This window comes from Convolutriloba macropyga, chromosome 6 (genome assembly GCF_964194025.1).
Source record: "Convolutriloba macropyga chromosome 6, txConMacr16.3, whole genome shotgun sequence".
In the NCBI taxonomy this organism is placed as follows: Eukaryota; Metazoa; Xenacoelomorpha; order Acoela; family Convolutidae; genus Convolutriloba; species Convolutriloba macropyga.
In genome coordinates this window covers 21,287,847-21,410,684 of record NC_134473.1, presented here as the reverse complement: position 1 = coordinate 21,410,684, position 122,838 = coordinate 21,287,847, and the positions used below count along the sequence as shown (strand labels likewise).

Genomic DNA, 122,838 nt, shown 5'->3' with positions numbered 1-122,838 from the left:
GGTCAAGTCAGTTTCTGCAAATTTTTAGGCTTTATGTCAACCATTCCTTTCTTTTGAGTTTGAAAACCTAATTTGTAGTTTTATAGTTATTAACTATGGATTGGTTCATTATTATAATTGGTTGCTCTTTCTTTTTTCCTTACACAAGTTAAAAAATAAATTGAGTCTTTAAAACAGAGGAAAGCAAAAGCTTTGACCTGTATTTTACTACGAAAAAAATAACACACCTCAAAAACGTTTACAGAACCATCACAGAATCCCTATATACAGCTGTGCAGAACCCCTACATACAAGTCAATAATCACGGTCAGATTAAAAATAGCGCACAGAGAAAAGTCGTTAAAAAATCCGACGATAGTGGCTGATTTCTATTTATGTGAGTTTTTCTTAAATGCAGAACTCTCTGGCACTGCCATTTGAGCAGCTCGAAAGACGTTTTATATACAATACAATTTATGTACAACCAGAAGTTATAAACACAGTAAGAAGAGTTTGAGTTTATAAAATTGAGTTTGAGAACTTCTCGTTAAAACTGAGTGTTCTATCTAACTGTAGTAGAAGACTTCCTCTGCCTCGGATAAACTCAGCCATTTCAAGTACCATAGAGGACTTCTACTGGCTGAACTTGATGTCTAAAAATTATAATGTATCGTTTCCTTGGCTAGCCTCGTGGAAATTGTGTTAAATGATTGAGACAATTTCTTCAGGTAAGTATGATGAAACAAAAAAAATAAAATAAAATTCATTGGTAAAATCCTTAAAATTCGAAGGACGTGGGTGGTACTCCAATTAACTCGTGTTGAACTTCTGTTTCTTCTTGGTGACAGTTTACTGCACTAAGTTGACTCAAATAGCTGTAAGTTTTTCGTTTTAATGCTTTGTTCTTTCAATGTTTAATTCGTCGCTAAGTTAAAATGAAGCTCGGCAAATTGATTTGGAAAGTTTCAAACCTAAGCACCAATTTTGATGTGTTATTGGTGGACCGCGCTAAGTGTAATGTACAATACACAAAAATTCTAACTTTATTTCAAACATATTAACTCTCCGCCTGATGCAATTATGGCTGGGGCTTGAATATCTGGTTTTGTTTTTGAATGACCCTGCTTTGATGTTGAGAAAAATTGAGGAGATAACAGAAACGGTTACGATAAATAAAGAGAGGGAGAAACATAATAAGGAAAAGCGTTGTTTCTGACTTGAAAAGGCCTTGAAATAAAATTGAAGTAACTAATAGAATGTAAAATAAAAGTGCTACGCTAACCTAAATCATAAAATCACTGAAAACAAACCACGCGCAGCACAATAGTGAATGTGTTCGTTTGTTTTTGATCTGACAGATATTTTCTAGTTAAATCAGTGGAGTGTTGAAGAAAATAGTAAAATATTAGGAGAGTAGAATTGAGAAGCATCAAAAGAGGGCGCTGCAGTTGGTCATTAATTACAAATAAAGATATTAATGAAAACTGCGATTTGAGCACCTCGAGAGACGTTTTCTAGTAGCGACCTTAAGCATAGGATCAGCTCCGCGCATATATTAAATAAAACAAGATTTTGAGAGAGCTAATTGTCTGCTAACGAGCCGATATTGTGGCATGCGCAACGATGACAGGCCAAATGCATACCAATTTAGTTAATAACTCAACACTTTCAGAAAGCATATTTGCTACAATGATGTCTAAACGAATAAAGTATAACTGATTAGCAATCTTTATAGCTAATCACCTTGTCCCAATTTCATGTTGCCCGATTCTAGTGTCATATAAAGTACCACGGGCCATTTAACTATATAGTCGGCTAAATAGTCGTTCTGGTAAATTTAACAACGGCGTAGATTAAAATTGGCATTGGGTAATATGCATTGGGTAAAATGGAATTGTGTAAATTGTCCTGACACGTGTCAAGTTCATTCTGCCCTGCCAACAAATCACCCCCCCCCTACTCCAAATCGAGTTTTCTAGACGCCATATTTACTCTATTCTCATCAGAACTAACAGAAGAAGATTGAATAATCAAAACTAAGGTCACGCTACAAAATTTTGACTTCATGTGAAGTTGAAGTTTATAGCATTGGATAATTTCATTCAAAAAATTATATCTTTATTTTCATGAAATAACTATGATCCATCGATGGGTTTATGAAATAACTATGATCCATCGATGGGTTTATGCAATAACTATGATCCATCGATGGGTTTATGAAATAACTATGATCCATCGATGGGTTATGAAGTATTATGAAATAACTATGATCCATCGATGGGTTTATGAAATAACTATGATCCATCGATGGGTTTATGAAATAACTATGATCCATCGATGGGTTATGAAGTATTATGAAATAACTATGATCCATCGATGGGTTTATGAAATAACTATGATCCATCGATGGGTTATGAAGTATTATGAATTAACTATGATCCATCGATGGGTTTATGAAATAACTATGATCCATCGATGGGTTTATGAAATAACTATATGATCCATCGATGGGTTTATGAAATAACTATGATCCATCGATGGGTTATGAAATATTATGAAATAACTATGATCCATCGATGGGTTTATGAAATAACTATGATCCATCGATGGGTTATGAAGTATTATGAATTAACTATGATCCATCGATGGGTTTATGAAGTAACTATGATCCATCGATGGGTTTATGAAAAAACTATGATCCATCGATGGGTTTATGAAATAACTATATGATCCATCGATGGGTTTATGAAATAACTATGATCCATCGATGGGTTATGAAGTTTTATGAAATAACTATGATCCATCGATGGGTTTATGAAATAACTATGATCCATCGATGGGTTATGAAGTATTACGAATTAACTATGATCCATCGATGGGTTTATGAAATAACTATGATCCATCGATGGGTTTATGAAATAACTATATGATCCATCGATGGGTTTATGAAATAACTATGATCCATCGATGGGTTTATGAAATAACTATATGATCCATCGATGGGTTTATGAAATAACTATGATCCATCGATGGGTTATGAAGTATTATGAATTAACTATGATCCATCGATGGGTTTATGAAATAACTATATGATCCATCGATGGGTTTATGAAATAACTATATGATCCATCGATGGGTTTATGAAATAATTATGATCCATCGATGGGTTATGAAGTATTATGAATTAACTATGATCCATCGATGGGTTTATGAAATAACTATGATCCATCGATGGGTTTATGAAATAACTATATGATCCATCGATGGGTTTATGAAATAACTATGATCCATCGATGGGTTATGAAGCATTATGAAATAACTATGGTCCGTCGCTTGACTTCACTGGGAGCCCAACCCGGGACCGTCCATATACATGGCCAATTTTGAGCTGATCAAAGGGAGCAAACATAATAATCACGTTAAACTGTGAACTTGTTTTTGTTATTTTCCCTATCGTCTGATCTGCGCCATTCTCGAACAAGTCAAAATTGAGATTCTTAGGAAACAAAAGTTAAAACTTATTTCTTTTTTTTTTAAATTTTAGGTCTCAAACTGGACGCTTTTGCTGTGATTTGTTTTTCTATTCGTGACAAATTCGATCTTCCTCAAAATTTGAAGCCTGAATGTGTGGAGTGAATATCAATTTTCATAATAGTATTAGATCTGTTAAAAGTCGCTGTAATCAGAGAAATAAAGCTAACAATTTGTACCAACTTGGGTGTCCTAGTTCCAAACAAAGTGTAATCTGTTCTGATCAGCCTTCCCTTGCCAAAACCCACTTTCGTGATCACATTCCTGTTGCATCTCGTGCTGAAGTATGCCTCAATCAAGTTCAATGTCTTGTTCTCCTCACTGTAAATACAATAAAAAGCGCTTCACTTTTGTGCCTTGCATGTGCGCTTCTGAGTTTTATTGCAGTTATGAATAGGTTGCATGCAAAAATTAAATGCGTCGCTTAATATATCCATGGTACAAAGTAAATAGATTGTTTTAGCTTATTTAAGGATCTTATGAGTCTTCAAAGAGCAAAGATTTAACTCACCATCTCAATCGGTACTTTAAATAAAAGTGAAGTAATTAAAAAGGTTACTTTAAGCGGCCTTCAAATAGTTTCGTTATGCGTTTGAAGTCTATCTGGTTTGCAAAAATACATTTCAATCCTGGTTATATGTTGCGTTATCTTTTCAATAGCCGCCTCAGCTTCTCAGCCGGCTATTATAGCGCTCCTATTTTTTTTACAATTCAAAGAATTTGAATTGTATTGGGGCGCTGTGTTCTTTTATTACGGCTCGAAGAGGAGTATAGAAGTCCTTCTTAAAAATCACTTTAATTGGAGTGAATTTTAAAGCAGGAAATGAGACGCGTGAAGATTTTGGAGTGGCTGTGCTCCTGAATAAATCTGAAGAGTGGAGCGAAAAGAGAGTGTTTTTTTTTCGCTCATTCGGTTGTTCTTGAGAGAGCGAGAAATTCAGTCGCAAAAATAATTTCTACAAGCGGGCGAAATTTTGTTCACTTGCGGCTTTTTAAAATTGTTTTTTTTGTTTCTTTTTTGGTTTACAAAATTGATTATGATATTTTATTATTTTAGCATTTAGAAACAGGAGTGTTTACAGTTTCATTGTAGTAAACGATTTTTTTTGTTCAGAAAAGTGACAATAAACTAAAAAATTTTTAGTTATTTTTATTAATTTTTTGCTGTTTTTCGTTTTTTTCACTAATTTTAGAAAAATTCTTAGCCTATTCGAATTGCCTATTGTTTTGGAAGCGGTTCAATATTATATTTTCCCCAATGAACGTTTTTAGCTCTATGTGGTCTCGTTAAATTAAAAAATGCATATTTTTTTCAGATTCTGTTTCCAGTTGTTTTTAAATGCCGTTGGTGTTCTTCAAGTTTTTATAGCAATTGAGGATGCCTGTCGTTCAAATTGTTTTTGATGCAAGTTGATGAATTTGATGTTAGTTCTGCGTCATTTTGGTAGAAATAGTTAAGTAATTTTTATGATGATTTCTTACAATTTTCGGGTTTTTTGCTTATTTTTGCTGATGACACAATTTACAAATTTCTAACTTCTTTTCTTTGTTCGTTTTTAGTATTAAAAATTGACAGTGACTTTGATTGGTGGGTGCTTGACGAGAATTAGTATTAAAAAGTTTTTTAGAACAATGATTTTGAATCAGCATAATGGCAGTTGATCCATAGTTTGTGTCAAAATTTTGTTGCAATTTCACAGAGAATACCTTTGGTTTTGTTCTTCATGTCCTTTCTCTTAACTCGGTTGTCTCATCTTGAACATTTTGTGCCGGAATTTTTTTTCAATTTGCAGCGTTTCAACGAAATAAAACTAATCGCGTCGTATGAGTTTTTCACAAAAGTTTTTTTAAACTTGCAACTCAAAGTGAAATTTTTTATCACAGGTTTCATCTTGTTTATTGGTTTGATAGTTCTTCACTGTTCTTTCTCAGTTTCTTGTTTTAAAGTGATTGGTGTCATTCAGTAGGATGAGCATTATCTTAGTTATTGTTGTCAATCATTAGAACAAGCTTTATGTAAGTAAGTGGTGTTTGTTTTCATCCTTCGGGTTCTTTCCGGAATTCTTCTGGCTATGTTTTGTAAGATGCTATCACACACTTTTAACGACCTAAACGTTAATGAACCGGTAATACCCAGCATGAAGTTTCATTAGAGGCCCAAAGTGCGCTTCAATAGTCCGTCAATTGCTTATAGTGGTGCAGTTGCTGCAGTGGAGTTTTTTTTGTTTGATTAGTCTTAGGTTAAAATTTTTAAAACTTGATGTAGGTCTTTTTGAGACAAAATTGCACGTCATTACCATTTACTGAGCTATTGGTACTACCAACACAAACACGCAAAAAGAGAAAAATTTTGGCAATTTTTTTCAAGTTCCTTCGAAAATATTTTGTCATTTTTTAAGCATTTCTGGTCTCAGGGGCCAAAAAATCTTCCTTGGGTTTTGACAATAGACCACTGCATATTTTCAAGAAGCAATGGAGTGGTTTTCAAATTTCTAATGTCTCGAAATTTTGCATATTTTTTGCTAAAACCAGCAATTTTGTTTTAAGTTTTCCTAAAATTTTTGGCAGTTTTTTATTTTCGTCCAGCCTCAAGGCTCAGAAATCTATACCTATTCCACGGTCTGTTTAAAAGTTACTTCATGACTTTGATTGTTAACAGAACGAACCGTTTTCAGCATTTTAATATTTTGAGTATAAAAAGTTTTTTGATAGAAAATTTAAAATTTGTTTCAAGATTTTTTGGAAACATTTGTTTTTTTTTCAGTTTTTCTTAACTCAGTAGCCACCTAACGTCCTCCAAAATTTGCTAGTAGAATTTTATTTAGTTGTTGGAAAAAGCAGGAATGATTTTCAACATTTTAATATAAAGAATTTCATTTTTTTCGAAAATTGAAATTCCTAAAAATTTTTGCCTATCGATCTTTATGAGCAGGTAAATTTTTGGATATCTTTTTTGGTTATTTTTTATGAGCAGGTAACTGGATAGCTTTTAGAGACAAAGAAATGTTTCTGAAGATATTAGTATCACAATTTCCAGCAACACTCATTAAAATTTGCAAACGATTTCATTTTTTAAAACTCATCTGTCATTTTCTGAGTTTGATCTTCGAGGGCCAATGAAATTTCAAGACTTGCAGAAATAATCCCGGACTAATTTCAAATTTGGCCAGATTTTTTGAAATAGTTATATCCAAAGGTATCAGATTTTGCCTTCGGGCTAAAAGCTTCAAAAATTTTAGCAATAAGTATATTTTTGTTTTGTTTGTTTGATTGTTCTATTTTCTCAACTTTTTGAGATGACTTTGTTCGTGTTTTGGCTGGCATTGATAATAAGACCACTTGTTTAGGTAGAGCGCTTCCAAGTATTTCATTCTTTTCCTTGAGTTGTATTTCAGGACTTGTCCGAGTATGTTTTTTACTTCGTTGAATTAAAAATTTTCGCTTTTTATTAGTTCACAGCTTGTTCAGCATTTTGCGTTAAATCTTGTTGATTTTTCTCAGCTAGTTTCACCTTTCGCTCATTCTGCTCCAAATATGTTTAGAAAACAGTTGCGCAGCAAAGAAATTTAAATTAAACAGCGTCTGTATCACAAAATGAAATCTGAAATGGAAACCGAATAAACCCATAATGCCAAGTTCTCGATACTCAAACTTTGTTCTTATAAGTCTTAGTTACCATCTCTAATGCTTATTGTTACCTCCTCCTGTAGCGTCTCACTATCATCCAACAGTATTATTGCAACTACTACAAAGTGACATCAAAGTAGTCCGAACTTTAAAATTGTTTTCCTACAAAAATATTTTTTTTTCATATTTTTTCTGTTCTCTCAATCCTAATCGTGGTTATGGGAATCAACTGCGGCTCTTTTCCGGCAATCTGCTGGGTTTGTGTTTCAACCAAAATTGAAAAGCGAACAAAAATATTTAAAATGAAATCTATGTGCCATCAAATTGAAGTAACCTGTGTTCAAATGTAGAACTTGTTTGATATAAGAGTGGTAAAACCATCAGGGAACAACTTGTCTAATACAAACTGTTCTAATGCTGAGTAATTGTGTCAAGCAGACTTGTGGCAGTTTTCCCTTTAGGGAATATAAAAATACTTAATCAGAGTAATATAGTAGAAAATGCCATCTTATTTATCAATAATTTCAGAACAAAGAAAATCAATTTTATTAGAGGAAAACTGAAATTTTCCCACAAATAATTGATCATGCTTTTCTAGTTGGGGGAATAATGCAGACTATTTTTTAAAACAATAATTTTTTAAAACTTCTGGTTGGGTCTTCTAATAAAGATATAATTTCTAAATCATGTAGTTGTCGTTGTGTTGTGGTGCGTTCACAAAAGTAAACAAGGTGCTTTCACAAGCATTACTTTTTATTATTGGTTGTATCTCAAATATTTTTGTTCGAATGCTTCCCTTACTGAAGTTTATGAGTTTTTGAGAAATTACATATTATTTTCCTCTGACGACATATAAAATTTTTTTCAGTTGCAAAAATAATTTCTACAAGCAAGCGAAATTTTGTTTTGCGGCTTTTCAAAATTATTTTTGTTTGTCTTTTCTTTTTTGGTTTACAAGTTTGATTATGATAATTTATTACTTGACAACTTAGGTACCAAGTGTTTACAGTTTCATTGTTTTAAACAATTCAACAAAAAATGACATTAAACAGGAAAATTTCCGAAAAATGACATTAAACTGAAAAATTTTTTAAGTTATTTTTAATAATATTTTGTTGTTTTTCGTTTTTTTTTCTCTAATTTTAGAAAATTTCTTAGCCTATTTGAATTGATTTTTGTTTTTGAAGCGGTTCAATATACTTTTTTCTCCAATGAACGTTTTTAGCTCTATGTGCTTTCGTTAAATTAAAAAATGCCTATTTTTTTCAGATTCTTTTTACAGTTGTTTTTAAATGCCGCTGGTGTTCTTCAAGTTTTTATAGCATTTTAGGATGCCTGTCGTTCAAATTGTTTTTGATGCCTGTTGGTGATTTTGATTTTAGTTTTAAGTTGTAGAGATCGTTGAGTAATTTTTATGATGATTTCTTACAATTTTCGGGTTTTTTGCTTATTTTTGCTGATGACACAATTTTCAAATTTCTAACTTCTTTTTTTTGTTCGTTTTTAGCATTATAAATTGACAGTGATTTGGATTGGTGGGTGCTTGACGAGAATTAGTAATGAAAAGTTTTTTAGAACAATGATTTTGAAACAGCATAATGGCAGTTGATTCATAGTTTGTGGCAAAATTTTGCTGCAATTTCACAGAGAATACTTTAGGTATTGTTCTTCATGTCCTTTCCTTTACCTATGTTGTCTCTAATTGAAAAATTTTTGCAGGAAAGTTTTCTCAATTTTCAATTTGCAGTGGTTCAACGAAATAAAACTAATCGCGTCGTCTGAGTTTTTCACAAAATTTTTTTAAAACTTGCAACTCAGTGTGAAATTTTTTAACACAGGTTTCATCGTGTTTATTGGTTTGATAGTTCTTCACTGTTCTTTTTCAGATTTTTGTTTTAAAGTGATTAGTGTCATTCAGTAGGAAGAGCATTATCTTAGTTATTGATGTCACTCCTTAGAGCAAGATAAGTGAGTGGTGTTAGTTTTCATCCTTCCCGTTCTTTTCGTAATTCTTCCGGCTATGTTTTTTTAAGATGCTCTTACACTCATTTTCAACAACTTCGACCTTCCAAAACAAGATAAACCGGTAACACCCACCATCAAGTTTCATTAGAGGTCCAAAGTGAGGCTTCAATAGTCCCTCAATTGCTTATAGTTGTGCAGTTGCTGCAATGAAGTTTTTTGTTTGATTAGTCTTAAGTTGAGATTTTTTAAAATTGATGAAGGGCTTTTCGAGACAAAATTACACGTTATTACCATTTACTAAGCTATTTGTATTGGTACAGAAGAAAGATAAAAAAGAATGTTAATTTTTTTCAAGTTTTTTTTAAACTGTTTTGTCATTTTCGGGTTTTTCAAGCCTCAGGGGCCAAAACATCTTCTTTCGGTTTTGTTAAAAGAGCACTGCATAGTTTTAATAAACAATGGAATGGTTTCCAAAATTTAAATGTCTCGAAAATTTGCGTTTTCTTGCTAAAACCAGCAATTTTGTTTTAAGTTTTCCTAAAATTTTTGGCAATTTTTTATATTTGTTCAGCCTCAAGGACCAGAAACCTATACCTATTCCACGGTCTGTTTAAAATTTACTGCAAGATTTTGAATGTTAATCGAACCAACTGTTTTCCACATTTTAATATTTTGAGTTTCAGAAATTTTTTCATAAAAGTTGCAGTTTTTTCTCAAGTTTTTTTGGAAATATTTGTCTTTTTTTTACCTTTCGGTCTTTATGAGCCAGTAAATTTTCCAAGGCTTGAATTTGGGTTACCGGACAGCTTTTAGAGACGTAGAATTGTTTCCAAAGATATTAGGATCACAATTTTCACGATCTGTCATTTTTTGGCTTTGATCTTCCAGGGCCAATGAACTCTCAAGTCTTGCAGAAATAGTCCCGGATTAAATTCAGAGACAAAAAGAGGTTTTCACTAGAGTTTTGAAATAGTTATATCTAAAGATATCAGATTTTGCCTTCGGGTTAAAAGCTTCAAGAATTTTAGCAAGAAGTATATTTTTGATTAGTTTGTTTGATTGTTTTAATTTCTCAACTTTTTGAGATTACTTTGTTTGTGTTCTGGCTGATATTGTTCAATAGATCTGCTGTTCAGGTAGAGTACTTCCAAGTATTTCCTTCTTTTTTTGGATTGTTTTTCAGGACTTGTCATGGTATGTTTTTTTACTTCGTCGAACTAAAAATTTTTGCTTTACCTTAGTTCACAGTTTGATCAGCATTTTGCGTGAAATCTTTATGATTTTTGCGGCTAGTTTCACTCTTCGCTCATTCTTCTCAAAATGTTTTTGGAAAGCAGTTCCGCAGCAAAGAAATTGAAAATGAAGAGCGTCTGTATCACAAAAGGAAATCAGAAATGGAAACGGAATAAACATATAAAGCCTAGTTTTATTTGCGCGTTACTCAAATGTTGTTCTTTTAAGTCTTAGTTATCAACTCTAAAGCTTATTGCTACCTCCTTTTGTAGCGTCTGACTATCCTACAGTAGAATGTTTAACTACAAAATGACATCAAAGTAGTCCAAACTTTAAAATTGTTTTCCTACATATTGTTTTTCATATGTTTTCTGTTCTTTCAATCATAATCGTGGTTATGAGAATCAACGGCGGCTCTTGTCCGGCAAGCTGCAGGGTTTGTGTTGCAATGAAAAATGAAAAGCGAGCAAAAATATTTAACATGAAATCTATGTGCCATCAAAATGAAGTAACCTGTGTTCAAATGTAAAACATGTTTGATGTAAGAGTGGTAAAACCATCAGGGAACAACTTGTCTAATCTAAACTGTTCTAATAGTGAATAGTTGTGACAAGCAGACTTGTGACAGCTTTCCCGTTAGGGATTATAAAATTATATAATAAAAATATAGTAGAAAAAACCATCTTACTTATCAATAATTTCAGAACGAAGAAAATCATTTTTATTATAGAAAAACTGAAACTTTTCCGGAAATATTTGATCATGCTTTTCTAATTGGGGGAATAATGCAGACTAATTTTCATAGCTATATATTTTTTTAAATTTCTCGTTGGATTTTCCAATAAATGATATTGTTTCTAAATCTTGAAGTTGTCGTTGTGTTGTGGTGCGTTCATAAAAGTAAACAAGGCGTGTTAAAAAGCATTTCTTTTTAATATTGGTTGAATCTCAAATATTTTTGTTTGAATGCTTCCCTGACTGAAGTTTAAGAGGTTTTTAGAATTTACATATTATTTTCCTCTGACGAGATCCAAAATTTTTTTGTTAACTTACGTTTGGCTGAAAATTTTACTCAAGACAACTTCTTTCAGACAAAGCATTCAGTGTATGAGAAAATTCGGTTTCTCCGTTAATTCTTTAGAAATGATGAACAACAATGATTTTTCTAACATTGGAAAATAGATCTAAATCACCTGATACAAACGCACTTTCGGATGCCTATATATACTGCTGATTGAATTTTGATTTCTTAAAAAAATTGGCTCATTTAAGTGTATATTTACTATTTAGAATTACCAATTGAAAACAAAATTCTTGTCCTTTGCCGTGTTCTCGGTATAAATTTTCTCTTGCTTGACGCACTTTGCAGCTCTAATTCTGGTTCTTCTTTTTTTAAGTATGTTCAATTACAATATGACATCAAAATAGTTTAAACCTTAAAATTGTTTTCCTTGAATGCTTTTCCATTGAATTCTTTTTAATTTGAATGCTTTCCAATTAAAAAGCATTCCATTTTTTATTAATTTTTATTCATAATTTTTTTAAATGTTTTAAATATATTTTATATACATATTTTTTTATATTTTAAAAAACAAAATTTATTTTTTCATCTTTTTTCTGTTCTTTCAATCCTAATCGTGTTTATGGGAATCAACGGCGGCTCTTTTCCGGCAGTCAGCTGAAATTGTGTTTCAACCGAGAATGAAAAGCGAGCAAAAATGTTTGACATGAAATCTATGTGCCATCAAATTGAAATAACCTGCATTCAAATGTAGAAATTGTTTTATGTCAGAGTCCTAAAACCATCAGGGAAAAACTTTTCTAATATATACTGTTCTAATTGTGAATAATTGTGACAAGCAAAACTGTGACAGTTTTCCCGTTAGGGAATATAACTTTAATAACCACCTTTAAATTAAACAAAAAAACACAATTGAAAATATTTGATTTAAAATATAAATAATGCAAAACATCCGCAACCAGAAAACTAGATGTGATTAAGTTATTTTTATCAGAAATGTTTTGATGGGTTGAACTGGAGTTTAATTAACAAATGTGTTAAAATTTGAACAAACACTAGTTAATTACTCTGAAACCTTTTCTTTTTGAAATGTTTGATTCATCCGATAAAAAACTACACAGAGCTACTCCTATATTTAATCAATAAACTCCAACTTGAAAAGAATAATTAAACACTGAATGAAACAAATTCTTTATGCCTAGATCACTTTTTTGGAAATTAACTAAAATAAGTGTGCTTAGGCCTGCAAGAATTAATTTCCATTACAACTTCTGGGGACACCATTTAAAAAAAAATTTCTAAGTGAATTTTCTCACAATAATAATTTTGGTGTCTCGCTTGTTCACCCCTTTTCATTTAACCGCCTATCATTTAATCCGGATTTATTTACCCCTGTATCATTTAACCCGTCTATCTTTTAACCCCTCTATCGTTTCACCCCGATTTTAATCTTTCTATAAAATAAGGATTATTAGGTTAGTAACAAAATCATTTGGCCATGCCTCGCGGTCCAACGTCATGCCCCAGTGGCCCGAGGAACTTGATATGAAACTGTCACAACCAAACGTGGGATCAATTTATCCACTTAATTATGACAAAACTTGCCTTTAATGTCGACTGCTAATTGGTGAGATGAAAAGATGGAGGGGCGAAACGATGGACGGGTTAAATTATAGAGGGGTGATTAAATAGGGGTTAAATGAACAGGGGTGAAAAGAAGTAGAACCATACTTTTAATAATTTACTTTTACGTTTATAACTTTAAAACCAAAAATATCATCTGGGTCCTGTGTTTTGAATCGAACGACGGTTTCTTGCGTCCTGTATTTGAATTCTTTTATAAAAGAGAACTCTCTTAGGTTTCAAAATCCTGGTTAATTTGTTTGAGTGACAAACGATAACAACAAAGCCCAGCAGTCACTTTCAAATGATCGTGTTGTTTTTTTGCTCTCTGAAGTATTCAATAATCTTTGTCGTATTTTCTCTTAATAACAAAATGTCTTTGTGTTATGCCATTGATAATTTATTTAATTCCTGAAATGTTGAAACAGCCATTGTTGAAAAATGACAAAAATAACATAGTAGAAATGCCATCTCATATATAGACAATTTCGGAACAAAGAAAATTATTTTTATTACAGGAAAGCAACATAATAGAAATAATTTAGTAGAGAATGCTATCTTATGTATCGATATTTTCAGAACAAAGAAAATCGTTTTTTTTTTCACAGGAAAACTGAAACTTCTCCGCAAATAGTTGATCATGTTTTTTCTAAATGGGGGGATAATGCAGACTATTTTTCATCACTATATTTTCTTAAAATTTTTCGTTGGATTTTCCAATAAAAGATATAAATTTCCAAATCTTGTAGTTGTCGTTGTGTTGTGGTGCGTTCATAAAAGTAATTAAGCTGCATTCACATGCAATACTTTTTTTATTGGTTGTAATTCAAATATAGAAAGCATTCAGTGTATGAGACAATTCGGTTTCTCCGTTAATCTTTTTAGAAAGGATGAACAACAATGATTTTTCTAACATTGGAGAATAGATCTACATCACCTGATACAAACGCACTTTCTGATGCCAAAATATACTGCTGATTGAATTTTGATTTTAAAAAAATTGGCTCAATTAAGTGTATATTTACTATTTAGAATTACCTGTTCAATACAAAAGTCTTGTCTTTTGCCGTGTTATCGGTATAAATTTTCTCTTGCTTGACGCACTTTGCAGCTCTAATTCTTGTTCTTCTTTATTTAAGTATGTTCAATTACAATATGACATCAAAATAGTCCAAACCTTAAAATTGTTTTCCTTGAATGCTTTTCCATTGAATTCTTTTTAATTTGAATGCTTTCCAATTAAAAAGCATTCCATTTTTTATTAATTTTTATTCATAATTTTTTTTAATGTTTTAAATATATTTTATATATATATTTTTTTATATTTTAAAAAACAAAATTTATTTTTTCATCTTTTTTCTGTTCTTTCAATCCTAATCGTGTTTATGGGAATCAACGGCTGCTCATTTCCGGCAGTCAGCTGAAATTGTGTTTCAACCGAAAATGAAAAGCGAGCAAAAATGTTTGACATGAAATCTATGTGCCATCAAATTGAAATAACCTGCATTCAAATGTAGAAATTGTTTTATGTCAGAGTCCTAAAACCATCAGGGAAAAACTTTTCTAATATATACTGTTCTAATTGTGAATAATTGTGACAAGCAAAACTGTGACAGTTTTCCCGTTAGGGAATATAACTTTGATAACCACCATTAAATTAAAAAAAAACACAATTGAAAAAAGTTGATTAAAACTATAAATAAAGGAAAACATCCGCAACCAGAAAACTAGATGTGATTAAGTTCTTTTTATCAGAAATGTTTTGATGAGTTGAACTGGAGTTTAATTAACAAATGTGTTAAAATTTGAACAAACACTAGTTAAATACTCTGAAACCTTTTCTCTTTGAAAAGTTTGATTCGTCCGATAAAAAATTACACAGAGATACTCCTATATGGATTTATTATACTCCAACTTGAAAAAAATCATTAAGCACTGAATAGAACAAATTCGTTATACATTGATTACTTTTTTGGAAATTAACTGAAATCCGTGTGCTTACGCCTTAAAAAAATAATTCTCCATCACAACTTCTGAGGACATCATTTTTTAATAATTTTTTCTAACTGAGTTTTCTTACAATAATAATTTTGGTGTCCCGCTTTTTCACTCCTTTTCATTTAACCCTCTATCATTTAAACTCGAATTCTTTACCACTTTATCATATAACCGCTCTATCTTTTTACCCCTCTATCATTTCACCCCGATTTTAATCTTTCCATAAAATAAGTATTTTTAATTTAGTAACATAATCATTTTGCCATGCCTCGCGGGCCATGGCCATGCCTCAGCGGCCCATGGGACTTGATATGAAACTATCACAACCGAACGTGGGATAAATTTATCCACTTAATTATGACAAAACATGCCTTTAATGACGACTGTTAATTGGTGGGATGAAATGATAGAGGGCTGAAACGATGGACGGGTTAAATTATAGAGGGGTGATTAAATCGGGGTTAAATTATAGGGGCTGAAAAAGGGGTGAAAAAAAGTAGAACCATAAATTTAATGAGTTTATACCTTTCAAAACCAAAAATGTCATCAGGGTCCTGTGTTTTGAATCGGACGACGGTTTCTTGAGTTCTGTATATAAAAAAAAATTAACGTGTTGAATTCTTTTTATAAAAGTGAACTCTGTTAGGTTTCAAAATCCTGGTTAATTTGTTTGAGTGACAAACGATATCAACAAAGCCCAGCCGTCACTTTCAAATGATCGTGTTGTTTTTTTTTGCTCTCTGAAGTATTCAATATTCTTTGTCATATTTTCTTTTAATAACAAAATATCTTTATGATATGCCATTGATAATTTATTTAATTCCTGAAATGTTGAAATAGCCATTGTTGAAAAATAATAAAAAATAATATAGTAGAAATGCCATCTTATTTATAGACAATTTCAGAACAAAGGATTTACAGGAAAACTGAAATTTATTCACAAATACTTGATCATGCTTTTCTAATTGTGGGGATAATGCAGACTATTTTATCACTATAATTTCTTAAAAATTCTTGTTGGATTTTCCAATAAAAGATATAATTTCTAAGTCTTGTAGTTGTCGTTGTGTTGTGGTGCGTTCATAAAAGTAAACAAGGTGCGTTCACAAGCATTACTTTTTATTATTGGTTGTATCTCAAATATTTTTGTTCGAATGCGTCCCTTAGTGAAATTTAAGAGTTTTTAGAATTTACATATTATTTTCCTCTGACGAGATACAAAATTTTTTTCTTAACTTACGTTTGGCTCAAAATTTTACTCAAGACAACTTCTTTCAGACAAAGCATTCAGTGTATGAGACAATTCGGTTTCTCCGTTAATCCTTTAGAAATGATGAATAACAATGATTTTTCTAACATTGGAAAATAGATCTAAATCACCTGATACATACTCACTTTCGGATGCCTATATATACTGCTGATTGAATTTTGATTTCTTAAAAAAATTGGCTCATTTAAGTGTATATTTACTATTTAGAATTACCAATTGAAAACAAAATTCTTGTCATTTGCCGTGTTTTCGGTAGAAGTTTTCTCTTGTTTGACGCAATTTGCGGCTTAAATTCTGCCCCCTTTTCTTTATTTAAACTGCAAAAAGCCATCAATTTTTTGGAAGACACCTAGCTCATTGATGTTATTCCGATTTAGCTTTGATTTTCATGTATGATTTCTAAACCTTATCATTTATAGAATTTATAAACTGCTTATTTTTTTGTTCAATTTATTAATTAGATTGTCTGCCTTAAAAATTATGTGCCAAAAAAGAGAATTTAACTCCCACCTGTAGTCTGTAAGTTTGTCGATGTACTCTTGGGGACTGAGAAACATTCTGTCGAAGCCATGTACAAGGTAGTTATTACACTGGAACCAACAGCAACCAACATGTTCCATGAAGTTGTTGTGCTGTTGGTGCATTGGCCTGAAAACAACAGAAGACCAACAGTAAACCGTAGCTGGATGTATTCAAAACGTGGTCGCTGAAAAGGTTCTCAGCGGTGCAGCTATTGTACTTTGGAAAATTTTAGCACTAAAAGCACGGGAAAATGCCAAGCTACCTGAATCTCAATTACCCCTTTAGATAGAATATTTGGCAATTTTTCTGAAATTGTTTTTTAATGAAAACGGAGATAAGAAAAGCAAATAACATCCTAATTATACAACGTGAAAAGTATGTCAGAAACAGCTAGTTTAAACGAAGTAAAAATTCAATTTTGAACGCAATTTTACTACATCATGCAATCAAAAATCAGACAAAAATTTAGCAGTATTGATCCCTTCTGCTAAAGATCTTACCTACTTATAAAAATAACCGTTATATAAATCGGTTTTTTACCAGATACCCCAAATAAAATAAAAAACTTATTCCAGGTTTCATACTTAAAAGAAATTTTCATCAAACTGTGATGCTTTCACGTTTGTTGAACTATACTTGAGCTGGCATTTGTGTTAAACATTAGAGAAAAAATTTGTGAAAAAAATGCTATTTCGTTTTAACTTTCTTTTTCTTGTGAAACTTGGATAGAGTACGTCAACTGAACATCGGAATATCTGACCAATATAGAGAAATTCAAGCTCTGTAACATAACCCTTGACGAATTCTCAAATACGGAAAGACGTGCGTGTGTTGTTTTGTTTCGGTCGGATGAGCAATTGTTAATGAGAGCAAAACAGTTGTTTGAAAAAAATAAAATCAAAATTTCTCGAGCAGAAAAAGAACTATTTTTCAAGTAAATATCTAACTTTTCAAAACAACCGAAGATTAGATTTGGAATCCAAATTACGACTCATCCAAACCAGGCTTCAATTTTTTTGGAATACAATTTGCTTTCTCTATTCAGATCTAATAAATTAGTGGTGAAGTCGTTTTAACAAGTGAGGTAATTCATGATTAAAATTAGTAGGATGCAGTTGAACTTAGAAACTCATAAAGAATACAGTAACAAACGGCCTCACGCACACACATTTAGCTCAAGGGTGCAATAACTTACCGAAAAATGTCCCTCTTTGAACTCTTGGCGCGTCATAAGCTGATCGTGGCAGAATTATTATTATACATTATTACACAATATTTGATGGTAATAAAAAATCATTATTTTTGGTATTATCTTTTACATTACTCGTATCAAAATTACAAAAGTTAGCTGAAAACAGCGCAAAAGCATATGGCCGGGCCCGGCCAGTAATGCCGTATAAAAACGTTTATTCATTACCAGAGAAAGAAAATAATGTGTTTCTTATGAGAACCAGAAATTTTAAAGTGATTTGCGCTGAACAAATTAGCCCACAAAATCATTTTTGTTGTCAATTACTTTTACTATAAATTTTCTTGCTATTTGCAGTTTCTGAAACATCGGAGAAAGCATTCAGATTGGCAACAAGAAATAATCAGCAAACATTTGAATTTTAGATCAAGATAAACCAAGATTATTTAATAATGGAGACCACGCAGATTGCAATAAAAGGTTTCTGATTTTGGTTTTTTCCTCAATAAAAAACAAAACTAGCAACTGTAATTGTTTTTACATAATTGAGAGCAGAAATAACTTAATGTTTCAACTTGTATTGTTCAAAACACTCTTAAAACTCTGATTCCAGCTTCATTCAAAATATTTCAAGCTATCACCTAAAGGAAAGATAATTTTTGACGGAGAAATCTTGAGTTACACGTCAACAACTGAACAATATCAACACAACACAATCATCTTCTAAAAGAATTTCTTCTGATAGTAAACAATTGACATGCCAAAACGTCCAAGAATTTAAACAGAGAAATACAAAATTCAAATACAAAGTTTTTATTTCCTTCAGAACACACGCGTTGTTCAAGTTATTAAGTCGAACAACGTCAAAGTACAAAAAATTATGATACAATTGGACTTTAGAATTACAAAGTTTGTAGTAAACACCAAAGCGAAATTAAGCGGACAGCAACAAGGAAATTGAGGAAAAATTGGTACTTTCTAATAACTATGAAAAAAAAATGGCATCGAATGCTGTAGAACAAACAAAACAAAAGAAACTTGAAATCAATAACATCTCTTCGCACTATCCATCAATAGGAGGCTTTTATCCACATGAATGGAAACACTTCAGACATCACGTAACAAGAGCAGCCAAAAATAAAAAAAAACAACAAATGTCTTCAAAGCCAAAAAATCATTAGCCAAAGACTGACATCTATAATTAATAAAAACTATGTTCCACTAGAAGGCACAATGAAACTAAGAAACAAAACAACAAATTTAAATACGGGCAAAACCTAAAAAAACGTATCATATCTTTTTACTCAACTTGTAGGCTAATAAGTTTTTGAAATTAAGTAAGGTCAAAGTTGTTAAGACCGTTAGACTTCAATTGAAATCAGAGGATGAACCCAAATAGACTAGAATAAAGAGCCATTAAGACCTATCTTCAGTCAAACTAAAAAACGTAGCAGGACAAGTCCTGAAATACAATTCAAAGAATTCGATGAAAAACATAGAAGTACTCTACCTGACCAGCAGATCCATTAAACAATGACAACCAAAACACAAACAAAATCTTCTCAAAAAAATGAGTCTCTAAAGCAATCAAACAAACAAATATATACTCATTGCTAAAACTCTTAAATGTTTACCCTTAAGGCAAAATTTGATCCCTTTAAATATACTTATTTCACAAATATGTTCAAAACCAATTTTTGGTTCTGAAATCGGCCCAGTATTATATATGCAAGACCTGAAAAAAATTTAATTGCCCTTGAAGATCGATAAACTCGAAAATGACCGAAAAAATTATTAAAAAAATGAAATCAATTGCCAATTTTAAAGCAATTTTGCAAAAAATATGGGTATTAATATCCTCAGAATCATTTCTGTGTCTCTAGATGCGATCAAGTAACCCAATTCCAAGCCTTAAAAAATTCATTGGCTCAAGGATCAATAGACAATAATTTTTAGAAAAAATTTCAAATATCAGATAATAGAAAATCGTTCTAATAAAATGTTGAAAATGATTTAATTGCCCCAAAGCAACGAATTAATAACATACTATCGAACTTTAGATTAAGTTACCTGGCTACTGAGGCAAGAAAATCTGAATAGAAGACAAAATTTTGAAAAAAGTTGTCGGAAAAAATCCATTTAAACTAACAACCATGTTGTAAATCTTTATCAGACCTTGCAATTGGTTTTTTTGCCCTTGAGGATGGACAAATATCAAAAATTGACAAACACTTTAGGAAACCTTAAAGAAAATTGCAGATTTTATCCAAAAAATGCTAAAAATTGAGACATTAAAATGTTGAAAACCAATTCATTGCTACTAGAAACTATGCATTGCCCTATTATCAAACCGTAAAGGAGAAGATTCCCTGGCCCCTGAAGCAAGAAAAACTCAAAAACTTTCAAAAACTTGAAAAAATAGCAAAAATTAGTATCATTTTGCCTGTTTGTGTTTGTAATATCAAAATATATAGCTCAAAAAATGGTCATAACAAGTAATTTTGTCTCGCAAAAGGCTTTCATCAACTTTTAACCTTCATCAAAAACTTCAACCAAAGACTAATCAAACAAAAAACTCAAAAAAATCACAGAAAAACATGAAAATTGTATCCTTTTGAGCCCAAAAACTCATAAAAATGACCTTTTAACCTTAACTTAAGGCCATGCCAGCAGCTGCACCACTCTAAGCACTTGAAGGACTACTAAAGCACATATTGGGCCTCAAATGAAACCTAGTACCATCTGGTCTTTACCTGTTTATCCCGTTTTGAGAGATCAAAGTCATTGAAAATGTGTGAACACATCTTTAAAAAAACAGCACACCAATATAATTCAAATTGTTTGAATTGTAAAAAACTACAAAAAACTACCAAAAGATCAAAAGGTGGAAATTAGTGAATAAATTTAGTGAAAAGAAGTCATGGCAGAGTCACAAAATTTTTTAGATATTAATCAAAATTTTTAGATGAACCTGAGTGTGCCTCGTTAGAGGGCCAATTAAACAAATAATCAGTGAAAACTAAAGGAACAACTAAATAGAGGGCAATATGTAAAAGTCTCTAATAGTTTTTTTTGTAAAATTACAGTCCAAATCGTAAAAACCCTTAAATATGAGTCATAAACTTTAAATTGATTCAGATGTGACTAATAAGAGCATAAGTGAAACTGCCACAGATTATAAAAAGTCGCCAAACAAGGAAACAAAAAAAATCCAACGGAGCCATTTTTTCTGAACAACTTATGTCAAGGTAGTTAATAACTTTTTTCTTTCAATTAAATTCAGTCAAATAATTTCATAACGCTTCATTGGAGTGCAAATTGGACCAGCCGAAATGCAGTATAAGAAACAGACCAACAAAAAAATTAGCAAAAACGGATAAATCGCAAAAATAAATAATATTTTCTGAAACAATTAGCGGTTAAAAATTTATAAACCTTTAGTTGCCTCTCGAGGTGCTGAAAAACAGCAAATGTGAATCAATAGAAAACACATATTACCTGTAAAATGTTTTTGTACAGAAAGAAAACAAGAAACATTGCAAAAACAGAACTCTTTTTAAACACCATTTCATCTCTCCACTTTAAAAGAATTTTGAAAAATGTCAGGTCATGAAACTACTTTCTTTCAGATCCTCTTACTATTTCAGAGAAATTTGGCTTCTCGTTGAAGGGAAAAAGGGAAAGATGTTGGAACGGATCATGAGAAGAACATAGCCGGAAGACTGCCCAGGCTGAGGTCCCAGACGGAAGCAAGTATGTCCAGACCGAAGATGAACGCACGAGGGGGGCGTCGTGCGTTCAAAATTACATAGTCTGGAAACATCAAAAAACGCACGAAAGTCTGGACATGAACGCACGAAAGTCTGGTGAACGCACGAAAGTCTGGACATGAACGCACGAAAGTCTGAACATGAACGCACGAAAGTCTGTCGAACACACGAAAGTCTGGACATGAACGCACGAAAGTCTGAACATGAACGCACGAAAGTCTGGACATGAACGCACGAATTTTTGTGCGTTCATGATCAGACTGTCGTACGAGAGTCTGGACATGAACGCACGAATTTTTGTGCGTTCATGATCAGACTCTCGTACGAGAGTCTGGACATGAACGCACGAATTTTTGTGCGTTCATGATCAGACTCTCGTAGTACGAGAGTCTGATCATGAACGCACAAAAATTCGTGCGTTCATGTCCAGACTAAAAAAACTAACCTTATGCTTGTAGATGCCCATTGAAGATGAAGACGCCAGGGTTCCAAGAATCCACAAATCCACATATAAAGTCTTTTTTTTACGTGAGGAACATGAACATCTTTATACTAATAGTAGACATCCTTTTTTGCTGGCGTGAGCAAAATTCTATGTGTCTATCTATCAGTATTAAGAATAAAATGAACCTCTAATAAGACTTTTTTTGATAAGACTTTTTTTTGATAAGACTTTTTTGACACTCATTCAAGAAAGCTGAAAGCAACATAAACATATATCATACATCATAAACACACATCATAGACTCCTCGACCTGACGAAATAGACCTATTTTTAAAATTCAATAATTGCAATTTAAACGAAATAATCGCAACTTTCCGTATGAAAAACCAACTTTTTTCCTAGCCAAGCTATATCAAAAATTCTTTTTGTGCTAGACTCTAACTACACATGGGGATACCCCATACAAAGTTTGGTTAGATTTGGACAACTCCTTGACCCGATGAAAAATACTATATTTAAAAATTAAATATTTGAAATAATCGCAAATTTCCGTATGAAAAACTAACTTTTTTCCTAGGCAAGCTATAGCAAAAATTCTTTTTGATTTACAATCTAGTTACCCATGGGATACTCGATACCGAGTTTGGTTCGATTTGGACAACTCCTTGACCCGATGAAAAATACTATATTTAAAAATTAAATATTTGAAATAATCGCAAATTTCCGTATGAAAAACTAACTTTTTTCCTAGTCAAGCTATGGAAAAAATTCTTTTCGCTGTAGATTCTATATACACTTGGGATACTCCATACCGAGTTTGGTCCCATTTGAACAACTCCTTGACCCGACGAAAAAGACCTATTTTTAAAAAAAATAATCGCAAAATTATTCGAAAGAATAGCAAATTTCCGTATGAAAAACTAACTTTTTTCCTAGGCAAGCTATAGCAAAAATTCTTTTTGTTTTAGACTCTACAAACACTGGGGATACTCCATACCGACTTTGGTTTGATTTGGACACTTCCTTGACCCGATCAAAAAGACCTATTTATAAAATTATTTACTTGCAATAATCGCAAATTTCCGAACGAAGAACCAACTTTTTTCCTAGGCAAGCTATAGCAAAAATGCTTTCTGTTTTACACTCTAGGTATACATGGAATACTCCATACCCAGTTTGGTCCGATTTGAACAACTCCTTGACCCGATAAAAAAGAACTATTTTTAAAATTCGCTATTCGCGAAATTCGCAACTTTCCGTATGAAAAACTAACTTTTTTCCTAGGCAAGCAATAGCAAAAATTCCTTTTGTGTTAGACTCTGCATACACTGGGGATACTCTATGCCGAGTTTGCTTCGAATTGAACAACTCCTTGACCCGATAAAAAAGAACTATTTTTAAAATTCGCTATTCGCGAAATTCGCAACTTTCCGTATGAAAAACTAACCTTTTTCCTAGGCAAGCAATAGCAAAAATTCCTTTTGTGTTAGACTCTGCATACACTGGGGATACTCTATGCCGAGTTTGCTTCGAATTGAACAACTCCTTGATCCGACGAAATAGACCAATTTTTAAAATTCAATAATTGCAATTGAAACGAAATAATCGCAACTTTCCGTATGACAAACTAACTTTTTTCCAAGGCAAGCTATAGGAAAAATTCTTTTTGTTTTAGACTCTATATATACAGGGGATGCTCTATACCGAGTTTGGATTGATTTGAACAACTCCTTGATCCGATAAAAATTCTATATTTTTGAAAATAGAATAAGGCAATAAGTCGATATTTCCGATTGAAATACGAACTTTTTTCCTAGGCAAGCAATAGCAAAAATTCCTTTTGTGTTAGACTCTGCATACACTGGGGATACTCTATGCCGAGTTTGCTTCGAATTGAACAACTCCTTGACCCGATAAAAAAGAACTATTTTTAAAATTCGCTATTCGCGAAATTCGCAACTTTCCGTATGAAAAACTAACTTTTTTCCTAGGCAAGCAATAGCAAAAATTCCTTTTGTGTTAGACTCTGCATACACTGGGGATACTCTATGCCGAGTTTGCTTCGAATTGAACAACTCCTTGATCCGACGAAATAGACCAATTTTTAAAATTCAATAATTGCAATTGAAACGAAATAATCGCAACTTTCCGTATGACAAACTAACTTTTTTCCAAGGCAAGCTATAGGAAAAATTCTTTTTGTTTTAGACTCTATATATACAGGGGATGCTCTATACCGAGTTTGGATTGATTTGAACAACTCCTTGATCCGATAAAAATTCTATATTTTTGAAAATAGAATAAGGCAATAAGTCGATATTTCCGATTGAAATACGAACTTTTTTCCTAGGCAAGCAATAGCAAAAATTCCTTTTGTTTTAGACTCTCCATACACTGGGGATACTCCATGCCGAGTTTGGTTTGAATTGAACAACTCCTTGATCCGACGAAATAGACCAATTTTTTAAATTCAATAATTGCAATTTAAACGAAATAATCGCAACTTTCCGTATGAAAAACTAACTTTTTTCCTAGCCAAGCTATATCAAAAATTCTTTTTGTGCTAGACTCTAAGTACACATGGGATACCCCATACAAAGTTTGGTTAGATTTGGACAACTCTTTGACCCGATCACAAAGACCTATTTTTAAAATTAAATATTTGAAATAATCGCAAATTTCCGTATGAAAAACTAACTTTTTTCCTAGGCAAGCTAAAGCAAAAATTCTTTTCGTTGTAGATTCTATATACAATTGTGATACTCCATACCGAGTTTCGTTCGATTTGGACAACTCCTCGACCTGACGAAATAGACCTATTTTTAAAATTCAATAATTGCAATTTAAACGAAATAATCGCAACTTTCCGTATGAAAAACTAACTTTTTTCCTAGCCAAGCTATATCAAAAATTCTTTTTGTGCTAGACTCTACATACACTGGGGATACCCCATACCAAGTTTCGTCTAAATTGAACAACTCCTTGAACCGATGAAATTTCTATATTTTTGAAAATAGAATAAGCGAATAAGTCGATACTTCCGATTGAGATACGAACTTTTTTTCTAGGAAAGTTAGGCGGACCATTCTTTTTGCATTACAACCTAAATAGTACTGGTAGCCTGGGATATCAATTTGGTTCACTTTAAACAACTCCTTGATCCGATAAAATTTCTATATTTTCGAAAATAGAATAAGCGAATAAGTCGATACTTCCGATTGAGATACGAACTTTTTTTCTAGGAAAGTTAGGCGGACCATTATTTTTGCATTACAACCTAAATAGTACTGGTAGCCTGGGATATCAATTTGGTTCACTTTAAACAACTCCTTGATCCGATAAAATTTCTATATTTTTGAAAATAGAATAAGCGAATAAGTCGATACTTCCGATTGAGATACGAACTTTTTTTCTAGGAAAGTTAGGCGGACCATTCTTTTTGCATTACAACCTAAATAGTACTGGTAGCCTGGGATATCAATTTGGTTCACTTTAAACAACTCCTTGATCCGATAAAATTTCTATATTTTTGAAAATAGAATAAGCGAATAAGTCGATACTTCCGATTGAGATACGAACTTTTTTTCTAGGAAAGTTAGGCGGACCATTCTTTTTGCATTACAACCTAAATGGTACTGGTAGCCTGGGATATCAGTTTGGTTCACTTTAAACAACTCCTTGATCCGATAAAATTTCTATATTTTTGAAAATAGAATAAGCGAATACGTCGATATTTCCGATTGAATTACGAACTTTTATTCTAGACAAGTTATGATAAAAAGTCTTTTTGTTTAAGACTCTAGACACACATGGGATACTCCATGCCGAGTTTGGTTCGATTTGAACAACTCCTTGATCCGACGAAATAGACCAATTTTTAAAATTCAATAATTGAAATTTAAACGAAATATTCGAAAATTTCCGTATGAAATACTAACTTTTTTCCTAGCCAAGCTATAGCAAAAATTCTTTCTGTTTTAGACTCTACATACACTGGGGATATCCCATACCAAGTTTCGTCTAAATTGAACAACTCCTTGAACCGATAAAAAAGACCTAATTTTAAAATTCGCCATTCGCGAAATTCGCAACTTTCCGTATGGAAAACTAACTTTTTTCCTAGGCTAGATATTGCAAAAATTCCTTCTGTTTTAGACTCTATATACACTTGGGATACTCCATACCGAGTTTCGTTCGATTTGGACAACTCCTCGACCTGACCAAATAGACTTATTTTTAAAATTGAATAATTGCAATGTACTCGAAATAATTGCAACTTTCCGTATGAAAAACTAACTTTTTTCCTAGGCAAGCTATAGCAAAAACTTCTTTTGTTCTAGACTCTATATACACTGGGGATACTCCATACCGAGTTTGGTTCCATTTGGACAATTCCTTGATTCGACGAAATAGACCACTTTTTAAAATTATCTATTTGAAATAAATGCAAATTTCCGTACGAAAAACTAACTTTTTTCCTAGGCAAGCTATAGCAAAAAATCCTTTTGTTTTAGGCTCTACATACACTGGGGATACTCCATACCGAGTTTGGTTCCATTTGGACAACTCTTTGATCCGACGAAACAGACCAATTTTTAAAATTCAATAATTGCAATTTAAACGAAATAATCGCAACTTTCCGTATGAAAAACTAACTTTTTTCCTAGGCAAGCTATAGCAAAAATTCTTTTTGTTTTAGACTCTATATACACAGGAGATGCTCCATACCGAGTTTGGATTGATTCGAACAACTTTTTGACCCAATGAAACAGACCTATTTTTAAAATTCGTTATTTAAGAAATTCGCTAATTTCCGTATGAAAAACTAACTTTTTTCCTAGGCAAGCTATGGCGAAAACTCTTTTTGTTTTAGCCTCTAGGTATACATGGGATACTCCATACACAGTTTGGTCCGATTTCAACAACTCCTTGACCCGACGAAATAGACCAATTTTTAAAATTCAATAATTGCAATTTAAACGAAATAATCGCAACTTTCCGTATGAAAAGCTAACTTTTTTCCTAGGCAAGCTTTAGCAAAAATTCTTTTTGTTTTAGACTCTATATACACAGGGGATGCCCCATACCGAGTTTGGATTGATTTGAACAACTTTTTGACCCAATGAAAAAGACCTATTTTTAAAATTATTTATTTGAAATAATTGCACATTTCCGTATGAAAAACTAACTTTTTTCCTAGGCAAGTTATAGCAAAAATGCTTTCTGCTTTACACTCTAAGTATACATGGGATACTCCATGCCGAGTTTGGTTCGATTTGAACAACTCCTTGATCCGACGAAATAGACCAATTTTTAAAATTCAATAATTGCAATTTAAACGAAATAATCGCAACTTTACTTATGAAAAAATAACTTTTTTCCTAGACAAGCTACAGCAAAAATTCTCTTTGTTTTACACTTGAATTACCCGTGGTATACTCAATACCCAGTTTGGTTCGATTTGGTCAACTCCTTGACCCGATGAAAAAGACCTATTTTTGAAATTAAATATTCGAAATATTCGAAAATTTCCGTATGAAAAACTAACTTTTTTCCTAGGCAAGCTATAGCAAAAACTCTTTTTGTTTTAGACTCTATATATACAGGGGATTCTCCATACCGAGTTTGGATTGATTTGAACAACTTTTCGACCCAATGAAAACGACCTATTTTTAAAATTCAATAATTGCAATTTAAACGAAATAAACGTAACTTTCCATATGAAAAACTAACTTTTTTCCTAGACAAGCTACAGCAAAAATTCTCTTTGTTTTACACTTGAAGTACCCGTGGTATACTCAATAACCAATTTGGTTCGATTTGGTCAACTCCTTGACCCGATGAAAATTTCCGGATGAAAAACTAACTTTTTTCCTAGGCTAGCTATATCACTCACAACTCTGTACAATAAATATATTGATCGGCGAAAATTGACTGAACAAAAAAAACAGTTGGGCATATAGCTGCCATCACAACCGAATATTGGATTATAAATGGCTATATATTTAAATAGCCCGTGGAACTTTATATGAAACTATCACAACCGAACATGGAACAATTGAAGTAAAAGATCGAAGAGTATTGGGTAAGTTAGCATTAGGTAAAATGGCATTGGGTAAAATGGCATTGGTAAAATGGCAGGTTGGGTAAAATAGAATCGGTTAAATTGTCATGAAACCGAAACCTACATAACTTCTAAGTTTCCATTGTCACTCAATTAATTTTTTGACTCAACAGTGAAGCACTAATTATTTTTTTTGTTTTACTGGACTTACTTTGATTTATTGAAATAACAAGGTAACATAAAATATAATAAAGGAAGAGAAACAACTCGCATTTGTTTGACAACACAAACATCATCAATCAATCTAAACATTGCTTCAAATGACAATTTCTATTCCAAGTACGTATGAAAAAATAACTTTTTTCCTAGACAAGCTACAGCAAAAATTCTCTTTGTTTTACACTTGAATTACCCGTGGTATACTCAATACCCAGTTTGGTTCGATTTGGTCAACTCCTTGACCCGATGAAAAAGACCTATTTCTGAAATTAAATATTCGAAATATTCGAAAATTTCCGTATGAAAAACTAACTTTTTTCCTAGGCAAGCTATAGCAAAAACTCTTTTGGTTTTAGACTATATATATATATATATATATATATATATATATATATATATATATATATATATATATACAGGGGATTCTCCATACCGAGTTTGGATTGGTTTGAACAACTTTTTGACCCAATGAAAAAGACCTATTTTTAAAATTCGTTATTTGCAAAATTCCATATACGAACCTAACTTTTTTCCTAGCCAAGTTATAGCCGAAATTCCTTTTGTCCTAGTCTTTAATTACAAAGAGCATACCGAGTTTCCTTCAATTTCAACAACTCAATGACCAATTCAAAAATACTATATTTCAAAATTAAGTATTTGAATTAATCGCAAATTTCCGTATGAAGACCTAATCTCTTTCCTAGAACAAACTATACCAAAAATTCTTGCTCATTTTAGGAATTATACAACAACCTGGAAATCTCGAATGCCAAATTTGGCTTGCATCATGCTTAAAATGAATAGAGCTGATTGAAGAACTATTTTTAAAACGTTAAATTTCATGACACTAAAAGGCATTACGGAAGATCGTCATTATTCTAAACACAAAATGAAGTAACCAAAATGAAACAAACAGAAGAGTTCATAACACACAAGGACTGGCTAGTTATGTTCAAAATGACGAAGCATTGTGATAAGATAACTTTCTTGATACTGAAAATAGAACATTTTTTATTTAATGGCCATTAGAGGCACTTCAATCTTTTCCTCAGTATCCTCTACAATAAAACCGAATGGCACGACGCGTTGAGCTTCAGTTTTCACAAGCTTCAATTTTTTGACAATTTTCAGTTTACGAAGGATGCAACTTCTAGAAGTGCATTCGAAAAAGAAAAGAATTTCTCCAGTCACAAACTCATCTTCTACCCAAACCGCAACATATTTATCCGCGAGACATCCTCGTCCATAGGCAGCAGATGATAAAAAAAAATCTCCCCAATAGCGACAAAATAATTTTGTTTGAGGATGTTCCCGACGAAATTTTCTCGTATCTGTGTTGTCTACAAAGCCGTACGCTTCATCAATTTTCTTCTTCTGGAGAAAATCAGTCAGCATTGAGGTGAGACAGTCCTCTTTTAATTTCATTGTCGCAATCATTTTTGCTCTTATGAACCGCCATACCATTAGCTGACATTGATTAACAGTTCCCGAGAGCGGAGCAATAAGCAGCCTATTGGCAGATTCGAACATTGCAGCAGAGGTAGTAAATAAAGGCCCGATGTTTTTAGCCTGCCAACCTAGATGGCGCAAGAGGTGAAAATTTATAGATTCCATCTTGTTTGTCTTTTCTGCCATGCTCAGACAGAACTCGGAAAGGAGCCTCTCGCAAAAATCAGCGTTTTTGCTTGATTCGTAAAGTTCGCGGATCGAGAAAACCAATTTATTTAAATCAGTCTCGTCGCTTTTTCTCTCATCGCCAAATAAGTAAAGAGGGAAAACTATTGGAGACAGATAAAGCAACATTACTTTGACTTCTTTCGCTTTAAAATTGCTGAGAGCATCAAGAGGTCTAATCATATTTTTGAATTCTCTCGGTACATCTAGAGAAGCGAGAAAGGAGTTGATTTCTTCTTTATGATGCGGCCTCATCCTTTCATAATGATAGAGCAGAAGATCTTTTCCCACTCCAAGAAACAATTGATGCATGGGATCAACTGGCGACGAAAGGGGCAAATTTGAGATAATGTCAAAAGCTCTGCTAAGACCCTTTATTCCATGGGTTTTGACTTCGTAATCTGCATTTCGACCTAGTCGTTCTTTCAATTTTTGAACGCTGCCTTTTTCTAATTCCTGTACATTCATCAAATGAGAACTAAAGGAACGCATGACAAAAACTTCATCATGAGGGTATCGATGAGCACCTCCAACATGGTTCCCTCTCTGTGTACACAGTGTGCATCCGTAGTAGCCGTTGCATTGTTTCATTTTTAACACCTTTGACTTGGCAATGAGGTCTGCAACAAACAAAATGGGCTCAAAAGTAACCGACACACATGCTCCCTTGAATTCAATTTCTTCATCGACTGACAATTCTTTCTGCACATGCTCAAACACAACATCAAAATCGGGATAGCCTGCTCCAACAAAAAGAGCTCCAAGTACCAGATTTTTGAAAAGTTGGCGCTGTTTAGGAGGTAAGTCGGCAATCGCGAAGAACATGGGCCAAGCTGAAGCCAACGGTGTTTTACACACATTAGCTCCATCTGTGTTGACAATTAGCCTGATCTTCAATCGCTGCTTTTCTATGCGCAACTTTGGCATCAGAATATCCTTTCCATCTTCTTTGTCTTCGGCGTACTTAAAAATGTCGGCAAGTGAATCTCTCAGAATATTGAGAAGAAGTGGACAAAAACTGAGGAGAATCAATTCACCATTATGAAAAGATTGCTTGCTCGACTGATATTTGGCGCAAAAGTTTTCGAATTGTTTTCTGAAAGCCCATGGGGAAATTGTCTGACCAGCAAAAAGCAACTGATCTCGTTTTAGAAGATCGCTCAGAAGTGCGTCAGAACCGTTATGCAACGATACAATAGCCAATAAGGACGCCGCTAAATTTGTGGCTGAAGCACCTGCTATTTCAAATAATTGGTTTTCTTCATCCGCTTCCTGAGTACCACTTTCAGCGCCTTCTTCAATAAGAGAGTAATCTCTGAATAAATCAATTCCATGATTGAACTCTTCGCTCTGCTCGAAAGAAAGGCTGATATCACTACAACTAACGTCTGAAACAACTTCATCATCTTCCTGTTCCAACTCTTCACTTTCAGTTAACTCCCATTCTGGATCTGGACTTTTCACGACGGAAATGGAGCTAGTCTCTGAAACCATACTAGCATTTGAGTCTTCGTTGTAAAATGTGGCTAGATCGACTAGCAAGGAGCCACGCTCATCATCTTTCATTACTTTTATCCGAGGCTTTGCAATCCGCTTTCGTTTTGGTGGCCTGTCATTTAAACTATCTTGCTGTACGGACTCTGTCACGACTTGCTTGCCATGTTTTGATTCATGCCCACAAAGACAAAACATGTTGTTCGTACCAAAAAAGTCGTCGTTATAATAAGTTAAAAGCTCTTCTCCATACTTGATTTCGCTTAGAGCTCTTAGACGCACGCATTCTCTTCCGCGGAAGCCACTTTTCATGTAATAGTCGCAATTGGGTACGCATGAATGATTCGCCCATCTTGCAACTCCGACTACTAATTTCTCGCCCTCCATCGACGACCAGTCATCAATCTCGTGGCCTTTTGATTTCCTACCCAACAATCCAACAGCGCAATTGATTTCCCCTCACTTGATGGTATTTCCACTTCGGTTAACTAAGCAATACCCGCCAAATTTATCAGGTTCAATTCTCAATCCAAAATCAACTGCAGATTTGTAAATGTCTTCCATGTCTGTATGCAATTTTTTGAACTTTCTATCGGTGTTTAATAGATTCATGTAGCTTTCTTTAGAGAGTAGATTTGTTAGAGCGTGAACTTCGTGTTCAGAGGGTTCAAGAAAATGTCCCGCAACATATCCTTCGACTTGAGCAAGTTTTTCACACTGGTCCATAGAGCATCTTAAACGATTGAACCATGATTGAAGCATTAAAGCAAAAAATTAAAATCTCTGATTGTTCTGCAAGAATTAAAAATGAAGAAAAAAAGAGATTGGTAAAGCAGAAAACTGATTTGATCAAAATCATCTTCTAGAAACTAACAAGTGGCAAAACATTAGGTCATTGTAAAATGACAACAGAATTAAAAGTAAAGTAAATCACAAACTGCTAATCATTATCAAACTTAATAGGGCGCACATGTTCCACAAATTGTTAAAATTGAGAATGTCTTTGAAAACTATTGCCCAATTCACAATACACATTCAACCGAAAACGGTAACAATTATAGGTTCTCATCATTCTGCTCTGCGTTTAACTTCAATTCTAGCAATATCGTTAACTCTTCTAACTCGCGACATCTACAGTTGGGGCTTTAACTGGAATCATTTCCAAAGCTATCATCAATAGCAGCCAGGGTTACATCTGCGGCGTGCTCACTCATCTGGACTCGATTCAGATAGCTTTGTCGCTCTCTTCCAGCCTGATTTGCGGAGTCCCTCGCTTTTCGCAATGCCATATGGGGCGTTAGCGGATACTTCTGGGTTACAACATCTAAGCAAGAGAACGCTTTGCTGGTTATAAACAATCCCACATAAAGAACAAGTCAGAAGTACTTAAAACTCGAGCAGTTATTTTGAAGCATGTAGTTTTATATTATTGTGCTAAAACAAATGAAAATCTGTTAGAAAAAGTTGAGAACGAACCTTCAAAGATAGCAATTTTGTCTCTTGGAGCTTCGATGCGGCCCAGAGAGCGTTCACTGCCAATCATATCCTTAACCAAGCCATCAACACCGAAGATAGTTCGCCGCAAGCACCGACCAAGTTGTGTTGGATGAGCATTCGCTTTCAACGTCTTCATTAGGTCGTCACCCTCAAAATCCACGCGATGGACAGGATAAGCAACCAACAATTCCGGAACATCATCAATACTTTGAAAACCCGACTTTTGAAGTAGGGAAACTTCATTTACGTCCTCAACCTAAAACTTTAAAAGTTCAAAAGGGCTCAAAAATTAACAACAGAAGAGAAAGAACAAAAATACCATTTTATTGAGCTCTCCCAATAGCTTCCTTCTTTTCTTGTCGTGCCTAGTCTTGATTGATTTCCCGACTTCTTCAGCCCGTTGCATTCTATTTTCGTGACCTTTCATAAACGCCTCGAAATCCTTGCACATGGCAGAAGCACCCTAGAAAAAAAAATGTTGACAACCACTTGAGAAAAAGAGTACCTAAAACTTGCAAGACAGCCAAAACTTTTCATTGCACAAACTTTTGAAAGCAAATCAAGTTACCTGAACCTTTTTGTCTGCAGACACTACAGCTTTTTCTTGGAACAGAGGTCGCGGGACCATAGCATTTTCTTCTCTGGCTGAAATTGGCGCTTCCACAACTGCAGCCGTTTCATCTTGAAGATTTGAGGCCGTTGCAGCTATTGGTGAATCTTGGGAGAACAACGAAGGAGATTCAGGCACAAAGTCAACAGGCAATTGGGTCACACTGCTTTTCTTTGGCTTGGAATTCAATTCTGGAGAGACACAACTGAGAAACGTTGGTGGCAAACCTCTCTTGACCCTTTCAGAAGTCAATTTCTTGTGCAATCTCACTTCATCTGCGGGACCATGACCCAAATAAAGCATTCGATGAGTCCCACGGTTGTGTCTGATAAATTCACTCTGTCGTGGTTTCAGTGCAATTTTATCTTCATCTGAGTACCCTCTTGGCCAAGCTTTACTGTTCAGCGTAGTAGATACACAAGCTTTCTGATAAAAAAAGCAGAACAAGGTATTCCGATACTGATAACGGATACTCCTCTCAACCTGTACTTCCGGATCGGTTTCAAATTCCGGCTTCTTAATTTGCCTTTTAGGACGGTCTTTCGAACTTGAGGTTTCCATATGTCTGAAAGACACAAGACAACTTAGCTCACCTGAGACATAAAGAAGTTTAAAAAGGTTATCATATGAGTATAAAGACAAAGAAACTAGCTCCTGTTGGTATTAGATACTCCACTGACTTTAAGTGAAAACAAAACGCAACCTCTTTACTGATTGAATTTGAATAAAAAGATACTATAAAATTCATCATGAGTAGAAATTTGAAGCTATTTTGTTAAGCACCACTTTCTAAACAATTTTATAATTTTAAGTTAATAAAATCACAATCTAAACAATAGCAAAAAATTTATAAGACTTTTTAACTACACCATACGATACACAAAAAAACGCAACTGATTTCTGAGTAATTGCTAATTTCTCATTTCGATTTTTTGTCCTCTTTTTTGTTCTGATAGAGCTCTTTCTTCTTCCCTTTCGCATCTTCGCTGTATTTACCTTTGCTTTCGAGCCGCTGCTTTGCATTTAACCCCGCCTTGTTTGCCGCTTTTTTTGCCTGAGATCTTGCGTCGGGGAAGTTGTCATTTGGGAATTTTCTCTGGACTGCTCCTGAAAAGAACAAATTAAGGTGCTGCGCACTCATTTTGCAAATAACAACGAAATGTTACAAATTTTGGAGATTTCTTACGAAAAAAGGTGAGCATTGATTCCTTTGATGCACAAACTCTTCCGCCTGACATGTTTTTGGATGGCAATATCATCGCGTACGCTAAACCATCAACTCCGTATATCCATTTGCGCAGCGCTAAACCGTATTCTGAAGGTTTATGGCCACTGTAGATGTGGTCAAGGTTCTTGCCGTTCAATCCAAACTGAACGGGAGGTTTTGTCTCAATTAAACGAAATAGCAAAGCTTCCTCCAATTCCTCCTGCTCCACAAAATTTTCAGTTTCTTCATTTTGTCTATTTGGCACAACTGGAAGAAGAGAGCTGTCTTGAAAGCCGTCAATTGCTGCGAGAGAATCAGTCACCTTTAAAAACACCGAGGGTATTTTCTACAGAAACGAAGATTAAAATAAAAAACTTCAAAAAAAAACAACTCACGATTGCATTTAATTTCCGTTTAATGTTGTTCACATCTTCCATCGACTGACTTGTCGTGCTCTCTAGAAGTGTTACCATATCAGACATCCTCTTTTCGTTTTCCAACAGAACTTCCGAAAACTTCTTGTGATCGGGGCAGCACTAACAAAAGAAAAAGGAGTCAAAATAATTTAGCAAACAAATATAAGTTAAATTGGTTAAAACGGATCAAGAAATTTTCGAAGAAAATAAACGCACCAAAACAACTTCACCCTTGGGCAATTTTGAGGGTAGCTTGACAGTCACATCGCTTCTTTCCTCGCCTATTTCTTCACTGTCATCAATGAAAGCTTCTGGATCATCAAGCTTGAGCTGTTTCCGCAGTTCGAGAAGATCTGTTTCATAATTATCAGTGCCATGTCTGATTACTTTGTACAAATGCCAGTCATTGTTAATAAACAATCTAGTTTCAGCGCCTGTCGTTCGCTTGAATTTATCGGATTGACTTAGATATCCCCAGGCATCTGATTCAGAATCAATGATACGAGCATCATTTTTCTCAATACTCATGACTAGCCAAAAGTACTTGGGATCCATTTTCAAGACCTGAAATAAAAGAAACGATCATGCATAAGTGAAGACGGTACACAATTGAGTCGAAACTAAGCTCAAATAAACTGTGACACAAATTGGACCGCTAAACTTTTGATTACACCTTATAGTAAACAAAACATTGGCTGATAGATCACGAAACAATAGCAAACAGAATTTAGGACAATTAAGTATATCTTTCTAAAAGAATCTACAATCTGGAATATCTGCAACGGGCTTCTCAAATACCATTTGGTATATAATCGCTCAAATCTGATGAGTGCACAGACGCTGTTGAGGGAAAGCTGTCATCTGCAGTTAAGTCAACCACTTCAATGTTAGCTTTTTCAAGCTCGGTAACTCGCTTAGTTAACTGCTCAATTTGCTTTTTAAGTTCACAAATTTCACTCCAAACGTTATCCGCTGTTTGCCTTTCTTGGTTCTCCTCAATACTGCTTAAACGAGGCTTTTCAAATAACACTTTATTCCCTTTTATGACAATTCTGCTTTGCAGCATCTTTGAAACTGAAAAAAAATATATATTATTTCAAAAAAAATGATCCCATGAAATCAATCAAACAAGTCCTTCTAATCAAATTCAAGACGTTGCACTCCTTTGAAACTCGCTAGCACAGTGGCATCTCAATACTTAGTTCGGCTAAACTTCGATATCTCTATGACCAATTCAAAAACACTGTTTCAAAATTAATTATTTGAAATAATCGCAGATTTCCGTATGAAAAACTAACTTTTTTGCTGGGCAAAATATAGCCAAAAATCCTTTACGCCTAGTCTCTAACTACACGGAGGGTACTCCATACCGAGTTGGGTTCAAACTTGAGAACTCAATGAACAATTCAAAAATACTATAATTCAAAATTAATTATTGAAATTATCGCAAATTTCCGTATGAAATACTAATTTCTTTCCTAGTCAAGCTATGGCAAAAATTCTTTTTGTTTTAGATTCTAGGTACACAAGAGAAACTACATGCCAAGTTTAGTTCGATTTGAACAACTCCTCGACCCGACAAAATTGACCTATTTTTAAAATTCAATAATTGCAATTTAAACGAAATAATTGCAATTTTCCGTATGAAAAACTAACATTTTCCTAGCCAAGCTATATCAAAAATTCCTTTTGTTTTAGACTCTACATACACTGGGGATACTCCATACCGAGTTTGGTTCCATTTGGACAACTCTTTGATCCGACGAAATAGACCAATTTTTAAAATTCAATAATTTCAATTTAAACGAAATAATCGCAACTTTCCGTATGAAAAACTAACTTTTTTCCTAGCCAAGCTATAGCAAAAACTCTTTCTGTTTTACACTCTAGGTATACATGGGATACTCCATGCCGAGTTTGGTTCCATTTGGACAACTCTTTGATCCGACGAAATAGACCAATTTTTAAAATTCAATAATTTCAATTTAAACGAAATAATCGCAACTTTCCGTATGAAAAACTAACTTTTTTCCTAGCCAAGCTATAGCAAAAATTCTTTCTGTTTTACACTCTAGGTATACATGGGATACTCCATGCCGAGTTTGGTTCGATTTGAACAACTCCTTGATCCGACGAAAAAGACCTATTTTTAAAATTATTTATTCGAAATTATAGCAAATTTCCGTATGAAAAACTAACTTTTTTCCTAGGCAAGCTATACCAAAATTTCTTTTTGTTTTACACTTTATATACACAGGGGATGCTCTATGCCGAGTTTTGTTCCATTTGGACAACTCCTTGACCCGATGAAATTTCTATATTTTTGAAAATAGAAAAAGCGAAAAAGTCGATATTTCCGATTGAGATACGAACTTTTTTTCTAGGAAAGTTAGGCGGACCATTCTTTTTGCATTACAACCTAAATAGTAGTGGTAGCCTGGGATATCAATTTGGTTCACTTTAAACAACTCCTTGATCCGATAAAATTTCTATATTTTTGAAAATAGAATAAGCGAATAAGTCAATATTTTCGATTGAATTACGAACTTTTTTCCTAGGCAAGCTTTACCAAAAATTCTTTTTGTTTTACACTCTACATACCCTGGGGATACTCCATACCAAGTTTGGTTCAATTTGGACAACTCTAAGACCTAATCAAAAAGACTTATTTTTAAAATTACTTATTCAAAATTATTCGGAAATAATAGCAAATTTCCGTATGAAAAACTAACTTTTTTCCTAGGCAAGCTAAACAAAAAATTCTTTCTGTTTTACACTCTCGATACCCTTGGGATACTCCATGCCCAGTTTGGTCTGATTTGAACCACTTCTTGATCCGATAAAAAAGACCTATATTTAAAATTCCTTTTTCGAGAAATTCAAAAAGTTCCGTATGAAAAACTAACTTTTTTCCTAGGCAAGCTATAGCAAAAATTCTTTTTGTCTTACACTCTACATACCCTGGGGATACTCCATACCAAATTTGGTTCAATTTGGACAACTCTAAGACCTAATCAAAAAGACTTATTTTTAAAATTACTTATTCAAAATTATTCGGAAATAATAGCAAATTTCCGTATGAAAAACTAACTTTTTTCCTAGGCAAGCTAAACAAAAAATTCTTTCTGTTTTACAATCTCGATACCCTTGGGATACTCCATGCCCAGTTTGGTTTGATTTGAACCACTTCTTGATCCGATAAAAAAGACCTATATTTAAAATTCCTTTTTCGAGAAATTCAAAAAGTTCCGTATGAAAAACTAACTTTTTTCCTAGGCAAGCTATAGCAAAAATTCTTTCTGTTTTACAATCTAGGTATACATGGGATACTCCATGCCGAGTTTGGTTCGATTTGAACATTTCCTTGATCCGACGAAATAGACCAATTTTTAAAATTCAACAATTGCAATTTAAACGAAATAATCGCAACTTTCTGTATGAAAAACTAACTTTTTTCCTAGCCAAGCTATAGCAAAAATTCTTTCTGTTTTAGACTCTACATACACTGGGGATACTCCATACCGAGTTTGGTTCCATTTGGACAACTCCTTGATCCGACGAAAAAGACCTATTTTTAAAATTAAATATTTGAAATAATCGCAAATTTCCGTATGAAAAACTAACTTTTTTCCTAGGCAAGCTATAGCAAAAATTCTTTTTGTTTTAGACTCTACATACACTGGGGATACTCCATAAAGAGTTTGGTTCCATTTGGACAACTCCTTGATCCGACGAAAAAGACCTATTTTTAAAATTAAATATTTGAAATAATCGCAAATTTCCGTATGAAAAACTAACTTTTTTCCTAGGCAAGCTATAGCAAAAATTCTTTTTGTTTTAGATTCTACATACAGTGGGGATACTCCATACCAAGTTTGGTTCCATTTGGACAACTCCTTGATCCGACGAAAAAGACCTATTTTTAAAATTAAATATTTGAAATAATCGCAAATTTCCGTATGAAAAACTAACTTTTTTCCTAGGCAAGCTATAGCAAAAATTCTTTCTGTTTTACAATCTAGGTATACATGGGATACTCCATGCCGAGTTTGGTTCGATTTGAACATTTCCTTGATCCGACGAAATAGACCAATTTTTAAAATTCAACAATTGCAATTTAAACGAAATAATCGCAACTTTCTGTATGAAAAACTAACTTTTTTCCTAGCCAAGCTATAGCAAAAATTCTTTCTGTTTTAGACTCTACATACACTGGGGATACTCCATACCGAGTTTGGTTCCATTTGGACAACTCCTTGATCCGACGAAAAAGACCTATTTTTAAAATACAATATTTGAAATAATCGCAAATTTCCGTATGAAAAACTAACTTTTTTCCTAGGCAAGCTATAGCAAAATTTCTTTTTGTTTTAGACTCTACATACACTGGGGATACTCCATACCGAGTTTGGTTCCATTTGGACAACTCCTTGATCCGACGAAAAAGACCTATTTTTAAAAAAAAATATTTGAAATAATCGCAAATTTCGGTATGAAAAACTAACTTTTTTCCTAGGCAAGCTATAGCAAAAATTCTTTTTGTTTTAGACTCTACATGCACTGGGGTTACTCCATACCAAGTTCCGTCTAAATTGAACAACACCTTGAACCGATAGTAATCTACTTTGAAAAAAATCAGATTTTGAAGACTGAAGATTAAAATGGGGTGTTTTCAACGATTCTGTTTGTAATCTAGGGCTAGCCCTGCAGAATCCTTGAAAACAGACCATGTGAAGTATAAATAGAACATTAGAATGCAAAATCAACATCAAATTAGGGTAAAAACGCTGTTTACTATCATCTTTTGTGAATTCGCTATAAAACTATGAAAACATCAAGTATCAAACTAAACAAGGTAATCAGACTCGGCAAACTAAATCAAATCATTGACGCAACATTAAACTAATCATAAACAAGCACAACGTCAAAGGGCAAGCACGTAAAATCGTCAATAGCAAATCTACTATCATTTCTAGGGGGTAACTTCTTGCCCCAGCACGAGTACTGGGTAGGGACATCCAATTTGGCAGGAATTCTGTATCGCGGAAGCGCAATAAATTTTTTTCTGCTGTCCAGTCCGATGTTTCTTATTCTGCCAACTTTTTTGATTATCATGCCACCGAACTTTTCGGGTTTCTTCTGGATTCTGTTCTTAGCCCGCTTGCAATCGCCGATGCCGAAAAAATTCACCCAGCCATTATACTTCCACTCATTTTTCAATCCTTTTTTTTGATTAGGCCTGAGTTTTCCTACTTTCACAGATTTAGCCTCTTTAAATAGCTTAGAAACTTTTGCTAAGACTTTCCCGGGTTGACAATTGGCTCGAAAATTTACGAATTTGATAGAAGTTGCTAGATCCAAATCAACTTCACGACGTCTCTTAAACAAACACTTGTCGTCTTTCGAATTCAAATCCTTCAAGCATTTGGCTCTTATCTTTTTAAGCTTTCCCCCTGGGTAAACAAACTCATCGTCATAAAGATCTTGTCTAGGTACATCATCATCAGAGGTACTTGCTGACATTTGTCTCGATCTAAAATACTCAATTCCAGTCGCTATAGGCTCTAAAAGGGGTCTCACACTGCGCCCTGTGGCTTCCTCGCCGGTGCTCTGCCCTTTTCTCCCTTCTCCGCTTCTCTTCTCCGCTTCTACCCTTCTCCGCTTCTACCCTTCTCCGCTTCTACCCTTCTCCGCTTTCTATCTGGGGGGGTTGGGTGGGGGGGGGGCTCTCTGACACTTTCTCATTGCTTTCACTAACTTACTATTACCATTTGAATGTTTCCGATACATTTCATTTCATATGCACCTCTTTGCAGGTTAATTATAATGGTCTAGCCGGACAGCGCTTCATAGCACTCCTCCTGCTGTCAGATGACATGCTCAGAATGTATGCAGCTGGTCAAGTGACAATGAGGCAGCTCATTCGAATATTTCACATTGCCAACACATATAACTTACCTGTAGAGAGGCGAAATACAACTTGCATTCAAATTACAAATTTCGGATGCCCTCGAGCTGCCGAATATATATAGCTAGTTGGTAGTTTAAAAAAAAGAGATTACAGAGAGAATAAAGAGAGAATAAAGAGAATAATGGGAACTATGGGAATCCCAACCCCCCAACCTATTTTTAAAGCTTAATATCTCGATGATGACTGAACCAATTCTTAAAAATGAAAGTGTTTTGGAATCAGGAAGGAAAATGCTATCATCTGAAGCATAAAAATGTTCTGAAAAACAGCTTTAAAAAAATCATGATTTTGACCCCTTGATGCAAAACAGGTGTTTTTTAGCATTCTTCGGGAAAGACAAAAAAACTCACCTCGGGTCGCAAAACTTATTCAAACAATATATATGAGTGTAAAGCAGAGAAGTTAAGCTTTATTTTGGGCTATAGAACGTATCTTAACTCTTTCTGTGCTCGTAGTTATTAACAAAAACAACTTTGAATTTTCGTTTTTTTTTGCATTTTTTCATCTCGATTAGGTGGCCTTCCTCGGCCTGTTTCTCAAGAAAATCAAAAATTTTCAGTTTAAAAATTCATTGTTTTGTGAAGGTTAGTTGATAAGCTGCACGGAGATTACAAAAAAGTATAGTTTTGAAGCTGAAACATAAGTTAAAAACAGAAAATGACCTCAAAAAGGGCGATTTTTTCAAGTTTTTTTGAGTTATTTTGCATTTTATTATCCAAAAAGTAATGGAACGATTAATCGGGTATAATGATTTGGAAAGTAGAGGCAATGAGCAAAAAAATGAGTATACGTTTGCTATATTTCTCTTCCAAAATGAATAGTTTTCTTGATAAGAACAAAAACTCCGACAAAAATTAACGAGACTTTTTTGAATTGTGACAAAACGATTTATTGTGTGGGCAAGCTATAGCAAAACTTTTTTTGTTTTAGACTCTCATAACATTGACGATACTCCATGCCGAGTATGGTTAGATGTGAACAACTCCTTGATCTGATTAAAAATACTATATTTAAAATACAAAAAATCGATTTAATCGTAAATTTCTTTGTGAAATACCAACTTTTTCTCTTGACAAGATATAGCAATAAATTTTTTACATTAGAGTCTACATGCAATGAAAGTACTCTCTAGAGAGTTTGGTTGAATTTGAAAAACTACTTGGACTAATCAAAAACAATATATTTGAAATATAATAATTCGAAATAATCGTAAATTTCTGTATGAAACGACAACTTCATTTCTTGACAAACTAAAGCAAAAATTCTGTTCGTTTCCGACTGTACCTACACTCGGGGTACTCCTTACCGCATTTCGTTAGATTTGGACAATTCCTTGATCCGATCAAAAAATACTATAGTTCAGAAAAAAAAATTCAAAATAATCGTATATTTTCTTATCAAATCGCAACTTCTTTTCTAGACAAGCTATAGCAAAAACTCTTCTTGATTTAGACGCAACATATATTGGTAGTACTACGTTTAGTGAGATTTGGAACACTCCTTGACTGTATCAAAAAACTAAATAATAATCGAATAATAAGCGAATAAGTTGATAGTTCCGATTGAAAAACTAACTTTTTTTCCTAACCAAGGTATGGCAAAAATTCTTTTTGTTTTAGACTCTATATATACAGGGGATACTCCATACCGAGTTTGGTTAAATCTGGACAACTCCTTGACCGGACGAAAAAGACCTATTTTTAAAATTATAATCGCAAATTTATTCGAAATAATAGCAAATTTCCGTATGAGGAACTAACTTTTTTCCTAGGCAAGCTTTACCAAAAATTCTTTTTGCTTTACACTCTACATACCCTGGGGATACTCCATAACAAGTTTGGTTCAATTTGGACAACTCTAAGACCAAATCAAAAAGACTTATTTTTAAAATTACTTATTCAAAATTATTCGGAAATAATAGCAAATTTCCGTATGAAAAACTAACTTTTTTCCTAGGCAAGCTAAACAAAAAATTCTTTCTGTTTTACACTCTCGATACCCTTGGGATACTCCATGCCCAGTTTGGTTTGATTTGAACCACTTCTTGATCCGATAAAAAAGACCTATATTTAAAATTCCTTTTTCGAGAAATTCAAAAAGTTCCGTATGAAAAACTCACTTTTTTCCTAGGCAAGCTATAGCAAAAAATCTTTTTGTTTTAGACTCTAGGTACACAGGGGATACTCCATTCCGAGTTCGGTTAGATTTGGACAACTCCTTGACCCGATGAAATTTCTATATTTTTGAAAATAGAAATAGCGAGAAAGTCGATATTTCCGATTGAAAAACTAACTTTTTTTCCTAGGCAAGCTATTACAAAAATTCTTTTTGTTTTAGTCTCTAGGTACACAGGGGATACTCCATGCGGAGTTTGGTTCAATTTAAACAACTCCTCAACCCGAAGTAATAGACCCATTTTTAAAATTGATTAATTGTAATTTATTCGAAATAATTGAAACTTTCCGTATGAAAAACTAACTTTTTTCCTAGGCAAGCTATACCAAAGCTTTTGGATTCTACATACACTGCGGGTACTCTCTAACAAGGTTGGTTTGATTTGGTCAACTCCTTGAACCGATCAAAAATACTACATTTCAGAACTAAATTTTTGAATTAATAGCAAATTTGCGTATGAAAAGTTAACTTTTTTCCAAGGCAAGCAATAACAAAAACTCTTTTTCTTTTAGGCTTCATATACACTAAGAATAGTGCATACCGAGTTTTGTTCGATTTGGAAAACTCCTTGACCCGATCAAAAATACTATATTTCAAAAATATTTATTCACAATAATCGTAAGTTTCCGTGTGGAATACCAAATTTTTTTCTAGACAGCAATAGGAAAAATTGTTTTTGTTCTTTCTTTTACGTAGAAAAAAGGAACTGCATATAGAGTTTGGTTTGATTTGGACGACTGCTTGGCTTAATAAAAAGTCGGATTTCACCAGGTTCCCGACTTTTGTGTGTTCCCCAGATTTAAATCTGGGGAACACACAAAAATCTGAACATGAACTCATCTTAAGACTGTCGAAGCCTCTGACGTCTGGACATGAACGCACTAAAACCTGGTGAAATTAAAAAAATTTGATGAACGCACGAAAGTCTGTTGAAGCTCGAGAGTCTGGACATGAACGCACGAAAGTTGGTTGAACGCACGAAAGTTGGGTGAACGCACGAAAGTCTGGTAAACGCACAAAAGTCTGGACATGAACGCACAAAAATCGGATGAACGCACGAAAATTGGGTGAACGCACGAAAGTCTGGACATGAACGCACGAAAGTCTGGACATGAACGCACAAAAATCGGTTGAACGCACGAAAATTGGGTGAACGCACAAAAGTCTGGACATGAACGCACAAAAATCGGTTGAACGCACGAAAATTTGGTGAACGCACAAAAGTCTGGACATGAACGCACGAAAGTCTGGTGAACGCACGAAAGTCTGGACTTAAACGCACGAAAGTCTGTCGAACGCACGAAAGTCTGGACATGAATGCACAAAAATCGGTTGAACGCACGAAAGTCTGGTGAACGCACGAAAGTCTGGACATGAACGCACGAAAGTCTGGTGAACGCACGAAAGTCTGGACTTAAACGCACGAAAGTCTGGTGAACGCACGAAAGTCTGGACATGAACGCACGAAAGTCTGGCGAACGCACGAAAGTCTGGACATAGGCAACTTCCGTCTGGGACGGTCTGGACATAGGTACTTTCCGTCTGGGACGGTCTGGACATACTTTCTTCCGTCTGGCACCTCAGCCTGGGTGAGGAATCGATTCAAAGGAATAATTCGCTTCCCAGGCTGAGGTCCCAGACGGAAGCAAGTATGTCCAGACCGTCCCAGACGGAAAGTACCTATGTCCAGACCGTCCCAGACGAAATTTGCCTATGTCCAGACTTTCGTGCGTTCGCCAGACTTTCGTGCGTTCATGTCCAGACTTTCGCGCGTTCACCAGACTTTCGTGCGTTCATGTCCAGACTTTCGTGCGTTCACCAGACTTTCGTGCGTTCAACCAATTTTTGTGCGTTCATGTCCAGACTTTCGTGCGTTTACCAGACTTTCGTGCGTTCATGTCCAGACTTTCGTGCGTTCATGTTCAGACTTTCGTGCGTTCACCAGACTTTCGTGCGTTCAACCGATTTTTGTGCGTTCATGTCCAGACTTTCGTGCGTTTACCAGACTTTCGTGCGTTCATGTCCAGACTTTCGTGCGTTCGACAGATTTTCGTGCGTTCATGTTCAGACTTTTGTGCGTTTTCTGATGTTTCCAGACTATGTAACTTTGAACGCACGAAGCCCCCCCTCGTGCGTTCATCTTCGGTCTGGACATACTTGCTTCCGTCTGGGACCTCAACCTGGGTTAGGCCTAGCCAATAGTTCCTCGCGCAGAATGAAGCAAAGCCCGATGATTATTTTTGAAATTTATAAGTTGCGACTCCAAACAATCTATTCTCAGCAGATACCGTAATACAGTTTCTGCTTCCTCATTGATGTGATGCAAAATAGAAAAATTAAAGTGATCCATTTTACCGATAAAACCGGAATTGGGAAGGAATGGAATCTCTGATTAAAAAATCCAAAATCTGATTACAAAATTTTACTAAATATAGTTTCCTGCAGGTTATAAAACAGAACGTTTGTTCTTGGTATTTCTTATAATGCCGCTTCTGTCAAAATAATGACTACCAATGCAACCCACTGAACAACAAAAAATTCCGGACAGGAAACGAAAATGAATTAAAAAGAAACAAGTTAATTCAATTTTTGTTGCGAAAACTGCCCTGTCTGGTATTTTGAATGTCTCCTACAGTCGAATAAATCATCGAATAAATCTAAAAGCCCGTCGAATAAATCTAAAAGAAAAACAAAACCAAAAGGTATCAATGGGGGCACAAAAACAAAAAAAAATCAAGCAGAACGCTTCAAAAATAAGCCAAAATTTATGCCACATATTATTTTTTTGGGGGGAAATAACTCTTAACAAATAGTGAAAAAAGAAAATATCACCAAAGTATCCAAAAAATCTTACTTCAATAAAAATAACTCTGCGAAAACACCTTGAGGAAGCTTACAAAATTAAGAAAAAGCGTCAAAAACAGCAAACCGACAAAAACAAGTGAAAATGGCATCTCTTAAAAGTTTGATATTTGCTTCCAATGATAGAGAAAACTTCCATACGTAAAATTGCGAGACGAAACATAAAAATTTCTTTAAAAACAGCGCGAGATCAAAAATTTTTGCTCTCCTAGAGCAAATTTTTTTCACACCTTTTTTTTCTGGATCGACTATCGAAAATTAATAGTAGCACAGCATTACTCTCTATTTCCCCACTCTTCAATTTTGTTCCAAAACAAACAAAATAAAAGTTTTAACACGTGGGGCATTGACTTTTCCATCTTGTTACAAAACTCGATCGATTAAAAAATAACTACTGTTTGAGTCGTAAGAAGACAGGGCAGCAATACTTATCAATTTCCATGAATTGCAAAATTTCGAAGACCAATACAATTTTTATGACCATCTCCGTGAAAGCAGTTTCCCATATTTGCAAGTAAAGCATCAAAGGTATTCCTGTTCTGCAGTGGGGGCAAAAATAAACATCAATAAGTTGACAAAGGATTACACATCTAAGAGACAAGACGAACACCAACAAAAACCACAGCAGATACTAATAGTTAGCTCAAAAAATTTGCTCCATCACTTTTTTCAAAAAAGGCGCTCAGTGACAAAGTGGTAATAAAAGAAAAATGCAAACATTAACTGAAGAAATAACATGCATTTTCTTAGTAATTTGGCGAGACTTGTCCAAACAAATCAACAAAAAGAGTGTCACAAAGGGGCAAAGTTTGGATATAAGTTGAGCATGAAGCCTATGAGATATGTAATTAAAGAGAAAGAGTCTTAACACTACATAAAATTTAAAAAATACAGAACAAATTCAAAAGTCTCATACAAATTGAAAAAAAAATGAAGCGTCAGAACAATAAACAATAAACTAAAAAATTAATTTTTGCTCATGTGGCGTCATTTCAATTAGATCTGTTTTTAAAAGGACATGGTGAAGAGACAAAAAATTAGCATATATCGACCATTAACAAAGCTCATGAATTTATGAAAAACCACCATGTTAAAGTCATGAAACCATTAATTGAAACATAAAACAAGTAGATGTTTATTCTTACAAACAATAAAAACTGACAGGGACGTGTCAAAAACGGAATAAGGATTAAGTTAACAAAGAAAACAAAAAATAAGGGTAAGTTTCAAACGGACACTAATTTTTTTGAAATCAAAGAAAGACAAAGCCATCAAAATCATCAATTATCAATTGAAAGCATTAAATGATATAATAACTATCGCATTAAGACCGATTACTATATAAAAAATATGTGAATTATGTGAATTAGACCATAAAGACAGTTAAAAAAAATAATTTTAGTAACATTACAAAAGCAATAAAAACCTATAAAAAATAAAGAAAATTGCGCGAGAGAAAAATACTAAATGCTTTTATAACATCAGCTGACATTTGAAAGTGTTTTATGTGTTCAATTGAGAGTGTTTTCTGAAAGTGTTTCATGAAAATTTAATTTTGTATTGAAAAAAAACGTAATCAGACAACACTAATTATACTGCAAAAAATTCTAATTGTTTATAGAAATTCTGGTAACTCTTGTATCTAATGGTTGGATCTCAAGTATTTGGTTGTTATTATCTACTTTAAACGAAAAAATTCTTCGCTATCTATGAATGGAGAATCCATATGACTTTTATTTAACTTTCAGGATGCTAAGCACAATTTTTTGCATGAAAAGATATTGGAAAATTTAAAGATAATCCAACGAAGTAGATATTTGTGACTTGGGAACTTGACAAAATGTTGACAAAAACACTATAAAGAATCTTGCGGAGAAATGCATGTGCTGATACAATTACACAAGTTCAGCCTCTTTCAACCAGGAACATAGACATTTGTATGATTATACTGAGGGCAATTAGTGACAGAAAAGATTTTAAACGAAAAAAAAACTTTGCAGCTATCAAGATGCGCAAGAGGAAGAGAGAATGAGAAAAAATCGATAGAGAAAACGTTGAATTAGGCGTGTTTTGGTGTAAGGAAGAGAGAGGAAAATGCTGGACAATAGATTCCGGGGTGAAAAATGGAAATCGGTCTTTTTCCTAGCTGAAAAAAGACAGAGTCCTTTATGTGATTCACTGAGCAGCCGATTGGGTGGCTGACTGAAGAAGTAATTGTCGGGTTCACCAAGCAGCCAATGGAAACACTGATTCGAAAACCGATCATGTGTCTCCCATGATCAGGCGATTTTATGGCTGCTCGAGGTAACGATTGTGTCAATATTAATTTGTAAGCTTGGAAAATGACAAATGCTTGATCAATGGACTTTTCTGTGATAGAACATTACTTTGTTTTTTTTTGGTCTATTCAGAATCCAATGCTTTGGTACAAAAAATACGAAGAAGCAGGTCAGACATCCTAATATATTTATTCCTTTTATTTTTCTTAAATTTGGGCAGGAAAGAACTCAAAACTTTAGTTAATATCTGACTGTGATATATTTTATGATTATACTAAAAAACTTAATGCTAAGTTTTTTTTTACTTTCACGTGCTATGTGGAAGCATAACTGTTTTCATCTTGATGAGAAGTTTATATAGGTAACGATAGGATTCTTTTAGAAAACAAATTAGTCTTGATTTAAAAATAGGCGTCCCGTCAGGACACCACCATTAAAAGGTTTTCGTTGAGATATTCAGGAAATGAATGTAAAAGCGTGTTTCCTATCAGTATTCATGGGGAATGAAGTTGATATCCTAGCAGGATTTGAGTGAAGTACAGCCCGAGTCGAGACCGAATGGCTAACTTTTAAAAACTTGCAAACTTATTGCAAAAGATAGTTAACTTGTAAGAACTTGTAAGTCGAATGCTTAACTTGCAAGAGCTTGCAAGTCGAACGACTAATTTGTAAATTTCCTGCGAGTTCATTCCGGTCGAGCACAACTCTGTTTGGTTAATTCAATATAACATTCGATCATTTACCGTAGTAAGCGCGTGGGAGTTAGTTGCTCCCAGAGATTTTTTTGTCATTCAATGAAAATAAGTAGATCTCAATTAGTTTCTTCTCAATTGCTTTTTAGAAATGTTCCTATAATTTTTTTACCTTCTTTGAATTTCATTCATATGACAAAATTTTTTTCAATTGTTTTAACTACCTTTTTATGCAATTGTTTATAACTTTATGATTTAAGTTCACAATTTTCCCGAATCTTTGTTTTCTTACTTAAACATCTGTTTTCATTCATAACTTGAGATATTTTTTGTTTTTGCTACAATATGGGCAGGAAAATTATCTTGTACGAACATATATTCTAAGATTTTACACAGGAGCATATGTTTTAAGCCAAGTGTTTAAATTGTAAGAACCCTGTGATTTGGACGGTTAACTTTCAAGAGCCTGGTAAACCGAATGGTTAACTTAAAGCAACTTGTATGTCGAATACGTATTTTTGTACAGATAAGGTTCCATCCCGGGTCGAATTCGAATGATTAACTTGTAAGAACTTGCAAAATTTTGGAAGAAAAACTCTAAAGACGATGCATCGCCTTGTAAGAACTTGCAGGAATTTCTCAAGTTCTTACAAGTTAACCATTCGACCACGGAGGTGTTAATAGTTTTCATAATAGGAAATAACTGAAATTCAGTTGTTAGTAATATAGCCAGGATTCGTAAGAGATCAGTAGTAGTTATTACACCAGGTAGCCCATAGAGTGCTTATACCAATTTTTCCCCATGCTTATACCTAATAAAAATTATAATACATGCGTCTGCCATTGCTAACATTTTAGTATCCACTTCTCTTTTCTTAACATTAAATACACCTAGTAGACCCAATAAATTTTGACCGCTTTGCATTTTTTTCAAGGTAGCCACTAGAATTAATTAATTTCCACATTTAATTGAAGACTTTATTATGATGCAAAAAACTGAACATGCTTAACATCAGCCCACTCCACTTTAAAGTGGTTCCCGCTGCAAATGATTCAATAGTAATTAATTGAGAATTTAATTTTCCAAAAAATGGGTTAACAAGAACATTTAACTGAAATTAGAAGATTGATTGAATGGTTTGATAGAACAATTGGAGATTAATACCATAAAATTTTAAGCGTCATATGCCGCGAAAATAATCACTATTAAACTTTTTCAGAGACCGTTTCTCAAAAAAAACATGCTCGCAAATTATGTTCAACCATTAACAAAAGAGAGGAAAGGCGGAATTTCAGGAAAAGGAAATCAGTTTTGAATTTATTGATATAATGCAAGTCTGTCTTGTTGATACTTTTATGTTTAAAATTCAATATATGATAAAAAATAATAATACACGTATATATTTAGCGTTTTTTTATGCATATAATTTGCGCGTTTTCATTTGTTATCGCACTTTTTTTACATCATTTCAGCGACTTCCAAATTTTGAGGACAGAAAGGGTCAGAAGAATACAGACGTATCCCACATTTCTTTCATCAATTCAACGCATTTGAGCTATTTTATATCAAACCTTGTGACTTGAGTACACTCTTCTTAAGCGATAGTTCTGAGAGTCTCAATTTGTTGTGACAGCTCTTGATCGTGGAGACGATCTGTGTATTGGTACTCGATGGCCAGATCTTCTTCTCTTGCTTCTTCAAAATCTCCATCTTGACCTTAAACAATCAATAAACCAATTACCTCAAACTTACCTACACATCACTTACCTTAACTTCATAAAATAGTTTACCTCAAACTTGTTACATTACGTGGCCACTGTCAGAAACGGAGAAAATTGCGCAGAAAAATTGCGTCTGTTTCGGAAACGAGTGACAATTTTTTGGAACGAATTTTAACTTTTCACAATCAATTTCCAATTTAGCTACTCAAAATGCGCAAATACGTTACTGACATATTCTTAAAAAGTTTACATTTTCGCGCGATTAATCACAATCAATATAACCCAATTCCACGATTTTGCCATCTAATTAGCCCATAATCCTTGTAATCTGAATTTCACTGATTATTGAGAATGTGATATACAGGTACAATACCTTGTACCTATTTTGTCCATTCATCATTAATTGATTGGCAACACTCAAGTTTCCCTCCTGATGAATTTGTTTAGGTCTGCTGCTGCAAGAATTCACGTTTGCAGTTCAAAACTGATATTGTTGTTCAAACTTTTAAAACTCGTTTGCAAAATCTGTTCATTCGTTGCAGTAAAGAAAACTTCTGTTAATACATATTCAATTTGTCTAGCAGCCTCGATTGGACTGCCTTAGTTAATCTTTATTCTCCATTTTGCTCATTTAGAATTCACTACTGAGTTAAAAACTTCCCATTAATATATTCTAATTGCCAAGCGAAACTACTCTGTAGTTTAAATGGGCTGAGCGGCGCCGCGAGTCATTCCAGTAGCCTACTAATTTAAAAACCCTGTTTCGCACCGCGAATCAGCATTCCAAAAATAATTGGTCTAAGTGCACCGCGTATGAGTAGCAATTATTGTAGAACACAAATCGTGTAAGACATGGCGCTGTAAGCAGGATTCAGAATAACTGCCTTAGCCATAGACATTTTTTGGCATATAGCCTCAAGGGAACCCCAACTTCGTTGGGAGAGGTGGATTACCCAAGTTAGGTTAGCCATACTTGGCAAAAGGGGTATAACTCTGAGACCCTTCTGCGCTCAAAGCCCGGTATTGTACATCTGTCACCCGATCCGAACAATGAGCAACCCAATTATGGCCCCACTGAGGCAACCGAACATCAACGCAAAACAAGAAATGCTCAAACTGAACTGGGAGCTAAAATGTCAAAAAAACCGAAGCGGGAAGACTATGTTGCGACAGACCTTGAGTTCTTTGCAATCGGAAATGTATTTACCTCCTATATTTAGCATCAGAGCATTGATAGGTCGAAATTTGAACAAAAAAGAAAAACTCATGCCCTCATTGATGAAATGACAACAGAACAATTGTGGCAACTAATGGAACAGTCTTTGATCAGACCTCGAAACACAAATTTTGACAGATGCCTTTTCTTCTCAAGAAAACAACAGACAGGCGGAAACCATGGAACAAAACTCCAGCATATTGAAGGAAAAGGCTGGAAACTGCAATTTCTGGGACTGCAAAGATACGGTAATACACGACGTATTTTAAACTAATATGTCAAAAACAGAAATTCAACGCAACTTGCCCTGCAAAGCAACAGTCCCGAGTGCAGCTCTACAAATAGCCATTAGGTCACAATCAACAATGTCTAAACTGATAGTGGTTTTCGCTCCGTTCTTCGTCGTTACCAAAACAATAAAATATTCAAAGGACGATATCAACGAAATCACAAACAAAACTTGATTTCATCGGGAAAAAATGCAAAAAGGAGGAACACTTCACAAATATGTGCGGGAAACCACAAATAAAAACAAACAAAACAGTAGAAAATTTCGAAAAAAAAACACGAAAACAGAAGAAGAGTCAATAAATTACTTGGGGAACTTTAATGACGTATACAACTCCGATTACAGCTCTTCAGACGACAGTTGCTTAGCAGCAACAACCAACGAGGAACATCAAAAAATCACACCAGAAAACATGAACGTAAATTTGACAATAGTGATGACTAGAAGTGCATGCTTGATTGTAACAGAGGACATTGCGAAATCAATTTTAGACAACTGCGCGAGGCAAGGTGGTTAACAGACGCAATACGCATGTACGCATACAGTCAACTCAACTTACTACCCGAAAACGCGCGTCATTGTAACTTCAACATAATTAATGGCGATATGGCCGGCACAAAATGTTTTGAAACGGGTTTTTACGGTTTCACTTATGTGCTGGCCGAATCTTCCATGCTGTTTTTTGACAATTTACTAATAGTTATTAGCGGAAGATTTGAAGAACATCTAAATTTAGTCAGAAGAAGCTTATTTCGAATTGCTCAGATAACAATTTCGGAAAAGCGGTTTAAATCCATTAGAAACAAAAACGAGTGCAAAACTTAAAATAGAACTGCCCGATACACTAAAAACCTACAATCATTTCTTGGATCTGTACACCAGCTGACTAAATTCATACCAAATTTAGCATCACTTTGTCATCTTATCGAACCATTACTGAAAAAATTTCTCATACAAAACAATATGATGGGTATTTTGTGGTAGCAAAAGTCGATTTAGTAAAAGGCAGCGCGAAATCATTTCAGTACGAAAACAAACAAACCAGTTAAAAAAACACTGAAAGAAAAGAAAAATCAACAATAAACATCATGCAAAAATTCAATAACGTACTCAATTCCGAGGCAAGATGGTCAACAGACGCAATACGCATATACACAAACAGTGAACTCAACTTCTGCTACGAAACTGCGCGGCATTGTGGATACAACAAAATTACTGGCGATGTGGCCGGCACATACTCTTTTTAAACAAGTTTTTACGGTTTCACTTATGTGCTGGCCAAAAATCAATCTTTACAACCCTGATTGGCCTTACAAACTTCTCCTATTTTGTGACGATGTATTAATAGTTAGTAGCGGAAGATTTGATTAAAGTCTAAATCTAGTTAGGAAACGCTTAAAACAATTGCAGAATGAAAATCTGATAAAAATATATCAAAATTCTTCGTTGCAAGAAATCGAATTGAATGGCTCACATATAAATTTTGACATAAAAGCTGTTCAAAGCCATTTTACACTAAAACCAGCACAATACTTAAACTAAAGTTGCCCAATACATTGAAAAAGCTACGAAAATTTCTTGGATCTGTACACCACCTGAATGAAGTCATACCCATTTTAGCAAAACAATGTCAACTATTCCGGCCATTACTGAAAAAAATGGAAATGTTCAAATGGACTGATATCATAGGACAAAAATCATAGCTTGAAGAAATCAAAACCAAAATAGCGGAATCGACTGAAACAAACAACAAAATCAAAACCGAGAAACCAAAATAAATTGCGATGCGTTCATAGAGAGCTTAGGAGCAGCCCTAGAAAAAAAATAAAGCCTAAAGTTGAAATACAATTGCATTCGAATCCCGTTTTCCGAAATCAATTCAACCTAATTATAGCATCAATTGATTAGAAATTTTGGGGGTTTTATGGGCCATAGAATACTTTACGTACTAAAATTTCAGACCGAGGTTTAAAGTGATCACAGAACACCGTGCTTTGCCTTCAATCATGAAAGAACAGCAATCAATTAGGTCTTTTAAGAGCAGACATACTCGCCGGGTTGCTCGCCATTTACCTTTCGATTTTGAAATAGAGTTTTTGCCAGGTAGAAAAATGGTCTGAGACGATTATATACCGCGCCAACCTAACCATATAGTATCTAATACAAAACATTATGATGTCCAATTTGTGGTAGCTAAAAAAGATTAAGTGCGAAGAAGCGCGAAATAATTTCTCTTTAAGAAAACAAAGTATGAGTCAAACAAGTTGCAAAGTGGGTTGAATTTCATAACCATTACCCAATTATGACAAGATTGCATCCAAAAAGCTATTTTCGCATTGCAAATTGAAGGATGAAGACAATTGACGCTGAAACAAAATATGGCACTGAATCAAATTCTGTAGTTCAAATTAATGAATTGACTGACAGCACTGAACAAAACCACTCCATTTTGATCGCTCTGATTCTGTCAGCTAATCCGCCCAATAAAATTAAAAGAATCGCTCTGCACTTCGAAAATCTCCCCGAAAAGCCTAAAAGAGCAAAGCAGAACTCATCTCTCCATGTCAGAAAACGAAACACAACAAACTAAAATCCCAGAGTCAACAACAACAGATGAGAAATTTTGGGGGTTTTATGGGCCAAAGAATACTTTACGTACTAAAATTTCAGACCGAGATTTAAAGTGATCACAGAACACCGTGCTTTGCCTTCAATCATGAAAGAACAGCAATCAATTAGGTCTTTTAAGAGCAGACATACTCGCCGGGTTGCTCGCCATTTACCGTTCGATTTTGAAATAGACTTTTTTCCAGGCAGATGATGTTCTTAGTCGATTTCATAGCGCGCCAACCTTAGCAAATAGTATCTAATACAACACAATATGATGTGCAAATTGTGGTAGCTAAAAAGATTTTAGTGGAACGCAGCGCGAAATATTTTTTTTAACAAAAAAGTAAGAGTTAAAACGCTTTGCAAAATGGGGTGATTTTCATAACTTTTACTCAATTATGCCAAGAACGCATCCAACAAGTTAATTTTGCACTGCGAAATCATTCAATCATTTTGATCGCTCTGGTTCTGTCAGCTAATCCGCCCACTAAAACTCAAAGAGTCGCTCAGCACTGCGAAAATCTCCTCGAAAAGCCTAAAAGAGCAAAGCAGAACTCATCTAGCAGTGTAAGAAAACGAAGCACAACAAACTCAAAACCCAGAGACACCAACAACACATGGGACACACACATCTGATTGCACATCCGCAAATTCCAAAGACATCTAAGCAGATGCATTTAATTTTGCCCCATTTATGATACTTTCAAAAAGCTTCTCGCAAGGCTTACAAGAAAATATGCTATTCTGAATGAAGTCCGAGACTGTGTGACGACTGGGAATGAAGAAAAATGTAAGCAGCTTCGCCCTTACAACCACAGTTTTGGAAGATGTTGATCATTAAATCGGGATACGTATGCCTCGACATTTGCATAGCAATCCCGCAATCGATTGAATACGCATACTTTGAAGATTCTACTCAAACCACGCCAGCAGTTGTGGGATGACAGATACGGTCAAAGCATTATGTGCACTGATCAAAATCTAACATTGGATAATCTCTTAATCAAATTTTGAGATCAAGACGCTGTACACATTCATTTCAGAGGACAAGTGTAAGATCAAGAGCCTAGCGATAGGAAGGTGAAGGTAAAAAAACGCCATTCGTTAAGCCAGCGGACAAAAGTGGTCACACCAGACCACCAGACGTGCCGCCTGTATTCAAACTAGACGGGTTAGGTGACAAATCCCATGAACTGAAGGGCCAATTCAGTTGAAGTTGGCAAAGAAAATACCGGTCATCAAACATTCAAACAGTCCTTCAGTGTCTATATGAAGTGCTGGCACCCGGTTCAACCATCCTCGAAGATGATTACCTATCTTTTTTTTATAAAAGAACCGGAAAAAAATTCATCGACGGTGCGCAAATCGCAAAATGGCCAACTTCGGCAGTAAAACCGAAATAAAAACATTCCAATTTAAGTTTACTTCAAAAGGAGACAAAATCTAGCGAAACCAAAATCTAGCAAACAAAATGGCAGAACAATAGTTGTGAATCAATAGTTTCGGGAGCCGTGGTATTAACAGCACAGAATTGACGGAAGACGAGCAGAAAATCCTAATCCAGAAGCAAAACGAATCATCCGACATTACTCCGGTTGTATACTGCCTTCATGTCGGTTGCACCGCAAACTATCGTTGTTGAAGGAATTACAACATTCGTGGAGCAAAACCCCACAGCCACCACACATCTGGAGATTGGAGTCGTTTCGCCCGAAAACGCTCATATCGCAAAATTGCTCAACATTGACCCAATTGCTTGCTCTCCTCTTGAGTCGGAAATTAACAGAGATTCCGAGATGGATTGAAACGTGCTCAAAAACTGATTATGTTGAAAGTAACAATCACTTAATTTATTACCAACATAACTATTACCTATGTCACTTATTTCTTTACAAACTTGTCGACCAGAACGAAAATGAAGCAGAGCTTAATTTTCGTTCTTGCTAAGGAGGAATTGCGGTCAACAGGTACAATACCTTGTACTTAATCATCATCTTAGTCCATTCATCTTTCCTTATTTGGCATTACTCAAGCTTCCTTCCTGATACATTTGTTTATGTCCGCTGCAGCAAGTTTTTGTGTTTGCAGTTCAAAACTGATTTTGTGGTTCATACTTTTGGAGCTCCGTAGCAAAATCTGTTCATCCGTTGTAGTAAGCATTTCTTCTGTACAAACTTATTCAATTTCTCTAGCAGCCATGATTGGTCTGCCTAAGTTGATCTTTATTCTCCATTTTGTTCATATAGAGTTCATTACTAAATAAAGACTTCCAGTTATTTTGTTCTGGTCGCCAAGTGAAACTACTCTGTAGTTTAAATGAACCGAATTGCCCCGCGAATAACTCCAATAGCGTACTAAATTTTTAAGACTGTTTCGCCCCGCGAATTAGAATGAATTCTAAATATAATCGGTCTAAACGCACCGCGAATCAGTAGCAAAAATCGTAGCACACAAATTTGAAAACTGGATATGCCAATTTACATTCAGATGACTACATGCACTTAATGAACAACTCTTTTTATTATCAATTGCGTTTTCTGTCTGTGGTGGTATATTTATGGGGGTATATTTACTTCCTGAATTTTGATATCTTTTTCGTGGGTTTCTTAGAAAACCTTGATGAGTCAAAATTAAATGCCCCGGTTTTGGTTGCATAGGTTCCCATCGGTGGACCCTCGTTGTTTCATGAAAACTAAAAAACAATTGATGGATTATAGTTATTTTATGTTATATTCATAACAAACAGAAACCTCATGTATGGATCATAATAAATTCAGGCAAAACCAAAAATTCCATCAATCGGTAAAAAAGGACAAAATTTTTTTCTCAAAATCTGAGGACCTGCTATATCAAGACAATCAGTTTGATATATTGTTAAGTGCCCTGAAACTGGCCTGCTTACAAAAAAATAGGGTTAAAGATTTTGCAATTTTTGTTAAATACACCGACAATGCACAACCTAAAAACTCGACATTTTCATGAGCGGGTATTGTATCATTCTAGTTTTAGCTGCATGGCTGTTTTTTGGAACGCATGAGTGCATGTGCTTCTTAAAATTGAATAGCGTGCTTTAAAGTACTAACGTTTTTATAGCAGAAACCAACCGGAACGTAAAAAAAGTATTAACTCAAACCCGTTTTGAAAAACTACCCAGTGCGTCGGATCCCGGAAATCTTATTAAGATCCCGTGTACATACACGGGGAAGATCCTGGGATCTTACCGGGAAGAGTACCGGGAATTTCAAGATGTGTCATGATAGAGCAAGATCCCGCTTTTCCCGCCGCGAAAGCGGGGACTTGTAAGAACCCTGACAGCACAACCGAGAAAAAATTAAATCCCGGTGGGGTTTCCGGGATTAACCAGCGGAATCTTACCGGGAGAACCGGGAACTTTAAGGTTCTCGTCAGTACTCCCAGGAATGAGCTGCTGGGCTTACTGGGAAAACTTGGCAATTAATTTACCGGGAAAACAAGGTTACATGACAATTTACACAATGAAAAATTACTCAATGCGACAAAATTCCCTGGTTTAAAATTCCTTCAGCTTTTCGCTTATACAAAATAGATTTTTCCAAAATTATGCACGCAAAATTACAGCAGAAGACGTGGCTCACTTCGCTTATTCAATGAAAGTCGTAAAAAGCTAATTACTAAATATACAACGCGTTTTAAACAAAAGGGAAAAGGATAAATAAAAAGGGAAGCAATAAATAAAAACAGTGTACAACCGTTTTCTACAAAACATTAACGCACGGTATTGACTCTTTTGCATAGGAACGAGTTTTTGAAAAATTTCGATAATTCGTACAGAAATTTATGACAAATCTTTTTGATACTCAGCTGAACAAATCTCTGGCAAACATGGCCGCTGCACTTAAGTCATTTTTATCTGATCAGTAATCAAAATCATGTGAAGACGAAAATACTGTTTTTAAGGTCCTTTTTGCTATCGCACTTGTCTTGCTTCGGCTTCTTTTCGAGTTTCGTTGAAAGAATAAGTTTAAACCGACAAAAGAATTGGACATGTTTTCTGCCAAAAAAGTAAGATAGGAGAAGGGATCATTTTACAGACACGAAACTGTTTCCAGTCGAAAAAGTTGTCGATATAATTTTGTAGGGATATATTTAAACAGCGTAACTTTTTATGGTTCTTAACCCTCCAGCATAACTCTTGAACACGACAGTATAACATTAGAAAAAATAACAGAAAAAGTTTTTGCTTAAATTCAATTACTATTATACGTATACAAAACTCAAATAAAATGCCCTGGATGTTCAGTTGGCAAACAAACGATAAAAATTTTCAAGAAAATATTATTGGATTTTTTCAGCATAATGTTGTGTTTTTGTGAATATTTTGCAATGATCTTGCATTGCCGTACAATCTTTGATAATTATTTCTTCCAAAAATCTTACCAAAATCTTATTGAGACTTGTCATGTTTAAATAAGCTTCTAAATAGGATGTTCTGGTTTTCGGTTGCTTGTAGAGATATAACTGAAATAGGCCTAAGAACGCGAAATATGTCCAGAAATCAGGAGTAGGCTTAAAAGACCAGAATTAAGGGAAATGTGGTAACTAATTGCATTTATTACAAAGGCTAGCAAAAATATAAATGATATTATTTTTATTACAATTGATAGTATTTTTATTAAGAAAATTGGAACTCGATGTAATTGAAAATCATGACTCAAAATGAAACAAATTCAGATCGCGTTTATTTATAAAATACATCGGTTTTATGTCGGTGTTTACCAATTAACTCTCGGTCATTGCAAGCAGTACAGCAGTTAACATACTTAAGTAGCTAATTCAACCCATAATTGGTTGTGGAATTATCAATTTCCATATGCAACTGAGGCGTGACTAAATACTATGGAATATTTTATAATATGGATCTGGTTTTCGCAATTTCACTTAATTGTACTAGGCTGTATTTAGGTAAAGATTGAGTTTGGCAAAAAACACTCACAAAAATTAGAGTCAGTTGTTAATGGAACAAATATTCCAATTTCATATAATGTTTTTTATTTGTGTAACCTTTTAGTTTGTATGCTGATTTTTCAGAAAATTTTTGATACGATTACAAACTAATTGTCGGTCATTGCAAACAGTCCATCAGTTAACTTTTTTAAGTAGCTAATTCAACCCGCATTTGGTGGTGGTATTTTTATAACAATTTCCATTGGCAACTGAGGCCTCACCAAATATTATGGATTGTGTTATATTATGAATCTAAATTCTGCAAACCCACTTAATATCACGAAGCTGCTTTTAGGTAAAATACAAAATGTCAAAAAACACAATGCCCCACAAACCTCATGTTTAAAATGACTGCAATTTTTCTTCTATATTAAATTGATTTTTCCAAAAATTATGCTCGCAAAATTACAGCAGAAGACGTGGCTCTCTTTGCTGATGATATATGTCTCATTCACTGCCAGCAGTAAAAAGTTAATTGAACTATATTATAGCGCGTTTTGATCAAAAGTGAAAAGCATAGGAAACAAATACTAAAATCAGTGACAGCCGTTTTCTACCAAGCATTAACGCACGGTGTTGACTCTTTTGCACAAAACCGAGTTTTTGCAGGTCTCAGAAAAAGCGTTATATATTTGTTTAACCTTGTAGGTTTTGCTGATTGTTCAGAAAATTTCTGATCCGATTACCGATTAACTGCGGTCATTGCAAGCAGTCCAGCAGTTAACATACTTAAGTAGCTAGTTCAACTTTATTTGGTTGTGGTACTTCCATATCACTTTCCATTTGCAACTGAGGCGTGGCCAAATATTATAGAAAATGTTATATTATGGATCTAGTTTTCGCAATTTCTTTTAATTGTACTAGGCTGAATTTAGGTAAAGATTAAGTTTGGCAAATGTCACTAACAAAATTAAGAGTCTTTTGGTAGTGGGCCAAATTTTCTAATTTCCCTTAAACTGTGGTGTACAACGTAGATGTGACCCAGGCGGTAACACGACAAGCTGTTTTTTCGGTCGGATGCCAACAGCGAAGTTCCATTTAAGAGAAGGATTTAAGAGATACTTTTTTTTCGGAAAACTTTCTGTTCTAACAGTGAAACACCGCCCATTGTATCAGAGTCGGTTACGCCGAATCCCCCCATAACAACCCCCGGGCCGAAGTGTCGACGCCGAGAAACACAACATTATGTAAGATTGGCATTAAACGCGTTGAGTTTATGCAAGATCAACGCTTGAGCGTAGATCTTAAATAACTTAAAAACGCACGCATTCATCGACAATCTTACACATTTTGCTTTGAAATTAGTGTAGATCTTAAAAAATTTGCGTTGAATGTAGCGTAGATCTTCCATAATTTCAACGCATTCAAAGCCAAAGCATTCAAAGCATACATATTTTGCGTTGAATTTAGCTCAGATCTTACATATTTTGCGTTGAATTTAGTGTAGATCCATTTAAGTTCCATTTAACGGGAGGATTTATAAGATAATTTTTTTCGGCAAACTTTCTGTTCTAACAGTGAAACACCGCCCATTGTATCAGAGTCGGTTACCCCGAATCCCCCCATAACAACCCCGGGCCGAAGTGTCGACGCCGAGAAACACAACATTATGTAAGATTGGCATTAAACGCGTTGAATTTATGCAAGATCAACGCTTGAGCGTAGATCTTAAATAACTTCAACGCACGCATTCATCGACAATCTTACACATTTTGCTTTGAAATTAGCGTAGATCTTAAAAAATTTGCGTTGAATGTAGCGTAGATCTTCCATAATTTCAACGCATTCAAAGCCAAAGCATTCAAAGCATACATATTTTGCGTTGAATTTAGCTCAGATCTTACATATTTTGCGTTGAATTTAGTGTAGATCTTACAGATTTTGTGTTGAATTAAGAGTAAATCCTACACAAATTCAACGCAGTCAACGCCAATCTTACACATTTTGCGTTGATTTCAGCGTGGATCTTACATACTTTGCGTTAATTTTAGCGTAGATCTTACATATTTTCCGTTGAATTTAGCGTAGATCTTACATATTTTCCGTTGAATTTAGCGTAGATCTTACATATTTTTCGCTGAAATTAGCGCAGATCTTACATAATTTGCGTTGAATATAGCGTAAATCAAACACATTTTTGCGTTGAATTTAGTGTTGACCTTACAAAATATTGCTTCTTATTTTTTCGTTGGTTGGGGTACGTGAGGGGAGGGGGAGGGTTGCAAGTGAGGGGGGGGGGGTAGTTTTTTTTGGGGTGGGGGGTACGTGTGAGGGTTATGTTTGGGGAGGGTACGTGGGGGGAGTTGTGCGGTGGAGGGGTACATGGTAGTATCTGAGGTGTACGCGTGTGGGGGGGGGGTTGTTACGTGTTGGGGGTACGTGGGGAGGTGGTAGTTGGGGTTGGTGGTACGTGCGTGGGGGTGGGGGCGGGGGTGGGTACGTGTTGATGTGGGTGGGTACACTGGGTGGGGTACATGTGGTTGTTTTTTGCGGGGTGGTGTGCGTGTGAGGGGGCAGTTGGATGATGAATTGAGGTAGGCAGGCACAACTTTTTTGCGATTTTTTCAAAATATCAGAAATCGGTTACGTGCAAGAGAAACTGAAAACAGAGAAATGTAGAGCAAAAAATGATAAAAAGGTCGACCAAGATGAAAATTGGAATCAATGCAAAATTATGTAGGGTGAACGCTAAATTAAATGCAAAATTAAGTAAGGTGTACGCTTAAAAACGCCAAAATATGTAAAGAGTGCGGTTCCTAAGAAAAGTAAGGGTCTGTGGCAGGGTGGTAGAAAAGGCGACAAGGGGGGTCAGGGGTTTGAGTTCCATATCCAGAGTTTTCTTGCGTTGTTTTCATTTAAAATCAACGCTAAATACAACGCAAAAAATGTACGATCAATGCTAAGTTCAACCCAAAATTTGTAAGATCAACGCTAAATTCAACGCTAAATATGTAAGATCTACGCTAAATTAAACGCAAAATATGTAAGATTTACGCTAAATTCAAAACAAAATATGTTAGATCTAAGCTAATTTAACGCAAACTTATGTAAAAAAATTGCGGTGAAATTTCCACTTGTCAGCGATAGTAACCGCTAAGCTTACATAAATTTTGCAAAAATTCTCGGCTCGGGCCCTTTCTTTCGTCTTATTAGCCCCTTAATTAACCCGTGCACCTCTTGCACCAAACTATAGAGTAAAATATTTTGCCCATGTATCTCGCCCGTATCCTACATGTTATCATGGGCAAAACATCGACCTGGGTGGCTACTCAGATCAGACCATGATGAAATCAGAGTTTTTCAGAAGTCCTTCCATCGCAGCCACACTCTGGTATCATTTTACCCCAGGACTAAACATAAATTCTTAAACAGTACTGATTCAATAAAATTGCAAGTCTTGGATCAGTACTGTATCAGAGATCTGATCATGTCTTTTTTATACTTGGCACGCCTTAAATCAAGTCCTAAGTCTTGCCATGCCTTGGCCAGGACTTGACAAGTCTTGTGAAAGTCTTGGCTATGACTGGATATGAGTCTCGGAGTATTGGAGCGCTGAACCAGCACATTTCAAGAGTAAAATTATAATTCATTTCTAACACATTGCATCTCCATAATGTTTTAAATTTCTTCATGTGTAGTTTTTATTCAATATGATTATATTGAGGTCATGGAGTTAGCCAATGCTAAACTTATCCTGTACAGACCGAAAATTACTCACACCCCAAATTTATGTCATTTTAAGACATTTTAAGACATTTTGAGCAGAGTAATGTCACACTTTTAATGCAGATAACTGGTTATTACTATAGTAGTATACACACAATTTATATATATATATATATATATATATATATATATATATATATATAAGCTAGTTTGTAGGTAATTACCACAAGATCCATTTTGCTTAGTGCTAAGGACTTGATACGCAAACTAAATGTTACGAGTACCCACGCGGAAGTCGAATCGCATATAAATCAAACCTTGTTAGCGGGAGTTAAGCTGAGCATATTATTTTCCATGTAGTAAGTTTTACTTGAAAATCAAGACTGACACAAGACAGATTACTGGCCAACATAAAAAAACAGAATGTCTCTACTCTAATTCAGCACTGATTTATTCTGCCACCAACCACCGGGAATGAACACAGTTTTTATTGTTGGTTTTCTTTCGTTTCTTAGCGAAAGAAGAACGCCACCACATAAAGTAGCCTGCTTAAAAAAACTCTTATAAGCAAAAAAAGAAGCACAAGACCACACGAGCACTTCAACAAAGTTCACCTGATAGAGAACGAGAACAATTATAATATCGCGCAAAGATAACAGTCATGGTCACTTTCGCTTTTTTCTGCCAATTGAAAAAAATTGGTTTCGGGGTAAACATATGGGACATTTCAAAATGATATATGCTCAATTTAGATTTGGCTTGGTCAGATTAATAACTTTCTCTCAAAAAACGTTTTCCAATTTTTCCCAATTTTCCCTAAATGCATTAATTATAGTTATTTTCTTCTGAAAACTCTACTTTGCTAAACTGCGCAATAATCCAGATGTTCCAAGTCTTGGTCAAGACTTGTTTTAGAATTGACAAGTCTTGAAATGTCTTCACAAGTTTTAAGACCTGATTTAAGACGTGATCAGAACTGATTTGTCAATTCAAGGCTTGTATTTCACTGGACAAGTACTGATCAAGACTGGGGTCCCTTTGAACAACTTACCCTCCAATCCTGCATAACTTTTTTCCTATTTAGACGAGCTAAACCGTCACTCTAACAACATTATAGGAGGGATTTAAGGAGCTCAGTTTGAGGTGCCAGACCTTGAAACCGGGTCATCATATGTTTTTCCAGAACATTTAATTGATTTCCATTTTACCCAATTTATTTTCAGCTTGCTGTTTGCCACTTCCCGGTCGAGGATTTTTCTTTCAAAATTTTATGAGATATGCGGCAACTAGCATTGACAAACCGCCGCCCCGCCCACCTCTCACAAACACACACACACAGACACGCGCACACGCACACACGAACCCATTCATACCTATTGCCCCAAAATTATTTTAGATCAACGCGAATTAAACGCAAAATCATGTAAGCTATGAATTTCTGCTAAGATTTGCGATTAATTTAGCGGTGAATTTTTGTACGATTTGCGATTTTTAGCGGTGAATTTTTTTCGCCGCATTCGATTGGTAGCGCCGCTAAAAATCGCAAATTGTACAAAAATTCACCGTTAAAATCACCACAATTCTTACAAAAATTCACCGCTTTCACCGCATTTATCGCTAAGAGATGCGGGCGCTTTGCGGTGAAATTTTTTTCACCGCTATTCACCGCAATTCTTACAATATTTTTTCGACAAAACCTCGACCCGGGAGGTCTACGCTGTGAAACGTAAAATTATGTAAGGTCAAAACTCTGTAAGATCTCACCTAAATTAAACGCAAAGTTATGTAAGAGTTACGCTAAATTCAACGCAAAATTCTGTAAGATCTAGGATAAATTCAACGCAAAACTATGTAAGATCCACGCTTGAAAACGCAAAATTATATAACATTAGTGGTGAAGGCGTTGAACTTGGGTAAGATCACGCCAAATTCAACGCAAAATTATGTAGGATCTACTTTTAAAAACGCAAGATTAAGTAAAAGTAGCGGTGAATGCGTTGAATATATGTAAGAGCTACGCTCTTAAATTCAACCCAGTCACCGCTAATCTTACATTTTGCGTTTTTAAGCGCTGACACTGCGGCCCGGTTTCTATCATTTGGAACGGCATAATCACCCTTTTCGCCCAACCTGCCATATTTAGGAGGCGGACGTCTGTAAGTGAAGTACCATGATGAGCTGCTACCGCCGCACCCCGCGTCAACTCAGATTCGTAAGCGTGCAGACAGTAATAATTGCTGAAGATTCCACAGTTCGCAACTAAAACGATCGCAATCAAAAGCCCCCAATAACTGCCCAATAAAACAAAACTTATTGGAAATGGAAGGTTTTGCAAGATCACATTTATATTGGCTAAAAATGGCATGCCTTATCAACTTGACAACCCGTACCGAAATTACCCCACCCCCCCCCCCCCGATTACCCCCAAACTGATGTAAGAGTATGAGGTAATTTGTCAACGGGGGATAAAACTAGGTAAGAAAAGGGGATAATGGAGAGTAAGGGGGAACTTCTAGGCTTTGGCCTCAAATCTCACCCCCAAAAAGAAGTAACATTAGAGGGTAATTTTAAAGGGGGTAACGTAGTGAGGTGTAAGCTAGGTGGTAGTGGGGGTAATGGGAGGCATTTTTAGATTTTAATCCCCAAAACTTACCCCTCAAAATGCTGTAAGATTAAAAGCAATTTTGAGGAGTAAGACGATGTAATATTAGGGGGTTATCAGGGATAATGGGGCTTAATGGGGGTCAATGGGGGGATTTGTATATTTAGGACCCCAAAAAGTTTCCCTCCCAAAAAGATGCAAGATTAGGGGATAATTTAAGGGGGCAAAACGATGTAAGATAAGTGGGTAATGGGAAGTAAGGGGGAATTTTTTGATAAAAGATAACGACGTAATAAGGATGTCTGATAAGGCGGTCATGGTAAGGAGGGAAATTTTAGACCGAAGAGTTAGAGGGTAATTTTAGAGGGGTAAAAAGATGTAAGAGTGAGGGGGTAAAATGTATTAATTATTTCTTATACGTGGAATAGCTAATATTGAGCAAGCATCGGTGGTCTGAGGTCTAAGGCAAACTGGCTAAGCGTACAGAGGTTGTGGGTTCAAGGCTGTCACTCTGCGGCACTGGAGGTAAAATGATGAAAAAGGCAGGTAATGCGGGTAGAACGAGTAACGGACACCTTACCCCACTACTCTGTCGTCGTTTTAACCGCTATAACCAACCAATTGGGGAGTTTTTATATTTTAACCCTCAAAAATTTCCCCCAAAAATATGTAAAATTAGGGGGTAATCTTGAGGTGATAAAACGATGGAAGATAAGAGATGTAATGTGGAGTAAGGCGGAAAACTTAAGCTTTATGATATGCAGGTAATGAGGATGTAAGACAAGACGGTTATAGGGAGTACGGGAAGTGGATTTCTAGACTGTTCCTCCAATAATTACAACCAAAAAGATGCAAGATTAGGGGGTAAATTTAAGAGAGGTAAAACAGTGTAAGATCAGCAGGGTAATGGGAACTAAGGGGGGATTGTTAGATTATACTCCCCCGAAAATAACCCCTCATAAAGATGTATCATTAGAGGATATTTTAGGGGTTAAAACGATGCAAGATAATGGGGTAATGGGCAGTAAGTGGAATTTTTTGGATTTCGCACCCAAAACTAACCCACAAAAAGATGTAAGATAGGGGGTAATTTTAATGGGGGAACGAGGTATGAATAGGAGATAGTCGAGGTTAATGGGAGAATTTTTAAATTTTAACCTCCGAAATTTCCCCCTCAAAACGATGTAAGATTTGGGGATAGCTTTAGGGGCGTAAAACGATGTAAAGTTACGGTATAATGGGGGCAAAGGGGACGTAATTGGGGTTAAAACACGGGGGGGGGGTTGGAATTTAAATTTTACCGTCAGAAGTTACCCACAAAAGTTGTACGATTAGGGGGTAATTTTAAAGCCGTAAAACGATGGAAGATAAAGGGTTAGTGAGGAGTAAGGGGGAATTTTTGAAACTGAACCGCCAGAAACTACCCCCCCCCCCAAAAAAAAGGTTAGGGGTTAATTTTACAATAAGGTTAGGGGGTAAAATCATGTAAGAGTTAGGGGGTAAAAAGTTTTAATTCAAATACAGTCTTCGAACTGGAAGTTTAATTCGAAATTGCTCAGGCGACACAGATTGTGGGTTCAAAGCTGTCACTCTGCGACAATGGAGGGCAAAACGATGCAGGAGGGTGTGGGTAATGGGGGTAGAACGAGGCAAGAGTGGGGGTAATGGACTCTTTACCCACTACTCTTTAATCGTTTCACCCGCCACAACGCGCCAACTATTGTGGGGTACTGAGAGGTAAAAGGGGCTTAATGGCCCGTAAGGGGATTATTATTTTTTTCCCTTCAAAAATTATGATAAGGGGTTAATGAGGATGTAAGATCAGGCGGTTTTGGGGAATATGGGGTGGGGAGCTTTAGACTGAACCTCCAAAATTACACCCAAATATATAATATTACGGGGTAATTTAATGGGGTAAAACACTGTAAGATTAGGTGGCAGTGAGGGTAATGGAAAGGTTATTTAGATTTTCAACCCAAAATTTACTCTTCAAAGTGATGTAAGACTAAGGGTAATTTTAGGGGCGTAAAACCATGTAGTATTAGCGGTAATGAGGATGAAAGATAAGGTTGTTATGGGGATTATGGGGGAATTTTTGACTGCACCCCAAATTTTATCCCCAAAAGATGTGAGATTATTGGGTAATTTTAGGTGGTAGGGAATGGCGAGTTGGGAAGAATTTTTAAAATTAAGGTGAGGGGTAAAGAGGGCGTAAAATTAGGCGGTTATGGTGAGTATGGAGGAATGTTTAGACTGAACTCCTGAAAAATACCCCACGAAAAAGATATAAGATTCGGGTTAACTTTAGATGGTTAAAATCATGTAAGGGTAAAGGGGTAGAATTGGTTAGTTCATTTACATGGGATGGCTAGTATTGGGCAAGCATCGGTGGTTTGAAGGCTAAGGGGAACTGGCTCATGGGACAGAGGTTGTGCGTTCAACGCTGTCACTCTGTGGCAATGGAGGTAATACAATGTAACAGTAGGGCGCCCAAGGAGGGTAAAATGAGGCAAGAATAGGGGTTGATGGGGGTTAAAGCCATGCAAGGGTAGGGATAATGGGGTTAAAATGAGGCAAGAATGAGGGATAATGAACTCTTTACCCAACTACTCTTTTATCGGTTACCCCCATTACTACCAAACTCTTGCGCCATTTTAGCCTCTATTACCCCTATTCTTGCATCGTTTTGCTACACATTACTCCCGTACTCTCGCTTTCCTTTATTACCCCTTACTACCCCAACTCATGCATCATTTAACACTTCAAAATTACTCGCCTACTCTTTCGCCATTTTACCCTCCAAATTAACCCCCATTACCCCCCACTCTTGCATCGATTTACCCCCATTAACCCCCAAAATGATGTAAGAGTTTTAGCTAAAAATTCCCCCGATTACCCTCTAATCCTACATCTTTTTTGTTAAAAGTTCGACACGGGTGCTAAGCGAAAAAACTTAAGTCTCCTTTCATGAAAAACTGTTGTACTTGAAGCTAATCTTCTTGAATATTTGTTCACTTTTTTGTAGCTTTTTGAATTTTGTTCATTGAATTTGAATGCGTCAAGTTTATTTGTGAGATGTGTATAGGAACCAGTAGCCCCGAATGAGACAAATAAAATTGCAACTTTTCTCGCTTTGTTTTTTTTCATTTCAAAGTTTGGTTAATCCTGTTTTTTTTCCAAAAACACTGTACTAGGCAAAATTGTCAAATAACTTGCAAAGATATGTACTGTACAAGCTAAGGAGCCAGTAAATAAAAAGCGGGGGCCATAACTGTTCTTAAATCTGAATGCTGAAAAGTAATTGAATTTCGGGTTAAAGTTCGTACTTTCTCATTGCAGAACTCTTCGTAGACATGAAAAGTAAACAAATTAAGTAAACAAACTAATTAAACAATGTAAATTTTCAGGAGAAAAATTTCCTGCTGACACTTGTCAACTCATCACCTCTGCATCCATCAGGCAACTCCTTTCCTACAATATTGATCGTTTTCGGAATCTCATTGACTGGAGTCCTGAGCACGGGGATGCAGTTTAACTAATTGCTTACCTGTGTCATTGGGAAGGGGTCCAGGAGGTATAACAAATGTCTGAGAAGTCCAATCCAAATTCACTTCAGGACTCACAACAGTATCGGCGGACAGTGTTATAACCAAGTGATTAGAAAGAAATAGAATAAGTAACAAAAGCATGTTATTATAAAGTCTTTCACAGCTATTGTTTTCTATTTGCACTAAAAATGGTTTTGAGGTTGTTTGTGATTCTTTGCTCGTCATCAATATAAATTTGCATTAGAGGGTTTGCTAGTTCAAATTTGAAAGCCAAAATAGTTTCTTAATGGCAAAGCTATAATCTGTTTTCAGAGAGTTATTCTACTCATTACGTGGCCAGCCAATGTCCGGTTTTTGGAGTAAATTCACTTATTTTTGTCACTCTTTTCCACGTTATAACTTCATTTCCACCGGATATGTAATAACTAAGATAGTTTCTAGTAGACCAAGATGAAAGAAGGCCTAAAAGAAAAAAATACTGTCTATTTTGCTCGTTCAAAAAATTCCTCGCCTGTGTATGTATTGAGCGCACCGTACCCCCTGTGTGCGTTCAAAAATGATCTGCGTCATCAACGGGGACAAATGAAAACATCGACCTGGGAATTGATTATGAATACCAGAAATGTCCCTCTCGATACAATTAACAGCTTTGCCATTCCCTGATAAATGTTCACCAGAACTATTAGGTCTTTGATTTGGGTCTCAACTACCTAGGTTGAGGTCCCATCTGGAAGTGACCTCTGATCAGACCAAGTCCAGCGCACAAGGTATGTTCCCAGACCAAAATTACAGGGTCTGGGATTTGGTTCCAGCGCACAATAGTATGATCTGAGGTCGTTTCGGTCTGGGGATGGTCTGATGAGAGGTCACATCCGGATGGTAATAGTCTGGTCATTTCTATCCGAGTTGGTCTGATCAGAGGCGGATCCAAGCGCACATTAGTCTGATCAGGCAAGATTTTGAGGTCAATTGGGTCTGATCAGAGATCATTTCAAGCGGATTATTCTGAATTTTTGTTTTATTTTAACCGAGAGATGTTGGCTCTGCCAAGAGGCAACAGAAAACTGCATTCTGATCACAGGCACATCTAGAGTCTGATGGCTTTGATCAGAACAAAAGGGTCCAACTGGTAGAATATGCCGGTCCCCTCAAGACGAAATTTTGATTAACTGTAGAACACGACGTTTTTTTAAGAAAAGCTGTCAAGTTCATCCATTGAGTCTGAAATATGCACAAGAGGTATGTAGAATTTAAAATTCAGCTAAGGTGGTTCGGCGGACTTGGACTCTAAATTCTAACACGTTTTGAAAATAATTCCAAAGCATTGTTTTTCTCTAAGTTAGCCCTCTAGGCGACTTTAGTTCTCTTTAAGACCTTTTGCCATAACTAACTTATAAAGAAAAACGGGCACAATCCTATACTTAGAAAAAGTTAACTTACACTAGCGAACATCTAGTACGTATGCCCACTGAGAAAATTATATCAAAAACACGCCGAAATCCAACTACGAACTCTCTGTCTTACCAACAGAAAGGAGAGACTTCACTTCCAAAATTAATTGAAAAGAAGCTCTGAAAATCTAAAAAAATCAAGCGGTATAAATGCTCCGCAAAAGTAAATAATAGAGATAAATTAAATCCGATTTCTTTTTATAAACTAATCTGATGCGAAATAGACCTAAAAATTCACATGATTGAAACCATTTCATACCAATTTCAGCATATGACCCCTATTTCGGTTCTAAAAATCTAAATTTCATAAGACTTTCTAAACCTATTCATATGAGACCACGTCAAAAAACTGCCATCTCTTAGCAAGATCAATAATTGCTGACTAAAACGCCTACAAACTCCTAACTTAGTTAGTCATTATAACTTGATTCTAATTCAAGTCGAAACTTCTGAGAAAGAACACAAGGTTAGTACTTTTGCTATATTTTCTTAAGTTTTCTTAAATCTCCAATACTAGCTTAAGTTAGAAATTCCATTTCTACACCACCATCTCGGACTTGACTATTCTCTTGAATAGTTACAAGTAAAAAATTTGAAAAAATTACATTAACAAAGTTAAAATTTTAGCGAGTTTTTGATCTCATTATCATCGTTTGTCGCATACAGAAGTTCAGTAAGTTTCCTCGAGTTTCTCACTCGTCGACCTCTGCAAAATTCTTTTATTTTGCACAACCTCGGCTGTTGTGTCCTTCTTGGTCACATCGGTTGCAGATTACCCGAGCTCTTGACTGGGACTGCTGGTCACATATTATTACCTCTTGTCCTCTGCTCAGGTGCTCGATTTTTCCGCCGCACCTTATGCTGCTCAGAAAGAAGCATATCCAGAAGATGAAAGTGAAATTCCGGGTTCTAGTATACTTCTTCCGTCTCGGTTTGCGTTGCCATTCCTCAGGTCGCGCGCACACCCACTGTTGCTGTGGTACTCCACCGATCATCATCATTGTCGTCGTTGGTTGCGGGGATGTTCAACCTCAAGTCTAATGCCTTGCCCATAGTAACAGCAAGACCTTTGTATGTCTTTCGTCTCACCTCTTTGGTGATCTCCCAATCGAGCAGTCCTTCTGTAAAATTCCAGCTAGCCAATCTATCCAGTTCTGCCTCTGGGGCCAAGGGGTTGTCACGTACACAAGTCTGATACACTCTGTCTGCCCAATTCATGAGTGTTTTTCCTTGAAGCTGCCTGATGTTGTGCATGGAGATTGACATGGTTTTGAGGATGTTTGTCTATAACATTTAAGTGGTTTAATAGCTTACCCAACAGAAAACTTCGTCCAAGGGTACGGAGGAAAGAAAGTCTTGAATTTTCTTCTTTAAATTAAAACAACTACTGATAGCTATCTTCTGTATCAATTGTTCTCCGGTTGTGAATTTTGTGAAATTTTATTTGAAACAATCTCATCCAAAAAACGAAGATTATATAACAAACAGGTGAGTTTAGAAAGAAATTGAGTCGATAAAAATTATTCCACGGAAAACTTTCATCACAAAAGCGGTCAACGATTCGCCCTTTGGAAAACTGTGCCCGGACATCTATCGTTTTTCGGGGCAGTTAACTAATTATATCAATCGAAGATTGATATAAACAGGGAGTCTAGGCTTTTGCTATGATGAAACACTCTATTATTCAACTGGTATTTAGAGAAAATTAAAAGAGTTAACAGCTTAACTCTTCTCTACGAGAACTCTTAAACAGTAAAAGAATTTTTGAAAATTAATTTCAACACCTCACGAACTGTTCACAAAGTTCTGAAACTTCATTAGCGAAACTTTAATAACCTATAGTCCCAATCAAATTTTTATGAATCCCATCTCTGTCGCCAATGTAGAATTTAAAATACAGCTAAGGTGGTTCGGCGGACTTGGACTCTAAATTCCAACAAGTTTTGAAAATAATTCCAAAGCATTGTTTTTCTCTAAGTTAGCCCTCTAGGCGACTTTAGTTCTCTTTAAGACCTTTTGCCATAACTAACTTATAAAGAAAAACGGGCACAATCCTATACTTAGAAAAAGTTAGCTTACACTAGCTAACTTCTAATACGTATGCCCATTGAGAAAATTATATCAAAAACACGCCGAAATCTAACTACGAACTCTCTGTCTTACCAACAGAAAGGAGAGACTCCACTTCCAAATTTAATTGAAAAGAAGCTCTGAAAATCTAAAAAAATCAAGCGGTATATATACTCCGCAAAAGTAAATAATAGAGATAAATTAAATCCGATTTCTTTTTATAAACTAATCTGATGCGAAATCGACCTAAAAATTCACATGATTGAAACCATTTCATACCAATTTTAGCATATGACCCCTATTTCGGTTCTAAAAATCTAAATTTCATAAGACTTTCTAAACCTATTCATATGAGACCACGTGAAAAAACTGCCATCTCTTAGCAAGATCAATATTTGCTGACTAAAACGCCTACAAACTCCTAACTTATTTAGTCATTATAACTTGATTCTAATTCAAGTCGAAACTTCAGAGAAAGAACACAAGGTTAGTACTTTTGCTATATTTTCTTAAGTTTTCTTAAATCCCCTAAGATAGCTTAAGTTAGAAATTCCATTTCTACAAGGTAAAATGAATAAAATTTTTCACAGCAGTTGGCTTTTCTTTCATCATCAATAGTTATAGTATGGTCTTTCCTTTAGATGAATTTAATACTGCAAACATCACTTTTTATGAAAAGAATATATTATAGCAAAATTAAAGAACTACTTTCATAGTGAAAACCGTTCATTGATAAGACTATTTCGAGCGTAATTGAGTCTGATCAGAGGTGATTTCGAGCGCAAAATAGTCTGGACGAATGTCTGGGTATGGTCTGGGCCATGGACGCACAATCTTCTGGACAATTGTCTGATTTAGTTGCATTAACTAACAATTACGGTCTTATTTTTTGGTCTTTAAACTGTCTTATTTTAACAATTTTAAAAATGCGTTGCTGCAGTTGAGTTGCTATGTCTGCGCTTTAATGAACCCCTGTATGATCTGATACTATTTCTTCTTATAAATTAGAATAAATTACAAAAGGAGAATAGTTGTTTGCAAAGAGATTTTTTGATGAACAGTGATCTCATGAACAGCAGGGTAGACAATCCCCACTTAGGGGATTACTAGCGATAATTTTTTGCTCACATTTTGAAGGAGAGATGTTTTTAGTGATTTCGCGATTAGATTCACTATACAATTTACTGATATTGTAATGGCTAGGCGAACTTGAGTTTGGCCATCAAACTTGAGTTTGGCGAAATCAATAAAGGCAAAAACAAACTTCAATTGAAGACTGGAAAGGAGACTGCAGAAGGAGACTGGAAAGTGACAATGGAAAAGTCAAAATCACTAAATTCTCTTCTTTATCTGAAGTGCTCATTTTATGAATGAGTTTTGCCGCAAATTTTTCGAGTTAAATTCAGTCAAGGAAAGTGTTCAAAATGTGCTGAAGTTTTGTATGTGGTTAAAATGTGTTCAAATATGGTGAAGGTGTGCTGAAAATGGTAGTGGAAGCTGATGAAAGTACCCTAGTGATGAGTGAATTTAAAACTTGCAAGAATCTTGCAAGCTGATTCAAAAGACTCAATTTTTTGGTAAATCAAACGTTAACTTCGTCGTTGATCGTATGCTAACTAATGTTTTTTATTTAGTTCAAAGAGAAAACAAAACTTTGATTTTTTTATAACTGATATTTCCTTAAGTATCACAAAAAATTAATTCTACAAAGCTATATACTTTAGTCCAACCAATCCTTAAGAAATCTCATAGCAATGAAGAAACATCCTAGGTTTAAGTCAGTTTGCTAGATTTTGAGTTAAATTTTTATGTTAATAAAGTCTTATTAGCAAAAAATTCGTGGCACGCTTGGCGTTTTTGATGATTTCTCCTAAACTACTGAGCCAATTTAGACGGGCGTAGTCGCGTTTGGTTGACTATACGTTTTTTGTGACAACAAATTTCAATTGGTTTTTTTTCAATGGGCCAACTCAGAATTTTAATAAGCTTTAGGTTTAAAAAAATTAAAAAATAATCTTTGAAATGTTTTTTTTTTAGTTTTGACGTAGTTTTTCTTTTATTTGTGTTATAGTTAATTGGCAATTGTGTTAATTAGTCTTTGTTTGGGTTCATGAAGCTTTTGGAATCCCTAGTTTTTGGAATTCAATATTTTTTCAATTTTCGTGAAATTATGAAATTCTTTTTTGATTCATATTTGGTCAAAACACAAAATACGAGGTAGGAAATGGTTCTTACTTCGTGGAATGAGTCTTCAGCGTTCACAAAGGTAAAAATGCGTTTATTTTTTTATTTTGTGTCATGAATTATGTTGGAGGGACAGATTTGTGTCGCTTTCCCGAATTTTTTTTGCGAAAACTATACTTTTTTTAGCAGAAAAATCGGGGCACGCTTCACGTTTCTAATGATTTCTGCCAAACTACTGTGCCAAGTTAGACGAACATAGTTCCGTTTTGTTGAATAGTTGTTCTTCTTCTCTCCAATAGTTAATTTGTTACGGAAATCGTCCATCTCAGAAGGTTATTAGGCTGTAATTCTAAGAAAAAAAAAATAATGTTTCGAAACGTTTTTGAGTTTTGATGATGTTATTCTTTAATTTGGGGTCTTGTTACTTGCAAATTGTAATATTTAGGCTTTTGTTTGGGTTGATGAAGTTTTTACAATACTTTGATTTTGGCAATTAAACAATTTTTCATTTTTTGCGAAAACTTGAAGCTCTTGTTTGAGATTTTTTTGTCAAAACACACAAAACACCCTGGCCTTTATGGCGTGGTGGGATTTTTTTCCCACTTCACATTAGAGATTTTTAGTGGTCAGTAATTACGTAGTGGACTTGAATTGCGTTCAGAATTTTCTATGGGGCGACGTATTCGGTCGTTTTGCGCGACTTTGCGAGAAATCGAGGTCTCACAATAACCCGAAAATCGGGGTACGCTTCATGTTTCTGACAATTTCTCTGAAACTACTGTACCAAATTGGGTGGGCATTGTCGCTTTTGGCTGGCCCTAAACTTCCATTGCCTGCAGTGTTCAGTGGTTTCTCAAGTCGCCCTAGTCAAAAAGTTATTAATTTTTAACTTTGAAAAAATAGAAGTAAAAATTACATTTTTGAGGGCACTCTTACTGCTTCTGACGATTTTTCCTGAACTGCTCTGCCAATTTGGCCGCACATAGTCGCATTTTGTTGCTCCTGAACTTCCTTTCCTTTCATTGCGGTGTCTATTGGTTTCTCAAATCGGCCTACTCAAAAAGTTATAAATGCTTAACTTTGAAAAAATTGAAGTAAAAATTACACTTTTGAGGGCATGTTTGTTGTTTCTGAAAATTTCTCCCTGAAGTACTATGTCAATTTGACCAGTCATAATCGCATTTTGTTGGTCCTGAACTCCCCTTGATAGCAGTGTTTATTGGTTTCTCAAGTCGGCCTACTCAAAAAGTTATAAATGTTTAACTTTGAAAAATTTGAACTGTAAATTGCATTTTTGAGGGCACGTTTTTTGGTTGTGACGATTTTTATCTGAACTACTCTGCCAATTCAGCCAGGCATAGTCGCATATTGTTTGTTTTACTCCCCGTTGTTTGCGGTGTTTAATGGTTTCTCAAGTCGGCCTAATCAAAAAGTTAATAATGTTTAACTTTGAAAAAATATAGGTAAAAATTACATTTTTGAGGGCAAGTTTGTTGTTTCTGAAAATTTTTCCCTGAAGTACTATGTCAAATTGACCGGGCATGGTCGCATTTTGTTGGTCCTGAACTCCCCTTGATAGCAGTGTTTATTGGTTTCTCAAGTCGGCCTACTCAAAAATATGTAAATGTTTAACTTTGAAAAATTTGAAGTGTAAATTGCATTTTTGAGGGCATGTTTTTTGTTTGTGACGATTTTTATCTGAACTACTCTGCCAATTCAGCCAGGCATAGTCGCATTTTGTTTGTTCTACTCCCCCTTGTTTGCGGTGTTTATTGGTTTCTCAAGTCAGCCTAATCAAAAAGTTGGCGGAAAGAACTTGTTTTATAGCATTGAGAAAGGAATTTAATGTTTTTACTTTTATTGATATCTCCTAAATCACTGTATCAAATTTAGATTGTGAAGAAGCAATTTGTTGTTGCTAAACTGTTCTTTCTTGCCCAGCTAATTGATTTTTTAAATCAAACTGATCAAAAAGTTATTAAGGTGTAAATTTGAAAAAAAAAAAGAATTTATTAAACGTTTTTTGAAATGATGTAGTCGTTCTCGTAATGAGCGTTGTTATTACTTAAAAATTTTGTTATTCGCCCGTCTGTTGAGTCCTTGGAGCTATTTCAATCATAGAACAGGTTTTATTAGGTTTTTGATGGACATTTTGCATTGATTCTCTTTAATTTCTTGTCTTTTCAGATACCGAATGTCCGGTTACAGTTTATTGTTTTATCGATATCTCCTAAAGTACTGAATCAAATTCAACAAACGAGGTGGCATTTTGTTTCTATTGGTCTGTTCCTGCTAGCCTTTTGCAGTCTTTTTTTGTGTCGGCCTGTGCAAATAATAATTAGGGTGTAAACTTAAAAAAATATGATTTTGAGCGTTATTATGAATTTATGTGTTGTTTGTTGTAATGAGGGTTGTTGTTAATTGCAAATTGTGTTATTTACGCTAGTGTCGGGACCATGAAGCTATTTGAATCAATAGTTTTTAGCAATTCAACAAATTTTCTGTTTTCACGATTTCATCAAATTTTTGTGGATGTTGTTTTATGTCAAAACACACAAAACATCATAACCTTCATGGTGAGGTGGGAAATTTTTTCCCACCTCACCATGAAGGTTTGCCGTGACCTAGAACGTGCAAGTGGACCAGAAATACACCCACAAATACGCCGGGAACGCTGTTTCACGTTGTTTTACGTCGGTTCCAGAGATCTTGGGCTTCGATTTTAGCCCAAAAAATGGGGTACAGAACAGTATTTTGATAATATCTAATAAAGTACTGGACCAAATTAAACGAGAGTGGTCGCATTTTGTTCGCACCGAACCCCTCTTGCTTGCAGTACTTGGTTTCCCAAATTGGCCTAATCAAATAGTTATTAATGTTCAAATTTGAAATACTTCGAATTTTTGGGCTATTATGGGTGACCCAAATTTCGTTACAACAAAACACGCGATTTAACCAGCAAGTGTTAGTGTTTTAGAATCCCCAGTTAGTGGGGAGTCTCCCCATATATATTTTTTATGGTATTTTTTGTAGTTGAGGCTGTCAATTTTGGCTCTGAATGGCGGTCAACTCGCTTTTTTGGTCATTTGGTACGGTACCTTATAATTGCTATAACTCCTCGAAGAAAGTACCGATCGGGCTCATTTTTGAATATGATGCGTATCTCAAGCAGTGCTACAAACTGTACTAAGGGGGTTTATTTTTGTTCGGCCGTTTTAGAGAAATTGTCATGTAAACTTGACCTCGATTTTAGCCTCAGAAGCGGTTGACACCAGCGGTTGACACCGTTGACACCTTGAAGCTTTGAACTGTATTGAAAAAAAATACTGTTTTGAATAGTCCGTCTAACGTAGATTCTGAATATGTATAATTTATATAGCGTTTTATGATGTTTAGATGTTCAATTTTAGCTCTGAAGGTGGTGCATCTCTCCTCTAAGGTCATTTGGTACGGTACATATTTTTTGCTATAACTCCTCGAAGAGTGCACCGATTGGGCTCATTTTTTAATATGACGCGTGTCTCAAGCAGTGCTACAATTGGTACTAAGGGCGTTTGTTTTTGTTCAGCGGTTTTCTAGAAATTGGCCAGGAAATTTGACCCCAGTTTTACCTCCTGAGGAGAGAAGCACTAGCTTGAGTACGTTATTAAACTTGTTATATCTTGATTTAGACTACAATTTTTAGTGTTTCAGATTTGTGTGTTAGTGGAGAGTATGTGTATATGTTTTTATTATTCATTATTCCGAAATTTTAATGATTTGTTTGGCGAACTGTGGTCGGACCAGGTCCCATATTGGTCATTGGTACGGTACCTTAATTTTGAAATATCTCCTCGTAGATTGAACCGATTTTGGATCTGTTTGCTGATTTGAACTCACCATGAGCCGTACTTTAACTCCTGTAAATTTCGTGTAATTTCGTTCAGGCGTTATTGAGAAATAAGTGTGTATTTTAGCGAAACGTCAGTCGGTGTAGGTCAATTTCGGACTTTGGTACCGTACATAGTTTCGCTAATAACTCGTCGTAGAGTTCACCGATTTTGGATCTCTTTGTTGAATTGAATTGGGCTTGAGCCGTACTTTAATTCCTGTGAATGGCGTTTGTTTTCTTTCAGTCGTTTTCGAGAAATTGTCCCCGAAACATACGGTCGTTTTGACTGATTAGTGACTGGTACGCTTCACGTTTCTACTTTGAAACCTTAATTATTTCAGATTGATTGTAAAGTAACTTGTAAATCTCATCGAACAACTTATCGAACAACTGTGCAACACACATCCACGGATCCTGATACGTGAGTTAACCTCAAATATTACCTCAAACGGAAAATAGGCGTATTTTAGCTTCATAAGCGTATTTTTATGTTGAGTTGGAGTGCAAAGTGTTGTACTCCCATAGCAAGGAAAAGGTTTTAATTAGTTGAGCTCACAAGGTAACGTGCTGAGCACAGAATGTTCTTGACGTTTAATTTGGCGTGTGCAGTCACCCAAAAATTAGGGGGAACGAACCAACAGTAGCGTGGTCGGTCTGGTCTAGTAGATGCTTCTGGTGTAGTAGAAGCGCTAAATCTGTAGTAGGTCGATGGTCTGTGGTATGGTAGTCTGGTAGTCTGGTCTGGTGTACTCGGTCTGGTGTAGTAGTATTTTTGACCTAGGTGGTATACGAAAAAAGTACTCTATACGTTGTCAAATTTCGCGCTCAAAATTTCGCTATATAGTGTTTCAACATAAATTGCTTTTCAACCTAGTCTAGGACTTATTCAAATTAATTGAGGGTCTAAGGAGGAGTGTCACTGTCCAAGTACAGTCTGAGGGGGAAAGAATTTTTGACCTAGGTGCTATACGAAAAAAGTTCTCTATACGTTGTCAAACTTGGCGCTCAAAAACTCGCTATATAGTGTTTCAACATAAATTGCTTTTCAACCTAGTCAAGGACTTAACAAATGAATTGAGGGTCTAAGGAGGATTGTCACTGTCCGAGTACAGTCTGAGGGGGAAAGAGTTTTTGACCTAGGTGCTATACAAAAAAAGTACTCTATACGTTGTCAAATTTGGCGCTCAAAAACTCGCTATATAGTGTTTCAACATAAATTGCTTTTCAACCTAGTCAAGGACTCATTCAAATGAATTGAGGGTCTAAGGAGGAGTGTCACTGTCCGATTACAGTCTGAGGGGGAAAGAATTTTTGACCTAGGTTCAATACAAAAAAAGTGCTCTATAAGTTGTCAAATTTCGCGCTCAAAATTTCGCTATATAGTGTTTCAACATAAATTTCTTTTCAACCTAGTCAAGGACTTATTCAAATAAATTGAGGGTCTAAGGAGGAGTGTCACTGTCCGAGTACAGTCTCAGGGGGAAAGAATTTTTGACCTAGGTGCTATACGAAAAAAGTACTCTATACGTTGTCAAATTTCGCGCTCAAAAACTCGCTATATAGCGTTTCAACATAAATTGCTTTTCAACCTAGTCAAGGACTTATTCAAATGAATTGAGGGACTAAGGAGGAGTGTCACTGTCCAATTACAGTCTGAGGGGGAAAGAATTTTTGACCTAGGTGCTATACGAAAAAAGTACTCTCTACGTTGTCAAATTTCGCGCTCAAAAACTCGCTATTTAGTGTTTCAACTTAAATTGCTTTTCAACCTAGTCAAGGACTTATTCAAATGAATTGAGGGTCTAAGGAGGAGTGTCACTGTCCGAGTACAGTCTGAGGGGGAAAGAATTTTTGACCTAGGTGCTATACCAAAAAAGTACTCTATACGTTGTCAAATTTGGCGCTCAAAAACTTGCTATATAGTGTTTCAACATAAATTGCTTTTCAACCTAGTCAAGGACATATTCAAATGAATTGAGGGTCTAAGGAGGAGTGTCACTGTCCGAGTACCGTCTGAGGGGGGGATAATTTTTGACCTAGGTGCTATACGAAAAAAGTATTCTATACGTTGTCAAATTTGGCGCTCAAAAACTCGCTATATAGTGTTTCAACATAAATTGATTTTCAACCTAGTCAAGGACTTATTAAAATGAATTGAGGGTCTAAGGAGGAGTGTCACTGTTCGAGTACAGTCTGAGGGGGAAATAATTTTTGACCTAGGTGCTATACGAAAAAAGTACTCTATACGTTGTCAAATTTCGCGCTCAAAAACTCGCTATATAGTGTTTCAACATAAATTGCTTTTCAACCTGGTCAAGGACTTATTCAAATGACTTGAGGGTCTAAGGAGGAGTGTCACTGTCCGAGTGCAGTCTGAGGGGGAAAGAATTTTTGACCTAGGTGCTTTACGAAAAAAGTATTCTATACGTTGTCAAATTTGGCGCTCAAAAACTCGCTATATAGTGTTTCAACATAAATTGATTTTCAACCTAGTCAAATACTTATTAAAATGAATTGAGGGTCTAAGGAGGAGTGTCACTGTTCGAGTACAGTCTGAGGGGGAAATAATTTTTGACCTAGGTGCTATACGAAAAAAGTACTCTATACGTTGTCAAATTTCGCGCTCAAAAACTCGCTATATAGTGTTTCAACATAAATTGCTTTTCAACCTGGTCAAGGACTTATTGAAATGAACTGAGGGTCTAAGGAGGAGTGTCACTGTTCGATTACAGTCTGAGGGGGAAAGAATTTTTGACCTAGGTTCAATACGAAAAAAGTACTCTATAAGTTGTCAAATTTCGCGCTCAAAATTTCGCTATATAGTGTTTCAACATAAATTTCTTTTCAACCTAGTCAAGGACTTATTGAAATGAACTGAGGGTCTAAGGAGGAGTGTCTCTGTCCGAGTGCAGTCTGAGGGGGAAAGAATTTTTGACCTAGGTGCTTTACGAAAAAAGTATTCTATACGTTGTCAAATTTGGCGCTCAAAAACTCGCTATATAGTGTTTCAACATAAATTGATTTTCAACCTAGTCAAATACTTATTAAAATGAATTGAGGGTCTAAGGAGGAGTGTCACTGTTCGAGTACAGTCTGAGGGGGAAATAATTTTTGACCTAGGTGCTATACGAAAAAAGTACTCTATACGTTGTCAAATTTCGCGCTCAAAAACTCGCTATATAGTGTTTCAACATAAATTGCTTTTCAACCTGGTCAAGGACTTATTGAAATGAACTGAGGGTCTAAGGAGGAGTGTCACTGTCCGAGAGCAGTCTGAGGGGGAAAGAATTTTTGACCTAGGTGCTATACGAAAAAAGTACTCTATACGTTGTCAAATTTGGCGCTCAAAAACTCGCTATATAGTTTTTCAACATAAAGTGGTTTTCAACCTAGTCAAGGTCTTATTCAAATGACTTGAGGGTCTAAGGAGGAGTGTCACTGTCCGATTACAGTCTGAGGGGGAAAGAATTTTTGACCTAGGTGCTATACGAAAAAAGTACTCTATACGTTGTCAAATTTCGCGCTCAAAAACTCGCTATATAGCGTTTCAACATAAATTGCTTTTCAACCTAGTCAAGGACTTATTCAAATGAATTGAGGGTCTAAGGAGGAGTGTCACTGTCCGAGTACAGTCTGAGGGGGAAAGAATTTTTGACCTAGGTGCTATACGAAAAAAGTACTCTATAAGTTGTCAAATTTCGCGCTCAAAATTTCGCTATATAGTGTTTCAACATAAATTTCTTTTCAACCTAGTCAAGGACTTATTGAAATGAACTGAGGGTCTAAGGAGGAGTGTCACTGTCCGAGTGCAGTCTGAGGGGGAAAGAATTTTTGACCTAGGTGCTTTACGAAAAAAGTATTCTATACGTTGTCAAATTTGGCGCTCAAAAACTCGCTATATAGTGTTTCAACATAAATTGATTTTCAACCTAGTCAAATACTTATTAAAATGAATTGAGGGTCTAAGGAGGAGTGTCACTGTTCGAGTACAGTCTGAGGGGGGAATAATTTTTGACCTAGGTGCTATACGAAAAAAGTACTCTATACGTTGTCAAATTTCGCGCTCAAAAACTCGCTATATAGTGTTTCAACATAAATTGCTTTTCAACCTGGTCAAGGACTTATTGAAATGAACTGAGGGTCTAAGGAGGAGTGTCACTGTCCGAGAGCAGTCTGAGGGGGAAAGAATTTTTGACCTAGGTGCTATACGAAAAAAGTACTCTATACGTTGTCAAATTTGGCGCTCAAAAACTCGCTATATAGTTTTTCAACATAAAGTGGTTTTCAACCTAGTCAAGGTCTTATTCAAATGACTTGAGGGTCTAAGGAGGAGTGTCATTGTCCGATTACAGTCTGAGGGGGAAAGAATTTTTGACCTAGGTGCTATACGAAAAAAGTACTCTATACGTTGTCAAATTTCGCGCTCAAAAACTCGCTATATAGCGTTTCAACATAAATTGCTTTTCAACCTAGTCAAGGACTTATTCAAATGAATTGAGGGTCTAAGGAGGAGTGTCACTGTCCGAGTACAGTCTGAGGGGGAAAGAATTTTTGACCTAGGTGCTATACGAAAAAAGTACTCTATACGTTGTCAAATTTGGCGCTCAAAAACTCGCTATATAGCGTTTCAACATAAATTGCTTTTCAACCTAGTCAAGGACTTATTCAAATGAATTGAGGGTCTAAGGAGGAGTGTCACTGTCCGAGTACAGTCTGAGGGGGAAAGAATTTTTGACCTAGGTGCTATACGAAAAAAGTACTCTATACGTTGTCAAATTTCGCGCGCAAAAACTCGCTATATAGTTTTTCAACATAAAGTGGTTTTCAACCTAGTCAAGGACTTTTTCAAATGAATTGAGGGTCTAAGGAGGAGTGTCACTGTCCGAGTACAGTCTGAGGGGGAAAGAATTTTTGACCTAGGTGCTATACGAAAAAAGTACTCTATACGTTGTCAAAATTGGCGCTCAAAAACTCGCTATATAGCGTTTCAACATAAATTGCTTTTCAACCTATTCAAGGACTTATTCAAATGAATTGAGGGTCTAAGGAGGAGTGTCACTGTCCGAGTACAATCTGAGGGGGAAAGAATTTTTGACCTAGGTGCTATACGAAAAAAGTACTCTATACGTTGTCAAATTTCGCGCTCAAAAACTCGCTATATAGCGTTTCAACATAAATTGCTTTTCAACCTAGTCACGGACTTATTCAAATGAATTGACGGTCTAAGGAGGAGTGTCACTGTCCGAGTACAGTCTGAGGTGGAAGGAATTTTTGACCTAGGTGCTATACGAAAAAAGTACTCTATACGTTGTCAAATTTCGCGCTCAAAATATCGCTATATAGTTTTTCAACATAAAGTGGTTTTCAACCTAGTCAAGGACTTTTTCAAATGAATTGAGGGTCTAAGGAGGAGTGTCACTGTCCGAGTACAGTCTGAGGGGGAAAGAATTTTTGAACTAGGTGCTATACGAAAAAAGTACTCTATACGTTGTCAAATTTCGCGCTCAAAAACTCGCTATATAGCGTTTCAACATAAATTGCTTTTCAACGTAGTCAAGGACTTATTCAAATGAATTGAGGGTCTAAGGAGGAGTGTCACTCTCCGAGTACAGTCTGAGGGTGAAAGAATTTTTAACCTAGGTGCTATACAAAAAAAGTACTCTATACGTTGTCAAATTTCGCGCGCAAAAAATCGCTATATAGCGTTTCAACATAAATTGCTTTTCAACCTAGTCAAGGACTTATTCAAATGAATTGAGGGTCTAAGGAGGAGTGTCACTGTCCGAGTACAGTCTGAGGGGGAAAGAATTTTTGACCTAGGTGCTATACGAAAAAAGTACTCTATACGTTGTCAAATTTCGCGGTCAAAAACTCGCTATATAGCGCTTCAACATAAATTGCTTTTCAACCTAGTCAAGGACTTATTCAAATGAATTGAGGGTCTAAGGAGGAGTGTCAGTGTCCGAGTACAGTCTGAGGGGGAAAGAATTTTTGACCTAGGTGCTATACGAAAAAACTACTCTATACGTTGTCAAATTTCGCGCTCAAAAACTCGCTATATAGCGTTTCAACATAAATTGCTTTTCAACGTAGTCAAGGACTTATTCAAATGAATTGAGGGTCTAAGGAGGAGTGTCACTGTCCGAGTACAGTCTGAGGGTGAAAGAATTTTTGACCTAGGTGCTATACAAAAAAAGTACTCTATACGTTGTCAAATTTCGCGCTCAAAAACTCGCTATATAGCGTTTCAACATAAATTGCTTTTCAACCTAGTCAAGGACTTATTCAAATGAATTGAGGGTCTAAGGAGGAGTGTCACTGTCCGAGTACAGTCTGAGGGGGAAAGAATTTTTGACCTAGGTGCTATACGAAAAAAGTACTCTATACGTTGTCAAATTTGGCGCTCAAAAACTCGCTATATAGCGTTTCAACATAAATTGCTTTTCAACGTAGTCAAGGACTCATTCAAATGAATTGAGGGTCTAAGGAGGAGTGTCACTGTCCGAGTACAGTCTGAGGGTGAAAGAATTTTTGACCTAGGTGCTATACAAAAAAAGTACTCTATACGTTGTCAAATTTCGCGCTCAAAAACTCGCTATATAGCGTTTCAACATAAATTGCTTTTCAACCTAGTCAAGGACTTATTCAAATGAATTGAGGGTCTAAGGAGGAGTGTCACTGTCCGAGTACAGTCTGAGGGGGAAAGAATTTTTGACCTAGGTGCTATACGAAAAAAGTACTCTATACGTTGTCAAATTTCGCGCTCAAAAACTCGCTATATAGCGCTTCAACATAAATTGCCTTTCAACCTAGTCAAGGACTTATTCAAATGATTTGAGGGTCTAAGGAGGAGTGTCACTGTCCGAGTACAGTCTGAGGAGGAAAGAATTTTTGACCTAGGTGCTATACGAAAAAAGTACTCTATACGTTGTCAAATTTCGCGCTCAAAAACTCGCTATATAAGCGTTTCAACATAAATTGCTTTTCAACCTAGTCAAGGACTTATTCAAATGAATTGAGGGTCTAAGGAGGAGTGTCACTGTCCAAGTACAGTCTGAGGGGGAAAGAATTTTTGACCTAGGTGCTATACGAAAAACGTACTCTATACGTTGTCAAATTTCGCGCTCAAAAACTCGCTATATAGCGTTTCAACATAAATTGCTTTTCAACCTAGTCAAGGACTTATTCAAATGAATTGAGGGTCTAAGGAGGAGTGTCACTGTCCAAGTACAGTCTGAGGGGGAAAGAATTTTTGACCTAGGTGCTACACGAAAAAAGTACTCTCTACGTTGTAAAATTTCGCGCTCAAAAACTCGCTATTTAGTGTTTCAACATAAATTGCTTTTCAACCTAGTCAAGGACTTATTCAAATGAATTGAGGGTCTAAGGAGGAATGTCCCTGTCCGAGTACAGTCTGAGGGGGAAAAAATTTTTGACCTAGGTGCTATACGAAAAAAGTACTCTATACGTTGTCAAATTTCGCGCTCAAAAACTCGCTATATAGCGTTTCAACATAAATTGCTTTTCAACCTAGTCAAGGACTTATTCAAATGAATTGAGGGTCTAAGGAGGAGTGTCACTGTCCGAATACAGTCTGAGGGGAAAGAATTTTTGACCTAGGTGCTATACGAAAAAAGTACTCTATACGTTGTCAAATTTCGCGCTCAAAAACTCGCTATATAGTGTTTCAACATAAATTGCTTTTCAACCTAGTCAAGGACTTATTCAAATGAATTGAGGGTCTAAGGAGGAATGTCACTGTCCGAGTACAGTCTGAGGGGGAAAGAATTTTTGACCTAAATGCTATACGAAAAAAGTACTCTATACGTTGTCAAATTTGGCACTCAAAAACTCGCTATATAGCGTTTCAACATAAATTGCTTTTCAATCTAGTCAAGGACTTATTCAAATGAATTGAGGGTCTAAGGAGGAGTGTCACTGCCCGAGTAAAGTCTGAGGGGGAAAGAATTTTTGACCTAGGTGCTATACGAAAAAAGTACTCTATACGTTGTCAAATTTCGCGCTCAAAATATCGCTATATAGTTTTTCAACATAAAGTGGTTTTCAACCTAGTCAAGGACTTTTTCAAATGAATTGAGGGTCTAAGGAGGAGTGTCACTGTCAAAGTACAGTCTGAGGGGGAAAGAATTTTTGACCTAGGTGCTATACGAAAAAAGTACTCTATACGTTGTCAAATTTCGCGCTCAAAAACTCGCTATATAGCGTTTCAACATAAATTGCTTTTCAACGTAGTCAAGGACTTATTCAAATGAATTGAGGGTCTAAGGAGGAGTGTCACTGTCCGATTACAGTCTGAGGGTGAAAGAATTTTTGACCTAGGTGCTATACAAAAAAAGTACTCTATACGTTGTCAAATTTCGCGCTCAAAAACTCGCTATATAGCGTTTCAACATAAATTGCTTTTCAACCTAGTCAAGGACTTATTCAAATGAATTGAGGGTCTAAGGAGGAATGTCACTGTCCGAGTACAGTCTGAGGGGGAAAGAATTTTTGACCTAGGTGCTATACGAAAAAAGTACTCTATACGTTGTCAAATTTCGCGCTCAAAAACTCGCTATATAGCGCTTCAACATAAATTGCTTTTCAACCTAGTCAAGGACTTATTCAAATGAATTGAGGGTCTAAGGAGGAGTGTCAGTGTCCGAGTACAGTCTGAGGGGGAAAGAATTTTTGACCTAGGTGCTATACGAAAAAAGTACTCTATACGTTGTCAAATTTCGCGCTCAAAAACTCGCTATATAGCGTTTCAACATAAATTGCTTTTCAACGTAGTCAAGGACTTATTCAAATGAATTGAGGGTCTAAGGAGGAGTGTCACTGTCCGAGTACAGTCTGAGGGTGAAAGAATTTTTGACCTAGGTGCTATACAAAAAAGTACTCTATACGTTGTCAAATTTCGCGCTCAAAAACTCGCTATATAGCGTTTCAACATAAATTGCTTTTCAACATAGTCAAGGACTTATTCAAATGAATTGAGGGTCTAAGGAGGAGTGTCACTATCCGAGTACAGTCTGAGGGGAAAAGAATTTCTGACCTAGGTGCTATACGAAAAAAGTACTCTATACGTTGTCAAATTTGGCGCTCAAAAACTCGCTATATAGCGTTTCAACATAAATTGCTTTTCAACGTAGTCAAGGACTTATTCAAATGAATTGAGGGTCTAAGGAGGAGTGTCACTGTCCGAGTACAGTCTGAGGGTGAAAGAATTTTTGACCTAGGTGCTATACAAAAAAAGTACTCTATACGTTGTCAAATTTCGCGCTCAAAAACTCGCTATATAGCGTTTCAACATAAATTGCTTTTCAACCTAGTCAAGGACTTATTCAAATGAATTGAGGGTCTAAGGAGGAGTGTCACTGTCCGAGTACAGTCTGAGGGTGAAAGAATTTTTGACCTAGGTGCTATACAAAAAAAGTACTCTATACGTTGTCAAATTTCGCGCTCAAAAACTCGCTATATAGCGTTTCAACATAAATTGCTTTTCAACCTAGTCAAGGACTTATTCAAATGAATTGACGGTCTAAGGAGGAGTGTCACTGTCCGAGTACAGTCTGAGGGGGAAAGAAATTTTGACCTAGGTGCTATACGAAAAAAGTACTCTATACGTTGTCAAATTTGGCGCTCAAAAACTCGCTATATAGCGTTTCAACATAAATTGCTTTTCAACGTAGTCAAGGACTTATTCAAATGAATTGAGGGTCTAAGGAGGAGTGTCACTGTCCGAGTACAGTCTGAGGGTGAAAGAATTTTTGACCTAGGTGCTATACAAAAAAAGTACTCTATACGTTGTCAAATTTCGCGCTCAAAAACTCGCTATATAGCGTTTCAACATAAATTGCTTTTCAACCTAGTCAAGGACTTATTCAAATGAATTGAGGGTCTAAGGAGGAGTGTCACTGTCCGAGTACAGTCTGAGGGGGAAAGAATTTTTGACCTAGGTGCTATACGAAAAAAGTACTCTATACGTTGTCAAATTTCGCGCTCAAAAACTCGCTATATAGCGCTTCAACATAAATTGCTTTTCAACCTAGTCAAGGACTTATTCAAATGATTTGAGGGTCTAAGGAGGAGTGTCACTGTCCGAGTACAGTCTGAGGGGGAAAGAATTTTTGACCTAGGTGCTATACGAAAAAAGTACTCTATACGTTGTCAAATTTCGCGCTCAAAAACTCGCTATATAAGCGTTTCAACATAAATTGCTTTTCAACCTAGTCAAGGACTTATTCAAATGAATTGAGGGTCTAAGGAGGAGTGTCACTGTCCAAGTAAAGTCTGAGGGGGAAAGAATTTTTGACCTAGGTGCTATACGAAAAAAAGTACTCTATACGTTGTCAAATTTCGCGCTCAAAAACTCGCTATATAGCGTTTCAACATAAATTGCTTTTCAACCTAGTCAAGGACTTATTCAAATGAATTGAGGGTCTAAGGAGGAGTGTCAATGTCCGAGTACAGTCTGAGGGGGAAAGAATTTTTGACCTAGGTGCTATACGAAAAAAGTACTCTCTACGTTGTAAAATTTCGCGCTCAAAAACTCGCTATTTAGTGTTTCAACATAAATTGCTTTTCAACCTAGTCAAGGACTTATTCAAATGAATTGAGGGTCTAAGGAGGAATGTCATTGTCCGAGTACAGTCTGAGGGGGAAAAAATTTTTGACCTAGGTGCTATACGAAAAAAGTACTCTATACGTTGTCAAATTTCGCGCTCAAAAACTCGCTATATAGCGTTTCAACATAAATTGCTTTTCAACCTAGTCAAGGACTTATTCAAATGAATTGAGGGTCTAAGGAGGAATGTCACTGTCCAAGTACAGACTGAGGGGAAAGAACTTTTGACCTAGGTGCTATACGAAAAAAGTACTCTATACGTTGTCAAATTTCGCGCTCAAAAACTCGCTATATAGTGTTTCAACATAAATTGCTTTTCAACCTAGTCAAGGACTTCTTCAAATCAATTGAGGGTCTAAGGAGGAGTGTCACTGTCCGAGTACAGTCTGAGGGGGAAAGAATTTTTGACCTAGGTGCTATACCAAAAAAGTGCTCTATACGTTGTCAAATTTGGCGCTCAAAAACTCGCTATATAGTGTTTCAACATAAATTGCTTTTCAACCTAGTCAAGGACTTATTCAAATGAATTGAGGGTCTAAGGAGGAGTGTCACTGTCCGAGTACAGTCTGAGGGAGAAAGAATTTTTGACCTAGGTGCTATACGAAAAAAGTACTCTATACGTTGTCAAACTTCGCGCTCAAAAACTCACTATATAGTGTTTCAACATAAATCGGTTTTCAACCTGGTCAAGGACTTATTCAAATGAACTGAGGGTCTAAGGAGGAGTGTCACTGTCCGAGTACAGTCTGAGGGGGAAAGAATTTTTGACCTAGGTGCTATACGAAAAAAGTACTCTATACGTTGTCGAATTTGGCGCTCAAAAACTCGCTATATAGTTTTTCAACATAAAGTGGTTTTCAACCTAGTCAAGGATTTATTCAAGTGACTTGAGGGTCTAAGGAGGAGTGTCACTGTCCGAGTGCAATCTGAGGGAGAAAGAATTTTTGACCTAGGTGCTATACGAAAAAAGTACTCTATACGTTGTCAAATTTGGCGCTCAAAAACTCGCTATATAGTTTTTCAACATAAAGTGGTTTTCAACCTAGTCAAGGACTTTTTCAAAAGAATTGAGGGTCTAAGGAGGAGTGTCACTGTCCGAGTACAGTCTGAGGGGAAAGACTTTTTGACCTAGGTGCTATACGAAAAAAGTACTTTATACGTTGTCAAATTTCGCGCTCAAAAACTCGCTATATAGTGTTTCAACATAAATTGCTTTTCAACCTAGTCAAGGACTTATTCAAATCAATTGAGGGTCTAAGGAGGAGTGTCACTGTCCGAGTACAGTCTGAGGGGGAAAGAATTTTTGACCTAGGTGCTATACGAAAAAAGTACTCTATACGTTGTCAAATTTGGCGCTCAAAAACTCGCTATATAGTGTTTCAACATAAATTGCTTTTCAACCTAGTCAAGGACTTATTCAAATGAATTGAGGGTCTAAGGAAGAGTGTCACTATCCGAGTACAGTCTGAGGGGGAAAGAATTTTTGACCTAGGTGTTATACCAAAAAAGTACTCTATACGTTGTCAAATTTGGCGCTCAAAAACTCGCTATATGGTGTTTCAACATAAATTGCTTTTCAACCTAGTCAAGGACTTATTCAAATGAATTGAGGGTCTAAGGAGGAGTGTCACTGTCCGAGTACAGTCTGAGGGGGAAAGAATTTTTGACCTAGGTGCTATACAAAAAAAGTACTCTATACGTTGTCAAATTTGGCGCTCAAAAACTCGCTATATAGTGTTTCAACATAAATTGCTTTTCAACCTAGTCAAGGACTTATTCAAATGAATTGAGGGTCTAAGGAGGAGTGTCACTATCCGAGTACAGTCTGAGGGGGAAAGAATTTTTGACCTAGGTGCTATACCAAAAAAGTACTCTATACGTTGTCAAATTTGGCGCTCAAAAACTCGCTATATAGTGTTTCAACATAAATTGCTTTTCAACCTAGTCAAGGACTTATTCAAATGAATTGAGGGTCTAAGGAGGAGTGTCACTGTCCGAGTACAGTCTGAGGGGGAAATAATTTTTGACCTAGGTGCTATACGAAAAAGGTACTCTATACGTTGTCGAATTTCGCGCTCAAAAACGCGCTATATAGCTTTTCAAGATAAATTGCTCTTCAACCTAGTCAAGGACTTATTCAAATGAATTGAGGGTCTAAGGAGGAGTGTCACTGTCTAACTACAGTCTGAGGGGGAAAGAATTTTTGACCTAGGTGCTATACGAAAAAAGTACTCTATACGTTGTCAAATTTGGCGCTCAAAAACTCGCTATATAGTGTTTCAACATAAATTGCTTTTCAACCTAGTCAAGGACTTATTCAAATGAATTGAGGGTCTAAGGAGGAGTGTCACTATCCGAGTACAGTCTGAGGGGGAAAGAATTTTTGACCTAGGTGCTATACCAAAAAAGTACTCTATACGTTGTCAAATTTGGCGCTCAAAAACTCGCTATATGGTGTTTCAACATAAATTGCTTTTCAACCTAGTCAAGGACTTATTCAAATGAATTGAGGGTCTAAGGAGGAGTGTCACTGTCCGAGTACAGTCTGAGGGGGAAAGAATTTTTGACCTAAGTGCTATACAAAAAAAGTACTCTATACGTTGTCAAATTTGGCGCTCAAAAACTCGCTATATAGTGTTTCAACATAAATTGCTTTTCAACCTAGTCAAGGACTTATTCAAATGAATTGAGGGTCTAAGGAGGAGTGTCACTATCCGAGTACAGTCTGAGGGGGAAAGAATTTTTGACCTAGGTGCTATACCAAAAAATTACTCTATACGTTGTCAAATTTGGCGCTCAAAAACTCGCTATATAGTGTTTCAACATAAATTGCTTTTCAACCTAGTCAAGGACTTATTCAAATGAATTGAGGGTCTAAGGAGGAGTGTCACTGTCCGAGTACAGTCTGAGGGGGAAATAATTTTTGACCTAGGTGCTATACGAAAAAGGTACTCTATACGTTGTCGAATTTCGCGCTCAAAAACGCGCTATATAGCTTTTCAAGATAAATTGCTCTTCAACCTAGTCAAGGACTTATTCAAATGAATTGAGGGTCTAAGGAGGAGTGTCACTGTCCGAGTACAGTCTGAGGGGAAAGAATTTTTGACCTAGGTGCTATACGAAAAAAGTACTCTATACATCGTCAAATTTCGCGCTCAAAAACTCGCTATATAGTGTTTCAACATAAATTGCTTTTCAACCTAGTCAAGGACTTATTCAAATGAATTGAGGGTCTAAGGAGGAGTGTAACTGACCGAGTACAGTCTGAGGGGGAAAGAATTTTTGACCTAGGCGCTATACGAAAAAAGTACTCTCTACGTTGTCAAATTTCGCGCTCAAAAACTCGCTATTTAGTGTTTCAACATAAATTGCTTTTCAACCTAGTCAAGGACTTATTCAAATGAATTGAGGGTCTAAGGAGGAGTGTCACTGTCCGAGTACAGTCTGAGGGGGAAAGAATTTTTGACCTAGGTGCTATACGAAAAAAGTACTCCATACGTTGTCAAATTTCGCGCTCAAAAACTCGCTATATAGTGTTTCAACATAAATTGCTTTTCAACCTAGTCAAGGACTTATTCAAATCAATTGAGGGTCTTAGGAGGAGTGTCACTGTCCGAGTACAGTGTGAGGGGGAAAGAATTTTTGACCTAGGTGCTATACGAAAAAAGTACTCTATACGTTGTCAAATTTTGCGCTCAAAAACTCGCTATATAGTGTTTCAACATAAATTGCTTTTCAAACTAGTCAAGGACCTATTCAAATGAATTGAGGGTCTAAGGAGGGTTCTCACTGTCCGAGTACAGTCTGAGGGGGAAAGAATTTTTGACCTAGGTGCTATACGAAAAAAGTACTCTATACGTTGTCAAATTTTGCGCTCAAAAACTCGCTATATAGTGTTTCAACATAAATTGCTTTTCAAACTAGTCAAGGACCTATTCAAATGAATTGAGGGTCTAAGGAGGGTTCTCACTGTCCGAGTACAGTCTGAGGGGGAAAGAATTTTTGACCTAGGTGCTATACCAAAAAAGTACTCTATACGTTGTCAAATTTGGCGCTCAAAAACTCGCTATATGGTGTTTCAACATAAATTGCTTTTCAACCTAGTCAAGGACTTATTCAAATGAATTGAGGGTCTAAGGAGGAGTGTCACTGTCCGAGTACAGTCTGAGGGGGAAAGAATTTTTGACCTAGGTGCTATACGAAAAAAGTACTCCATACGTTGTCAAATTTCGCGCTCAAAAACTCGCTATATAGTGTTTCAACATAAATTGCTTTTCAACCTAGTCAATGACTTATTCAAATCAATTGAGGGTCTTAGGAGGAGTGTCACTGTCCGAGTACAGTGTGAGGGGGAAAGAATTTTTGACCTAGGTGCTATACGAAAAAAGTACTCTATACGTTGTCAAATTTTGCGCTCAAAAACTCGCTATATAGTGTTTCAACATAAATTGCTTTTCAACCTAGTCAAGGACCTATTCAAATGAATTGAGGGTCTAAGGAGGGGTCTCACTGTCCGAGTACAGTCTGAGGGGGAAAGAATTTTTGACCTAGGTGCTATACCAAAAAAGTACTCTATACGTTGTCAAATTTGGCGCTCAAAAACTCGCTATATAGTGTTTCAACATAAATTGCTTTTCAACCTAGTCAAGGACTTATTCAAATGAATTGAGGGTCTAAGGAGGAGTGTCACTGTCCGAGTACAATCTGAGGGGGAAATAATTTTTGTCCTAGGTGCTATACGAAAAAAGTACTCTATACGTTGTCAAATTTCGCGCTCAAAAACTCGCTATAAGGTGTTTCAACATAAATTGGTTTTCAACCTAGTCAAGGACTTATTCAAATGAATTGAGGGTCTAAGGAGGAGTGTCACTGTCCTAGTACAGTCTGAGGGGGAAAGAATTTGTGACCTAGGTGCTATACGAAAAAAGTACTCTATACGTTGTCAAATTTGGCGCTCAAAAACTCGCTATATAGTGTTTCAACATAAATTGCTTTTCAACCTAGTCAAGGACTTATTCAAATGAATTGAGGGTCTAAGGAGGAGTGTCACTGTCCGAGTACAGTTTGAGGGGGAAAGAATTTTTGACCTAGGTGCTATACCAAAAAAGTACTCTATACGTTGTCAAATTTGGCGCTCAAAAACTCGCTATATAGTGTTTCAACATAAATTGCTTTTCAACCTAGTCAAGGACTTATTCAAATGAATTGAGGGTCTAAGGAGGAGGTTCACTGTCCGAGTACAGTCTGAGGGATAAATAATTTTTGACCTAGGTGCTATACGAAAAAAGTACTCTATACGTGGTCAAATTTCGCGCTCAAAAACTCGCTATATAGTGTTTCAACATAAATTGCTTTTCAACCTGGTCAAGGACTTATTCAAATGAACTGAGGGTCTAAGGAGGAGTGTCACTGTCCGAGTGCAGTCTGAGGGGGAAAGAATTTTTGACCTAGGTGCTATACGAAAAAAGTACTCTATACGTTGTCAAATTTCGCGCTCAAAAACTCGCTATATAGTGTTTCAACATAAATTGCTTTTCAACCTAGTCAAGGACTTATTCAAATCAATTGAGGGTCAAAGGAGGAGTGTCACTGTCCGAGTAACGTCTGAGGGGGAAAGAATTTTTGACCTAGGTGCTATACAAAAAAAAGTACTCTATACGTTGTCAAATTTGGCGCTCAAAAACTCGCTATATAGTGTTTCAACATAAACTGCTTTTCAACCTAGTCAAGGACTTATTCAAATGAATTGAGGTTCTAAAGAGGAGTGTCACTGTCCGAGTAAAGTCTGAGGGGGAAAGAATTTTTGACCTAGGTGCTATACGAAAAAAGTACTCTATACGTTGTCAAATTTGGCGCTCAAAAACTCGCTATATAGTTTTTCAACATAAAGTGGTTTTCAACCTAGTCAAGGACTTATTCAAATGACTTGAGGGTCTAAGGAGGAGTGTCACTGTACGAGTGCAGTCTGAGGGCGAAAGAATTTTTTACCTAGGTGCTATACGAAAAAAGTACTCAATACGTTGTCAAATTTGGCGCTCAAAAACTCGCTGTATAGTTTTTCAACATAAAGTGGTTTTCAACCTAGTCAAGGACTTATTCAAATGACTTGAGGGTCTAAGGAGGAGTGTCACGGTCCGAGTGCAGTCTGAGGGGGAAAGAATTTTTGACCTAGGTGCTATACGAAAAATTACTCTATACGTTGTCAAATTTCGCGCTCAAAAACTCGCTATATAGTGTTTCAACATAAATTGCTTTTCAACCTAGTCAAGGACTTATTCAAATCAATTGAGGGTCAAAGGAGGAGTGTCACTGTCCGAGTACAGTCTGAGGGGAAAGAATTTTTGACCTAGGTGCTATACGAAAAAATTACTCTATACGTTGTCAAATTTCGCGCTCAAAAACTCGCTATATAGTGTTTCAACATAAATTGCTTTTCAACCTAGTCAAGGACTTATTCAAATCAATTGAGGGTCAAAGGAGGAGTGTCACTGTCCGAGTACAGTCTGAGGGCGAAAGAATTTTTTACCTAGGTGCTATACGAAAAAAGTACTCTATACGTTGTCAAATTTGGCGCTCAAAAACTCGCTGTATAGTTTTTCAACATAAAGTGGTTTTCAACCTAGTCAAGGACTTATTCAAATGACTTGAGGGTCTAAGGAGGAGTGTCACTGTCCGAGTGCAGTCTGAGGGCGAAAGAATTTTTTACCTAGGTGCTATACGAAAAAAGTACTCTATACGTTGTCAAATTTGGCGCTCAAAAACTCGCTGTATAGTTTTTCAACATAAAGTGGTTTTCAACCTAGTCAAGGACTTATTCAAATGACTTGAGGGTCTAAGGAGGAGTGTCACGGTCCGAGTGCAGTCTGAGGGGGAAAGAATTTTTGACCTAGGTGCTATACGAAAAAATTACTCTATACGTTGTCAAATTTCGCGCTCAAAAACTCGCTATATAGTGTTTCAACATAAATTGCTTTTCAACCTAGTCAAGGACTTATTCAAATCAATTGAGGGTCAAAGGAGGAGTGTCACTGTCCGAGTACAGTCTGAGGGCGAAAGAATTTTTTACCTAGGTGCTATACGAAAAAAGTACTCTATACGTTGTCAAATTTGGCGCTCAAAAACTCGCTGTATAGTTTTTCAACATAAAGTGGTTTTCAACCTAGTCAAGGACTTATTCAAATGACTTGAGGGTCTAAGGAGGAGTGTCACTGTCCGAGTGCAGTCTGAGGGCGAAAGAATTTTTTACCTAGGTGCTATACGAAAAAAGTACTCTATACGTTGTCAAATTTCGCGCTCAAAAACTCGCTATATAGTGTTTCAACATAAATTGCTTTTCAACCTAGTCAAGGACTTATTCAAATCAATTGAGGGTCAAAGGAGGAGTGTCACTGTCCGAGTACAGTCTGAGGGGAAAGAATTTTTGACCTAGGTGCCATACGAAAAAAGTACTCTATACGTTATCAAATTTGGCGCTCAAAAACTCGCTATATAGTGTTTCAACATAAATTGCTTTTCAACCTAGTCAAGGACTTATTCAAATGAATTGAGGGTCTAAGGAGGAGTGTCACTGTCTGAGCACAGTCTGAGGGGAAAGCATTTTTGACCTAGGTGCTATACCAAAAAAGTACTCTATTCGTTGTCAAATTTGGCACTCAAAAACTCGCTATATAGTGTTTCAACATTAATTGCTTTTCAACCTAGTCAAGGACTTATTCAAATGAATTGAGGGTCTAAGGAGGAGTGTCACTGTCCGAGTACAGTCTGAGGGGGAAATAATTTTTGACCTAGGTGCTATACGAAAAAAGTACTCTATACGTTGTCAAATTTCGCGCTCAAAAACTCGCTATATAGTGTTTTAACATAAATTGCTTTTCAACCTGGTCAAGGACTTATTCAAATGAACTGAGGGTCTAAGGAGGAGTGTCACTGGCCGAGTACAGTCTGAGGGGGAAAGAATTTTTGACCTAGATTCTATACGAAAAAAGTACTCTATACGTTGTCAAATTTGGCGCTCAAAAACTCGCTATATAGTTTTTCAACATAAAGTGGTTTTCAACCTAGTCAAGGACTTATTCAAATGACTTGAGGGTCTAAGGAGGAGTGTCACTGTCCGAGTGCAGTCTGAGGGGAAAGAATTTTTGACCTAGGTGCTATACAAAAAAAGTACTCTATACGTTATCAAATTTGGCGCTCAAAAACTCGCTATATAGTGTTTCAACATAAATTGCTTTTCAACCTAGTCAAGGACTTATTCAAATGAATTGAGGGTCTAAGGAGGAGTGTCACAGTCCGAGTACAGTCTGAGGGGGAAATAATTTTTGACCTAGGTGCTATACGAAAAAAGTACTCTATACGTTGTCAAATTTCGCGCTCAAAAACTCGCTGTATAGTGTTTCAACATAAATTGCTTTTCAACCTGGTCAAGGACTTATTCAAATGAACTGAGGGTCTAAGGAGGAGTGTCACTGGCCGAGTACAGTCTGAGGGGGAAAGAATTTTTGACCTAGGTGCTATACGAAAAAAGTACTCTATACGTTGTCAAATTTGGCGCTCAAAAACTCGCTATATAGTTTTTCAACATAATGTGGTTTTCAACCTAGTCAAGGACTTATTCAAATGACTTGAGGGTCTAAGGAGGAGTGTCACTGTCCGAGTGCAGTCTGAGGGGAAAGAATTTTTGACCTAGGTGCTATACGAAAAAAACACTCTATACGTTGTCAAATTTGGCGCTCAAAAACTCGCTATATAGTGTTTCAACATAATTTGCTTTTCAACCTATTCAAGGACTTATTCAAATGAATTGAGTGTCTAAGGAGGAGTGTCACTGTCCGAGTACAGTCTGAGGGGAAAATAATTTTTGACCTAGGTGCTATACCAAAAAAGTACTCTATACGTTGTCAAATTTCGCGCTCAAAAACTCGCTATATAGTGTTTCAACATAAATTGCTTTTCAACCTGGTCAAGGACTTATTCAAATGAACTGAGGGTCTAAGGAGGAGTGTCACTGTCCGAGTACAGTCTAAGGGGGAAAGAATTTTTGACCTAGGTGCTATACGAAAAAAACACTCTATACGTTGTCAAATTTGGCGATCAAAAACTCGCTATATAGTGTTTCAACATAATTTGCTTTTCAACCTAGTCAAGGACTTATTCAAATGAATTGAGGGTCTAAGGAGGAGTGTCACTGTCCGAGTACATTCTGAGGGGGAAATAATTTTTGACCTAGGTGCTATATGAAAAAATTACTCTATACGTTGTCAAATTTCGCGCTCAAAAACTCGCTATATAGTGTTTCAACATAAATTGCTTTTCAACCTGGTCAAGGACTTATTCAAATGAACTGAGGGTCTAAGGAGGAGTGTCACTGTCCGAGTGCAGTCTGAGGAAGAAAGAATTTTTGACCTAGGTGCTATACGAAAAAAAAACACTTTATACGTTGTCAAATTTGGCGCTCAAAAACTCGCTATATAGTTTTTCAACATAAAGTGGTTTTCAACCTAGTCAAGGATTTATTCAAGTGACTTGAGGGTCTAAGGAGGAGTGTCACTGTCCGAGTGCAGTCTGAGGGGGAAAGAATTTTTGACCTAGGTGCTATACGAAAAAAGTACTCTATACGTTGTCAAATTTGGCGCTCAAAAACTCGCTATATAGTTTTTCAACATAAAGTGGTTTTCAACCTAGTCAAGGATTTATTCAAGTGACTTGAGGGTCTAAGGAGGAGTGTCACTGTCCGAGTACAGTCTGAGGGGGAAAGAATTTTTGACCTAAGTGCTATACGAAAAAAGTACTCTATACGTTGTCACATTTCGCGCTCAAAAGCTCGCTATATAGTGTTTCAACATAAAGTGGTTTTCAACCTAGTCAAGGACTTATTCAAATGAATTGAGGGTGTAAGGAGGAGTGTTACTGTCCGAGTACAGACTGAGTGGGAAAAAATTTTTGACCTAGGTGCTATACGAAAAAAGGAATCTATACGTTGTCAAATTTCGCGCTCAAAAACTCGCTATATAGTGTTTCAACATAAATTACTTTTCAACCTAGTCAAGGACTTATTAAATTGAATTGAGGGTCTAAGGAGGAGTGTCATTGTCCGAGTACAGTCTGAGGGAGAAAGAATTTTTGACCTAGGTGCTATACGAAAAAAGTACTCTATACGTTGTCAAATTTCGCGCTCAAAAACTCGCTATATAGTGTTTCAACATAAATTGCTTTTCAACCTAGTCAAGGACTTATTCAAATGAATTGAGGGTCTAAGAAGGAGTGTCACTGTCCGAGTACAGTCTGAGGGGGAAAGAATTTTGGACCTAGGTGCTATACGAAAAAAGTGCTCTATACGTTGTCAAATTTCGCGCTCAAAAACTCGCTATATAGTGTTTCAACATAAATTGCTTTTCAACCTGGTCAAGGACTTATTCAAATGAACTGAGGGCCTAAGGAGGAGTGTCACTGTCCGAGTACAGTCTGAGGGGCAAATAATTTTAGACCTAGGTGCTATACGAAAAAAGTACTCTATACGTTGTCAAATTTCGCGCTCAAAAACTCGCTATATAGTGTTTCAACATAAATTGCTTTTCAACCTGGTCAAGGACTTATTCAAATGAACTGAGGGTCTAAGGAGGAGTTTCACTGTCCGAGTACAGTCTGAGGGGGAAATAATTTTTGACCTAGGTGCTATACGAAAAAAGTACTCTATACGTTGTCAAATTTGGCGCTCAAAAACTCGCTATATAGTTTTTCAACATAAAGTGGTTTTCAACCTAGTCAACGACTTATTCAAATGACTTGAGGGTCTAAGGAGGAGTGTCACTGTCCGAGTGCAGTCTGAGGGGGGAAAGAATTTTTGACCTAGGTGCTATACGAAAAAAACACTCTAAACGTTGTCAAATTTGGCGCTCAAAAACTCGCTATATAGTTTTTCAACATAAAGTGCTTTTCAACCTAGTCAAGGACGTATTCAAATGACTTGAGGGTCTAAGGAGGTGTGTCACTGTCCGAGTGCAGTCTGAGGGGAAAAATTTTTTTACCTAGGTGCTATTCGAAAAAAGTACTCTATACGTTGTCAAATTTGGCGCTCAAAAACTCGCTATATAGTTTTTCAACATAAATTGGTTTTCAACCTAGTGAAGGACTTATTCAAATGAATTGAGGGTCTAGGGAGGAGTGTCACTACCCGAGTACAGTCTGAGGGGGAAAGAATTTTTGACCTAGGTGCTATACGAAAAAAGTACTCTATACGTTGTCAAATTTGGCGCTCAAAAACTCGCTATATAGTTTTTCAACATAAAGTGCTTTTCAACCTAGTCAAGGACGTATTCAAATGACTTGAGGGTCTAAGGAGGAGTGTCACTGTCCGAGTGCAGTCTGAGGGGGAAAAATTTTTTACCTAGGTGCTATACGAAAAAAATACTCTATACGTTGTCAAATTTGGCGCTCAAAAACTCGCTATATAGTATTTCAACATAAAGTGGTTTTCAACCTAGTGAAGGACTTATTCAAATGAATTGAGGGTCTATGGAGGAGTGTCACTGTCCGAGGGCAGTCTGAGGGGGAAAGAATTTTTGACCTAGGTGCTATACGAAAAAAACACTCTAAACGTTGTCAAATTTGGCGCTCAAAAACTCGCTATATAGTTTTTCAACATAAAGTGCTTTTCAACCTAGTCAAGGACGTATTCAAATGACTTGAGGGTCTAAGGAGGAGTGTCACTGTCCGAGTGCAGTCTGAGGGGAAAAATTTTTTTTACCTGGGTGCTATACGAAAAAAGTACTCTATACGTTGTCAAATTTGGCGCTCAAAAACTCGCTATATAGTTTTTCAACATAAAGTGGTTTGCAACCTAGTGAAGGACTTATTCAAATGAATTGAGGGTCTAGGGAGGAGTGTCACTACCCGAGTACATTCTGAGGGGGAAAGAATTTTTGACCTAGGTGCTATACGAAAAAAGTACTCTATACGTTGTCAAATTTGGCGCTCAAAAACTCGCTATATAGTTTTTCAACATAAAGTGGTTTTCAACCTAGTCAAGGCCTTATTCAAATGACTTGAGGGTCTAAGGAGGAGTGTCACTGTCCGAGTGCAGTCTGAGGGGGAAAGAATTTTTGACCTAGGTGCTATACGAAAAAAACACTCTAAACGTTGTCAAATTTGGCGCTCAAAAACTCGCTATATAGTTTTTCAACATAAAGTGCTTTTCAACCTAGTCAAGGACGTATTCAAATGACTTGAGGGTCTAAGGAGGTGTGTCACTGTCCGAGTGCAGTCTGAGGGGAAAAATTTTTTTACCTAGGTGCTATTCGAAAAAAGTACTCTATACGTTGTCAAATTTGGCGCTCAAAAACTCGCTATATAGTTTTTCAACATAAATTGGTTTTCAACCTAGTGAAGGACTTATTCAAATGAATTGAGGGTCTAGGGAGGAGTGTCACTACCCGAGTACAGTCTGAGGGGGAAAGAATTTTTGACCTAGGTGCTATACGAAAAAAGTACTCTATACGTTGTCAAATTTGGCGCTCAAAAACTCGCTATATAGTTTTTCAACATAAAGTGCTTTTCAACCTAGTCAAGGACGTATTCAAATGACTTGAGGGTCTAAGGAGGAGTGTCACTGTCCGAGTGCAGTCTGAGGGGGCAAAAATTTTTTACCTAGGTGCTATACGAAAAAAATACTCTATACGTTGTCAAATTTGGCGCTCAAAAACTCGCTATATAGTATTTCAACATAAAGTGGTTTTCAACCTAGTGAAGGACTTATTCAAATGAATTGAGGGTCTATGGAGGAGTGTCACTGTCCGAGGGCAGTCTGAGGGGGAAAGAATTTTTGACCTAGGTGCTATACGAAAAAAACACTCTAAACGTTGTCAAATTTGGCGCTCAAAAACTCGCTATATAGTTTTTCAACATAAAGTGCTTTTCAACCTAGTCAAGGACGTATTTAAATGACTTGAGGGTCTAAGGAGGAGTGTCACTGTCCGAGTGCAGTCTGAGGGGGAAAATTTTTTTACCTGGGTGCTATACGAAAAAAGTACTCTATACGTTGTCAAATTTGGCGCTCAAAAACTCGCTATATAGTTTTTCAACATAAAGTGGTTTGCAACCTAGTGAAGGACTTATTCAAATGAATTGAGGGTCTAGGGAGGAGTGTCACTACCCGAGTACAGTCTGAGGGGGAAAGAATTTTTGACCTAGGTGCTATACGAAAAAAGTACTCTATACGTTGTCAAATTTGGCGCTCAAAAACTCGCTATATAGTTTTTCAACATAAAGTGGTTTTCAACCTAGTCAAGGACTTATTCAAATGACTTGAGGGTCTAAGGAGGAGTGTCACTGTCCGAGTGCAGTCTGAGGGGGAAAGAATTTTTGACCTAGGTGCTATACGAAAAAAACACTCTATACGTTGTCAAATTTGGCGCTCAAAAACTCGCTATATAGTTTTTCAACAAAAAGTGCTTTTCAACCTAGTCAGGGACGTATTCAAATGACTTGAGGGTCTAAGAAGGAGTGTCACTGTCCGAGTGCAGTCTGAGGGGGAAAGAATTTTTGACCTAGGTGCTATACGAAAAAAGTACTCTATACGTTGTCAAATTTGGCGCTCAAAAACTCGCTGTATAGTTTTTCAACATAAAGTGGTTTTCAACCTAGTGAAGGACTTATTCAAATGAATTGAGGGTCTAGGGAGGAGTGCCACTACCCAAGTACAGTCTGAGGGGGAAAGAGTTTTTGACCTAGGTGCTATCCGAAAAAAGTACTCTATACGTTGTCAAATTTCGCGCTCAAAAACTCGCTATTTAGTGTTTCAACATAAATTGCTTTTCAACCTAGTCAAGGACTTATTAAATTGAATTGAGGGTCTAAGGAGGAGTGTCATTGTCCGAATACAGTCTGAGGAGGAAAGAATTTTTGACCTAGGTGCTATACGAAAAAAGTACTCTATACGTTGTCAAATTTCGCGCTCAAAAACTCGCTATATAGTGTTTCAACATAAATTGCTTTTCAACCTAGTCAAGGAGTTATTCAAATGAATTGAGGGTCTAAGGAGGAGTGTCACTGTCCGAGTACAGTCTGAGGGGGAAAGAATTTTTGACCTAGGTGCTATACGAAAAAAGTACTCTATACGTTGTCAAATTTCGCGCTCAAAAACTCGCTATATAGTTTTTCAACATAAAGTGGTTTTCAACCTAGTCAAGGACTTATTCAAATGACTTGAGGGTCTAAGGAGGAGTGTCACTGTCCAAGTGCAGTCTGAGGAGGAAAGAATTTTTGACCTAGGTGCTATACGAAAAAGTACTCTATACGTTGTCAAATTTCGCGCTGAAAAACTCGCTATATAGTGTTTCAACATAAATTGCTTTTCAACCTAGTCAAGGACTTATTCAAATGAATTGAGGGTGTACGGAGGAGTGTTACTGTCCGAGTACAGTCTGAGGGGGAAAGAATTTTTGACGTAGGTGCTATACGAAAAAAGTACTCTATACGTTGTCAAATTTGGCGCTCAAAAACTCGCTGTATAGTTTTTCAACATAAAGTGGTTTTCAACCTAGTGAAGGACTTATTCAAATGAATTGAGGGTCTAGGGAGGAGTGTCACTACACGAGTACAGTCTGAGGGGGAAAGAGTTTTTGACCTAGGTGCTATCCGAAAAAAGTACTCTATACGTTGTCAAATTTCGCGCTCAAAAACTCGCTATTTAGTGTTTCAACATAAATTGCTTTTCAACCTAGTCAAGGACTTATTAAATTGAATTGAGGGTCTAAGGAGGAGTGTCATTGTCCGAGTACAGTCTGAGGAGGAAAGAATTTTTGACCTAGGTGCTATACGAAAAAAGTACTCTATACGTTGTCAAATTTCGCGCTCAAAAACTCGCTATATAGTGTTTCAACATAAATTGCTTTTCAAACTAGTCAAGGACCTATTCAAATGAATTGAGGGTCTAAGGAGGGTTCTCACTGTCCGAGTACAGTCTGAGGGGGAAAGAATTTTTGACCTAGGTGCTATACCAAAAAAGTACTCTATACGTTGTCAAATTTTGCGCTCAAAAACTCGCTATATAGTGTTTCAACATAAATTGCTTTTCAAACTAGTCAAGGACCTATTCAAATGAATTGAGGGTCTAAGGAGGAGTGTCACTGTCCGAGTACAGTCTGAGGGGGAAAGAATTTTTGACCTAGGTGCTATCCGAAAAAAGTACTCTATACGTTGTCAAATTTCGCGCTCAAAAACTCGCTATTTAGTGTTTCAACATAAATTGCTTTTCAACCTAGTCAAGGACTTATTAAATTGAACTGAGGGTCTAAGGAGGAGTGTCATTGTCCGAGTACAGTCTGAGGAGGAAAGAATTTTTGACCTAGGTGCTATACGAAAAAAGTACTCTATACGTTGTCAAATTTCGCGCTCAAAAACTCGCTATATAGTGTTTCAACATAAATTGCTTTTCAAACTAGTCAAGGACCTATTCAAATGAATTGAGGGTCTAAGGAGGGTTCTCACTGTCCGAGTACAGTCTGAGGGGGAAAGAATTTTTGACCTAGGTGCTATACCAAAAAAGTACTCTATACGTTGTCAAATTTTGCGCTCAAAAACTCGCTATATAGTGTTTCAACATAAATTGCTTTTCAACCTAGTCAAGGACTTATTCAAATGAATTGAGGGTGTACGGAGGAGTGTTACTGTCCGAGTACAGTCTGAGGGGGAAAGAATTTTTGACGTAGGTGCTATACGAAAAAAGTACTCTATACGTTGTCAAATTTGGCGCTCAAAAACTCGCTGTATAGTTTTTCAACATAAAGTGGTTTTCAACCTAGTGAAGGACTTATTCAAATGAATTGAGGGTCTAGGGAGGAGTGTCACTACACGAGTACAGTCTGAGGGGGAAAGAGTTTTTGACCTAGGTGCTATCCGAAAAAAGTACTCTATACGTTGTCAAATTTCGCGCTCAAAAACTCGCTATTTAGTGTTTCAACATAAATTGCTTTTCAACCTAGTCAAGGACTTATTAAATTGAATTGAGGGTCTAAGGAGGAGTGTCATTGTCCGAGTACAGTCTGAGGAGGAAAAAATTTTTGACCTAGGTGCTATACGAAAAAAGTACTCTATACGTTGTCAAATTTCGCGCTCAAAAACTCGCTATATAGTGTTCCAACATAAATTGCTTTTCAACCTAGTCAAGGACTTATTCAAATGAATTGAGGGTGTACGGAGGAGTGTTACTGTCCGAGTACAGTGTGAGGGGGAAAAATTTTTGACCTAGGTGCTATACGAAAAAAGTACTCTATACGTTGTCAAATTTGGCGCTCAAAAACTCGCTATATAGTTTTTCAACATAAAGTGGTTTTCAACCTAGATAAGGACTTATTCAAATGACTTGAGGGTCTAAGGAGGAGTGTCACTGTCCGAGTACAGTCTGAGGGGAAGGAATTTTTGACCTAGATGCTATACGAAAAAAGTACTCTATACGTTGTCAAATTTGGCGCTCAAAAACTCGCTATATAGTGTTTCAACATAAATTGCTTTTCAACCTAGTCAAGGACTTATTCAAATGAATTGAGGGTGTAAGGAGGAGTGTTACTGTCCGAGTACAGTCTCAGGGGGAAAAATTTTTGACCTTGGTGCTATACGAAAAATGTACTCTAAACGTTGTCAAATTTCGCGCTCAAAAACTCGCTATATAGTGTTTCAACATAAATTGGTTTTCAACCTAATCAAGGACTAATTAAAATGAATTGAGGGTCTAAGGAGGAGTGTCACTGTCCGAGTACAGTCTGAGGGGGACAGAATTTTTGACCTAGTTGCTATACGAAAAAAGTACTCTATACGTTGTCAAATTTCGCGCTCAAAAACTCGCTATATAGTTTTTCAACATAAAGTGGTTTTCAACCTAGTCAAGGACTTATTCAAATGACTTGAGGGTCTAAGGAGGAGTGTCACTGTCCAAGTGCAGTCTGAGGGGGAAAGAATTTTTGACCTAGGTGCTATACGAAAAAAGTACTCTATACGTTGTCAAATTTCGCGCTCAAAAACTCGCTATATAGTGTTCCAACATAAATTGCTTTTCAACCTAGTCAAGGACTTATTCAAATGAATTGAGGGTGTACGGAGGAGTGTTACTGTCCGAGTACAGTCTGGGGGGGAAAAATTTTTGACCTAGGTGCTATACGAAAAAAGTACTCTATACGTCGTCAAATTTGGCGCTCAAAAACTCGCTATATAGTTTTTCAACATAAAGTGGTTTTCAACCTAGTCAAGGACTTATTCAAATGACTTGAGGGTCTAAGGAGGAGTGTCACTGGCCGAGTACAGTCTGAGGGGAAGGAATTTTTGATCTAGGTGCTATACGAAAAAAGTACTCTATACGTTGTCAAATTTCGCGCTCAAAAACTCGCCATATAGTGTTTCAACATAAATTGCTTTTCAACCTATTCAAGGACTTATTCAAATGAATTGAGGGTGTAAGGAGGAGTGTTACTGTCCGATTACAGTCTGAGGGGGAAAATTTTTGACCTAGGTGCTATACGAAAAAAGTACTCTATACGTTGTCAAATTTCGCGCTCAAAAACTCGCTATATAGTGTTTCAACATAAATTGGTTTTCAACCTAGTCAAGGACTAATTAAAATGAATTGAGGGTCTAAGGAGGAGTGGCACTGTCCGAGTACAGTCTGAGGGGGAAAGATTTTTTGACCTAGGTGCTATACGAAAAAAGTACTCTATACGTTGTCAAATTTCGCGCTCAAAAACTCGCTATATAGTGTTTCAACATAAATTGCTTTTCAACCTAGTCAAGGACTTATTCAAATGAATTGAGGGTGTACGGAGGAGTGTTACTGTCCGAGTACAGTCTGGGGGGGAAAAATTTTTGACCTAGGTGCTATACGAAAAAAGTACTCTATACGTCGTCAAATTTGGCGCTCAAAAACTCGCTATATAGTTTTTCAACATAAAGTGGTTTTCAACCTAGTCAAGGACTTATTCAAATGACTTGAGGGTCTAAGGAGGAGTGTCACTGGCCGAGTACAGTCTGAGGGGAAGGAATTTTTGATCTAGGTGCTATACGAAAAAAGTACTCTATACGTTGTCAAATTTCGCGCTCAAAAACTCGCTATATAGTGTTTCAACATAAATTGCTTTTCAACCTATTCAAGGACTTATTCAAATGAATTGAGGGTGTAAGGAGGAGTGTTACTGTCCGATTACAGTCTGAGGGGGAAAATTTTTGACCTAGGTGCTATACGAAAAAAGTACTCTATACGTTGTCAAATTTCGCGCTCAAAAACTCGCTATATAGTGTTTCAACATAAATTGGTTTTCAACCTAGTCAAGGACTAATTAAAATGAATTGAGGGTCTAAGGAGGAGTGGCACTGTCCGAGTACAGTCTGAGGGGGAAAGATTTTTTGACCTAGGTGCTATACGAAAAAAGTACTCTATACGTTGTCAAATTTCGCGCTCAAAAACTCGCTATATAGTGTTTCAACATAAATTGCTTTTCAATCTAGTCAAGGACTTATTCAAATGAATTGAGGGTCTAAGGAGGAGTGTCACTGTCCGAGTACAGTCTGAGGGGAAAGAGTTTTTGACCTAGGTGCTATGCGAAAAAAGTACTCTATACGTTGTCAAATTTCGCGCTCAAAAACTCGCTACATAGTGTTTCAACATAAATTGGTTTTCAGCCTAGTAAAGGACTTATTCAAATGAATTGAGGGTCTAAGGAGGAGTGTCACTGTCCGGGTACAGTCTAAGGGGAAAGAATTTTTGATCTAGGTGCAATACGAAAAAAGTACTCTATACGTTGTCAAATTTCGCGCTCAAAAACTCGCTATATAGTGTTTCAACATAAATTGCTTTTCAACCTAGTCAAGGACTTATTCAAATGAATTGAGGGTGTAAGGAGGAGTGTTACTGTCCGAGTACAGTCTGAGGGGGAAAAATTTTTGACCTAGGTGCTATACGAAAAAAGTACTCTATACGTTGTCAAATTTCGCGCTCAAAAACTCGCTATATAGTGTTTCAACATAAATTGGTTTTCAACCTAGTCAAGGACTTATTAAAATGAATTGAGGGTCTAAGGAGGAGTGGCACTGTCCGAGTACAGTCTGAGGGGAAAGAATTTTTGACCTAGGTGCTATACGAAAAAAGTACTCTATACGTCGTCAAATTTCGCGCTCAAAAACTCGCTATATAGTGTTTCAACATAAATTGCTTTTCAACCTAGTCAAGGACTTATTCAAATGAATTGAGGGTCTAAGGAGGAGTGTCGATGTCCGAGTACAGTCTGAGGGGAAAAAATTTTTGACCTAGGTGCTATACGAAAAAAAGTACTCTATACGTTGTCAAATTTCGCGCTCAAAAACTCGCTACATAGTGTTTCAACATAAATTGGTTTTCAGCCTAGTAAAGGACTTATTCAAATGAATTGAGGGTCTAAGGAGGAGTGTCACTGTCCGGGTACAGTCTGAGGGGAAAGAATTTTTGATCTAGGTGCAATACGAAAAAAGTACTCTATACGTTGTCAAATTTGGCGCTCAAAAACTCGCTATATAGTTTTTCAACATAAAGTGGTTTTCAACCTAGTCAAGGACTAATTCAAATGACTTGAGGGTCTAAGGAGGAATGTCACTGTCCGAGTACACTCTGAGGGGGAAAGAATTTTCGACCTAGGTGCTATACGAAAAAAGTACTCTATACGTTGTCAAATTTCGCGCTCAAAAACTCGCTACATAGTGTTTCAACATAAATTGCATAGTGTTTCAACATAAATTGGTTTTCAGCCTAGTCAAGGACTTATTCAAATGAATTGAGGGTCTAAGGAGGATTGTCACTGTCCGAGTACAGTCTGAGGGGGAAAGAATTTTTGACCTAGGTGCTATACGAAAAAAGTACTCTATACGTTGTCAAATTTCGCGCTCAAAAACTCGCTATATAGTTTTTCAACATAAAGTGGTTTTCAACCTAGTCAAGGACTTATTCAAATGACTTGAGGTTCTAAGGAGGAGTGTCACTGTCCAAGTGCAGTCTGAGGGGGAAAGAATTTTCGACCTAGGTGCTTTACGGAAAAAGTACTCTATACGTTGTCAAATTTCGCGCTCAAAAACTCGCTATATAGTGTTTCAACATAAATTGCTTTTCAACCTAGTCAAGGACTTATTCAAATGAATTGAGGGTGTACGGAGGAGTGTTACTGTCCGAGTACAGCCTGAGGGGGAAAGAATTTTTGACCTAGGTGCTATACGAAAAAAGTACTCTATACGTTGTCAAATTTCGCGCTCAAAAACTCGCTATATAGTGTTTCAACATAAATTGGTTTTCAACCTAGTCAAGGACTTATTAAAATGAATTGAGGGTCTAAGGAGGAGTGTTACTGTCCGAGTACAGTCTGAGGGGGAAAATTTTTGACCTAGGTGCTATACGAAAAAAGTACTCTATACGTCGTCAAATTTGGCGCTCAAAAACTCGCTATATAGTGTTTCAACATAAATTGCTTTTCAACCTAGTCAAGGACTTATTCAAATGAATTGAGGGTGTAAGGAGGAGTGTTACTGTCCGAGTACAGTCTGAGGGGAAAGAATTTTTGATCTAGGTGCAATACGAAAAAAGTACTCTATACGTTGTCAAATTTCGCGCTCAAAAACTCGCTATATAGTGTTTCAACATAAATTGGTTTTCAACCTAGTCAAGGACTAATTAAATCGAATTGAGGGTCTAAGGAGGAGTGGCACTGTCCGAGTACAGTCTGAGGGGGAAAGAATTTTTGACCTAGGTGCTATACGAAAAAAGTACTCTATACGTTGTCAAATTTCGCGCTCAAAAACTCGCTATATAGTGTTTCAACATAAATTGCTTTTCAACCTAGTAAAAGACTTATTCAAATGAATTGAGGGTCTAAGGAGGAGTGTCACTGTCTGGGTACAGTCTGAGGGGAAAGAATTTTTGATCTAGGTGCAATACGAAAAAAGTACTCTATACGTTGTCAAATTTCGCGCTCAAAAACTCGCTATATAGTGTTTCAACATAAATTGCTTTTCAACCTAGTCAAGGACTTATTCAAATGAATTGAGGGTGTAAGGAGGAGTGTTACTGTCCGAGTACAGTCTGAGGGGGAAAAATTTTTGACCTAGGTGCTATACGAAAAAAGTACTCTATACGTTGTCAAATTTCGCGCTCAAAAACTCGCTATATAGTGTTTCAACATAAATTGGTTTTCAACCTAGTCAAGGACTTATTAAAATGAATTGAGGGTCTAAGGAGGAGTGGCACTGTCCGAGTACAGTCTGAGGAGGAAAGAAGTTTTGACCTAGGTGCTATACGAAAAAAGTACTCTATACGTTGTCAAATTTCGCGCTCAAAAACTCGCTATATAGTGTTTCAACATAAATTGCTTTTCAACCTATTCAAGGACTCATTCAAATGAATTGAGGGTCTAAGGAGGAATGTCACTGTCCGAGCAAAAGTCTGTGGGGGAAAGAATTTTTGACCTAGGTGCTATACGAAAAAAGTACTCTATACGTTGTCAAATTTCGCGCTCGAAAACTCGCTATATAGTGTTTCAACATAAATTGCTTTTCAACCTAGTCAAGGACTTATTCAAATGAATTGAGGGTCTAAGGAGGAGTGTCACTGTCCGAGTACAGTCTGAGGGAGAAAGAATTTTTGACCTAGGTGCTATACGAAAAAAGTACTCTATACGTTGTCAAACTTCGCGCTCAAAAACTCACTATATAGTGTTTCAACATAAATCGGTTTTCAACCTAGTGAAGGACTTATTCAAATGAATTGAGGGTCTAGGGAGGAGTGTCACTACCCGAGTACAGTCTGAGGGGGGAAAGAATTTTTGACCAAGGTGCTATACGAAAAAAGTACTCTATACGTTGTCAAATTTCGCGCTCAAAAACTCGCTATATAGTGTTTCAACATAAATTGGTTTTCAACCTAGTCAAGGACTTATTAAAATGAATTGAGGGTCTAAGGAGGAGTGGCACTGTCCGAGTACAGTCTGAGGGGGAAAGAATTTTTGACCTAGGTGCTATACGAAAAAAGTACTCTATACGTTGTCAAATTTCGCGCTCAAAAACTCGCTATATAGTGTTTCAACATAAATTGCTTTTCAACCTAGTCAAGGACTTATTCAAATGAATTGAGGGTCTAAGGAGGAGTGTCACTGTCCGAGTAGAGTCTGAGGGGAAAGAATTTTTGACCTAGGTGCTATACGAAAAAAGTACTCTATATGTTGTCAAATTTCGCGCTCAAAAACTCGCTATATAGTGTTTCAACATAAATTGGTTTTCAGCCTAGTAAAGGACTTATTCAAATGAATTGAGGGTCTAAGGAGGAGTTTCACTGTCCGGGTACAGTCTGAGGGGCAAGAATTTTTGATCTAGGTGCAATACGAAAAAAGTACTCTATACGTTGTCAAATTTCGCGCTCAAAAACTCGCTATATAGTGTTTCAATATAAATTGCTTTTCAACCTAGTCAAGGACTTATTCAAATGAATTGAGGGTGTAAGGAGGAGTGTTACTGTCCGAGTACAGTCTGAGGGGGAAAAATTTTTGACCTAGGTGCTATACGAAAAAAGTACTCTATACGTTGTCAAATTTGGCGCTCAAAAACTCGCTATATAGTGTTTCAACATAAATTGGTTTTCAACCTAGTCAAGGACTTATTAAAATGAATTGAGGGTCTAAGGAGGAGTGGCACTGTCCGAGTACAGTCTGAGGAGGAAAGAAGTTTTGACCTAGGTGCTATACGAAAAAAGTTCTCTATACGTTGTCAAATTTCGCGCTCAAAAACTCGCTATATAGTGTTTCAACATAAATTGCTTTTCAACCTAGTCAAGGACTCATTCAAATGAATTGAGGGTCTAAGGAGGAGTGTCACTGTCCGAGTAAAGTCTGTGGGGGAAAGAATTTTTGACCTAGGTGCTATACGAAAAAAGTACTCTATACGTTGTCAAATTTCGCGCTCAAAAACTCGCCATATAGTGTTTCAACATAAATTGCTTTTCAACCTAGTCAAGGACTTATTCAAATGAATTGAGGGTCTAAGGAGTAGTGTCACTGTCCGAGTACAGTCTGAGGGAGAAAGAATTTTTGACCTAGGTGCTATACGAAAAAAGTACTCTATACGTTGTCAAACTTCGCGCTCAAAAACTCACTATATAAAGTTTCAACATAAATCGGTTTTCAACCTAGTGAAGGACTTATTCAAATGAATTGAGGGTCTAGTGAGGAGTGTCACTACCCGAGTACAGTCTGAGGGGGGAAAGAATTTGTGACCTAGGTGCTATACGAAAAAAGTACTCTATACGTTGTCAAATTTCGCGCTCAAAAACTCGCTATATAGTGTTTCAACATAAATTGGTTTTCAACCTAGTCAAGGACTTATTAAAATGAATTGAGGGTCTAAGGAGGAGTGGCACTGTCCGAGTACAGTCTGAGGGGGAAAGAATTTTTGACCTAGGTGCTATACGAAAAAAGAAATCTATACGTTGTCAAATTTCGCGCTCAAAAACTCGCTATATAGTGTTTCAACATAAATTGCTTTTCAACCTAGTCAAGGACTTATTCAAATGAATTGAGGGTCTAAGGAGGAGTGTCACTGTCCGAGTACAGTCTGAGGGGAAGGAATTTTTGACCTAGGTGCTATACGAAAAAAGTACTCTATACCTTGTCAAATTTCGCGCTCAAAAACTCACTATATAGTGTTTCAACATAAATCGGTTTTCAACCTAGTGAAGGACTTATTCAAATGAATTGAGGGTCTAAGGAGGAGTGTCACTGTCCGAGTAAAGTCTGAGGGGGAAAGAATTTTTGACCTAGGTGTTATACGAAAAAAGTACTCTATACGTTGTCAAATTTGGCGCTCAAAAACTCGCTATATAGTTTTTCAACATAAAGTGGTTTTCAACCTAGTCAAGGACTAATTCAAATGACTTGAGGGTCTAAGGAGGAATGTCACTGTCCGAGTACAGTCTGAGGAGGAAAGAAGTTTTGACCTAGGTGCTGTATGAAAAAAGTACTCTATACGTTGTCAAATTTCGCGCTCAAAAACTCGCTATATAGTGTTTCAACATAAATTGCTTTTCAACCTAGTCAAGGACTCATTCAAATGAATTGAGGGTCTAAGGAAGAGTGTCACTGTCCGAGTAAAGTCTGAGGGGGAAAGAATTTTTGACCTAGGTGTTATACGAAAAAAGTACTCTATACGTTGTCAAATTTCGCGCTCAAAAACTCGCTATATAGTGTTTCAACATAAATTGCTTTTCAACCTAGTCAAGGACTTATTCAAATGAAATGAGGGTCTAAGGAGGAGTGTCACTGTCCGAGTAGAGTCTGAGGGAGAAAGAATTTTTGACCTAGGTGCTATACGAAAAAAGTACTCTATACGTTGTCAAACTTCGCGCTCAAAAACTCACTATATAGTGTTTCAACATAAATCGGTTTTCAACCTAGTGAAGGACTTATTCAAATGAATTGAGGGTCTAGGGAGGAGTGTCACTACCCGAGTACAGGCTGAGGGGGAAAGAATTTTTGACCTAGGTGCTATACGAAAAAAGTACTCTATACGTTGTCAAATTTCGCGCTCAAAAACTCGCTACATAGTGTTTCCAGATAAATTGGTTTTCAGCCTAGTCAAGGACTTATTCAATTGAATTGAGGGTCTAAGGAGGAGTGTCACTGTCCGGTTACAGTCTAGGAGGGAAAAAATTTTTGACCTAGGTGCTATACGAAAAAAGTACTCTATACGTTGTCAAATTTCGCGCTCAAAAACTCGCTATATAGTGTTTCAACATAAATTGCTTTTCAACCTAGTCAAGGACTTATTCAAATGAATTGAGGGTCTAAGGAGGATTGTCACTGTCCGAGTACAGTCTGAGGGGGAAAGAATTTTTGACCTAGGTGCTATACGAAAAAAATACTCTATACGTTGTCAAATTTCGCGCTCAAAAAATCGCTATATAGTGTTTCAACATAAATTGCTTTTCAACCTAGTCAAGGACTTATTCAAATGAATTGAGGGTCTAAGGAGGAGTGTCACTGTCCGAGTACAGTCTGAGGGGGAAAGAATTTTTGACCTAGGTGCTATACGAAAAAAGCACTCTATACGTTGTCAAATTTCGCGCTCAAAAACTCGCTATATAGTGTTTCAACATAAATCGGTTTTCAACCTAGTGAAGGACTTATTCAAATGAATTGAGGGTCTAGGGAGGAGTGTCACCACCCGAGTACACTCTGAGGGGGAAAGAATTTTCGACCTAGGTGCTATACGAAAAAAGTACTCTATACGTTGTCAAATTTCGCGCTCAAAAACTCGCTACATAGTGTTTCAACATAAATTGCATAGAGTTTCAACATAAATTGGTTTTCAGCCTAGTCAAGGACTTATTCAAATGAATTGAGGGTCTAAGGAGGAGTGTCACTGTCCGGGTACAGTCTAAGGGGGAAAGAATTTTTGACCTAGGTGCTATACGAAAAAAGTACTCTATACGTTTTCAAATTTCGCGCTCAAAAACTCGCTATATAGTGTTCCAACATAAATTGCTTTTCAACCTAGTCAAGGACTTATTCAAATGAAATGAGGGTCTAAGGAGGAGTGTCATTGTCCGAGTACAGTCTGAGGAGGAAAGAATTTTTGACCTAGGTGCTATACGAAAAAAGTACTCTATACGTTGTCAAATTTCGCGCTCAAAAACTCGCTATATAGTGTTTCAACATAAATTGCTTTTCAACCTAGTCAAGGAGTTATCCAAATGAATTGAGGGTGTACGAAGGAGTGTTACTGTCCGAGTACAGTCTGAGGGGGAAAAATTTTTGACCAAGGTGCTATACGAAAAAAGTACTCTATACGTCGTCAAATTTGGCGCTCAAAAACTCGCTATATAGTTTTTCAACATAAAGTGGTTTTCAACCTAGTCAAGGACTTATTCAAATGACTTGAGGGTCTAAATAGGAGTGTCACTGTCCAAGTGCAGTCTGAGGGGGAAAGAATTTTTGACCTAGGTGCTATACGAAAAAAGTACTCTATACGTTGTCAAATTTTGCTCTCAAAAACTCGCTATAGTGTTTCAAATGAATTGACTCTTTTAATATTAATTTAGCTCTTTAATAGTGTGTCAATCAATTTGTTTTTTAACATAGTCATTGATTTAGTCATATTTAACCCTTTTTTGAAGGAGAATGATGGCGAATCCAGCCCGAACATCGACTCGCGCAATCGAGAAGGCAAGACTCCAGAACGATATTGAACTTGATTCGAGCCAAACATTTATTTTCTATTTCCCAGTCGATAATACTTATATGCTTTTCCCTGCGAACGATGAAAATTGGCCCGTCCATTTTCTCAACGCGGAGAAAATCAGTCTCGAAAAATTGGACCATGTAATCTTTCCTAAAATTGGAAAAGGTCTACTTATGACTTACGGCCCTCTAGACCTGATGGTTCACGTAGGCGAGTACATGAACAGTAATTTGGGTGACACGACTTGCGATGTTGCACGTTTAGACGTTTCAGCTGTTATCAAAGAAGTGTTGGGTGCAGTAAGTAAGACGAGCAATGAACGCGAATCTCAGAGTGATTGTAAGCGTAGAAAAAATGAGAAAAGTAGAGAGGTTCCAGTTGAAAAAGGCTCCAAGTGTGCCGCCTGTGGACAAGTTTCTGGTGAGAAGAGCGCACTTAAACAACTGGCGTATGAAAAGCTCCTTCATATAGCTTCGAGGTTAGAGCAACGGCTCGATAAATCCAATCAAATTCAGAAGGATAATTTGTTGTTGGCTCGTAAGGTAATGAAAGAGGTTACTGATGCTAAGGAAGCCGTTATGGAACGAGAAGACGGTACAAATGAAGAGGTAGGCGAGCATGTTTATTATCAAGGGCTTTGCTTGACAAACTTGGGTGGAGATTTGCCAGAAGAGAAGGGAAAAAGAATTGCGCGCAAGCTGTGGTCGAAGGAGGAATTAGCAAACCACGTCGTTGATCCCCAGAAAAAGTTGCGGCCAGAAAACTCGGGTAGAACCCGAATTGACCTTGAGCGTGAAGCTGTTTTCAGAAAAGCTCTCAAAGCTGTGTTAGGAGAACAGTTTTCGAAGAAAGTGTACAAGCGTGTTGTTAGATTGGTAAATGTTATGGGCAATGCTTATAAGAACAAAGGATATAAGGAAAATTAATCAGATATCCCATTACAGTGGTTGGGATTGATATTAGCAAAAATATGACTTCCAATAATAATCAGATAATATCTCATTTGTTGCTCCGTTAAATTTGTGTTGATGCTTTTAATCCTTTTGCTGATTATCTTTCTATCGCTGCTTCTTTTAATAATGGTGTTGAAGCTGAGGATTCTAGAGTGATTGTTTTCTGTTTTGTTGCTTCCATGTTGCTTATCATTTTAATTTAACTTAAAATAAAAGTAAGTTGTGATTTCAAAACATTTTTTACCCTTGGCTAGCGGGCGAACATTTAAAATGTGTTGTTTTTTTTCTAAGTCTGTGGGCGATCCTGAATTTGTTAAGTATCACTTCAGGTCAAAATGGATCAAACTGTTAGCCTCGATGAAATCAAAGAGATAAATGGCGGACTTCTGATCTCCAGCCAAAGTCTGGAAGTCTTGACAGAAAAGTTTTTGGAGATTGAAAGGCGACTAGAAGAATCTTGCGCTTTAGAGCTTGATCTTTATAATCTACTTGTAGTGTCCTCAGCTGAATTAAAATCTCAAGTTATCTTTTTCATTATCGTTTTTGGGGTTTCTTTTAATTTTTTGGCAACACTTGATGATGACCCTGAATGTTTTTAACGCTTCTGAGTTGTTTAGAACAACAAAAAATGCCGAGTCTTTAAACTCCAGAAAAAAGGGGTCTTGTTATATAATGGACAAAACCTGTTGGACTTTGACGGAAAAGAGGATGACTACCGCGGATTTGGTAGCAGTGTTGTAAGAAAAATCTTCAACGAAGATGAAAGGGCTTTGTACTGCTTCTCACCCGCCGAAAGTTTAAGACGACTCGGTTGCGCGCACCAAGGAATGTTGAAAAAGCTTTTAAAGGTGATTAATATTTTAACCGTGAACTCAGTGAATCTAAAAAAAATGTAAGAGCTTTTTTTTATTGCAGGTGCGGTAAAGCTGTTCTGTGGAACTTCTGTCTATGCTTATCATCGGGCGAAATTAGGAGCCAATCAAGTTGGTGTTAAGGAGCAATTTGAGAAAAGGCTCGAGATCATCAAATCGGGCGCTTCTGCTGGTCAATGAGGGACAACAAACTAATCCTAAGATTGATTTCTATTGTTTAGTTCTGGTCGCAGATGTTTCGAACTGATTTACTGTTATTAGTTGTTCTGATACCAAACAGATGATATAATAATAGAAGCGATGTTTCTTACTTTTGCTAGAATTGAAATAACGTTAGTCATATACCATGTGAGTGTTTCCTTTACAGTGGTTGGGAATGTAATTAAGAACCCCAGGATCTCTTTAAAATAGCTGCATTTGAACCTTTAAATTTGGAGCCAAGTTCCTTTGTAAGGAAATATAGAGCTACTCTTTCGATATCAGAAAGCATAATCTCCGTCAATACAGAAAAAAGTAACGCTTCAATTTGGTTTCAGTGATGGATGAAAAAACTCTCAAAAATGTTAATATCCGTTGGCAGTCATTGGCTGCAATTGATTCCGCTCTAACAAGCAAATATATTGACAGTGGAGACGTAAGGGCACACAAAATTTTTCAACCTGAAAACCTGGAGTTGGAAGATGACGCCGAGACCGTCAGAATGTTTCTGGAGAACCAGTACGTCGAAGTCCTAAAGGTTGTATCGTTCCAAGCTGTTAGTTATATTCCATCGACAATTTTTTCCCAAGTGGGAGTGTTTGCAAAAACTAAAATTGATAAAAAAAAGAAAAAAAGTTGCATTTCTGGCTTAGCAGGTTTCCTTAGTGAGTTACCAGATGAAGATCATGTAATCGATGTAAATGACTTTTCACTCATTACAACAACGAGAAAAATAGCGCAAACTTTTCTAATGTTAGGGCCGGTATCCTTTGTAATTTCGTGTTGTAAACCTAATTCGAGATACGAAGTACATGGGAATTTAGTTCGCTGTGTAGCAATTAAAGATATTAATAATGGTGATGAAATTACGGTAAAGTATGACGTTAACTTCTTCGGAGATTTCAATAAGTTTTGTTTGTGTAAGTTTACCTCCGAGCACGGAGACCGTTTAGAAGATCGTTTGCCGTCACGTAAAAGTAAATTATTTAGTGGTGATGAAGAGAATCATAGTAATAAAATGAAAAAAGTCCTGTCAACCAAAACGGATATTTTGAACAGAAAAGGTGTAGCGGTTGATCTAATGTACAGATACTCGAAAAAAGTAATTTTATCAATGACAGCAGATAATAGTGCTGCTGAATTGCTTGCTGAAGAAGAAAGTTTTTCTGTTTTGTCATATAGTGAAATTTATGGTTCTTTAGAAACGTCCAGGCATTCTAGCCTTAACACAACAGTTCCGCAGCTAGATGATGAAGTTAGCTCCGTCATGTTGCCTTCACCTTTCCTCACTAAGTTTCAGCCAGTTGGTCCCGTCTGTTCGACTCCACTACGTTCGGAACCCTTGAACCTTTATTTATTTGATGATGAGGAAAGAAAAGAGAATTTGGAGTCGGAGACTTTTTTAGATTGTGAGAATTGGAATCCCGAATTAGAACTCTATGATGGCTCAGAGTTCTCTACAACAGATTTTAATAATGCTTTTGACTCAATTGCAAACCGACACACTCTTTCTGCTGCGTGCAGACGTGATATTTTGAGACTTTTCGGGAAAGTTTTACCGCCTTCTAATAATATTTCGGCCCCATCAACGTTGCTAAGCTTGCCTTCTTGCACTGTCTTTGAACACAATGCATCACAATTTGTAGCAGTCAATCTTCGCCAACAGCTAAAAACAATCTTGGGTAAAAATATTAGTTATATAAAACAATCGTGGTCTGAGTCTTGTAGCTGGACAGCTGGAACAATTAAGATCAAGAAAAAAGAAGTTTTACTAAACATCAATATTGACGGTGTGGCTTTATTTAAATCCCGTTTTATTTCGGTTTGGCCTGTTTGGGTCCAAATTTTTAATTTGCCTCCAAAATTGCGGTCAGAGTTTTCAAACCACCTCCTGCTAGGCCTCTGGCAAGGAAAAGGAAAGCCAAATTGGAGTTTCCTTTTAAAAAAAATTAGCTTTGAAATTGATTTGTTTTTGAGCGACAAATTAGTAAGGAAGGATGTTCCGCAAATTTTCTATATATTATTTGTGATATTCCAGCTATGGCTTCTGTATGTATGGTGCAACAATTTAACGGGTACTACGGATGTCCTTATTGCTACAGTGGTGGTGTTTATCAGAACAGGCGAATGCTCTATCCGGTTCAAGAAAAACTTTTTCTTAGGCAATATCAAGAGTATCTAAAAAACGCAATGTGAGGAAAATTCGGGGTAAAGGGAATATCACCGCTCAGCAAATTTTTTGGCATTCCATGGAATGTCCCTATTGACCCCATGCATCAAATTTTTTTAGGTTCTGCCAAAATTTTGACTCAGGCTCTGATTTCCAAGGTTCCAAAAAATTCCAAGGAAGAGTTCAATAAATGTCTGATTGATTGCATGGTACCCTATGAAAGTTTACACAAACCAAAAATGTTTCGGAGCTTAATCTGTGGAAAGCTGCTGATTTCCGGCTTTTCTTTTTTCGTTTAGGTCCTTTGATTATGTTTAAAAGTTTTTCAGTTGATCAATTATTGGTTGAGTTATTCTTGAGACTTTAAAAGCAATTCGCCTCCTAAGTGAACAAAAATTGAGTGAAGCTATTTTAACGGATGCTGAAAATCATCTAAAATTTTTTTTTGACAATTTCTTAAAAGCTTTTGGAGTAGACTCACAGTCTTTCAATATGCACACTTTGCGACATTTAGCTCACCAATGCAGACAAATTGGACCGCTATGGCTTGTTTCTGCCTTCTCATTTGAGTCCGCAAACCACCTACTCATAAGGACAATCAAGGGTTCTGTCAAAAATCCTAATAAAATTGTTGAAAAATTTTTACACAGGCAAATTGATTCTCAGGAAGCGAAAGAGATCAACTGTAGTTTGTATGTGCGGCTTTCTGTAGAAAATCAAGAATACGCTTTGGAAAATAATTTAGTTCAAATTAAAAGTCGTTTGACTTGTGGTGGATTAGTTTACACATCAAGCTCTTTTACTTACACTAAAAAAAATACTTCGAACAGTGTTGCCCTAACTACTGGTAATAAGTTTGTTAAAATAGAATTTTTTTGCCAAATTGAGGAATTCGGAACTGGAATATGCAGTTGTCAGATGCATGAAAAGCAAAAAACTTGTAGATAGTAAACATGAGACTGAATCAGTATTGTTTCTATACAAAATTGGAAAACCGGGAGAGTTAGAAATGATTAGGGCTGAGGAATTAACTTGGAAGTGTGTTCTGTATGAACTAAGTGAGGGTACTTTTATCGCGAGCGTGATGAGAGAAGGCTTTGAGCATAACTAATTAGGTGTCCTGACCAACTTTTCACTCTTTTAATATAATTCTAAAATGAATGAAACTCTCAATATAGGATGAGAAAAACTGCTTACAGTGGTTCAGTTTGATTTTAAGCCAAGAATAAGTGTTTTGAGTCTAGTTTTCGGCGTGGTCTTTCAATACTGGTCGATTTTTGTGTGGTTTTTGTCGAGTCTGGATTGGTCGAGTCTGGATTGGTGGAGTCGAGTCTGGATCTGGGAATCTAGGGCGCTAGGTCTGGCAAAGTGACATGTTCTCAGTTGATCTGTTGTTTAGAGAATGACTCCGAAGAAGGATGCAATCCTGATCATGGGTGACTCCAACATAAAGCATCTCAGAAATGAAATATTGTGTGATCGTTTCCTTAAACAGTTGCCAGTAGTTGTCGATGGTGTAAGCGGACGAAGGGCAATGGACCTAAATGTTAATGACGTGGAGCTTGCATGTCAGTATAGATACGTAATAATTATGGTGGGAAATAATGACCTAGGAAAATTCAAGCACAGAGAGGCCGAAGATCCAACCTTAGTTGCCTGCAAAATAATTGCGTTTCAAGAAGTGTTGAGTGAAAGAGGTACAAGAGTTCGCGTTATTAAACTGCTGCCAAGAAAAGACGTTGAGCCGCATTTGATAGTAGCGGCAAATCAAGTACTGCAACGGCATTTAGGTAGAAATCTATTCAAAGCTACCCAAATGTACATGAAGCAATTTGATAACAGAGGAGGATTTCACCCTGTATACGGCGGAAAACTTGACATATTACGTTTCCTAGTGAAAGCGTGTGAAACTTTCGGCTTTCGAGTGAGAAAATTTTAAGACTCTGAAAACTTAAGACATTGAAATTTGCTAAATGTGAACCTAAGCTATTGCTCGTGCTTTTCGTTGTCTTAATAATTTGTGTTCTGTTATGTTTTGATCGCCTGTCTTCAGTCATTTGATTGATGGATATTTCTCTATCTGTTGTAAATACTGTTTCTTTGATGCTTTATTGATTGATTTTTAATCATCATTGTCTCAGCCAACCTTTGTCAAAACTCTTTTGTTGATGAATTCAGTTTTCTGCTCTATCCTAGGTCAAAGTCTTCTAAGTTAGAAAATGTCAAATGTCCCTTTTGTAACAATTTAGT

General features: G+C 36.3%; 1 protein-coding gene and 1 long non-coding RNA gene across 2 annotated transcripts; one reads left to right on the top strand and one right to left on the bottom strand.

Annotated features, from left to right (window-relative positions):
• Positions 1–3,696: 3,696 nt before the first annotated feature.
• Positions 3,697–70,116, bottom strand: LOC142340851 (uncharacterized). The gene is made up of 5 exons (XM_075391592.1): positions 69,969–70,116; positions 65,950–66,078; positions 50,906–51,050; positions 16,758–16,895; positions 3,697–3,831 (listed from the first exon to the last, which is right to left on the bottom strand). The coding sequence occupies exons 1-3, from the start codon at positions 70,108–70,110 to the stop codon at positions 50,929–50,931; spliced, it is 393 nt and encodes a 130-aa protein (XP_075247707.1). The 5' UTR covers positions 70,111–70,116; the 3' UTR covers positions 3,697–3,831; positions 16,758–16,895; positions 50,906–50,928.
• LOC142340853 (uncharacterized) lies at positions 21,140–45,724 on the top strand. The gene is made up of 3 exons (XR_012759095.1): positions 21,140–21,206; positions 21,606–21,694; positions 45,690–45,724. It is a non-coding gene; the product is annotated as an uncharacterized LOC142340853 (long non-coding RNA).
• Positions 70,117–122,838: the final 52,722 nt, after the last annotated feature.

Bases quoted from the DNA above. Each gene is read 5' to 3' on its own strand.
- LOC142340851 (XM_075391592.1), bottom strand. From the start codon at position 70,110: ATGCTTTTGTTACTTATTCTATTTCTTTCTAATCACTTGGTTATAACA. The intron at 66,079-69,968 runs GTAAGCAATTAG...CGATCGTTTTAG, and splicing joins ACCCCTTCCCAATGACACAG to TTGCGAACTGTGGAATCTTC. The intron at 51,051-65,949 runs GTTGGGCGAAAA...TGATTGTTTAAG, and splicing joins CCGCCTCCTAAATATGGCAG to GTCAAGATGGAGATTTTGAA.